General features: G+C 52.5%; 6 protein-coding genes across 12 annotated transcripts in view; 4 read left to right on the top strand and 2 right to left on the bottom strand.

The window, feature by feature from the left end:
* The window catches only part of LARP4 (La ribonucleoprotein 4), a 21,077-nt gene extending 5,967 nt beyond the window's left edge, over positions 1-15,110 (top strand). For all 3 annotated transcript variants that reach the window (XM_062634177.1, XM_062634176.1, XM_062634175.1), the window contains exons 3-16: positions 785-943; positions 1,249-1,324; positions 1,826-1,962; positions 2,669-2,772; positions 3,766-3,876; positions 4,255-4,308; positions 4,933-5,142; positions 5,728-5,831; positions 7,969-8,202; positions 8,941-8,989; positions 9,167-9,325; positions 9,652-9,773; positions 10,005-10,173; positions 10,705-15,110. In XM_062634177.1, coding sequence (XP_062490161.1) covers positions 829-943; positions 1,249-1,324; positions 1,826-1,962; positions 2,669-2,772; positions 3,766-3,876; positions 4,255-4,308; positions 4,933-5,142; positions 5,728-5,831; positions 7,969-8,202; positions 8,941-8,989; positions 9,167-9,325; positions 9,652-9,773; positions 10,005-10,173; positions 10,705-11,040 — 1,980 coding nt within the window. In that variant the 5' untranslated portion in view covers positions 785-828 and the 3' untranslated portion in view covers positions 11,041-15,110. The remainder of the gene's footprint in view (positions 1-784; positions 944-1,248; positions 1,325-1,825; positions 1,963-2,668; positions 2,773-3,765; positions 3,877-4,254; positions 4,309-4,932; positions 5,143-5,727; positions 5,832-7,968; positions 8,203-8,940; positions 8,990-9,166; positions 9,326-9,651; positions 9,774-10,004; positions 10,174-10,704) is intronic.
* Positions 15,111-16,535: 1,425 nt separating this feature from the next.
* Positions 16,536-80,870, top strand: DIP2B (disco interacting protein 2 homolog B). Of its 3 annotated transcripts, none has more exons than XM_062634169.1 (38): positions 16,536-16,640; positions 43,331-43,402; positions 49,181-49,324; positions 51,714-51,839; positions 53,395-53,607; positions 55,797-55,940; positions 57,553-57,672; positions 58,176-58,373; positions 58,599-58,690; positions 59,070-59,162; positions 61,888-62,011; positions 62,513-62,622; positions 63,029-63,131; positions 64,031-64,095; positions 64,355-64,448; positions 64,978-65,097; positions 65,540-65,654; positions 66,164-66,303; positions 66,438-66,574; positions 67,306-67,386; positions 67,648-67,775; positions 68,536-68,650; positions 69,515-69,716; positions 70,102-70,211; positions 70,308-70,388; positions 70,885-71,008; positions 71,879-72,000; positions 72,550-72,661; positions 73,106-73,215; positions 73,821-73,951; positions 74,049-74,217; positions 76,377-76,547; positions 77,016-77,077; positions 77,194-77,251; positions 77,881-77,955; positions 78,456-78,633; positions 79,605-79,728; positions 80,202-80,870. In XM_062634169.1, exons 1-38 carry the CDS (start codon positions 16,553-16,555, stop codon positions 80,452-80,454), a joined length of 4,704 nt encoding a protein of 1,567 aa, XP_062490153.1. In that variant the 5' UTR covers positions 16,536-16,552; the 3' UTR covers positions 80,455-80,870. The 3 variants fall into 3 exon arrangements, with proteins under 3 accessions (XP_062490153.1, XP_062490152.1, XP_062490154.1); XM_062634168.1 differs by having other exon boundaries at positions 59,070-59,180; XM_062634170.1 differs by lacking the exon at positions 53,395-53,607 and having other exon boundaries at positions 59,070-59,180.
* A 4,779-nt stretch (positions 80,871-85,649) lies between these two features.
* On the top strand, positions 85,650-99,924 carry ATF1 (activating transcription factor 1). 3 transcript variants are annotated; one of them, XM_062634171.1, is made up of 8 exons: positions 85,650-85,655; positions 91,061-91,177; positions 92,911-93,039; positions 94,831-94,931; positions 96,110-96,240; positions 97,062-97,241; positions 97,333-97,492; positions 98,487-99,924. In XM_062634171.1, exons 1-8 carry the CDS (start codon positions 85,653-85,655, stop codon positions 98,629-98,631), a joined length of 966 nt encoding a protein of 321 aa, XP_062490155.1. In that variant the 5' UTR covers positions 85,650-85,652; the 3' UTR covers positions 98,632-99,924. The 3 variants fall into 3 exon arrangements, with proteins under 3 accessions (XP_062490155.1, XP_062490156.1, XP_062490157.1); XM_062634172.1 differs by lacking the exon at positions 85,650-85,655 and adding an exon at positions 85,790-85,800; XM_062634173.1 differs by lacking the exon at positions 85,650-85,655 and having other exon boundaries at positions 90,997-91,133.
* Positions 99,925-102,006: 2,082 nt separating this feature from the next.
* TMPRSS12 (transmembrane serine protease 12) lies at positions 102,007-106,978 on the bottom strand. The gene is made up of 5 exons (XM_062634164.1): positions 106,954-106,978; positions 106,712-106,910; positions 104,127-104,398; positions 102,779-102,921; positions 102,007-102,275 (listed from the first exon to the last, which is right to left on the bottom strand). The coding sequence occupies exons 1-5, from the start codon at positions 106,976-106,978 to the stop codon at positions 102,030-102,032; spliced, it is 885 nt and encodes a 294-aa protein (XP_062490148.1). The 3' UTR covers positions 102,007-102,029.
* A 3,168-nt stretch (positions 106,979-110,146) lies between these two features.
* Positions 110,147-112,963, bottom strand: TMT1A (thiol methyltransferase 1A). The gene is made up of 2 exons (XM_062634167.1): positions 112,460-112,963; positions 110,147-110,449 (listed from the first exon to the last, which is right to left on the bottom strand). Exons 1-2 carry the CDS (start codon positions 112,961-112,963, stop codon positions 110,213-110,215), a joined length of 741 nt encoding a protein of 246 aa, XP_062490151.1. The 3' UTR covers positions 110,147-110,212.
* Positions 112,964-130,079: 17,116 nt separating this feature from the next.
* Positions 130,080-134,969, top strand: SPRYD3 (SPRY domain containing 3). The gene is made up of 5 exons (XM_062634166.1): positions 130,080-130,103; positions 133,338-133,478; positions 134,399-134,474; positions 134,559-134,683; positions 134,790-134,969. Exons 2-5 carry the CDS (start codon positions 133,351-133,353, stop codon positions 134,938-134,940), a joined length of 480 nt encoding a protein of 159 aa, XP_062490150.1. The 5' UTR covers positions 130,080-130,103; positions 133,338-133,350; the 3' UTR covers positions 134,941-134,969.
* Positions 134,970-137,218: the final 2,249 nt, after the last annotated feature.

Genomic DNA, 137,218 nt, shown 5'->3' with positions numbered 1-137,218 from the left:
ACCTGTGATCCTGGTAAATCACTGAGGTGGTGCCAGGAACTGTTAGACAGGAGCGTTGTGCTGGAGTAGGGACTGCAAAGCATCTGTGTTAACACCTCTCCGTTTAGGCTGATCCTGTTTCAGTCCCTGTTTTCCATACTTCCCATGTGGTTGGCCAGAACTAAATATTCAAATGGTTTAACTCCTCTGATTTGGCCTAGACTTGATCTGAAGCCAGTTGTGTAGCCAATGTACTCAAAGCACAGCAGAGGCCTGTTAAGCAGGAAGCAGAAGACCCCCTGGAAAAAGGCATAGGAAAAGTTAGGGATAAAGACGCAAGGATTCAGTTTGTGTGGTGGCCCTGTCAAAAGTTTCCGGTAAGTCAGCAGAAGCAGAGAGAGAATTCTGAGTTTGTGACACAGACTCCTTCCAGATACAGTGTTCTTGCTTTTAAGCAGTTCCTAATGCAAGTAGTTGAATAGTGTCTCTTCTCCGAAGCGTGTTTTAGTGAATTCATTGTTAGCGTGGAAAAGATCCAGCAGAGGAGTTGATTTTCTTGGAGCAGCCTCCTTTGCCTGATCACACTGAAGTTGTGCTTGGTTTTATCTCGAGCAGCTGTGGTGAGGGCTAAGCTGAGGTGTCCTGAAGAGATTGGCTGGTTTCAGCGTGTGTTATAACAGCCACTAGATGCTTCTGGGTCCTTTATGTAAATGGGAATCACGTAATGCATTGATGTAAGCTACTTCAGTGCTTTGGGTTTAGGAGCTCACAGTAGGTTTTCTGTCGCTGGCTGTTCCTCTGCCAGGTAACATAGAGATTGCAGAGGATAGCTGCAAGCAATATGAAGTGATGTATTCCCCGTCTTGTGAGGCCACAAGAAATGGGACAGGAGTCGATGAAGCATCTGCAAATGGAATTGTCCTGGCGACGGAGGATCTTGGATACCAAATCTATGAAGTGTCTGGTGAGTAGCTGAGTTCAGTGCCTCTGTCAGTACGTGTCATCCTCTGAAGTGTGCTGCAATATGATATGACTGAGTGGGAGCTATGTGTGTTCGAGAAGATCCATAGCACTTGGCCAAGTAGGTGAAAACTGGGATCCAAGTCATTTGAGAAGATGTAGAGTGGTGCTCTGTAAGCGTGTCTCAGATGACCTTTTCCTCTTGGCCTTACTTAAAAGGATTCTGCCTTTTGTTGTACATTGAAACGTGTTCTTGGATTGTGTTCTTAGCATGAAACTGGAACTGATGGTCAGTGTGGTCTCTTCTAGGTGAAGGCAGCTCCACTGTGTCCACAGAAGACATTAGAGAATGCTTGAAAAAGCAACTTGAATTCTGCTTCTCACGGTACAGTGCAGTTAACGTAGCTTTGTATAAACCCTGTATTAAAATCATTAACTGTTTTTTTTCTGGCTTGGTATCTATCTTCATAGAACGCTAACAGTGAGTGAGAGGTGGTTGTGATGTAACACAAGATCTGCTGTAGAAACCCTGTGGTTCCTTCTAGCTGTTCAGTCCCATCCATCCATCCTTGTCCTGTAATGGGGATTGAGTAGGATTTCTGTGCTTACGGCTCACGGTTGTCAGGTGCTGAGATGATTGAGCTGTGTGTTACCAAAAGAGGTCTCTGGCAGGATCCGTCTTGAAGACCAACATGCAGAGCACTGTAACTTCCATTCAGTTTTTGAATTACCTTGCTCTGCTTTGTGTTGATCTGCCAGGATTCTGGCTAGAGTTACGTGTGGATGGTGCAGGTGAATGTTTAGGCCTGCACTTAATCTGTTGGTTTGAGTCTTCTGTAAGGGAAGTTCAGCATTTTCATCAAATAGTGAACTTGTGTCTTTTTAGGGAGAATCTTTCAAAGGATCTCTACCTGATGTCTCAAATGGATAGTGACCAGTTCGTTCCGATATGGACAATTGCCAACATGGAAGGAATAAAGAAGCTGACAACTGATATGGACCTCATCCTTGAAGTTTTGAGATGTAAGTGTGGCTGTTTGGTGTCAGTGGAACAAAGAATCCTTGCTTGCTTTAGAGAAATGTATTGGTCTCTGAGCATGTACTTGGGTAAGTGGCTGTTCCACGCTCCTGAAGTCTCCTTTTGCTTTATAATAAACTGTTTACATCTGGCCCAGTAAGAGGTTGGACAAAGGTACTGTGAGCAGGGAAAGTCTTACTCTGGGAGTAAAGCTGGTCTTCTGATTGAGTGCAGAAGTTAGCTAGAGGTGATAAAACTAGAAGAGGCCCATTAGGAAAAGCTGGTTAGAATTCCTGGGCCGTGCACCCTGTCGCAGGATGTTCCTCGTGGCACGTGGCTTCAGGAGACTGTTGTCAGTGAACTGTTAAAGTCTTGGTTCTGACTCAGTTTCCCTGCTTGACCTTTCCCTGTCGGGGCTTTGCCTAGGAGTGGTTTTATACCCTCTGACTTGAGTATGAGCTGGGAATGAATTGAACTTAGGACTGAGCTTTCTAGATAGTTAAGCTGTAGGTGGAAGCAACATCAAACAGCTAAACTATGCTGAAGATCTAACAGGACATAGCAGATCAAACAGTCCTTTACCCCGAATTCCAGAAAGCTGGATTCTTAAGCAGCTCTTTGTTACGAGTTTGGTAATGGAGTCTGTTACTGCTGAGGTGTTTTGCTGTGCACAGTGTCCAGTATTAAGCCAAGTTTCTGGTTTAATTTCAGCTTCTCCTATGGTACAAGTGGATGAGAGAGGGGAGAAAGTAAGACCAAACCACAAGCGATGTATTATCATTCTTCGGGAGATCCCTGAAACAACACCTATAGAGGTAAGTAAATAGAAATGAAAGAAAGAAGAGCCTGTTGATGGGTTTGGAAGGTGCCTTCAGACAGCAGCAGGAAGTGTTGCTTCAAAGGTCAGCTGGCATTTCATTTGATTAAACACTGATATTTTTCTTGTCAATCACGTAAGTTATCTTTCCTGCCTGGCTGTACTATCAAAAGAGCCAAAGTAAAAACTTGCTGGCGTTGTTGTCCCTTCCCCTTATTTACTTACACATTAAAATGCTCTCCAGTGAACTTCCCTCTGCCCCAAACCTGAGCTGGCTGGGCTTTTTGGGAAGGACGTTTAGACTGGTTTCTTTTCAGATCCCGAAGCAAAACCAGTCCAGGGCATAGCTTGGAATTCAGGCTGAATTTTTGTCACAGCAGTAACTTCCCTTGAAGTCAGACGGTTGTTTTGGCAGCGAGAAATGTTACTAAACATTTCTCATTCATTGTGACCCAGTGTGAGCTGAGCTCATTATGTTCAGGGAAGGGAGGATAATAAAATTCCTACTGATATTTGGTGAACGGAATGATTTAGTTCTTTGTTCTCTCAAGTTGTAACACAGGGTGTTTGTCTACCAGCATTTTTAATCAGTTCTTTCAGTTCAAATGCTGAACAACTGCTTTGCCCTCTCTTTGAAATCTGATTATTGCAAAGCTGTCAGGTTGCCTTGGCTTAAAAATATTTGCTAGAATCGTTCTTGTCTAGGTGTCTCCCCTGAGCTAAAGCCACATTTGGGCCACCTCTTTCATACAGAAGTGTCACCACTTCTACACTGAGCTCGGGTTTCTTTCCACATGGGTCTGCTACTTTATAGTTGAAGCGCTCAATGAGCTGGACTGGTGTTGTTGGGTTCAGAAACACACCTCAAGGGAATGAAAGAACATCCCTGGTTAAGGGAGAACTGCAGCTGGAGTGTAAGCTTCTGTTGGTTTAGTGCTCTCTTTACACCTTAGAGCTGGCTCCCCTTGACTGCCTGACTTCTCCCCCTTAGGAGGTTAAAGCTCTGTTTAAAAATGAGAACTGCCCCAAAGTGATCAGCTGTGAGTTTGCTCACAACAACAACTGGTACGTTACATTCCAGTCGGATACGGATGCCCAACAGGTAAGGCTGCCTTCAGCTCTCAGTGACATCTCGGTTTTGTTACTACTACTCCTCCTGCTCAGGAGGATTGCATGTGTGCTTCCTGTGCCTGGCATAAATGGGTGTTTGCTGATACCCCTTTTGTTATTTTAAGAGGTTATTGGCAAGTTCTAGTTAATAGAGAAGAAAGGTGAGAGCCTGTGGGGTTATAACTCCCTTGTCTGCCTCTTGCCTCAGTGCTCTGTGGCCGTAACTGTCATCCAGTATGCTGAATTTGAAGTGCTAATGAATTTAGCTGGGTTAATGGGGTAGTACATTGCCACACGTTTGTGTTAATCGTGCAGTATCCTTGGAGAAGTACAGTTTTATCAAGGTGTCTCATCTCTTTCATATCTGCAGGCATTTAAATACCTAAGGGAAGAAGTGAAAACCTTTCAGGGCAAGCCAGTAATGGTAAGGCTGCATTATGTGAGGATTCTGTTAGAACTGCATTGTGTATTCTTTGTGTTTGGATGATAATGTGCATGGGGGGTGTTATGACACTGAGGAATTAGTGGGATGGTTCATACTACTTGCTCTGTTGGCTGTGAACTTGAATGAGGTCATGGATAGCTCTGAGAAATGACAGTCGTGTGGCTGCTGGTTATTCCCAGTGCTGCTTCCCAGGAGGTGTGAAATACATTCCTGTTTCATCTTCCCTTCTCCACGCTGCCCAGAATCTGGGTCTGCAGAGCTCAGGTCCCTTGCCATCAGGAGTCTCTAGCCTGAGTTAGCTGCTCTGCAGCTAAGGCTCCAGTGATCTGTTTGTACTGTGAGAGGAGCTGTCAGAATTGGAGCCCGGACAATTAACTGCTATAGAAAGCAGTGCCTGTCTTAAACTTGATGGATTCTCTACCTAAAGTGTGTCCTTCCCTTTAGCACGCTGTGAGACTGTAATCTCTCTTGATTTTATCAGTGTTTATTCATAAGCAGTAATCAATCTTCTTCCTCTTAGCATCCCCTGTTACAATTTCAGTAGGCCAGAAGGATTTCTCCTCCTTTTCTCCCAACCCTGCGATGTGATTTGCTGTCTTGCAGGCAAGGATAAAAGCCATCAACACGTTTTTTGCTAAGAATGGTTACCGGGTAGTGGATTCCAGTGTCTACACTCAGCCAGTTCAAACACAAGCACAGTTTGCCTCACCGCTGTTTATGCAGCCTGTATATAGTCCTCAGCAGTACTCAATTTACAGCATCGTGCCTCAGACTTGGTCTCCAAATCCTGCACCTTACTTTGAAACACCACTGGTGAGTAACGGCGGGTGGAAACGTGAGGAGCTAACTCAGAACATCAGGGATCATTTGGTGAGCAGATCAGAAGGGTTAGCGGGCTTCTCAGCTGTAGAATGCACAGGTTTTCTAGTCAGATCCCTCTGTTTTAGGGTACTTCATGTTACATCATGGAATCACATACTGGTTTGGGTTGGAAAGGACCTTAATATCGTCCAGTTCCAACCCCTTCCCATGGGCAGGGACACCTGCCACTAGCCCGGGTTGCCTGAAGCCCTGTCCAGCCTGGCCTTGAGCACTGCCAGGGATGGACCTGCTAAAGCAGCGCTGCCAGAGAGGCTGCAGGGCTCCTCATGGACTGCCACTCACTTCAGTGAGTTCTGGTGTGAAATTCCATTATCCAGTAGCTGGTGTTACTGGAAAAGCTGCAAAGCAGGAGGACTCTGATGTGCAGACTGTTAGCCTGGCAGGGTTTTCACTTCGCAGCGTGCTAGATGGAAAGTACAGGCTAGATGAGTAACTGCTGAAGCTGATCTCATGAAACTGCAAACGTTTCCCTTTTAGTTGAGCCGCTGAGTTGTTGTGTGTGTGTGTGTGTTGCAGGCCCCCTTTCCTAACGGTGGATTTGTGAATGGCTTTAATACACCAGGATCATATAAAACAAATGCTGCTTCGTTGAGTATAGGTCGCCCATTCCATAGAAATCGGTAAGACAGCTCTGTTTGCTCTCTGAGAACTTCCAGTATGGAGATGCTGAAGTGTTCCTTGCCCTTGTAAAATGCAATGCCTTCTGATGGGATTGGGTCGCTTTATCAAATATGTATGACATCTGCCAATTGGATTTATAAGAGAAAATCAAGGTGGCAGCTTAAGATCCTAAAATAGTGGATGCATTTGCTGGAGAGAGCAAAGGTAACTCCTTTAAAAGCCTCAGAGGAACTCCTGCAGACAAATAACTAACTTCCTCCTAAGGTAACACTTCTAATTATGTTTGTTATACACAGATGATAAACTCCTGCAGCACAAGAGTAAGCTTTTCCTGTCGTGTGATGAGTCTTGCAGGGAGCCATTCAGTTTATGCAGCTGAGAGTTGCATGCCCTGACTGCTGTGTGCTAAAACTTCTTGATGCTGAGTCTGGGCCTGTAATTTATTTGCTTTATCCCCATCTTTCCTGTTAACTGTAAGGACTCAGCTCAGATATAAACACTGAGGGGGGAGGAAACAGCTTTGTATGTGCTGAAAGTGTACTCTGTAAATACAATGGAGTCGTAATCTGTTTGTGTGGGTGGGAATTGTTTTATTTGCAAGCTCTTTCACTGTATCCTGTGGGAATGGGAACTGCTTTTTATATCCTTTGAGAAGTCGGTTGACAACTGCCAGTACATAAGAGGGCTTGTGATGCAGTTAAAGGTCTGTGGCTGTTGGCAGAAGGTGAACTTCAGAATCTGCTCTGCAGTGACTCAGCAGAGTCTTAATGCAGGCTGTGAAACTGGGAGCATGACTCCACTTGGGAGCCAGGGCAGCTGATTCAGTTCCAGCTGCTCTGCTCCCAGTTAAGGTCTTTTTATAAAGGTGTTTGAGTTCTGTAGGGTTTTCTTTTTTTTTGCCTTAAATTGTGCTCAGACTTAAAACTCTCATGTATAGGGATCCTGTCAGAAGTTCTGGCTGCTGAAACAACACAGGAGTTGTACACACCCAAGCATTGACATCTTGAAATGCCCATACATTCACTGCTGCCTTGTAGATCACATCTGTGTGATCCTTAAGCTTTTAGAAGTCTTCTGGTTACGTCCAGGCTGAGTTGTGAAGTCAGGGCTTTAGGGTCAAGCGTGGACAGGTTCTGCTGGTCTGTCTTGGTTGTCTTATCGTTCCTGCCAGTCCTGCTCAGCCTTTGCTTGTACAAGGCTCTGGTTTTGAGCTGATAAACCTTCCTGTTGTGACAGCAGCTCCACTTCAGCAGGATTTCTCTGCAGACCGGAGACAGGGAAGGCAGCAGCCTCCAAGGTTTGGCCCAGTGATGATCAAGTATCGCGCTAAGAGAGAACAGGTCCGACAGTTGGCTGTCTGGGCAGCCTGCACCTCATGCTTTTCCTTCCTTTTGCTCTCTCATGTCATCTCTCCTTCTCTCTGCTTTTTTTCCTTTCCTTATCTTTCCTCGTCTTTTCTGCTTTGCTCTTCTGCCCAGACAACACTGCGGCCTTCTCAGTGACGGGTAAGATTATGAGATCTGAGGGCTGCAAAATGACTTGAGGATCTTCCAGTTTGAGAACAAGTTGAACCAAACGAAAGAATTCAGTTCCCTTACCTCCTCCCCGTGGTGTCTGCTGATGGAAGACTTTACCTTACTGGGGCCTTAAACCTGGTACTTAATGCTGCTTGAATTAACCTTTGCTCGGCACTGCAGACCAGCAGTTCTTGCTCCAGTTCAGTTTTGTTGCTTGTGGCTGGATCAATTTGGTCCTCAGCATGGACTTATTTCTCCACGTTGCTGCCAATGCCCCCGTGCTGCAGGCCCAGGCAAAGGAAGAATCCCTTGTTGGGTTCTTCCAGTTCTTCCACCGCTCCTAGCCTTTGGGTGGGTTTTTTTGTTGTTGTTGGTTGAGGGGTTTTTTTGGGGTGTCCCCCTCTTTGAAATCTATTGGGCAGCGACTTCAGTGTTTTCTTCAAACGGCACCGCTTGAAAGGAGAGGAGGTTGCAACAAAGCCCTTACCAAAAGGAATAGATGGAGGTAAGGAAGAGCGGTGTTTCCTGAGCTCCTTTGCCAGCTGTGACTGCACTGTAGTTGGTGGTGGTTCCGTGCCTCGTGGTTTGGGTGACTGAGATGCTGCTCTGTGTCCCGCAGCGTGAAGCCCCACTTCCGATCATCCAGCAGCTCGGAACACGCTGCGGAGGGTCCAGCTGCCCTCGGTACCATGCCCATGGGGGACGGACCACTGAACAGAGCCAGCTCAAGGAGTTTTGTTATGGAGCGACATAACAGCACGGTAACTGGCCACCAAGACCAAGGTTATTCCCAGAAGGATTCTCCTGCTGCACAGATGGAGCAGAATGGCGATTATGGCATTGGCAGGGGCAGGTAAAGAACCAGCTGTGCTGCTTTTTGCTGTAAAACACCATGAGGCAGCTGGGACATGGTGCTGTGGGTTTGACTGACTTGTGTTAGCCAAGGGTCACCAGCCATTGGCACAGTATGTATTTCTGATGGGGAAAGCTGGTGTCTAAACAAACCAGGTGCAGTAAACACTTAACTGGGCACACGGCTGCTTCCTGCTTGACTGTACAGCTGTCAGTTGTTCTGACAAACCCCTTGCAGTGAGGCAGTGAGGTGTCTTTGTTTCAGTATAACTGCCTGGTTTGTGGCCTGAATTAAAGCAGTTGGTACTTGTGTTGCTGTAAATAAGAAGCAAATCCTCGTTTGGGGAATTTAATGCTCCTAAATGTTTTAAAGTTAACTGGTTCTATGTTCTGTCTGTTAAATCATTTAAAAATACGTGACCAAGACAGAGATGTGAGAAATCAGATGACTTCTATAAAATTATAGGATACTTTTCTATGATGGTACAGTCTCGTTGTGCCTCGTTCAGATACAGTGCTGTAGGGTACCTCCTCCATGGGGAGAGAAAAGGGAACTTGTTTACTGTATTGGCTATGAGCCAGCAGTGACTCCTCCTGAAGATGGAGAACATCCCAGAACTGTATCTTGAGGAACATCAGTAGGCTGCTGTAAATTCCCTGCCACAGGCTCCCCTTTGTGCGGATGAGTGTGCACTTCAGCTGCGTGAATGCACTTACTGACTCTGCTCTCCCTTTAAAGGAGGAACGTTTTCAGAGGTCGGAGGAGACGAGAAGACGACCGGGTTTCAGTAAGTTCTGCTTCCCTTACCGCAAGGAGTTGCACTCAGTGCAGTGTGCTGGCTTTGCGTTGGCTGGGGGAATGGTGTAGTCCTTAAGTTCCCAGGTTACGGTGTGGGGTTTCAGTGAGGAAATGCTCTGACACTCCCCCTGTTACAGCCCCATTAACGGGTATTCTCCTTCTCTAGAGACCTCAGCCTTCAGCAGAAACAAAGACTCAGACACCAAAGTTTGATTTGCTAGCATCAAATTTCCCACCTTTGCCTGGCAGCACGGCAAAAATACCAGGAGAGCCTGTGCTGGAGAGCAGGATGTCCGACATCGTTAAAGGAGTCTGCAAAGAAAAGGTACCTGCTCCTCCCTGGCACGTGCACAGTGAGCTGTATGTGCTGCCTCTCCCTTCTGCCCTGCTTAAAGAATCAGTTTTAGAGCTGCACATTAGAATGCTTCAAGCCCAAGCATTGTACTAGGCTTGTTAATCTAATAGTTAACCTGTTTGCTTTGCCCCTATAAAGAGTGCTTGCTTTAGAGATGATGCTCTAAAAGAAGTAAAATTCCCATAACCAGACTTTGTAAATAGTGTTCTTCTTGGATGTCTTGAACTGGCATATTGAGGAGCAGTTGAAGCACATTCTGATCTTTCCATCCTTTGCAATTTACCCTTTCTGTGCAGGAAAGCAAAGATTTGCTGCCCAGCTCTCCAGCCCCTGCTCAGGAAGAAGAGACGCACAGCCCTGTCCAACAGCCTGTGGCAAGTGTGAGTTCACCAAGTCAGACTGAAGCTGTGGTCTTAAGGTATGGAGATTACTTAAGAATATTATAGTTTGCATGCTCTTAGCAAAGAATGGTGGTGTTTCTTCTCCCTCTGAGGTAGGCAGCTTCTCTAGAGGCCACTAGATGGAAGTAACAAATGGTGGTAATGGCCCTAAAAACCCTCAGTTGTGACTTCAAAGGAAGAAAACGCTTTCTCACACGGTGATTTCTGTGTGAATAGGCTTTAATGATAAATTGTTCTTGATGTAACAGCACAGTTCAGCCAGAGAGCAAGCCAGAAGAAGCGTCTGCTCAGAAAGAAGTCACAAGCCACGTTTCCCCACCCGTGTCTGTGTCTCCTACCAGTGCTGCAAAGCCACCAAGGACAAATACCACTTCACCTTCTGCTAATGCAAGTGCAGCTCCTGCTTTGTTGATGCAGGTGAGGCCCAGAGCAAGGAGTGGGTGGGGAACGTGGGGACCTTTCTCTTGGATGTGCTGTAGTGCCTGGGACCTTCTCATGTGGAGTTTGCCACAGCTTGTAGTGTAATCATAGAATCATAGGATCGTTAGGGTTGGAAAGGACCTTAAGATCATCCAGTTCCTGCCATGGGCAGGGACACCTCACACTAAACCAGGTCACCCAAGGCTCTGTCCAACCTGGTCTTGAACACTGCCAGGGATGGAGCATTCCCAACCTCCCTGGGCAACCCATTCCAGTGCCTCAGCACCCTCACAGGAAAGAATTTCCTCCTTAGATCCAACCTAAACTTCCCCTGTTTCAGTTTGAACCCGTTACCCCTTGTCCTGTCACTGCAGTCCCTAATGAAGAGTCCCTCCCCAGCATCCCTATAGCCCCCTTCAGATAACGGTTCCTCGTACACGTTCTCGCTGTCGTGCCTGTGACGGGGTGGAAGAGCACAGCGTGGTTGTTCTGGTACATGAACCTTGCTCTTCTCCCTTGGTCCCAAAGGAGCCCCGCAAGCTAAGTTACGCTGAAGTTTGCCAGAAGCCCCCAAAGGAGCCTCCTCCGGTCCCTGTTCAGCCTCTCCGGGAGCATCGCACCAACATCGTTCCCCCTGCCAAACCCGAAGACAACGGTACGCCCGAGAAGGCTTCGGAGCGGGCTCCCGACAAGGCTGAAGGCCGGCTGAAGGATTATTCTGGCTTCCGAGGCAACGGGCCTGCCAGGGGAGCTGCTGGGAAAATCAGGGAACAGAGGCGCCAGTTTGGACGCAGATCATCGCCTCAGGGAGCACCTCGGCGTGTCGGCAAGGAGCAGTACGTGCCACCCCGCTCACCAAAGTAACACCTGGCCAGCCAGTTGTTCCTCTGCTTCGTTTGAGCTGTGGACAGATAAGCAGCAAAAGGAGACTGTGAGAAAGGAGTATTCACGAAGGGGAATACTGAACTGGAGCGCGGCTTGTGCGGAGAAGTTGGGGAGGGTCCCGAAATTCATCTCTCAAAGTGATTTCACAGATGCTGGAGGATTCCAATCGATATAAATATAGAGATTATAATTTTTGTATTTTTTTTTTTGTTTTGTTTTTAATTTGCAGAGGGTTTCCTGCTTGAAATCAGGTTTGGGCTTGTGAACGTAGCGTTTTGACAAAGCGAAAGGATATGAATTGAGAAGTTCCCCTGTCCCTCAGTGGAGGAGGAAAAGGATAAGAGAATATTATTTTTGAGAAATCTCTAGCATTTCTGTACAATTAGAACTTTTTTTTTTTTTAACCTATTTAACATTTGGCTTTGGGGCTGATGCATCTGCCCTTGATGGCCTTGCATTGCAGAGCACGTCTGCCGCCGAGGTGCTTGGTCGGTGTGAGTGGAGTGACTGCAGCCAGGTACCGTTGTCATGGCTTAGTCACCGATGATACAAACTGAATGTACTACTGTAGTAAACCTGGTGTTTCCAGCTTGAAGTAGAGTCTCTTGACCTTACTAATGATTCATTCAGCAAGCTTTTTTTAAACTATCATTTTCAGGATGCTGGACTGTAGATGGGAGCACGTGGACAACAAAACTTGTCTTCAGAAGGAGCCTAAAGGGAGCCCGATGGAATTTTTCATTGGCCCTTTTTCTTCGCCTCCTTTTGAAGGCAGTTTCTTAGGTTTGGGGTTGGTTTTACTTTTTTCCCTTGCTTGTTACTTTCTCTAATCTCTTTATTACAGACTTTTTGTGCATTTCTCTTGCTATGTTTTCCTGAGGCAGGCCCAGTGTAGGATTGATGGGCGGCTACACAGTACTTCATGAGCGAAGAGCCTGGGATTCCAGTGGTGGATGTGGAATTCTGCCTTGCAGGTGGGAACTGTGGGCACAGAGCTCTGCCTGTCCCACAAGGGTTAGACTGCTGTCTCTTTGGCTAGCAAATCAGAGACGTGGCTGGGTTTTCTATACACTGACAGGCATGCATGTTGGTGTATGTACTGACAGCCTCCCCATGAAAGGAGGTTTGAACTAGAAGATCTTTAAGGTCCCTTCCAAACCGTTCTATGAGTTGTGTTCTGGAGTAGGGTATTGGATGCTGTATGCTAGAAATCAGGGTTTATATGTACTGGGAACTCACTGTTTACAGCTGATGTAGTAGCAACTGACTTTTTAACTGTTTAAAGTGGAACTAAAGGTGAAGAGTTAAACCCCTCATGCTCGGAGAAGCTGCTTGGAAGGTAGTGTCTTGCCTAGCTGTGTGCTGACTAAATTTGCAACACTATTGTGTAGTAAGTGGTTAAGTTTCAAGGTGATTACCATAAAGACTGAAATAGGAAAATTCAGTGCATTAATCGGCCAAAATCAGCATGCCAGGGTTCAAAGTTCTGTATAAAGCGTTAGGGAAAAGTAGCTTCCAGCAGTAAGAATCACACCTTTTTGGGTTTTCTCTATTTTTCCTTTTTTTTTTTTTTCTTTTAGTGAATAGCAAGTGTACAAATTTAAAGTCGTAAGTTGTGAACACTGGAAAACTCAATTGTGATATATACCGTAAACATCTTAGTAATATATTAGTGTTGCCATTAGAATGAATGTAAGTGGCAGTTCAGATAACTGTGAAGACTTTTCATCTTCTGGTTTCTTAGCCAGATAATCCTTGGCGACTTCTTACTCAGTAGGCATTCTCTATCAACTGCTTTGAGAACACTCATATCTATTTTTATAAATATATATATAAAGCCAGAGTTGTCATTTCTCTAACTTATTATTCAGCTTGGCAATTGCTTTGATTTGATTCATAACACGATATAATGTATTTATGCAATTAACTGTTCATTTCTACGCATGTTATATATATACACACACATATATATATATATATATATGAACCCCAAAATCATTATTCACTTTGAAACTACCTGTACTGGGCTTGGGACGGGTTTTTTTGATTTAGTAAAAGAAATCCTTGATCACGTCTCCAGTTTAGGGATGCTTACGAGCCCTTTGCCATTTATCTCGATAATGCTACATCTGTTGGAACGACAGAGGAGTCGGAATGCTTACAAGCGTTCCGAGTTCTGAAGTGTAAGGAATTCAGCGTTAATTTTGCATCATTTTAAAGGCCATAAGGAATTACTGCAGTCCAGCTGGAGAAACAAAGCTGTATGATAGTCGCAGATATTTAGGATAGATGTGCACTGTCGTGGCAAAGTGGAGGAAGCGTTGGGATGCGAGCGGCTGCTGTGAGCTGTTTGCTGCTCCGAGGAGCTCCTCTTTGGGAAGAGACTTGTGGAGATCTTCCTCTCCAGGCTCTGGGGTGAGGGCATGGAGCTAATCCTGATCCATGCAGGCATCCGCTTCCAGGGCAGTGCAGAGAGTAACTGCGTAGTGCTGAAGGTATCCAAGTTGTTAAGGATTGTGAAATGTAACTTCTTCATTTATTAGATATGGGGAAGGGGGGGGGGGAACCCCAAACTGCAGTTCAGTCTTGGTTTTGTGAGGCGATTGGGAAAGCTTGACCATGGAAAGGATGCTTTGTATGTCCTGGGTGTGCGTTTTCCAGCAGCAGATTATGGCTCTTATACAGTGTAGGCAAGTAAGTCTGTAAACCCGTTGGCTGTTTCCAGCATAGCCAAACTTGGATGAGGACAGTCACCATTATTTATTTAATACCTGCGTGCAAGGATTTAACTTCAGCGTTTCCCTTCCTCCCCCAGTGCCATTGGTAACTGTGGTTTTGTTTTCTTTCCTTTCTATTCTTTTACGTGTGTGTGCGTGTGGGGAATAAGTAAATATAAAGGCTGTGAAAACCATAGTTTTGTGTGCAAGTTCTCCTGCAGTACTTGTATTGCATGGCAAACGTATAACCTAGATGGCTAGCTGCTACATTCTCCTCCCCACTGGGGACACGGGCAAGGCCTTGTGTCTCTCTGCCTGTGTCTGCGTGTTGTGACAGACTGGGGGATGCGGGGACGGAGCCAGACTGACTGCCAGCACAGCTCCTCGTGCCCTTGGAGCTGGATCAGTTCCTCAGCAGAGGTGAAACTGTCCCTTGGTCAACAGCCACGTTCGTTGACGTGACAAGTGACGGTTCTCCGTGGTGCCTTCTTGGGTGTAAAAGTACCAGAAGGTGCAAATCCCACCTCACTTTTGAGGTTTAGGAGCTGTGGCTTGCTTTCAGCGTTGTTGGCTTTTGTTAGCTGCAGAAGTACACTTCCCCAAGTTACCTTCTTTTCCAGATCGTTGTGCACGGAAGGGATTGGGCCGCTCTCTTGTCCTTCTGCTGAGGAGTGAAAAAGAGAAGTTTTAACTGTTTGCATGTGATAGGAAAATTACAAGTGCAAAAAAACAAAAGTTTGGGGTTTATTTCCTTTTGGTTTCTAAAATTAAGTTAGGTTTCTAGCATCTTACATTCCTGCTATCTTTGTTTTGTCTTTTAAAAACCATAAAGAAAGAGTTAGCCTGGCACAGTAGGATGGTGCAGTTTTAGCAGTAGGTTAAAAAAAAAAAGAATTAAAAAAAGGCAAAAAAAATTAAAAAAAAAAAAGTAACCCACTCTATTAACCAGAAGAGAAAGATGATACTGTGGCAAATCAGTAGCAAATAAGTGACTTAATCGATGCTTTACTGTAGTTAAATAGCTATGGCCTTACTACTTTGTCGATATCAGCTTAATTGTCTTGAAACTGTCTGCTCTTTTTACTGTTAACCCGAGTGAACGTTCACCTGGGGTAGAATACCTGCTATGTACAGATGAGGATATTTTAAACCTGTAAAATGCGCCATTGTATTACAGACGATGCAACAGAAATGCACTTCGGGGGGAAACCTTGCTTTTTTTTTTGTAAATCCTTGATGACTACAGATATGCAATAGAAGTTTGTTTCTTTGTTTGTTTCTAATTTTGATATTTCCTTCTTGAAACATTAAGATCGTTGCCATTAATCCGAATGATTTCTCATGCTCTTCTTTTGTGTGTGTATATACTACAGCTAGTGCGAGCTTCCTTTAGGGTGGTACCTAACCTGGGTTTGTTGGAGTGTTTTAGGTGGCTCTTTAAGTGCCTTTAGCAGGGGCACTTCAAGAAGTGAATCGAGTCTGTTTTCATGTACAGTTGGGAGGACTTGAAATGGAGTGAAAGCAGCTTAGTGCTGAAAGAGAGATAAATCCATCTGCAACCTAACCTGTAACAACTTTAAAGTTTTATATTTAAGAACCAGAGGTTTATTTTTATGGAGCTTCAGTTATGGATACAGTTTCCAAAAAAAAAAAAGAAAAAAAAAGAAAAAAGAAAGAAAAAAAAAAAGCGATTTCCAATGTAAAGACTGTGCAGAAATGGTTGTTTTTGTTCTAATTTTTATAGAATACAAGATATTCAGATAATATATTGAGCTCATGTTACCGCAGCCTTCTCCTTCCTCCCGGATGAATCCAGCTGCCCCTTGGCATTTGTGATCCCTCTCTTCACAGCGGTAGGGCTGCAGTGGAAGGAGAAAAGCAAAGCAAAGGCTCCGGCTTCTCTCCTGTGTCCGTTCCGGCATCGCCCCGTTGTCAGCCCTCTGTGAAGCAGGTTCATGCTTTAACTGTTCCAATGATGACGACGTGCTGTTTGTATTTGTTTCTGACATTGCCAAGGTGCTATGGGAAATTGAAATAACAGGTAGAAAAATAAAGCTGATTTAAAAGGAAAAAAAAAAAAAACACAAAAAACCACACCAAAAAACAAACCAAACTCCCACCCAACTCGTGGAATTCCATGTGTTTTGCTGGGCTCAGCTTGAAATGGGGTTTCCTTTGGTTACCTTTATTTATTGCTTAACACAGGGGGGACCAAACTTTGGGGGTTTAGCCCCATTTTGCCCATTCTGAAGGCCACGGGGGGGGGGGGGAGGGCGAGGCCTGTTGTCCATGTGGGGATGCCATAAAAGGGGGTGATGCTACCACAACCCTGCCCTCACTTCCCCCTCCGACAGCACCGACACGAGGCGCTGTCGCGATAGTTGCTCCGCTGTCGGTGCCGGGTCGCGACGGCGCTTCCCGGCCGAAGGAGCGGGGCGGTCTGAGGGGGTGCGGGTGTTGCGGGGGGGGGACCCACGGCCCCGGTGCCCTGGGTCCGGCCGGGAGCGCTCGCTGAGACCGGGGCGGGCGAACCGAGGCCTCCGGGAGCGGCTCCGGTGGGGCCGGGAGCTGCAGGGAAGGGGCCGGGCCGCTAGGGGGCGCCCTAGGGTGAGGCTTGTCGGGCGCGCCGCCCCCGTCACGTGACGCTGGGGCTCAGCATGGCGGAGGTGGCGGCCGCTCCCGCTGTGCCCGCGGACCGGAGCCCCCGGCGCTGAAGCCGGAGCCGAGCCCCGTGCTTGGGCCCTGCCTTCGGCCCCCGTCCCCTTCCGCACGCCATGGCCGAGCCGGCGGCAGCGGGGGTCTCGTCGCTGCCCCGCGAGGTCCGTGAGCAGCTGGCGGAGCTGGAGCTGGAGCTCTCCGAAGGTGAGGAGCGGAGCGCCGGGAGCGAGCCCGGCCCGTCCTGCCCTGGCCTCGGGGCCCGGGGGAGCCTCCGTGTGTGGAGGCCGAGAGGCGGTGAGGGTGGAGGGGGGCTGAAGGGAGAGGAGGCCCGGGGTGTGCGGCCGGGGGGGGGGGGGCTGGGTGTGAGGAGGCCGGGAATGGGGCTCGGGGGCCGGCGGTGCGGGGGCTGCCGTCGGGGCTGGGCTGGGGTTGGGGGGGGGGACACCCCCTCAATGGGGCTTTGCTTCTTGTGGCCCTTTCCCGGTAGTTTCTAAGCTGAAGGATGCGGAGCGGGAGGGAGGGAGCCTGGGGGGCAGGCGGTGGGGCTGGGGGGGACGGGCGGACGGAGGAACCTGGGGTACGCAGTGAAGCCGGAGCCGTTTCCACTTCGTGGCCGAGTTCTGTTGCGGGGCCATCACCGGGACAGAGCCTGCGTGTTCCGGAGGGGGTTTTGTGCTGGTGCCTCCTCTGCATGGGTCCGGCTTTGTTTCTGAGGGCTCAAACTGCGGCTCTCGGTATCGCGTTGTTATAAACCCCCATAACCCCCCTCCCCACGGAGCCCGAGGGATGAATCCGAGGGTGAAGGCTGCAGAGCAGGTAGCGCTGTTTTGCATTGCTTTGATTTACCCTCCATCAGGGCACGGAGCTTGGTGCCATCAGCATGGGAGGGCTCGCGCTGTGCTCCCACTGAGTACGAAACCCGAGGCAGAATCAAGCCGTGGTCGCATCCGTCTTCATCCTCTCTTTGCCCCAGCACCTGCAGTGTGTACGGAGGCCATTGACTGAAGCCAAGAGCGGGGCTTCATTCCCTGAGCTGGGGGCTGGCAGCCCCCCATTGCTCGCAGTGCTGCTTGGATGTGGTTTATGGGGAGGCCTTGGTGGTGCTTTCTTAACTCGTTTGTAGGCAAACTTTAACATTAGCTTTTATTTCCCCTTTTCTTTCCCTTTGTCAGCTGTTTTCAGATGTGTTTTCTGTACGCGTTTAACCGAAGGGATAACATTGTCTGCTGTTTGGTTCTGGGTACTCCAGGCTAACAAAGAACTGCAGAGCGTTCCCGTTGCTCCGAATGCAATACGACGTGATTTTGGGGGGTGTTCTTTACTATTTGCTGTTGGTTTTAAGCATTTGCTTGGAGTTTATGGAAGTGGTGATACCGAAAGCCCGTTAGAGTTTGACCCCGTACCAAAAATAGATCTTTTTGCTAAAATAACTGTGATATGGTGCTGATTTTTAACAAGCTGCTCAAATAGCTTCAGCTTCAGTGCTAAAGAGGGAAGTTTTCTGTGTTCTGTAAGGAATTCTCTGCATATTTAATCCACCGCCCCCTTTGTGGATTTAATCCTCGGGCATCTTATGGATTTGTTTGTGCAAATCATGGAATGGTTTGGGTTGGAAAGGGCCTGAAGCTCATCCAGTTCCATCCCCCTGCCATGGGCAGGGACACCTCACACTAAACCAGGTCACCCAAGGCTCTGTCCGACCTGGCCTTGAACACTGCCAGGGATGGAGCATTCCCAACCTCCCTGGGCAACCCATTCCAGTGCCTCAGCACCCTCACAGCAAAGAACTTCCTCTTTAGTTCCACTCTAAACTTCCCCTGTTTCAGTTTGAACCTGTTACCCCTTGTCCTGTCACTGCAGTCCCTAATGAAGAGTCCCTCCCCAGCATCCCCATAGCCCCCCTTCAGATACTGGCAGGCTGCTGAACTTCACATCACTTTTTCTATCACCCCCGCTCCATGATCCCATAGAACTTTGTGTGGCTGTGCCCCCGGCCTCTTGGAAACATTTTCCATGGTATCTTGGTGCTGAGATAACTGAGGTCTGCCCTGTAAAGGAGCTGAGTGAGTCAGCCCGGGAACGTCATCGTATGGGTCTTGAAACATACGCCCTAGTTTGAGCCTTAAGCTCCCAGATTCGAAGGCGTGTGTGTGCATTGTGCCACTGACTGGAGCCAGGGCCTGTGCGTAGTAAACAACGCTGAATAGGAGCATTTCATTAGGACCAGCAGCAGTGCCTCACGTTGAGCTGCTTCGTTGTTGCCCCCATAACAACACTTGAGCCTTTATTCCCCCGCCTTCTCATTGCAGCCTTATTTGTCTCTGGGCTTAACTGTTTGCTGTGTAAATGCTTCTGGGTGCAGACACCTTGCTTTTGGAACAGGAGGGGAGCTGCAGCTGCAGGGAGCTCGTGCAGGAAGCAAGGTGCTCAGTCCTTGAGGTGCGATCCCATGGGCAGGATAGGGTTTGGAAGATGCCTTCGGATGCTGGAGGCTGCAGGCTGAGGGCGTGGAGAACTTGGGTGCTGGTCCCAGCAGTGAGTTCTGCTGTGCAGGGCTCTGTTAACGCTCCCCAGCACGGTGCAGAGAACTCCTAACAATATAGGGGAAATCCAGTATTCAAATGTTATCTGGCGTTCTGCTTGGGAAAGTTGCTGTGTCAGCAAGTCGGATGCAGAATGGAGCGGGATTAGTTTAATGTCTGCTTAAAATAGGAGCTGTAGTTTGCAGTGGTGAGGCTTCCTTCAGGAGCAGTCTGTGCAGACAGAACAGCAGGGCAAATTATACCTCTGCCATTCCTGGGGTATTCCATACGGAGCCCTGTGGTCAGCATGGAAGTAAGAGTAGCCCTGCTCCTGAGTACGTGTAAGGTGTCTGAGCAGAGCAGTGGGGTGTGCTTCAAGAAATGGTGGCTATTAGTGAACACAGACTGCATTATTTCAGTCTTTATTGTGTGTCTTTATTTGGCCTCAGTGACTGGTTTGAGCCTAACTCAGTTATTTGGAAGTGTAGATAAGAATTCCCATTGTCTTCCATCAATGGGAAGTGTGTCATACCCAAATCTTACCCACTGCACGTTATGGAGGCATCCCATTCCCTTACGGAAGGGCCCAGTGTTGTTGTAAGCCTCTAAGTGTTGAAAGCACAAGGACTGAAGCTGAGCAGTGAATTGGGTCATGGAGCTGTGAACCTGGAACCTGCTCATCATTACTCAGGTTTTCCCTCTTTTCCCACTTGTGTTTTCTTTCTTTCTGCTGCTTTTCTTCATCAGTCAGTACCACCCACATCCTGCATCCCTAACGATGGGAAGGGCTGGGGTTGTATTTGCATCTGCTTCTTGTTCATGAGCACAACTGCCAGGGATATTAACTTTAAAGAAGACTCCCCCCCCAAGTTTTACATCTCTTTGTGCATGGGAGCTCAGCCCCATGCCTTTGGGCTTGAGCTGCAGCCGTGTGTCCGGGTGGCTCTGCATCCACAATGTGATGCTGTTCCTTCCAGGGCTCGCCCTGTGTGCTGAGGAGCTCCCAGAACGAGGTAAATGGCTCTCTTTGTCCCATATTCACCTGTAAACCCTGGTGTTAAAGCACCCCAGCACCCAGCCTGGGGGACCTCTGCGTGCTCGTAGGGTTTTCTCAGGCAGCTCCTCTCACGTTAAGCTCATCACAGCGATGTTAATGGAGCTGTCATTAAGCACGTTCACTGCATCGGGTTTAGCGCACGTTACGAGACTGCTCTGCTGCTGGTGGGGCAGAGTTTGTTCTCTTGGTGCAGCATCCATGGCGGGGTGCTGAGGGCTTTGCTTTGGAAGCAGGGCACGAATCCCAAGCCATCCTGTGTCTGAGAGGGTGAAACACGCTCAGGAAGAGCTTATTTAGCTGCTGGGTTTGGGTTGACGACAGTTTGCCTTGCCCGATGCTTTAAACAAGGGAAGGGATGTTTGTGGAGCGACCTTCGGGCTGGGATACCTATGGAAGTGCGAGGTAAGGGGTGGGGAACGCTCTGCCTAGTCACAAAGAGGAATTTGCCTGGTGGTTGAGGCCTTGGGCATCGTGTCAGTGGTGATGGGGCAGGGTTATGCCATCAGTGCGTGCAGGAGGAGCTGGTTTCTGTTCCCTCCTCCAGTTAAACACATTTGCGATTTCAGGGGGGGGTTGCAGTGGCTTTGTGCCCCTCTGTGTGTTCCTTTTAAAGCTCATTGTCCCCTCCCGAGGCTCTGCCTGCAGGGGAAAGCTTCGTATTTGGGTTTTGAGAGGCTGAAGGAAGAGCAAGGATGGTGGCGCGCGTGGAAAACGCAGGATCAGCAAAACAGCTGAAACCCAGGCCTGAAGGGCAGCCAAGAAGGATAGAACCTGCCTGGAAGAGAACACATCGGCTCCAGCAAGTGGGTAGAGCCTTTATTTTGTTTGGCTTGAGAGTCTCCTATGGAATCGTGGTATTCCTCTGTTCTCTCAGCAGCTGCGGGGTTCGGGTCTCGTTCCGTCCTCGCCAGGCGCCTGTCGAAGTAGGTGAGGATCTTCCTTCCCTATGGATGAAGGAGCTGCAGCACAGCACGCCAATAGATTAGGGAAGAGCCAAAGGAAGCGATTGCCCGCCCAAGACCCCGCTCTGGCTTTTGCTGAGTGAGCAGAAAGGTTCCACTTCAGGTTCTTCCCCGCCGGTCAGGGGGGAGCTGAGGCTCCAGGCTGAAGGAGGGCTCATAAACAGGAGCCGGTTGGATCCGATCCTTTTGGGGCCAGCAGGACTTAGGGGTGGCTTCTGTGCGTTTAGGCAGCGTCTCAACCACGAGTCTGGCGTTGGGCAAGAGGAATCATGGGGAAGCTTTCGTGCTGCTGCCTCCATTCACCGGCTGCAGGTGGGTACCGCATCTGCCGAGCCCTCTGCGTGTGGCTCCGAGTGCTTTGAGATGCAGAAACCTCCCTCTGGAGCCTGTCACGGGGAGCTGTGTGTGTTCAGAGGTGATCCTGCCTTGTCTGGCTTTACAAAGGCTCTGGTAAGAGCTTTCATTCTCTTCAGAGGGTATCGCTGCGTGCGCTGCAGGCACGTGGGTGCTGCGCAACAGGAAAAGGAAGCACGGCTCAAGGGGTGACCAGGAGGAACAGATCTGCCATCAGGCAAGGCCCCTAAGGTGCTCACGGGTTTCTACTATGCAGGTGGTCGAAGCAGGGTGATTTAAGGCATTAATGGTTCAGAGAGAAGGAGGAGGGATTGGAGACGGGAGTAGATTTTGCTGTTGGGACAAGGCTGGAGCCTGTACACGTGAAGAAAAGGAGAGGTTTTGGAGCATCCAGCTGGTAGAATAAGGAACAACGAGGAGGGGTAAAGGATGTGCATGTTTCTGTGTTGCTCCCCATTTCCTAAGTATAAAAGGGACAAGTCTGGGGCCATTATGAAAAGCTGCAGCTCTGCCCCTTTGCCTTGGGGAGAGGAGAGAATGAGAGGCTTTAAAGAGAGTCCTCCACCTCCTCCCTGGTTGCTTCTCTGAAGCCTTGCTGGGGTTGGAACCAGTTCTCCTCAGTGGGGTGGGGGGGGCCATGTGGTAGCAGTGATGCCAGGTTTGTCCTTTATGGTTTCTGGTGCTTCTTTGGGTGGTATTTGGCTACTCAGGCTGGAAAGGTTAATCAGCCCAGTTAGGCTGACACCTCCATGCTAAAGCTGCTCTTTGTGGTGTCCTACATAACTGATCTTCAGGTTGCTATTTTAAATTCTCTAGCATGAAATATTCAGTAGTAAAAGTGATGGATGGAGCAGTCGCCGTGCGGAGCCAGATTCAATCCCGCGTCCAAGCAGAGCTCCATAGGACAGCGTGTGTCCTCGTGTCTCTGGTTCATGGGGACCATGGTGGAAAGGGTGATGGTTTCCTTCCTGCTTCCCTCTATCTGAGTAGTTTGGGTCATGAAGTTTTCTATTCGTGGCATTTATCATGTTTATTCAGGGGCAGGTTTCAGAGGCAGGGAGGGAGCTCCTGGTGACGGGTCCCAGCGGTGCAGGCGGATCCTGTTTGCAGTTGGTTCAAATGCAGTGTTCAGATAACTGCTTCCGATGGCTTTCATCAAACTGTGTCTCTTTTATAAAGGCATTTCCTGCATCTCTCTCCGAGTTGCTCGGTTGCTTTTATGGCTGTGGCTTAAGAGAAGAAGTGAAGCATTTCTCTGTTTGAGGGCGATCCGGTCCAAAATCTTCCTTGGAGCTTACGGAAGCAGAGCAGAGTCTCCAGGCCAGGATGTCTCGTCCTGTTAATTAGAATGGAAGACTCTTCCATTTGCACCATGTGTGAGGAAGCAGTGATTTATAGCTAACGGATGCTCTGCAGGCAGCAGCATTCCATCTGCTCCACCAATATTCCCGTTGCGTTTTGATGCGAAGTCTTGGGAAAAGCCTCGCACCTGGAATTCTCATTCCGGAGCACGTTTGCCAGGGCTGGGTTCTTCCTCCGGCCTTGGATGCTTTTTGCAGTAAAACACTTATTTCTATCAACTTGCATTGTGTTTCCAGCTTCAAAGCGGAGAGTTTCTGCAGCGCTGCTTAGCATAAGCACAGGCAGCAGAGGTTATCTTTATACCAGAGACAGGCAGTGGAACAGGGACTTAACTTTCCTTGCTGCTCGTGTGAGCGAGCACCTTGGTTTATTTAGTGTAACTTGAGCTTAAAACTGAAGGTTTTGGCAACATTAAATACCTTAAAGATTAAAAGAAGGATAAAACCAAAGAGCTTGCTTAAGGTTTTAGCACTTCTCTGCCAACAGAAACCTTTTTGAGTGCGTGTTGACTTGAGAACTGCTGATCCAAACCAGGTCTTCTGGACTTTGAATTCCATGGGGATGGAGCCCACAGGGCGTCCATGAGTGCATCTTGTGGGCCCAGGATGCGAGTTCCTGCCTCAGTGATCAGCAACTGAGCCGCTCGGAGTTGTACCCCAGCCGTCAGGCAACCTGCATTGCCCAGCCCCGTGGCCCTAGGGAGCCAAAACAACCAGGAGAATTGTATCCCTGCCTGATAAAATTAGGTCTTCTGTAATCTCTCTCATGGCTTGCTGCCTCGAAAAACATATGTTTTAATGCAGGAATAATGCATTCCATTGAGGATGGCTGTAGCCGTGGGAGCTGCTTGACTTAGTGAATAAAGCACTCCCATTTTGCCTCTGGGATCAGGACTAATGTCAAACATCAGGTCTAAAGTGCAGCAGTGGAAACGAGTTGTTTGGGATGTTTTTCCTGTCTTTCCTTCTTAAGAGGGGCATTGTTCTGGTGCCTTCATCCTAAAGGAGCTGGGAAACTAAGCCATCTTTTTATTGGCAAAGAAGAGGTGTTGGTCGATTTTAGCTTACTCTGCACGAAGAAAACTTACTTGGGAATAGCAACATCGGTGTTCCTCCAAAGCAAGTTTATAATGGGTTTCTCTGGGAGCACAGGGAATTTGCTGTCGGATGTCCGGCTTTATCCCTGCCTCTCCTGGCACTGCAGCCCCATGCATCTCCCTAGTGCAGACAAAGCCCTCTCTTCTGTTGGGAATTGAGCATCATGTGGTACTACATCTCCTCCTTCCCAGCTGCTGAATTCCATTACAGGGAGCTAAGAATAAGCCTTTTCCCACTCATGATTTTCCATAGGAGCCGTTGCTGCAGGGATGGGCTGTGGGCTGTAGAGCTGTGCTGCTGGGAGTGGGAAGGGGAGACCGTGAGGGCCACCACGACTTGAGGAGCGCTGCGCGGAGCATCCGAGCCAGCTGATGACGGGGCATTTCCTTGGCCCTAACTTGGAAGGATGTGGCCTGAAGTGGGAATGGTGCAGCAGATAAAGCACCAGATTGAGAGCTGGAAGGTGTGGGTGGCTTCGGGTCCTGTCCCAAAGTGTGATCTCATTCCCACCCTTCCAGAAAGGGTAGTCAGATGAGGATGTGTTAGAGGAGGGTTTGTGTTGCCTCCTGTCCCACCTGTACCTTTAATGCACCAAGTCTTCATTTAGAGTGCTTGATTAATCCCCGACATGGAGAAGCATCCCAATCTGAAGCACCTTGGCTGGAAAGGCTGTAATTTGCTCACCAACACAGCAGCAAAGCGTGTATGGCAGTAGGGATGGCCTGATGAAGGCTGCTTGGTGGTTGGCTCTCCATCATCACCATCACTGTAATTACCTGCTTTGGGTGCCTCTCTGGAAGCAGTGATTGCGGATAAGCTGACCAGCCAAAAGAAACCCTAAAGAGGGGAAGGAGGCCTTGGAATTCCTGGCTATAAAGGTGTATGGGCAAAGTGAACAGTTGGAAAGGTTCCCCCTCTGCCTTGCTGTCAGCAGGACAAGCTGGGAGCCTGGTGTGGGTTTGTGCTGCTGCTCCTGCTCCCAACGTGCATTGGCACCGTGGTGAACAGGAGAGGTGCTCCCAGGAGCTGGGAGGTGACAGAGCACATTCCAGGCTGGGGTTATGATGGAGAGGAGAAGCAGAGTCAGGTGATCCGAGCTGGAGATAAAAGGTCCTTGATCCTCTGTGGCTTTGGGAGAGGAATAAGCAGAGCTGCAGCTTATTAAAGCAGGCTTTTTTCTTGGCTTCTTTTCCCCCTTAACTGACTCTAAGGAGAAATCCCCTGCTAAAAGAGCTCCGTTTGTGGCAGTCAGTAGCAGATGGTTCCGTGTCCCATAGGGGTGGTTCTAGCAGAGCACTGATGGTATTTGGCTGGCCAAAGGCAGGGCTTCTTGCAGTGCTCTTTGTGTCTGGCAAAGGAGAAGGGTGCTGCTGGCTCCTTCCCGTGGCTCTGAGGTGCAGGGAAGCGTTTATGTGCCTGTGGTGTGTCTGGAGAGCTGCAGCCCTGGCTCCATAGCAAAGCCTTTGGTGCTCTCACCTCTTAGCATCTTCTTCTTCCCATCTTGGAGAGCGCAGGCACCTCTGCTCTGTGTAAAGGGGTGGGCTTTGGCAAGGTGGAGGGGGCTTGATTGAACCATCAGGAGATGGATGAGGAAACGTTAGGATGTTGATTGCACCGTTAGGAATAGAAGCTTTGTTTCCTCAGGTTCTGACCCCTTTCCTTCAGTTCATGAGCAGTGAAGGCGTTTGCAGGTCATCAGATTAGAAGTGATTTTGGTACAGCTCTAAACGTGATGGCAGGCCTGAAAAAAGCCCTGAGCACCACGGGGCTGAAGCTTGTCCCAGCCAAAAGGAGGGCTCGCAATAGTCAATCCTCATGTAAATGCTCTTTGGAGACCAAGACCTGGGTTATTCTTAGGGCAGAAGCTGGAAGTGATCCCTTAGGGATTAAAAGGAAGAACAATTCTCATTGTAACTCCGTACTGATGGAAGCTGCTGCAGTGAAAAGGGGGAAGTGGTGTGATTGCCAGCTCCCAGGCAGGAAGCCACAGGGCTGAGCTGAGCTGGTGCACATCAGATCTGCTTCGTTATCCCTTCAAAGGAAGGGCTTTGGTGGAGCCTGTGCAGTGTGCTGGGGGTTTGCATGGTCTTCCCCATGGGAAGGTCGTCTCACGTGTAGCTGCGATGGGGATGGGAAGCTTTGGTTGAACACGGCCGGAACCACGTGGATCTGTGGAATTCCTCCTCTCTGCTTGGATTCCCCAAGTGTTTCATGAAACAGCCTGAGTTGGGCAGAGAAGAGATTCAGAGCAGCCCAAGGAGAAGGACTTGGGGGTGTTGGTTGATGAGAAAATGAACATGAGCTGCCTGCAGTGTGAGCTCACAGCCCAGAAAGCAACCGTATCCTGGGGTGCATCACAAGGAGCGTGACCAGCAGGTCCCAGGAGGTGATCCTGACCCTCTGCTCTGCTCTTGTGAGACCTCACCTGGAGCATTGGGTGCAGTTCTGGTGTCCTCAACACAAAAAGGACATGGAACTGTTGGAACAAGTCCAGAGGAGGCCACGAGGATGAGCAGGGACTGGAGCACCTCCTGTATGGAGACAGGCTGAGGAAGTTGGGGCTGTTCAGCCTGGAGAAGAGAAGCTGCGTGGAGACCTCAGAGCAGCTTCCAGTGTCTGAAGGGGGCTATAGGGATGCTGGGGAGGGACTCTTCATTAGGGACTGCAGTGACAGGACAAGGGGTAACGGGTTCAAACTGAAACAGGGGAAGTTTAGATTGGATCTAAGGAGGAAATTCTTTGCTGTGAGGGTGCTGAGGCACTGGAATGGGTTGCCCAGGGAGGTTGGGAATGCTCCATCCCTGGCAGTGTTCAAGACCGGGTTGGACAGAGCCTTGGGTGACCTGGTTTAGTGTGAGGTGTCCCTGCCCATGGCAGGGGGTTGGAAGTGGATGAGCTTCAGGCCCTTTCCAACCCAACCCATTCCATGATTCTATGAATTCAAAAAGTCAACGATTGAGCCCCAAAGATGGAGAATCCTGGATGAAGACAGAGCGAATGACTCAGGTCTAAATAATCCCATTATGGCTGCAGCCACACCTAGAAACCTTGAGCAAACATTGCTCTCCTGGGTAGTTCTCCCTCTCCTTGATACTTGTTAAGTCCTGCTTTCAACCTGCAGCCTGTAGCAGCCACGTAGGGGCCCCTCATCACTGGCATGGAAGACTTGGCGCTGTTGCCGTGGCTCGTCCAGGGGCACGGATGCCGGTGCCGGAGCGTGCTTGATTTGCTCTCGTCTTTCCCCCACATCACACAGAAACCCAAAGCCCTGGAGTTAATGTTTCCTTGGAAGGTTTTCAAGGCAATTCCTTTCGCAACGGGCCTTTCAGAAGCGCCTGGCTGGAGCAGCAGGCAGGAAGATGCCGTGACCCTTTGGCTTTTTGTGTGTCAGAGCCTGGTTCATGAGGCAGAGCTTTGGGAAAACGCTCTTAGCAGTGGCTGCTTCTAGCGTGGAAGGCAGAGAGAAAAGCATTTGGAGCTATTAAAGCCACGCTTGATGCACTGTGATCACTGGCATGTGTCTCGCTGGGTGAGACCCAGCGTGTGCCTGTTTCTTCCCTCTTTCAGGGTGATGTTTAACCTGAATGAAGCTCTTTTTCAGATGAGACTTAAGAAAATCTGGACCTTTCTCCTTCCTCCCTCTGATTCTGACTCTTGGAGCTCCTGTAAAGGGGGACTGAAGCCTGCTCTGCTGAGTGTGGCTCTCACTGAGTCCAAAGGCTTTTTAAGAGGTTAGGGCTGGTTTCTTGGTTCTCATCCAAGCACGTCCCATTTGCTTTGCGTTGTTCTTCTGGACTGACTGCTCTCCTTTGGGCTGGCTGGAAAGAGCTGTAGAGGTTTGTCTCATGCAGCTCACCTGCACTCATCCTTCTTGGCCTGAAAGGGTTGCAGTGTGCGGTGTGAAGGCAATTGCTTGTGTTGAACCTGATGGAGAAGGGCAGAGCCCTGCAGGCGCTGGTTTATGGAGGTTCCCTCTCCTCCATCCACATGGAGTCTGCAGCGAAGGTGATGCTTCTCCTTGTTCACCTTGTGGAGATGTAGGTGGGTTCAGCGAAGCAACAGGAGCGGGAGGATGTGAGGTGAGGTAAGTGATGCTGACTGGGTTCTCCATGTCACGCAGGGTGCTGTAACATCACCGTTGATGTTCTCGTGTTTGAGGTGACAGAGCACCCTCCTGTGAGCCATGAAGCAACGGGAAGGGCACGGAGGTGTTGTGCAGCACTGCAGGCACGCTCCTCTTCCAGCACAGACACAGCTGAGCTGGACAAGGAGGCTAAAAGGGAAGACTTGGTGTGGAGAACTGCGGAAGGAGTAACTAAGTCTTCTGTTAGCATTGAATCTGGCTTCAGTTTAGGGAGGATCTGGCAGCGATACAGCCCGGAGCGTGTGTGCTGTTTTCTGGTGCTCTGCCGTGCGAAGAGACCACCTCTGGCTTGTGCTGGTTCAGGGATGTGGATTGAGGAGCTGACAGGCTTAATAAACAGAACAGATTGCGGGGGAATACTTGCCATGAGGAGAGGATGCCCTGCGGACGGTCCAAGAAAGGGAGGATGGAAGTGGAGAGATGCAGGACACGGAAGAGCTGGCTCTGCTCTGTCATTCTGCTATCAAGACCACGTTGGCTTTGCTGTGGGTGCAGTGTGACAGAAGGCCTCCCCACTGGAGCGAGCTGGCCTTTGCTGGATGGTTTCCACCTCTCAAAGGGATCGTTTGAAGCTGTCTCATAGATTCCTGGTTGAAAGGCAGATTTCTGCTCCTCCAGCACATCCTGCCCCAAGCAGCTGCAGGCAGCATCTCTCCTCGTAACTCACTAAACCAGTTCATGTGTGAGCCTTGAGTGGTACCTGCTGTCAGATACGTAAATGGCAAAGGCTCTGCTGGTTGTTCCAGGGAGTTACCCCACAGAGGGGAAAAGCTGACCTGGGTTTCCTTCAGCTCTTGCCTTGTGCAGGGCGCGCGTCCCGAGCTGCTCTGCGCTACCTGGGGATGGAGGCACATGCGAAGAGGCTGGGGCAGCTCGCCAAGTGCTTGAAGCCTTTGTTAGAGACTAAAGGAAACCTGCGCCCATTTAGGCACTGGTACAGCCCCGGGGGCTTCCTTGGCCTCCTATGTAAAGAAGATGAAGGCAGCCGCCTGGAAATGATTGCACACTTCTGCGTGTCAGCCCGCATTAGCTCCTCGGGTCCTGGTGCTTGCGTTTGGAGGCTGAGATCTTGCACTGGGTTCCTCGGGTCTGTCACTGCAGCTCTTAACCCCCCTGCTGCAACCAAACCACCAGCAAAGGAGCTCTCAGAACCGGTCTCTGACTGAAGCGGCTTCGTGCTGATCACAGGGAAGGGGATGGCTCTGCTGCCTTGCCCCCGGGATGGCTGGTTCCTCCGTGGGATGACTTCCTCCTCCTCAGCTTGCCGGGGGCTGGAATAAAGGGGAGACACAAGCTCCGGGAGCAAAATAGAAGCAGGTTAGAAACGGGCACTGTCAGATCCGAGCCGCTCTGCCAGGTCCCTTCTGCCTGCAGGGAACGATCTTGGAGTGATTTACAGCTCATAAGCTGCAGACACAGTGCTGTCTGTGTAGTGCTTGACTCTGGCAGGCTGCATTTCTGCACTAGGTTGGGGTTTTCCCCTCTTTTAGTAGTCAATCCTGTGTGTGCACAGGGAATTTGCTGCAGGTATCATGCCGCAGAGGACTGAAATGAGCCCGTTGTACAAGGGGTAATGAGAAGCGGTTGCTTTCTTTCCCACACAGCATCATTTCTCTCAGGAGACTTGCACTGCATGGCACAGGTTCTCCTTACATGAACCATATGGAGTCAGCAGGCAAGCCTTCCCGAACAAATCCCAGGGCCTCAGTCCAAACCAGTGCCTCTTGCCTGCACTCCTCCTTTTCCAGAGCTTTTGCTGCTTGCAGGCTCTCTGTAACCCTTCAGTTCCCCTTCCTTGGCCCAATAGATTGGCTGGAATCAGTGCTGTCACCAGGTCCTGCTCCGCTCCATCCCCTTACGTTGTGTAGCCCTGTCTGGGGCCCTTCACATTGCTCTAGAAGGGCTGCTATTGCTGGAGTTGAAAGCAAAGCGTGCTGTGAACATGGGATTTTATCAAACAGACCCAAGCATCTCCCTGTTAATAACGACACTGACGCTGGGATGATGAATCCTGGAGTGTTCTTTGACACGGTTGGTACCTGGTGATTATGGCTCCATCAGGCCCAGTAACAGATGGTTCACGTCCAACTGCTTTTTATCTTGTCATCTGCAGCAGAAACGAAAGGGAATGTGAAGTTCTGCCCTCTTCAGTGGTGAGCTGGGCACGTTGGCACGTGCTGGGGTGGAGAATCCCTATTAACCTAACAGTGTGACCAAGGAGGATAGAAACTAGTACTTAGAATGATGCAGAATGGACTGGAGAGGGATACTGAATCGTGCTGGAGCCAAACAGGAGAGAGCACAGGTACTGGGTTGGGTTGTAAGGCAGAGGAGCAAGACTGCAGTTAGGATGCTCTTTGGAGGGGCAGACCACAGTATGCTGTAGGGTTTCCAGGCTTTAGAAGAGATGGGGCTCCTGCGGTTACTGAGCTAAAGGGAGAGGGTTGGAAAGTGCCTGCCTTCTCCTTACCAGCTGAAACAGAGGTGAAATTAGGCCACGGTCCTGGAATCACTTTGCCAAGGTCACGGTGTGGGGCTGAGGCAGCAGCCTCGCAAGCATCTGCAGTTGTCCCCTGCACCTGCAGTCGTTTGTGGCTTCCTCGTGGTTTATTACAGCAGGTGTGATGTGGAATCAGATATAATCACTGTGTCCCCACCAAGGAGTCCAAGGGAAGACCCTCTGCCATTCCCAGCTTGCTTTTCCAGGTGATGCTGGGCTGTTTCAGTGTTGTATGATCCCCTGTGGTGCTCGCTGCAGAGGAATGAGCGCTTCAGGCTTCTTTGCAGTAAGCTGGAGGGTTTACCTGGGCTTTTACATGGCCATAAACACAGGCTAATAATGTTAGAATTAAGTGCTAATGAGAAATAAAGCAATAAAGATTAGTTTGTTACTTAAAGTGATTCTGCTTGCACCTTGGAGGGAGATTGGCTCTTGCTGAGAGCAGCTGCAGTCACCTTTGCTTTCCTTGTGTTGCAGAACCAAGCATGCAAATATGATCTCACTCTCATTAAAATGAATGGATGTCATCGGTCAATTAAAAGGGTTTTGGGAGCTTCTGGCAAGTCATTCCAGGTTGCTATTAAGGCCTGACCAGCCAAACATCCTCACATTGGAGGCGATGGGGAGAGTTCTCTGTTAAGTGACTGAAAGATGAGGGAGCATCGCAAGAAGGCACCAACCCAACCATCCCTAAACTACTGGAAGGCAGCCCTATGGGAGCATCCCTCCTTGAGGGAGGGACCTCACTTGAAGCTGGGCCTCCTGAACACATCAAAAAGGGGGACTTTGGAGGGAGTGATTCCAACTTTATCTTCAGCACGGGTTTTCGTGCCCAGTGCGGTGCAGTGGTGATAACCTCGTGCCTCTGCTTTGCTTTGCTGACATTATAACCCTTAACTCCTGTTACTGCTTTACTGGGAGCACATTTTGCTGGTTGTTGCTCTTCCAGCCTTGGGGTTTTTCTGCTTTATCCAGAGTTCCATCTGGGCATCAGTGTTTGCAAGGAATCTTTCATCTCTTGCTCTGGGCTGTGCAGAGCTGGAGTGGCAAAGGAGACTTGTGCTGGCCTCATCATTTTCAGAGCATTAATATTTCATTGAGGCTTCTTGAGGCTTTTAGCAGATTTGTCAGGCTTTCTTCCCTCCGGTGGTGCCTGTGAGGACAACTTGAGAGAGCATTCTGATTCACTTCCCATGCGGGAAGTGGCTTTCTGGGTTCTGATTTATGGCTGGAATGCCTCTAAGGAGCTCACGCTGTTCAGTGAGTAACTTTGCCATCAACCATGAAGTGCACCCAGCCGTTCCTCCTTGTCTTCCAGCTAGAGTCCAGCCAAGCAAATACTGTACCCCATCCAAGGAATGCTTCTTCTTGCCTATAAAGGCTGGTGTGTGTTATCACTCCAGAGCGAAGGGACATGGATGCGCTCAGCTGTGCTGTGAGCAGGTTTCAAAGAGCCTCCACCACTGCTTGTTCTCCCTCTGCTTCATCCACAGCCAGGCTCTGATGCTGGCCTCGTGAAGCCCCAGTGTTTGTGCCGTGACAGAAATCACTGCTCTCGTTGCTTTCACAGGGCCAACGTGGGTGTTGTGGGGACAAGGAAGTGTTCAGCGTCCACTTGGTTAGGGCTGAAATGGGTTTAATACGCTGCTGTTGGGTGTTCAGACGTTTATATAAATGATACTTTATCGTTTTGGACCCATTTTGGGGGGAGATTTGATCTTGGAGAGACTGCAGCTTGGCAGTGCGAATACAGCAGGAAGTTTTACCTGTAGACATCAGGCTTCTTCCCTTGCTCAAGTGCAGAGCGCAGGACACCAGGGCAGATGTGGTGCAGGTTCGGTGCCTTCCAGGGCATGAGGTCATTTGGTCTGAAGAACGTTTGGAGCCAGCTTCGAGGTCGGTTGGTGTTTTCTCACTCACTGCAGCTGCCTTTGGTACCCAAGCTCATGGCTGTGCTTTGTGCCCTAGCATCAGGCTGGGGTTGATGCTGTTCAGCTGCAGCTTTAGTGCTGAATTCACCTGCTGCAAGAGGAACGTGTGTATTTTCTGCCCTTTTTATTGTAAATAAACCCCAGTGACTTTATTTCCACTGCATCAAAAGTCCCAGCCCTGCCTGGGAACAGAGTGCAGCAGTGTCAGAATCCCGTGGAGCCATGCGCGCAGTGATGCTAGTGAGGTGTTTGCTTAGCCAGCGGAGCAGTATTTGCTTGCTGTGCCCTTATTCCAGGTGCCAGCTGAAAAACCCATTTCCTCTTTCATTCCTATTCAGCCCCTGTGTGTAGTTAGAGGCCTGGCTCATTAATGTTACAAGTGTCAGATGCGTTGTGGCAGGACCAGTCCCTGTTCCGCAGTCCTCTACAGCGGAGACAGTGCTGCTGGAAGCTGTCCCATCTGCTCTTCCCGAGGCTGCTGTCACTGACATTATTGGGCTTTAATCTGTCTCCTTTGCTTTTCCAAGAGGAATTACTTCTGTGTGTCCATCAGCCCACGCCAGAAGTGGCCATTGCCCTGCTGAGAGGAGTCTGCTGCCTTTGGGAGGGAGAGGAGCAGGATGCTGAGTCCTACGGCAGCTTTACAGGCCCAGGTGGAGCAGGACTAGGGAGGAATTGAGATGATGTTGATGTTTGCTGAGCCCCTCTAAACCACTGCAGAGACTGCAGTTACTGCACAGACAGAGCAGTGATTGTCCAGAGCTTTGTGGCATCCTGTTTGTGTGTTGCTGGGAGCCTCAGTTCCCCACTCACCGAGACTCCAGCGAGGTGGTTGGGAGTCATTGGCTGTGATTGCTCCGCGGGTCCCTTCTCCTTTATTTTGCACCAGTGGAAAACTAACAAGAGAGGCATTTCCTCTTGTGGAGCTTGCTTATGGGGAGGCTGGAAGAGAAAACATGCTCTCAGGAGCAGCTTTTTACCAAGGATGTGGGGACAAGGTCTGCAATGGGCACACAGTACTATGGAAGTGTATTGTAAAGCATCCCGGTCTCAATTTGCTGTCAGAGACTGAAGTTCCCAACCTAAACCACATCTGTACCTGCAATATCTTTTCTGCAAGCTCTTTTGTTCCTTCTGTTTGCGGTCCTTTTGGTCAAGTTGCTGACTGGGTGCTCTTAAATAATCCTGATTTCTCCCCACCTCCTTCCCTCCACAAGTAAGACATTTGAGAACTGCGTTTATTTGAGTTGGAAAGGGGGGAGACTGCACCCTTGGAGAGGCCACGGTAGGAAAACACAGTGCAAGTTGTAATTGTGGGTTTGGAGGCAGCTTGTTCAATAAGACCTTTCTTTCTCTTGAGCCTGTTTGTTTCCGAGGTCCACTGGTGCCAGTGTTGAAAGGGTTTTTTTTTGTCCTGGGGATGGACACAAGGCAAGAAGAATCCATGTGTTTTGGAAGGATCAGAAGGGCTGTCTGGTACTGTAATATCCTGCATAACGAGGCCAGCAAACACACTGACCATTCCTTCTCTTACTGAGCGTAGCACGGGGGTTCTGCTTGAAGGCAGAGAGCGCAAGGCCCGCTTGGTACCACAAGCTGGATGTCATGCTCTTCAAAGGGCTAGTAGTGGGCAGAATGGGGAGGCACTGATTTGCAGGCAGAGGTGCCTGCCTTCCCTGGAGTGGCTGTGTTCAGTAAGTGGGGTGGATTCCCAGCACGCAGCTGAGCAGTGCTGTGAGGGTCTCATGTTTGCTGCTAACGGTGCCTTTAGCCCGTTACTTTGATGTGCCACCCAGCTTGAAGGCTTTCACATCAGGATCTTGGCCGCATCCTGCTCTCCAGCCTCGGAACAAAGCGCTTCTGAAGCAGATGCTGCCTCTCCTTTCGCCTGCTGAAAGAGCCCTGCGCAGAAGTCACTCCTCGCCTGATCTTGCTTGTGAAGAGCCTTGCAGCTGACACAATAGTGGGGTTTCTTAGGCTTGCTGGGGATGTGCCAGCGTGGTTTCCTTAGCACTGGAATGCCTCAAGAAGCCATGGTTGCTGATGTAAATGGAACCAAGAGCTTAACACAGCCTGTACTGAAACCTGCTGCTTGTGCCGTGCTGCACAGTGCATTCTTCTTCTGCCCATTCTATTTAAACCTGGTTTGCCAAGCTTTAACCAGCTTGAATGGGTTGGACTCTTCAGTGCAGAAAAGATAGCCTGGGCTCTGCATAGAGGAGCCTGTGCTCCTCTGCGCAGCAAGGGTTGCTCTATGGGGCATCATCCCTTTGAGCTGGGCACAGGCTGGGGTTCTAGAACTGTGTTTGGGATGCACACGTGCAGATTTAGAATCATAGAATCATAGAATAGTTAGGGCTGGAAAGGACCTGAAGATCATCCAGTTCCAACCCCTTGCCATGGGCAGGGACACCTCACACTAAACCATCTCACCCAAGGCTCTGTCCAACCTGGCCTTGAACACTGCCAGGGATGGAGCATTCCCAACCTCCCTGGGCAACCCATTCCAGTGCCTCAGCACCCTCACAGCAAAGAATTTCCTCCTTAGATCCAATCTAAACTTCCCCTGTTTCAGTTTGAACCCGTTACCCCTTGTCCTGTCACTACAGTCCCTAATGAAGAGTCCCTCCCCAGCATCCCTATAGCCCCCTTCAGATACTGGAAGCTGCTCTGAGGTCTCCATGCAGCTCCAGGCTGAACAGCCCCAACTTCCTCAGCCTGTCTCCATACAGGAGGTGCTCCAGTCCCTGCTCATCCTCGTGGCCTCCTCTGGACTCGTTCCAACAGTTCCATGTCCTTTTCATGCTGAGGACCCCAGAACTGCACCCAGTGCTCCAGGTGAGGTCTCCCGAGAGCAGAGCAGAGGGGCAGGATCACTTTAACGAGGTGCTCTGGTTCCCACTGGCCAGGCTGTACGAAGCAAGCAGCAGAGCTCCTGGGGCTGCTGCTGGAGGCTGCCTGCGGGCAGCCCCTTTGTCAGGAGCCCTGCAGTTTGGTGGGAGCTCAGCCGGTGAGGTGCCAAGTGGCGCGCACTGATTTGAGGCTGGGTAGAAGGTTAACAGTGGTATTGCTTTAATTGGAGTAATGGGACCCTGTTATGGGGCCGTTTAACGGGAGCTGCCCTAGAGGAGGTGCTCGGTGCTGCTCTCAGATGGCTGTGATTTGTGTTTCAGGTTTCAGGGCTGAGGGAAAAGCAGCGTGTTTTGAGCAGGCATCGCCCTGGGCTCTTGTTTCTGGCTCTGGAATTGGGGGTGACATCCTTATGAAGACACACTTGGGGCTGCCCCTTTGGCACGTGGGGAAACCCGGCCCGCTCGATGCCTCCCCTCTGCTGTTTGGATTCCAATTGGTTTTACTTCTCTTTTACTTTTGTTTGGGGAGCAAGCTTTGAGGTGCCAGCGCTTTCAGCAAGATGCCTTCCTTTGTTTCATCATGGATAATCTTTGTGCTCATCCCACTCTGATTTGGAATAGCATTTTCCCATCTGGAAATACATAATTACTGTGCTACTGTGCGGTGTGAGGTGCCAACTAGGTTAGTGCTGTTAACACTGTGTTTAAGGGAAGGTCAGAGTTGCATTCCCATGCCTGAATCCCTTGTGTGAGCAGTGTGCTTGATCAATAGATAAGGGAATAATTGCTCTTAACTCTTTCTTCTCCCGTTCTTCCATCTAATTCAAGAGCCTGGGATTTAATTACACAAAGTAACTTCAGGTACAGCTGGACTGGAACGGGCTGCGCATCCAAATTGCTCTTGTGGATGGGTTTGCCAAAGGTATTGCCGTGGTGTCGGGTTTGGAGGAGTTACCAGCAAGGAGCAGTTGGCTTAGGTTAGGAAAATCAAAGTTTCAAGAGAATGACCAAGTTTTGGCATCCGAGAGCCAGGAAGGGATGAGTGACAGGAATCTTGGTAAACCCAAGGGAAAACACCGTTAGCCTTTGGAGCTGTGGGTGGCTGTGTACGTGTGCCGAAGCACCCCGCAGCAGGATAGGGGGCTCTCGTTGGGTGCCTGCGTGGCTCTGGTTCTGTTTTGATCCCTGCACTAAAACCAGCCTGGATGTGGAAAACCATCTGCCCGTGCCAGCCTGTCTCCTGGAGGAGGTGCTCGCTGTGCGCAGGGGCTCGGAGCAGGGCCGGATGGAAGCTTCTCAGCGCTCACCACCCTGATAAATCAGTGTCTGCCTTAAGGGAGGCAGTGATTTACCTGCCTACGGAGCAAGTGCTGAGTCACGGGGCTGTTTCCCTTGCACGGAGTTTAGTCATATCCTGGGAAACCTTAGTGTTCGGTCCCATGGGAGAGGGGTAGGTTTGTGTCTTTGGTCTGAGCAGTGAAGAGCTGTGATTTTCTGCTGTTATTCAGGGCAGAATCACTTCATCTGGAGGCTGTAAATGCCCTGTGAGGTGCCTGGCTTTACTCAGCGCAGGCTGTGGGTATTATGGACAGGTGTTATTCCAGTGCGTTGTTCTGATGCAGGACTAGGATAAACGCTGATCGGTGCTCCTATGTCTACGTTCACATTCTTCTCATTGACTCCTTATTAAAAATAGATGCAAATATCTCTCTTGCATAGATTTTGTAAAACCCTATTGGTGACAAAGCCTTGGGTTGGTGCCCTTTGGAGCATTCAGAATGGAAAATGCCTTTTTTTTCCCTATGCCAAGCTGTTGCTATTTAAAAGATTCCCCCCCCCACAATGGGGTTTCATGCAAGATTTGTTATTTTTATAAGGGATTAAGCTATTGATGTGCATGTGTTGCTTTTCTGGACAACATGTCAGATTTACACACCCGTACTTAGCAATATCTCACATAAAGTTGGTGTTCAGTGATAGTATTTTGCAGGTATTAGGAGCAGCCAGCAGGGCCTGTGTTTAGCAGGGTTATCAACAGAATTTAGTGATGTATTTCAAGGTTTGAAGGGGGTTTGGGCATTTTACCTGTGGTAAAGGTGGGTGTTGCTCACCGATAGCATGAGTTGAGTTGCTGAGGCCCAACGCATCCTGTTATCCCAGGTGAGCATCTGAAAGGCAAAGTGCTTCTGGCCTCTCGGCTCCTCCATGCAGATGAGCTCCAGGTATGGCTTGAAGCGTGGCTCCGTGCTCATTTGAGCTGCTTTGAAGAAGCTGAGAACACCGGGGTCACATCGATGGGGCGTGAACCACGCACAGTCACGAGTGAGGACGTCCTGTCTGCTATGAACAGAAGACCCAACACCAGTGTCGTACATGGACAAGAGGCTCTTTTCTTTACAGTGTCTTTTCTTATGGGGAAGGGGGGGTCCTTCAGGTACAATTGATCTGGTGACATCTCCTTGTCATGGGTCACCCCTTGCCCATGCACACAAAGAAGGCTGAATCTGTCCTTAGCTCACCCGGTTGGCACCTGTAATGCATGGGCCCACACGGGTGACTGGAGGGCAGTGGATCATCCGCAGCTCTCAAGTACTGGTCTAAAGGGATTTTCAGTATAGTTCCGATAGTTGGGTTGATTGTTTAAAGGTGGAACAACAAAACACGTCCCAAGGTTTAAGGCACGCAGTGATTTGTGATGCCGTGACCTTAAATGACACGGAGCAAAACCCAACCTTGACTCGTGTTCTCCTGAAACAGTCCCTGTTGAGATTACAATAGTTCTAGGTTGGTCAAGCAACATCTATAAGCCTTTTGAAAAGGAGTTTGGGAAGTGTGGAACAGAGCCCCCGCAGTGCTGGAGCCAAGAAGGCTTGTTGTGTGTATAGGAATTAATGTGGAGCTGATCTGTCTGTGAAGCTTTTGGTACTGAAGCTGCAGCAGGATAATGCTGGTGCTTAACAAACACAGCTTTGTAAGACTCGCCGGGTGCTTTTCGTGTTCTTAACGGGAACAGGATGGTGCTGTTAAAGGGAAAGTGCAAAGCACAAACCTCTTCTGTTTCTCTTGGGGTGTTCTGGTGATGCACGGAGCGAGGAAGGCTTCCTTTCGAGGAGTCAGTGCCTTGGTTCCGGAGGGCACCGCGGTGCAGGCTTTGGTGTTGTCTTCAAGGAGGAAACCTGCCAGACGGCTTCAGCCAAAGGAAGGAGGAGGGGATCTTTGAGGCTGCGTCATCGTTTGGCCTCAGACAGAAAGAGGCAATTGTCTGAACTTGTTCCAAACACGGCTTCTGTGCTGGAGTCCCAGGCAAAGAGCGTGAGGAGCGCGAGAGCATTGAGCAGGTAGGGTCTGCCTGAGCACCCAGCCCTTGCTGAAGGGTTCCAGGGTTGGCTTTGGGGTTGCTGATGCCACGCGGGGGGAGCGCAGGATGCCTGGAAGTTGTCAACCATGCAGGAGACAGAAGAAAGGTGGCAGTGACCTGCAGGTACATGAATGCGTGGCAACAACAAGTTCTTAGCTATGTGCTGTGCTGCGCTGATGGGTTTGATGCCTGTTTCCTGCCTAGGCCATAGCAGAGCCAGTCCTAAGGGTTGAAGTGCCTTCCTTCCCCATTTTGGACCTCCCAACCGTGCCCCCTAACGCTTCAGGCCCACTCACGGACCCTGTGTGGAAGCGGCATGCAACAAAAGAACGTTGGGGACTTCCAGTTGCATTTCATTGCCAGCAGTTTGGTGCCTGCTTCTGGCCAAGGGCAGGAAAGCCCAAACCAAGCCCTTTTGGGCTGTGCTCCTTCAGCAGGAGTTTGGGGTGATAAACGTAGGGGGAGATGATGCCTGCCGTGTGCCTTGAGGTGAAGCAGGGGAGTGGGCAAGAAAGGCCAGGTCATTACAGGGGTGAGACCTAAAACACAGATGCAGTGGGGCTAACAGAGTCGATATTCTCTTTGTTGCAATCCTATTGCTCTTAGACAAGCTGCCTGTGTTTGGGGGCTGACGGAGCCGTTTCCACCATTCTCCATCCCTATAAACTCCTGGCAACATCACCGTTGCGTGATGGTTTTAAGCCCAGAAACCTTTGTTTTCCCAGCCGCAATCCTAAGCTTCCCGATTTGCCTCCTTTGGAGGCTTTGCTGGGGAGATGCTGTGCGCTACGTGATCGTTCGCCTGGATTCCTCCTCTGGAGTTAATGATGGTTTTGTTGGACAGTAAATGAATCAGCGTGCTCCTTCCAGGGGGAGGGAAGGGGAGCGAGGATGTTGAAAGAGGAGCGTTGTCTGCGCGTAGCAGGATTAGCTGGTGTTACCACCTTGCGCTGATGGAGCACCGCGGGCTGGAAGGAGGTGAGCATCTCTAATTGCTGAAAAGCAGCCTGGCGTCACAGGGCGGCGAGCCTGGGGCTCTCAGCTTCTCCCTCCCCTCATTTGGGTGTAGGTGGAACCTCCAGGCTAAGGGCAGCAGCTCCCCAGGCTTCCTCCTGCTCAGGGTACGCCCAGACCCCTCTGTTTGTGGCCGTCTCTTGCACTCGCCGTGGTCGGAGCATCCGGATGGGGTTTGCGTGGGGAGGATCAGTTCTCATTTCCTCCCAAGGAACTGGGGGAATCCCAGGGAAAAGGAAGCTCAGGATCCACTCTGGCCTGTGTTCCCTAGGGAATTCTGGTTACGCAGAGCTCCTGGATTTCATCACCACGGTGTCTGCAGTCAGGGCATTCCAAGGCAGGGAAAAGCTGCTCCCCAGTTGAACTTGTCTCTGCAGACCATCAATCCGGAGTTGTTCCCTATGCTGAATCCACTCTTGCCTGTTTGCAAGGCCAGCTGTGTCTTGAGGGTGTCTTGAAATCCTTCTTTTCAGGCTGTGGAGAGAACAGATGAAATAGGGGGAAGAGGGTTGAAAGTGGGGGGGGAATGGTGTGGGTGATGCACAGCAAGGTGAGGGATTCCTGGAGCAAAGCAGTGCTGGTGCCAGGAAGCTTGCTCTGGGAAGCTGCTCCATCCAATGAGCAGGAAAACTGAGCTGGTGGCTCTGCAGGAGCACGTTTCTCATGCGTTGGGGCGAGTTACCCTCTGTCAGCAGCGGAGCTTTGCCTTTGGGATGCAAGAACACTGAGTGGGTCACAGGGAGCAAATGGCACGGAGGTGCTGAGCAGGGTGGTGGTGCTGGGGATGGGCTGTGTGAGCGCGCAGCCTGCACCGGGGCCCTGTGGGAGCTGAAGATGCTGCTGCACCTGAGCTGCCGGTTGCTGTCATTGCCATGGAGCTGGCAGGAAGGAAGGGGAGCCTGGTCCTCGGCAGCTTGGCTTTAGAAACACAAACCCAACCCTGTGACGATGCCTGAGAACACATTGGGAGACAGGAGTTAAAATCACGGCACGCAAGGGTCCTGGTGGCAAAAGGGTCTTGACTGAAGTGATGCTGAGGCTGTGCTTTCTTCTGAGGTGCATCCCACTTCCTTAGCAGGGCCCAGCCATCACTAGGGTACGGTTAAATACAGACTGCGAGGGAGCAGAAGCAGTTGGAGCTGGGAGAGGGCCAGAAGAGCTGCGCAGTGCTCGCGTTCGTCATTTCTTTCCTAGGAAAGAACGAGCGAAGGCACCGTTTTCAAGCTGTGTTTGCAGCTCTCGTGTGCTTTCGTTGCGACGCTGCATCTCGTGTCTGCGCAGAGAGGGGTTGTGGTTCTGGGCTTGGTTTTTCGGGTACCTGGAGGAACTCGGCCCACCAAGCATCCCAAGGCATCAGTTTATGGCAGCGGGGTTGAGGAGTTACCGGGTTTATGTAGTAGGAGTGAATGGCTCTCGGGGTTGCCAGTCCCATTGTCTTGGTGCTCTTCCTGTTGCTGTGATTTATGGGCCTTGGTGAGGAAGTCGGCATTTCTGTTCGGATCCAGGCTTTTCCATTTCCTGGAGATAAGCAGGGAAGGGATGGGGGCGAGAAAACCTCTCCCATGGTGATTCTGTGCTTTGATTTGGACTACGGATGACTAGAGAGAAGAGGCTTTACCCACTAAATTCACCCCACTCGTGCAGTGCATTAAAGGGACGCTCACTTCCAGGACTGGAGGTGTCATTTTTGGGTGTAACTCTTGTGGTTGTAGTAATCAGATCCTAATTTGAGGCCTGTCACCCATAGCTACACACACACTTCCTTAGGGAGAGCCTTCTGTTACCTTTTTGGCTCTCAGTCCTATCTCCCCTCAGCTTTAAGCTCCCAATTGCAAGCCTGTGAGCCAGGATGCCTGCACTCCCATGAGGATGGGTTTGCTTTAGTAGGATATTAGTGTGGAATGAGTGGTCAGAGAGAATTCCAGTGCATGGAGCCATAGGATGCCATAGCACTTCAACTGAAAGCGCCGGTGTTTGTTCAGAGCATCCTGGGGTTCCTTAGTAATTCCAAGAGCTTTGTGGCAAGTGTTTCCTTGCGTGTGGTGGGTAACCACCGGTGTCATGAGCCCCCCATTGAGCTTGGTGGAGAAATGAAGCACCCAATAACAAGCTGCAGACAAACCTCAACAAGGCACAAGCCCTGCGCGGGTCGGGGTTTCCTGCCCTCCTGCCACCCAAAGGAGCCAGTGGGGGGCATTGGAGAAGATGGAGAGGCAAAGCTCGGGGCAGCCGATGGGTTTGGTGGCTCAGGATGTTACCCTGCCGGCGCTGAGTCCGTGCGGCGCTCTCTTTGTGAAGGTGTGCGTACCTGCCTCCCGAGCGGTGTATTGCAGCCAGTACATGCATGCAACATGAACGCTTGGCTTGGCGTTTCCAGCGCTCCGTGGACGGGCTCATTTTGAGCTGCTGGCTTTGTTCGGGCTTGCTGGCGCCTGCCTCAAGCTCAGTGGGGCAGGAGGGAGGTAAAACGTTGTGTGCCGGTGCCCTCCCTCCGCCGAGCCCCGCGGGTACCCGGCCCCGGCAGCTCAGCCCGGGCCGTTCAGGTGATGCTCGCGTCTGCCTGTCCTCCCGTCCTGCGTTCCCTCTGCACCCATGTCAGTGCTGCAGAGTCACCTTCATAACCAAAGGGGGGCCGTTAGGTGCAGCGTTTTAGCAGAGACACTGGGTTTGTTCAGAGCCTTAGAGCCTAAGCCCTTTAATCACCTTTCCTGCTGTGGCCTCCAGACCGGGCTGGATGTGTCTGGCAGCAGGATGCTGTATGGCAGCAGCAGGTCCAGTGGCCTGTGCTGCTCAGTGTCATGCAGTGATCAGGCTCATAGCAAAGCATGCGTGCTGTTGGTGATCCCTGCTTTCTTGTACCACAGACGTGGGCTTATTTGGTGAGCAATACCAAATGGTTCAGGTGTGGTACGTGCGTTCGGTCGCTTCCAGTCGAAGGGTTGCAAGTGCAGCTCAGGCTGCAGAAAGGCTTAAATCACTGCAGGGCTTTTTAAGGTAATCCCGTCAGGTTTCAGTCTTTGTTGTGGGTGTGATGTGAGAAAAGGCAGGAGGCAGATGGTCCATCTCCAGGATCACATCAGGTTTGCAAGGAAGGGGAGAGTTTCCTGCTGCTTGCCTCACGCTTCTTGTCTTCTTCTTCTTGTTTTTGCTTCTATGGAGCATCTGCTGCAGGCTTCTCCCAGCAGGCACAAGAGTGGGATTACAGCTCCTACCAGGTTAATAAACCCACAACCCCTTCAGTATTCACCGAGTGTCAAACAGACGTGATGCTCTGGATCATAGGTCGTGCTGCTGGGCGGCAGTCTAGAAGCTGCCTCTGTTCATCCTTGCTTGGTATTCAGAGGTGCCTTAAACAGTTCAGGACCAGGCTCTGGATCTGCACTTCCCCTTTGCTTTCTTGTTTGGGAATTACTCCCTTTTGTTAGCATAAACTGGCTTTGTGGTTCTAGAATATTTTCATGCACTCCCTTTTTAGGATTCCATCGCTTTGATATTGCATTTAGATAGCTGTTCTGATTCAAATTACTGCATTTAAATAGTGCCTATCCCTGATCCCAAGGGAAAGTTTGGTGTTCCATAGCATGGCGGCTTTGAAAGCGTGATGTGCTCGCATTTCTTTGGCTTCAGGTTTTCTTCCCCAGCTGCACTGCTGTAGTTAGGTGGGACTGAAAGGAAAAGCAGACAAACCTCAACCTGAAAACCACCACATGGCTAAATGGAGTTTTCTTGCCTTGCTTTTAGGGGACATCACGCAAAAGGGGTATGAGAAGAAGAGAGCGAAGCTTCTGGCTCCGTACGTGCCGCAAACCCAAGGTAAGTGCTTGTTCCAGTTGGCACAAGAAGCCTGTGTAGCCCTGGCATCAAGGGGATCTGTGAACTCTTCGGTTTCCCTTGCTGTCTGATCATCACACTGTGGAGGTTGCATGGGTGCTGTGAAGCCGTGGGCAGCATTTTGCCTCTAGTTCCCATGTGCAGGTTGAACGTCAGGGATTCGTGGCAGTTGCAGAGCTGTTTGGTGGCTCTCTGCAGAGCTCTGTGTGTTTCAACCCCTCGTGTGCCCTCCCTTCATCTCCCACGTAGATAAATCCCATCCTCCTCCCTTGTCAGCTGAGAGCTCGGGGGCTTTGAATCATTCCCAAAGTGTGAGGTCCTGGAGGATCATTCTTGAGAGCTTCTTTAAACCGCAGAGCTGGGCTGGAGCGCATCCTGCTTCCAGCCTCTGAATTCCTTGATGGAGGAACAGGAGGATTTTCCTCATTTGGGGGTTTATTGGACCGGAGTGACTGAATTCATCCACTTTGAACCAAACACAGCTGATGGAAACCAAGATGTTGTTTGTAGGATAATTGTAAACGGAAGGACGTGCTGAAAGTAGACCCAATAGTGGGGATGCTTGCCCAAAACAACTGCACTACCGATACACTGAGATGCTTACCCATTAAAAACTAAGGTGCCTGGCTCTTAGTCTGGGGGGTGAATGGGGACGAGATGCAGTTGTGACTGGATTTACTGTCCTTTACTGACACTGAGCTGCTGCCAAAGAGGTTTGAGAGGGTGAAGGCTAGAAGTGCCTCTCTTGACCGCCAGCACCGCATCCCTGGGGAAGGTCCTGCTGCAAGGACAGCACCTCTTCTTCCCGTTGCTTGAGGAGCATGAAAGGACTCTGCCACTCCAAAGCACTCGATGGCTGCATTCCTGCTCTCCTCCATCCCAGTTGGATCTCAGCTTCGTTTTGCTTGTGTAGTCAACCGAAGCCGGTGCCTGTTCTCTTGTCCAAGGCTTATCCCTATAGTGGGTGCCTAACGCACCCGAGAGTGGTGTGTTCTGTTTGAGTTCACACACTGAAGGTAGCAAGGCAGCAGAAATGGGGTTTCAGCCTTCAAATGTGAGGTTTTGGTAAGAGCAGCTCTCCGAGGACTTCCCCCTAAGCAGGATGTGGTGGGAGCCTGAAGGCTCGGTCGCTGCCTTCGTATTGAAGCAGTTTCTGTTATTTAAAGGCACCAAAAAGCAATGCACGTGAATAACCTCTCCTTATGGCCTTTAGGAGGAGGGATTTGTTAAGCAGGTTTTGCTGTCAGTCCAGCGTGTGAGTGTGCCCCGGTGTTGATCCTGAGCCTTAGGAGGGAATGTGGGCTCCCTCCAGCCAGCCAAGTGCTGCCTGGGGCTCCAGACTTGCTGTTGTGCTGGAGTCTGATGGGGGCAGGAGCTCTATGAGTTGCTTTCGGTGTGACAACAGGATCTTGTGCCCCTCGTGCCTGTCACTGCGCACACGTTTGCTCTGCTGGTGTTTAGTGGGGAGGAAAGCAAGCGTTTGGACTGCCTGCGGCCCTGCTGCTTGAGCTGGGGTGCTTCTGAAAGCTGGGGATCAGGAAGAGCCACAGCCAGCTCCGGGGGCACCAGTTAAGATGGGATTTGGAGCACTGCGCTGGCTCAGCCCTCCAGCTTTAGTTGTGCATCTTGCATCCCGTTGCCCCCCCCCGATCTGGGAATCTCCCGTTGTAAACCCTGTGTCCGTCATGCGCGAGGAATTCGGCATCAGGTCACTTGGTTAACGAGAAGACAATTAATTCAGGCCACAACGGGGGGGGGGGGATAAATCTACTGCTGGCATTTGGGGCGTTCCAGTTCTGCCAGCACCTCCCTGATGTCAGCTAATGGCCTGTCTCCATTTCAGATGGGAAATGAGGCGAAGGCAGCTGCGGGGACGTGTCAGGGCATGTCAGCGTTGTCATTTGGGAGATGCTGATTGCTAAGTGCAGGCTCCATTCACATTGCCTCTGGGAGCTTGCCTCATTACTGGGGAGTGAAGGCAGCGATGTTAATTACCTAAAGACACAAGTTTTCCTGGTGCAGCATCCATTCCTGTCCACGGAGCTCAGGTGATGAGCTGTGATACCAGGCTTGCTGCCTCGGAAGGGAGCGTTTCAAGCAGCTTCCCAGGCTGGGATGTGAAGGAATGCTGCTGGTTTCCCTGCTGCTGAACCAAACCAGGCAGGCTCAACCCACGTTACACCACTAAGAGCAAACTGCTGGCATCCCATCCCCAGTGCCTTCCTGGTACGTGTAACTGCAAGAGGTTTAACCCTAAAGCCTTCTGGAGCAGACTGGGGCTGGCTGCCTTGGGGCGTTGCTTCTATGGGAGCATCACTGACGTTTGTGAGCACCAAAACGTTTTCTTTCCCTATGGAAAACCACAGCACGGTGGGAGTTTGTTCCTGGGTTGAAAAGTGCTCTTTGAAAGCGCCTCTTGGAGCTGGTTTGGGCTGCAGGTTGCAGGCAAGCCTCTGCCGAGGGGAGCAGCTCCTGCCCGGATTGATTGCTCCGTATCTGGAAAAGCATTTGCAGCAGTGCAGCTGCAGCAGTGCAGATGCAGATGCCTTTGCCAAAGGAGCAGCCCTTGCCCAGAGACCGGGGCAGAGAACGTTTTGGTGCTGTTGAAGATCCTGCATTCGCTTCCTGTGCTGACTGCAAAGGGAATAACGTCCACAGAGCACCTTCAGCGTGGCTGCTGGGGCGCGCTCGCGCCTCCTCCCTGTTGTTGTGGTGCGGGTAAAGCAGATCCATCTTTGGGGTAATACCCAGGGCTAGATCAATGGAACACCTGAATTCCCACCTCTTGCCCTGTACAAGGCAGAGCTGAATCCCTGGAACTGCTGCAGAGGTCCCTGAATGTCCTGAATCGGGTGAGTTTCCAGCTTTCCCAGTAGGAGAAGGCAGCTTGCTGCTGAGCAAGGGCTGTGTCCTGTGTTCTGGAGGTGCTGTTGAGGCTGACCTGTGAACCCGAGATCCTCCACTTTCTTATTTCCATGCTATTTAGCTGTGGCTTGAAGAAACCCATCTTGTTACGAGGAGCAGCCGGTCCAACAGCAGCCCTTCTGTTCCAGCCTGTGTGCAGGCCAGCAGCATAACAGGTTTGCCTGCTGCTTTGCTTGTCTCAGGTGAATCCAGCACCTCCTGTGCCTGTTATTAATGGCAGCAGCTATCCCTGTGGCTCATCCTACCTGATGCTTGCAGTGATTCTTTTAATCTAAACCTCTTTGTATTAAGGAATAAACCTGAATCCCTGAACCTCTTCAACAAAGCACAGGATCCCAGAGCCATCAGTTCCGCTTAGCATAAACTCTTGCAAGATCCGTAGCATCCTTCCAAAGGGAATCTGAGGTTTTTTGTGTCTCCCTAAATCAGGATCCTGCCAGCAGAGAAACTGCAGCTACAGCAGGGTTATTGTAAAGGGAATGCCACAGAAGTCACCTATCACCTGCCAGGTTGAGCTGACTTGCTCTGCTTTGTTGTCTAACCACTGGTGATGTACTGTAGCTGTGCGCTTCTTCCCTCATCTGTGCGTGCTTTGTTAGGCTTCTGGAGCATGTTATTGTGTCAGAGCAAACTGTTTCAACAAAGAGCTCGCTCTTGGTGTGTCATGTCACTTACAGGCACGTTTGATCCCTTTGTAAACGGGATGTCGTGTTTGCCTTGCAATGCGAGATGCTGTTGCAAGACTTGCAGGAGAACTGAATGGGAATGGAATAATTCATTTGCAATAGTGGTAAATCTGCTGCTGACATCTAGTGGGTACTTGAATTTGTAAATAGTGCTGATCAGAAGGCATCGAGCTCAGTCGGGGAGGTTGTCTTTGCATCAAAATGAAGCTTCCTTGGTTTCGATGAAGGCAGATACGTGCTACGGAGATGTTCAACTGGTCATCAGTGACAGGAAGGGGACACAGACACTGGCTCTTTTGCATGTGGGTAAAGAGCTTCTGAATTGAACTCCTTGCTCTCAGGTCCAGGATTACCTTCTGATTACCACATCCTGCACCTACACCACAGGATGTGGCTGCCCCATCCCTGGCAGTGCTCAAGGCCAGGTTGGATGGGGCTTGGAGCAAGCTGCCCTAGTGGAAGGTGTTCTTGCCTGTGGCAGGGGTTGGAACTGGAGGAACTTTAAGGTCCTTTCCAACCCAAACCAGTCTGGGATTCTATGAAGTCTCTTATCCTTTACTGTTCTACCTTTTATGTTGCTGGCATCTCTGTACAGGTGATGGTTGCGTTTCGATGCGTGACTGCAGAGCTCTGTGGCGTGATATCCAAAAAAAACCAGTGAAAATGGGGAATGACATCCTTTGCATCCCTGGCTAGCAGGATATCTTCTTTTCAACCAGAAATAAAGGTTCTCATTTTTTGGCACGATACCTTAAAGAAGAGCTCATCCATCAGCTTGGTCCCTTGCCTCCATTGAGTGCTGGTATCACCAGTGGAGCCACTGAAGATTTGAGGAAGAGGTGCTCCCAGGCCAGACAGCGAAGCCAGGGGTTAGGAGAGCTTCTTCCATGAGCACGACCCCCTGTATTCCTGGTTTTTCCCAAAGCATTTATTGCTGGCTTGCTTTGCCGTGCCATTCCATTGATGCTCTGCTCTTCTGGATGTTGGGAGCTGGAGACCATGGTTGAAGACCTGCAAATTCATTGGGTGGGATTGGCTGGCATCGTGAGCTCCCTGAGCTCGAGGCACTTGCCTTGAGCTGTTTCCCTAAACCCACACACTAGGAAAGTGGCGTAACTGGAATTGGAGCCCGGGATTTGTGGCTTCCTCTTCCCTTCTCCAATCCCACGGGAGTTTGTGCGCATGCGGAAGCGGCGCGTATTCCGATGACCCAAGCGCGCTTCTTTTTGCATGGCTGGAGGTGGCAGCCTGCAGGCCATCACAGCTCAATGAGCTCTTGGCTTGAGCTTGGAAGGAGGTCCCACTGCTGCACAGATTCCTTTTAGGGTTGGTAGTGCAGAGGCAACGATTCCCGGTGTCCCTGATCGATGGGAAGTGGGAATTTCTCATCGGATCATCTCTTTAGCTCCATGTATTCGTGGTTTTCTCATCAGTGGTCACTGGAACGTTGAGGAATGAGCCCAGCTTCTCACCATCTTTTCCTATGGGTTCTTCTCAACTCAAACTTCATTGGGGGTAATGGGATATTAAGACCTCTTTGCTCACTGTGCCCCCAGCAGCGGTGCCTACAAGGGGACTGATGTGAGTGTCATCTCTAAAAGCAGTTCACATACCTTGCTCCTTCTCTTCCATCTTCGTGCAGTGATGATGGTGTGGTGCAGACCTGTTCCCATTGGAAACACGGCAAAACAGAGAGGAAACCAGACCAATCCCAAATCCCAAACCACTGCAAGTGGCTCTGTTAGCTGTGTGGAAGTGCAGGACTCGCCTGCCTTTAATTTCTCGGGATTTCTCTGGATCCCATCACCTTTGCTTTTGTGTTTTGTGCTGGATCCTTTAGGGGTGGCTTCACCTCCTTTCTCCCTGCTAGCTGGGTTATGTCCCCTGCTTCAGGTGTGCCGTAGGATGTCTCTTGCTTCAAGTGCCTTATCACCCCTTGGGAAACCGCTTAAGACTAAGGTCAAAGAAGAAGGGGCAGGTTTATCAACTGATAAGGGTGTAATTAGGCAGATGTAGTCATGTGCTAATTAGAGCCACTTTGCTACCAAAAAAGAGGGGGGAAATCCTGCGATTCTATGGTCAGAGGGAAGTCTGCTCAATGAAAGCTGTTCCTATTGCCTGCTCTCAGGGAGCCGTGTCTGTTTTGCAGGGGCTGAGCCAGCGGTACAGAAGGAACCCAAACCTCAGATGCCCGCTCCGTCTGCCACGCCAGCCTCAGCACCAGCCTCATCCTCAGCATCCAAGTTCCACCGCGCTCGCTCAGGGGGAGCCAGAGATGAACGTTATCGATCGGGTAAGGGCAAAGGCAGGAGTTCCCTTGGGATCCCTGTGCACAGGGACGAAGGTGCTGTGTCCTCCCAAGGAATCCAGCCTGTTGTTTGTTCTGGGTAAAGAAACATCAGACTTGTACAACTGAATCAAGCAGAACGTGAAGAGAAGCAGCAGGTAACGCTTTGCCGCCGTGATTTTGTGCCCTGAATGCAGCTCTTCAGTGCAGGTCATTGGCCAGGTTATTTGAGCCATGGCTATAGGTAACCAGCTGCAGGGAAGTGAGAGGTGCAGATCTGTGCCTGTCTGCTCTGGGAGCTGGCTTTCTGCATGGGTGAGAGCATCTCAGCTTCCAAAGAGCAGCAGCAGTGCCTGTCTAGCACCCTGCAGGTCCCTTCTCCACTTAAGGAAAGGAGAAGGTGGCAGCACCTGTTTGTTGGTTCCATCTGGCTTTGGTTTTCACTTTGCTTTGGCAGGATGGAAGTTTTCTGCTCAATGGGGGCAAGTTAAGTAGCTCAGCTCTACCTTCTCCACTGCTATCACTGCAGAAAGTCTTAGAAGAGCCCAATTTCCTGAGTTTTGGCAAAGCACAATTAAAATACATCAATCTGGGAAATTAATGTAAATGGGCCCTCCTTTGTTGTAGTATTCTTTTAGTAAGTAGCCTTCCCATCACCTGTGAGGTATCTTCCTTCTGGAGGTGCACAGAGGGATTGAAGCCTCGTGCCCTAGCCTGCTGCAGTTTGCAGTCAGTTCATATTTAGAGCTGCAGTTGGTACCTTGTAAGATTTACATGAAATCAGCATGTCCTCAGCGTGAAAAGGACATGGAAATGTTGGGACAAGCCCAGAGGAGACAATGAGGATGAGCAGGGGCTGGAGCACCTCCCCTATGAAGACAGGCTGAGGAAGTTGGGGCTGTTCAGCCTGGAGAAGAGAAGCTGCGTGGAGACCTCAGAGCAGCTTCCAGTGTCTGAAGGGGGCTATAGGGATGCTGGGGAGGGACTCTTCATTAGGGACTGCAGTGACAGGACAAGGGGTAACGGGTTCAAACTGAAACAGGGGAAGTTTAGAGTGGATCTAAGGAGGAAATTCTTTGCTGTGAGGGTGCTGAGGCACTGGAATGGGTTGCCCAGGGAGGTTGGGAATGCTCCATCCCTGGCAGTGCTCAAGGCCAGGTTGGATGAAGCCTTGGGTGAGATGGTTTAGTGTGAGGTGTCCCTGCCCATGGCAGGGGGTTGGAACTGGATGAGCTTCAGGCCCTTTCCAACCCAACCCATTCCATGACTCTATGAAATCTGCATCCATCCAGGGTTTTGAACATAAGGGTTTCCTGAATGGCACAACTGGCTCAGAACCTGTCCGTTTCTAGGGCAGGGTTGCACCTGGGGCTGTGTACACTGGTAGCTTATCCGTGTATTTATAGCGTGTTTTAGGGCACCCCTTGGTTGGGTTGGGGTTTCTACCAAAGATGCTAGAGACGCAAGAATGTGTTGCCTAATCCAGAGGATTCCAGGCTAAAAACCCCGGCCTTGCTAACAGCTTGCTGCCCTCGGCAACCTCCGTTCCCCTCTTTTGGAAGGGGAAGCGTAGGGGAGAGGGACCTGGGGGTCCTAGTGGACGACAGGATGACCATGAGCCAACACTGTGCCCTTGTGGCTAAGAAGGCCAATGGCATCCTGGGGTGTATTAGAAGGGGGGTGGTTAGTAGGTCGAGAGAGGTTCTCCTTCCCCTCTACTCTGCCCTGGTGAGACCCCATCTGGAATATTGTGTCCAGTTCTGGGCCCCTCAGTTCAAGAAGGACAGGGAGCTGCTGGAGAGAGTCCAGCGCAGGGCAACCAAGATGATTAAGGGAGTGGAGCATCTCCCTTATGAGGAAAGACTGAGGGAGCTGGGTCTCTATAGTTTGGAGAAGAGGAGACTGAGGGGTGACCTTATTAGTGTCTATAAATATATAAAGGGGGAGTGTCACGAGGAGGGAGCCAGGCTCTACTCAGTGGCAAACAATGACAGGACAAGGGGTAATGGGTGCAAACTGGAACACAAGAGGTTCCACTTAAACTTGAGAAGAAACTTCTTCTCAGTGAGGGTGACGGAACACTGGAACAGGCTGCCCAGGGAGGTTGTGGAGTCTCCTTCCCTGGAGACATTCAAAGCCCGCCTGGACACATTCCTGTGTAACATTGTCTAGGTGTTCCTGCTCCGGCAGGGGGATTGGACTAGATGATCTTTCGAGGTCTCTTCCAATCTCTAGCATACTGTGATACTGTGTGATACTGTCCCGAGACGGCAAAACGCACTTGTGTGCTCGGGTGCGGTGAGAGGGGGGCACTGCGCAAGCGGGTGCGAGCCCGCTGTGCTGTTCTGCCTCCTCTGCTCCTGCAGAGCTGAGCGTGCGCCCTCCTCCTTCGCAGATATCCACACGGAAGCGGTCCAGGCAGCGCTGGCCAAGCACAAAGAGCAGAAGATGGCCCTGCCCATGCCGACAAAGAGGCGCTCCACCTTCGTGCAGTCTCCAGCCGATGCCTGCACCCCTCCAGGTTAGGCTCTTGCGGTGTTGGAGGGTGAGATGTGCACCAGGAACAGGTTCCAAAGCAAAGCCCCCCGAGCCCTTCAGCCCATCCGTGGCAGCGTGTTCCTCCTGTTCTCTTCCTACCTCTGGGCAGCTGCTTGCTGTTGGGGCTGCGAAAATGCCTCCTCTTGCAGAGAATCCATTGGCAGGAGCTGAAGCAGGATTCCTGGACTGAGGCTGCTTCTTTGGCTTCCCTCCCACCTATTGCCCTTGCTTCAGTCACGTTTTGGTGCTGTTGAGGTTGGGTGTTTAACCTACAGGTGAAGGATGGGCAGCGATGTGCGTTCCGGGGCAAGGACCTCGGAGGGGGTCCTGTGGGATTCCACACCTTGCAGGACTTTTCCTTCCTAACCCGTCCCATGTAACGGCTGCAGCAGAATTCCTCGGATAACGTGGTGTCTGAATAGTGCATGTGATATTAATAACTCCCTGTTTTCAAGCAGCTGTATGCACTGGCTTAAACATGAGTGTGTGTAATCCTTTATGTTGTGTCTCATTGTGCAGAAGCATCACAGTCATTTGGATTGACAAAGACATCTAACGCTATGAATTCATATCCCATTGTGAATTCATACCTCGCTGAGACTGCTCTGCCAGGCCCCTGCACTCATCCCTGTACCTCCTCCTCCTCCTCCTCCTTTGGTTTTCCCTTCTCCTGGGGGCTGATGCATGTTCCTGGTGTGCTTTGTACTTGTTTGTCCAGGACAACAGCACATTGAGCTCTGGTCCCCGCACCTGTAAAGGTTAGCATTTAGAGTGTGTCTGGAATCAGCCTTTCCTTCAGCTCCTGTCTGCATTCTACTTCTGCAAGTAGGTGGAACGTGGTTTAATAATGTAAGAGTACAGACAGGCAGTGCCTTTGAAGCACACACAAGAGTCAGGCCAAAGCCCAGCTGAATGCATGTAACAGCTTCAGAGCCCAAGCAGTGAGTGCTTTCCTCATGATAAATGAATAAGGAGCTCACAGCCTTAGGACAGAGGAGGCATCCGTTCTCTGGGAGGCACAGGATGCAATTCCTCAGTGTAGTTTCCTTTGGGATTGGGTTTTTTGGGCCTTGTTTTCTGCTATTGAAAGGGACCCCTTCCGAACATCAGACAGTGCAGGCGTTTGCTGCACGTGGCCCTGGCGCGCTGGGTTCCCAGTGCCCGCGTTCTGCTTTGCTCCTGTGAGCTTCCACTTTGGACCCCGATTCCATTTCGGAGTCACCAAAGTCAGGCAAGGCAGCGTCTGATGTCGTAGCATAATGGCAAGACAAAGGGAACCCAGGGGAAGGCTGCTGTGAGGAGGTGAATCTGTTGCGTGCTTTAAACAGGGGGCAACCACCAGGGGTAAATGTGTTCACATGGGAGATGTCTGCTGCTTTAACCTCTCCTTTGGCCACTGTAACCTTGTTTGACACAGCCTGTGGGAAGAGGATCTTCGTGTTCCAAGAAGCCGTTGCTCTGTGGACTGCAACGAGAGCATGTTCCATGTGATGTGCTTTTCCCTAAGCAGCTAGATTTTCTTTTCTGCTTCCACACAGACACGTCTTCCGCATCCGAGGATGAGGGCTCGCTAAGGCGCCAAGCTGCTCTTTCTGCTGCATTGCATCAGAGCTTACAGAATGCTGAGTCTTGGATCAACCGATCTATTCAGGGGTCATCCACATCTTCATCAGCATCCTCTACACTTTCCCATGGAGAAGGCAAAGGGACCAGTGGGTCACTAGCTGATGTATTTGCCAATACTCGAATAGGTAGGAGATGGGTACGAACAGAAAAACTGCTTCGAGTTCAGATTGTGTTCGTAAAGCTGGAGCTGTCCTTTGCATAAGGGAGAGTCGGATCCAGAGCTCAGTCAGATTTGCTGGCACTTGTTAGGATTGTTGCAGTTGTACCTTCTGATCCAGTGGTTTTTGTCCTGAGGAATTTCAGGGTGCAGAGTTGGTCGCAAACGGGGAAGTTGGGAGCAGGAGCTTGTGGAAGTAGGAAAGACTCCGGGCTGTGCTGACAGGCCTGGGAGCATCAGGAGGCACAACTTGATCTCTGTATACCGTGTTGCTTATGTCTACAGCTGTTGGAAGCTACTGCGTGTACAGAGCTGCTGTATGCAAGTAGCACTCGGCAGCTGGGTCCTGATGAATTCCACACCGAGTGGGGGGAATGCTGTGTTCTAACGCTCTCATTCTGCTGTCAGGTTTATTGCTTGTGCTAGGAAAGACAAAAGAACCAAAGCCAGGCACGCCGTGAGCGTGTCGTGAAGAAATGCTTTTAGCAGAGTCAGGCTGTGGCTCAGATCTCTCCTGAGCGGTCCAAAGACAGGATCAGAGCATCCAGGTATTGAGAGGACGGAGCAAAAGCGACAGATCTGGATACCCCAGGCTCAGTCTTTTGAGGCTCTGAGGTGCTCCTTGCTGCTGATGCTTCTGTATGAAATGGCAAAGTTTGGTTTTGTTCTGTGTCCGTTTGTCTCCTCTCATTTTTTACCTGCTGACGAGGGTACTACTGCATCTTAGGACGTGTCTCTATGTCGTGTGCTCTCTGCTTTCGCTTGACTGGGTTGGGGCAAGCAGTGCATAGAAGTGCTGGTGGTTTATAACTCACTTCAGTTACGTTCTATTGCTGTTGTTTCTTTGTTTGCTGGGGTGCAGTTTGTCTTCTGAAAGGGGGGAGATTGCCCATAAAACGCAGTCAATGCCATGAACGGGTCTTTGAAGCAGAGGGGCTGCTTTTAATTGGAGCATCCAGAAAGCCACGTTCCCGTTTGTAATGAGTTGAGGTAATGCAGCTTTTCCCTCCACAATAACTACTCCAATCAATACTTGGTGCAAAAGAGGAGTTTTAAACCTATATTGGAGTTACATTTGCCAAGTGGATGCCACATTCATCCTGTGTTAACACCTAATGTCAATGAACAGGAGCTCTCCTATGGAGTTTTATGCATCTCTAAGAAGTCCTGCAGATGTTTGAGCTTGTGCAAAATCCAGGTTGCTGGCAGCGATCTGAGCAGCTCAGCGCATGAGGCACATCCCTGAGCATCTCCAAAGGCGTGCAGAAACAGGGCTTTTTGTTCTCCTTAGAAAGACCCACAGAGAATCGACACCCCAAGCCTTTAAGTGGCAATGACGTGGGATCTGACTTCTTCAGACTCCCTGGCTCTGAGCGTAGCCGTTGGGTTTTATCCTTCATAAGCAACAGTTGCTGGTTCTCCTAAGCTAGAGCAGACCCTTCTTGCCCCATGGGGTGATTGAACCTCCTGTGTTGTAGAAAGCAATCCCATGTAAGCAAAAAAACCTCACTTATTTAAGAGCAAATCCATGCTCCAAAGCTCCAAACTCATCTGGAAAGCAGAGCAGCGTCGTGCAGCTGAAAGCAGCAGCAAGGCCCAGCTCACTGCGCTGCCCAGCTTCCATGTGGCTGCTGGCTCGTGCTCTTTAGGCACCGAACTGGAAGAGGTTTGAACCCCACAGGATGTTTTGCTGACGTGCTTTGGGCAGTAGCCCGCCGCGTGCTCTGCTTTACAAAGCCCTTCCTGACCAGTGGAGTTCAATAGCCTCATTCGAGCCAGAGGGATGCCTGCGTAAGGCGATGGCAGGGTTGGGTTTTGTTCTGGGGCTTTGGGTGTTTCAGAGCCCCAGCTTGGTTCCGTGGGGCTGAATGACGAGAGATGGAGCTTGGTTCGAGGGGTAGGCAGCAAGAATGGGAATTGTCCGTTGCTGAACCATGTTCCTGACACAAAGCCCCTCACCTTGTGCCTTTGCTGGCCAGAACAGATAACGTGCACCTCCGAGAGCTGTTTGGTGGAGGGAGCAGGGTGCTCAGTTTTAATCGGAGCTCCCATCCAACCCGTTCAGGTTGTTGGGAAGAGGTAACTAACGCTTTGCCTGTTCCGCCTGGGAGCGATGGTGTTTGTTAACTGGCACCTCAATTTCCTCCCTTCCTATAGAAAACCTCTCCGTCCCCCCCGACGTCACAGCAACTACCTCCTCTTCCTCAGCACGCCCAGCAGCCATCGACCTTCCTCCTGCAGGAATCGTGAAAGGCATGCACAAGGGGTCTAACCGCTCGAGTCTCATGGATACTGCTGATGGTACGGAGGCTTGCAGAGCACCCAGGGGTGGGGAATGCTCTTAAGGAAGGGCTCAAGTCAGAGCAGCTTCCAGTGGCTGAAAGGAGGCGACGAGGATGCTGCAGAGGGACCTGCGTCAGGGACTGGAGCGATGGGACAAGGGGTGATGGGTTCAGACTGGAACAGGGGGAGTTCAGGTTGGATGTAAGGAAGTTCTTCCCTATGGGGGTGCTGGGACACTGGGATGGGGTGAACAGAGAAGGTTTGGGTGGCCCATCCCTGGCAGTGTTCAGGGCCAGGTTGGACAGAGCTTTGGCTGACCTGGTTTAGTGTGAGGCACCCCTGCCCGTGCCAGGGGGTTGGAACTGGATGAGCTCAAGGTCCTTTCCAGCCCAGCCCCTTCTGTTATCCTAAGTGACAGGATTTGTCCTCCCCACTCAAGTTTCTCTCATTGAAGCCCTTCACAAATTCGAGGTGGTTGTGGCCTTGCACGAGTGCATTCCTGTGCTGCAGTTATGACACTGGCATTAACCCATTCCCGTGATGCAGCACACACCCATCACCTGCTGTACTGAACTAGGGAGCACCATGGGAGAGGGAGCAGTCTGCCACGTTTAAAGGTAAAAATGACAAATCCATAGGTAGGCTCCGTGGGTTCGCAAGCTTTTATCCCTGCAGCCCCCAAAATCGAGGTAAGAGGAATGAGATAATGCAATTCTTAGCTCCCACGAAGCTGGTTGTACTCGCTGTGAGCTGGTTGCCATAAACCTTTGTGCAGTGAGGGGTGGCATTAATGCTTCTGCTCTTGCTGTGTCCCCCCTCTGCTGGCAGCCTCGCACTGCAGCTGGTCCCCACCACAGGCAGGGCTCACAGCAAGGGTGCTGGGTCAGGCAGAGGTGGAAATGAGGCTTTGCAAGGGAGAAAATGCTTTAAAATGCATTTCTGTTACTGGCATGTATGAGCACTGAGTTCATACAGAACCGATGCAGCGCTTCCCAGTGTCATCCTGTGCTGGTACAACCTTTACTAGTGGAGGGCAGTGGTTGAATGAGTGGGTGCACCAAGAGGAGCATCCTGTGGTGGAAGGAAGGAGGATAAGCATAAAAAGGACATGGAACTGTTGGAACAAGCCCAGAGGAGGCCACGAGGATGAGCAGGGACTGGAGCAGCTCCTGTATGGAGCCAGGCTGAGGAAGTTGGGGCTGTTCAGCCTGGAGAAGAGGAGGCTGCGTGGAGACCTCAGAGCAGCTTCCAGTATCTGAAGGGGGCTATAGGGATGCTGGGAGGGACTCTTCATTAGGGACTGCAGTGACAGGACAAGGGGTAACGGGTTCAAACTGAAACAGGGGAAGTTTAGATTGGATCTAAGGAGGAAATTCTTTCCTGTGAGGGTGCTGAGGCACTGGAATGGGTTGCCCAGGGAGGTTGTGAATGCTCCATCCCTGGCAGTGTTCAAGACCAGGTTGGACAGAGCCTTGGGTGACCTGGTTTAGTGTGAGGTGTCCCTGCCCATGGCAGGGGGGTTGGAACTGGATGAGCTTCAGGTCCTTTCCAACCCAACCCATTCCATGAGTCTCTGTGGACGTTACCAGAGGCGATGAGCACCTGCAGCAGTCGGGCTCTTTCCCTCCAGGTGTTCCTGTGAGCAGCAGGGTCTCCACGAAAATCCAGCAGTTGCTCAACACCTTGAAGAGACCCAAAAGGCCCCCCCTGAAGGAATTCTTCGTGGATGATTTTGAAGAAATTGTGGAAGGTAACAGCCCCCAGTAAGGGCTTCAGTCAGCCTTTGTGATCCCCGGGCTGGAGTTAGTTATGCCACTGGTTCTGTGTGTGCAGCCTTCATGAGGTCTGAGAGCAGAGCAATGCCTGCAGCCGTGTAATGCACTGCAGAGCATTACATCTGGGGGGGCTCCTCAATGCTTAACTTCAGACAAGAAAACTCCATAGAAAACCACTTAAATCTGCTCTTAAAACTGGTTTAGTTTGCTTCAGCAATGAATTCCCCGTGGTCTTCACTGCAGCCTGAAGGTTGTAGCGTCCTTTTGGGTCACATTCCTCACTGCTGTATTGAATCCCTGCAGCAGCACATCAGGGATGTGTGTGCGTGGCGTTTTGTGCAGGGAAATGAGACGAGGTGGGGTGCTTAAACCTGAAGATCAGGAAGGAAAGCGCCCGTTTTCAGTGCATCTTTCCAGCTTCCCTGCCTGCTAACGAAGGGACGGGGCTAAACTGGGACCCTTCTTGCATCTCCTGCAGTGCCACAGCCTGACCCAAACCAGCCCAAGCCGGAGGGCCGGCAGATGACACCGGTGAAGGGAGAGCCCCTGGGAGTTGTTTGTAACTGGCCTCCTGCCTTGGAAGCAGCCCTGCAGCGCTGGGGGACCACCCAAGCTAAATGTCCCTGCCTGACAGCCCTGGATGTTACAGGGAAGCCCGTTTATACCCTCACGTACGGTGAGTCGAGCCCTGCCTTCCGTGGCTCACCCGCTCCAAAGGAGGGGATGGAAGCCAGGGCTGATGGGCTAAGGGGTGCTTGCAGATCCTTTGCTGGTTGTTGAGAGCGTTGGAGATGAAGCAGGTTGACTTTGGGGACGTGGCTGGAGGTGGTGATGGCACTCAAGCGCTCGTGCGTGCTGGGTTGGTTTAGAGTCGTGCGAGTCTCTCGTCTTGGTGTTGCAGGCAAACTGTGGAGCAGGAGCCTCAAGCTGGCCTACACCCTGCTTAATAAACTGGGGACCAAGAATGAGCCCGTCTTAAAACCTGGAGACAGGGTAAGGAGCGTGGGACTGCCTGGTTCTCCCCCTGGAGCAAAAAGAGGGGTTGGGAGGGGGCTGTAGCTTACCCCAGGCACCGTAATCGTGTTGTGGTCATAGCAAGGCTCACCCCAGGGCCAGGCTATTTGGGAAGGAAACGTTTGTGAGGTTGCAGCCCTGCTGGCTCCTCTGTAAGCAGCTTCTTGGCTCTGGACCTTGCCATGGAGCTAAGGAAGAGCATTGCCTCTCTGAGAGCAAGCCCAGGGTTTAGCGCCCTGTGGCTTTGCTGTGTGTGCCCACGGGGAGCGCTGACATCCCTGGGGGAGGAGGGCATGCACGGGTGGCTGAAGAGTTTCCCCTGGTGTTTCAGCTGACGCCGTGGTTTTGTGCATTGCAGGTAGCTCTTGTTTATCCCAACAACGACCCCGTCATGTTCATGGTGGCGTTCTACGGCTGTCTCCTAGCAGAGGTCATTCCCGTGCCTATAGAGGTACCTCTTACCAGAAAGGTAACGTTGATGGACCTCAGAGCAGTGACGGGCTGACGTGGGGTGAAAGCCAAGGCAGACCATCAGCCTCTGGCAGCGTTTCACAGCCCCAAGCTGCTGCCTTAGCAGCTCAGTACCAGCACAAGGAGCCAAGACCATTGGGAACCTGGAATAGCTGTTTAGCAATGGAAAACCATATTGACCAGAGGGCTGTGCTGAGCAGCAGGAAAGGGTCGATCCAGCTCAATGCTGTCGTCTCCGCTCTGTTATTGCACATCATTTATGTGGTACAGATAATATTGTGATAATATACAGTTGTATATTGTCATGATGTATAGAATGCATCATTTATATGGTACAGATAATATTGTGATAATATACAGTTGTATATTGTCATGATGTATAGAATGCATCATTTATATGGTACAGATAATATTGTGATAATATACAGTTGTATATTGTCATGATGTATACAATGCATCATTTATATGGTACAGATAATATTGTGATAATATACAGTTGTATATTGTCATGATGTATACAATGCGCAGATGTATGTTATCGTGATGTACATGATGCACAGATGTACATTATCATGATGCCCCTGATGCACAGATGCATATTATGATGTACATAATGCATAGGTGTATATTATCATAATATACATGATGCACAGGTGTATATTATCATGATGTACGTGATGCACAGATGCATATTATCATGATGCACAGATGTACATTATCGTGATGTACATGATGCACAGATGTATATTATCATGATGCCCCTGATGCACAGATGCATATTATGATGTACATAATGCATAGGTGTATATTATCATAATATACATGATGCACAGATGTATATTATCATGATGCACAGATGTACATTATCATGATGTACATGATGCACAGATGTATATTATCATGATGCACAGATATATATTATGATGTACATTATCATGATGTACATGATACACAGATGTATATTATGATGTACATGATGCACAGATGTATATTATGATGTACATGATGCACAGATGTATATTATGATGCACAGATGTACATTATCATGATGTACATGATGCACAGATGTATATTATCATGATGCACAGATGTACATTATCATGATGTACATGATGCACAGATGTACGTTATCATGATGTACATGATGCACAGATGTACATTATCATGATGTACATTATGATGTACATGATGCACAGATGTATATTATCATGATGCATAGATGTATATTATGATGTACATGATGCACAGGTGTATGTTATCATGATATACATGATGCAGAGGTATATATTACCATGATGTACGTGATGCACAGATGTACATTATCATGATGTACATTATGATGTACATGATGCACAGATGTATATTATCATGATGCACAGATGTATATTATGATGTACATGATGCACAGGTGTATGTTATCATGATATACATGATGCAGAGGTATATATGATGTACGTGATGCACAGATGTACATTATCGTGATGTAGATGATGCACAGATGTATATTATCATGATGTACATGATGCACAGATGTATATTATCAGATGTATATGGTGTACAGATAATACTGTGAACATACCCTCTGATCAGTGCAAAGGGGGTCTCTTTTCCACCCATACCTGGCATCTGCCAGTCTTTTGACTCTGCTGGAGACTGCAGGTGCTGTTTCTGAAGACATAGGGCAAATTCTTTACTGAACAAAGTGTTTTCTTTACCCTTAACCAGAATTCTTTCAATATTGCCATATTACTGCCTTACATTATAGAACTTCCTAAGAGAACCCAGGATGCAGGATAATGGCAAACGCATGGCAAAAGAGGTGGTAATGAAATGGTCCCTAGTCTGGTGATACCAGGGCAGTCACAGAGCTTGGCTTTCATTTGTCTGCACTGTGACAACTGCTATAGCAACCAACACAAAGTTAAAGCTTCTCCCAGTATTAGCATCTTCGTGAGCAGCCTCATCAGTGGTGTTATCCCTGTGCATTGGAAATGAGTTCCTGGGTGAAGAGAGGTCTCTTTATTTCAGTGTAATGATAGGGCTTGCTATTTTTTGTCTCATGATTCCTCTTTGGAGCATCTGGGCTTCCATTAGTGAAAAGAAACGGGGTGTGCTCGATGCCTGGCTGCTGGGTTTGGTGGTTTTCACATCCAGTGCAGTTTAGTGTTGCCAATGCAGCATTTGCTGTGGAAAGAGCTCCGTGTGAGAAGCACCAAATCCCTCTGCAGTCTGTCCCCAGTTACATAATCATTTCAGTGCTGAAGAGAACGAGTTCAGAAGAGCACATTTGATGTGCAGAAGATGCAGGAGCTCTTCTGCATCTTAGTGGTGGGTTAGCATTTCCCTATGGGCTTTTCTTGCCTGGTGGGTATGTCTCTCTTTTCACCCCACAGGCCTTTGTGCTGGGTGTTTAGCGTGTTCCAATGGGTTCTTATCTAAGCTCAGAAGCAGTTGTATTCATCCCTGCCACGCAGTGGTCATCATTTCAGTTTCAGACCATTGCCAGACATTGGATATAGGCAGAGAAGGGCAAGCCAAAGGCAAGAGGTTTTGTGGCCGTGGGTTGGTTCTTCTTTCAGCTCCTCATGGGATCCATAATGTTCCATCCAGGGAGCAGGGCTTTACCAAACCTTGGCCTTTGGTGAGGGGAAAGCTGACTTTGGTCACCTGGAAACAGGAATGACTTCTTCCCTCTCTTCCCTCAGGATGCTGGTGGTCAGCAGATCGGTTTCCTGCTGGGAAGCTGTGGTATTGCCTTGGCCCTCACCACCGAAGTTTGTCTGAAAGGGCTTCCAAAAACCCAGAATGGGGAAATTGTGCAGTTTAAAGGTGAGATCCGTTGTGTCCTTGCTTCGGATTGGACTTCCGAGCTGTCTGAAGGCGGCGGTCGGAAGTCTCGAATGCATTCTGGGGGGCAAAGGGAGCAGCTTTCCTGCTAGCATCACTTAACTGTTGTGGGGTTATGCGTATGGATCGATCCGGATCGATCCGTGTGTCTGACAGAGCTGCTTTGTTGCTCGCAGTGAACCCACCTTCACGAGGCAGGGTTGTCCTCACATCCCTTCAGTGGCATTTGGCAGGCTCAGAAGCAGTTTTATTAGCAATACAACAAGCTGTATTTAGCAATACAGCAGGGATCTTCCCTCGGCTGAGGAAGTACCTTGCTGCTCACTGGGACTCCCTGAGGAGAGACGAAATGAACCTTCTGGCTTGCTATTCTGCTGGTGTAACCGAACCTGCTCAAATGATGGGGGCTCCATGTGTTTTGCAGCATAGAAAGCCCTCAAGAAATACACTGACATTGAGGTACCCCTTGATTTTGGCTCCTAGGTTGGCCCAGACTCAAATGGGTTGTGACAGATTCCAAGTACCTCTCCAAATCCCCTAAGGATTGGCAGCCCAACATCTCGGCTGCAGGAAGTGAGCCAGCATATATCGAGGTGAGTGTTGAATGGGGAAGGGGAAGTAGCTCCTGTGAGCTGGATTTAATGCTCTGATCACCAGGGAGAGACTCCTTTCACCACACTGCCTTAAACTACTCAGTTTCAAGCCACTGAATCAAGTCTTTCACTGGGCACTGTGCAGCTTATGTGAGGTGCAAACCCCTCCGGGGCCTTGAGCACTGCTCACAATGAGCTGGGGAGCGCTGGTCCTGCTCCACAAAGCTCTCATTGAGACAACTGAGCCCTTCCTGACAGCATCCTCAGTGTCCTGTCCTCCCTACCAAAGCTCGTGTCCCTTTCCACACCTCAGTAAGGCACCCTGGAGGAACCGCAGGGATTCGAGGAGGGACAGAAAGCTGGCAGCTCTGCCATGGCAAACGTGGCTCTTGTGTCTCTTCTGCAGTACAAGACCAGCAAAGAGGGCAGCGTTATGGGTGTCACGGTGTCCCGCATCGCCATGCTCTCGCACTGTCAAGCCCTGTCTCAGGCCTGCAACTACTCTGAAGGTGGGTGATGCTGCAGGAACGTCAAAGGAATGAAGGCTCAGCAGCATCAAGTGTTTGCCTCTGTATTTTAAAGCCTGACTATGAGTAACCAAGGCACAACAACAGGGAGGTTGTGAAAGACACAAGTGCAGGTTATTTCTCCCTCGAAAGAAAAGCCATTTATAAGCTGTTTCCCTTTTTATCCGAGGGAAAAGGGATAAAACAGTGGGGTTCGCACCCCCTCTCGGAAGCGAACAAGTCCCTTCTGATGCATCAAAAGGGGAGCAAATGACTCAAAAATGGAGCACTCTCCCTTGAGGTCCCCTCTCCCTGCACTGTGCACCCATTAGAGGCTCTTTCCAGCCTCTTGTTCTTGATAGTGTGTGTAAATACCAAGCAGCTCTTGTGCGTTCCGTACCGGTTGCGCGAGGCTTTTTTGGCTAAACCAGCAATGGGGATTGGAAGGGGCTGGTGGCATTACAGAGAGTTCTGCTGCAGGATGTGGGTTTAGTCGGGTCTGCCTTGTAAATCAAGGTAATTTATAGATCCGTGAGTGAAACTGCATTGCTAGAGCTGTGTCGTTGTATTAGAAGCAGAGTTTGCCTTTCGGAAGCCATCACTTCAGGTTCCATTGTGTCTGGGAACCAGTGCTTGAGTGATGCTCTCCACTCCCTTCCCTGCTGTTGCCCATGCATAACGAGGTTAAGATCCTCTCTGTTCTCCTGACGTACAGTACACGCTGGGGTTTGATTTTCTTGCAACGTTATGGGATGCAGCCTCTTGAATTGATGCTCGCTTGTGCTCCTTTGCATAAGAAGGAGATCTGCCTTGGAAAATTCATAATCAGGCAAACAAGGCTCTGGAGAGGTTCAAATGCCAGGTTCAGATTTCATTTCAAAGCCCCAACTTTGCTTTTTCAGGTGAAACCATAGTGAATGTTCTGGATTTTAAGAAGGATGCAGGCTTGTGGCACGGCATTCTCACGGTGAGTTGAGCCTGGAAGCACTTTCTGAAGCATTTCATAGCTCTTTATGATGGCAGCATCTGAGGAGATGGTGGAGGACCCTTTAGCTAGTGAGTCAACCCTTTAGACCTGCAGTTCTCTGGAGGAAGAGTAGGAGCATCCTCAGTTATGTCAGCTCATGGCGGGGTAGGGGTTGATGTGGGCTGAAGGTGACCCCTGTTTCTGCTTGAGAGCAGGGTTTACGAACCCCTTCCTAAAAGTCTTTCTTTCTACTTTGCAGAATGTAATGAACAAGCTGCACACCATCAGTGTGCCCTATTCTGTGATGAAAACCTGCCCGCTCTCGTGGGTGCAGAGAGTTCACGCTCACAAAGGTAACTGTGCGTGTTAACACAGCTCCAGCTTGCAGCTCTGGGGATAAACGGGCAAGGGACAGTTTAACACCTCACCTGCTTTAGATGCTGTTGCCTTGTTCTTCCATGGCAAATCCCAAGGAGCAAACCTCTTCATTCCTTTCTAAACATGCACAAAGTCCTCGTGCCATGTGAACGTCAGCAGACCTGATGGGGACCTCGTAACCTGTGTCCCTGAAGCCAGTGCCTGTGTTAACACCAAGAAAACAGTTGAGCACAGTGAGACCTGTTGGTGCCCAGGCCTCGCTGAGGACGTTCAGATGGTGACAGTGGTTTATGCACTCTGGAGGAGGGGCCCTGGTAGTGACAGAGCCTGGCTCAGGTGGTGGGCAAACGGCCTGCGTGCCACAGCAGATGCTGTTGTAGGTTGGGGCTTGCTGTTACTGCAGGCTCGTTTGGGAGTGTTGGAGTGCCTGTTCATATGACAGTGACTCATGGAAAGCTTTTCTTTGTCCTTACATGGGTTGTTCTTTTTTGCCTTGATTCGCAGCAAAAGTTGCTTTAGTCAAGTGTCGAGACTTGCACTGGGCCATGATGGCCCATCGAGACCAAAGAGACGTCACTTTGAGTTCTCTGCGCATGCTGATTGTAACCGATGGTGCAAATCCTTGTGAGTATCCACGTCCTGCTCCTTCCAGGAGGGAGCTCCCAGCTCGCAGGCTCAAGCTTAACTCCTGTAAGCAAAGAGTGTCCCCATCCAAGCCAGTTTTCGCAGCAGAAGGCTGCGTGGATGATGGTGTTAAAGGCTTTACTGAAGCCTGGGTAGCCAACGTGCGCACCCTTCCCCTCATCCAGTGAGTGGGTCACCTTGGCCTAGAAGGAGATCAGATCAGTCAAGCAGGACTTGCATTCATAACCCCCTTCTGACTGGGCCTGATCCTGTGGTTGTCCTGTATGTGCCCAGTGGTGGCACCCAACGTGATCAGCTCCATAACCTTCCCCAGCACCGAGCTGGGGCTGACTGGCCCGTAGTTCCCCACATCCTCCTCCCTGTAGATGGGCATCGACTCAAACCATGCGAAGTCACAGCAGCGTGTTTCCTCTCTTCCCAGGGTCTGTTTCCTCATGTGATGCCTTCCTGAGCTTGTTTCAGAGCCATGGGCTTAAACCAGAGGCAATTTGCCCGTGTGCCACCTCTCCGGAAGCGATGACCATTGCCATACGGAGGTAATGGGCGTGCGGTGTTGCGGGCTGGAGTTCAGGCACAGTTGACTTAAGCATGTCCTAAGGTCCACTGAGGTGTTCCAGTAGCTGTGATGTTAGACATTATCTTCTAAGAGACAAGTGCTGAGACGTGTGACAGCTCAGCAGTGCCTGCAAGGAGCCTGCCTTTTCCTACTCTCCAGTTACAAAGCTGGGGTGATATTCTTGGACCTGAGATGCAGTTTGATGCCACTTTGGACACTCATTTTCATAGCCTGTTTCTGGCCATTGCTTGCCTTCTGTGATAAAGAGCCCCGCAGTCATCTGGCCTGTTTAACATGGGGTCAGCTGAAGAGCCCGAGGAAGAATTGCGCTTGCCCAAAATGGGGTTGGCGAAGGTGGCTCTTCCCCTGCTGCCATCTCAGAGGTTTAAATTCATCATGCAGAGAAGAGGACACTGAAATCTGGGGTTGGGTTGCTGTGATAGCATCCTCCGTGCCTCACTGAGCGCATTGATTTTGTGTCCTTCAAAGGCCTGGCGTCCCCGGGGCACCGCTGCCTGGCAGGGCCATCCTGTCCATGAACGGGCTGAGCTTCGGGGTGATTCGGGTCAACACGGAAGACAAGAACTCTGCTCTCACCGTCCAGGACGTTGGCCACGTGATGCCAGGAGGTAAAAACGTGCAGGGATCTCCTCTGGGACCTTTCAGTGCGTGGGGGCTGCAGTGGTTTTGACTGCAGACGTTGGGCTGCGGTCAAACGTGTCCGAGCTTGGGGCCTAACGTAACCTCGTGTGATTCCTCCTAGGAATGATGTGCATAGTGAAACCTGATGGAGTGCCTCAGCTCTGCAAAACAGATGAGATTGGTGAAATCTGTGTTAGCTCCCGAGCAGGAGGAATGATGTATTACGGGCTGGCAGGGGTGACAAAGAATACGTTTGAGGTGTGTATAGCAGAATGCGTCTTTCTTTCCCTGTTTCCTGTGTAGAATTCGTAGAATCATAGAATAGGGTTGGAAAGGACCTTAAGATCATCCAGTTCCAACCCCCCTGCCGTGGGCAGGGACACCTCACACTAAACCAGGTCACCCAAGGCTCTGTTCAACCTGGCCTTGAACACTCCAGGGATGGAGCATTCCCAACCTCCCTGGGCAACCCATTCCAGTGCCTCAGCACCCTCACAGGAAAGAATTTCCTCCTTAGATCCAATCCAAACTTCCCCTGTTTCAGTTTGAACCCGTTACCCCTTGTCCTGTCACTACAGTCCCTAATGAAGAGTCCCTCCCCAGCATCCCTATAGCCCCCTTCAGACCCTGGAAGCTGCTCTGAGGTCTCCACGCAGCTTCTCTTCTTCAGTTGAACAGCCCCAACTTTCTCAGCCTGTCTCCATACAGGAGGTGCTCCAGTCCCTGCTCATCCTCGTGGCCTCCTCTGGGCTTGTTCCAAAGCCTTCTATAATCTCTTGGGTTTGTACCTTAGGTGTTAATGTTGCTCTTTAGCGAATCTCCTCTCAGTCCAGCACATTCAGTGTTCCCCTTTCAGAAAGGTCTCCAGCAGTGCTAAAACAATGCCTGTACCAGGGACTCCCTCATCGCCTCGCGCTCACACAGTGCAGTTCTTGATGTGCAGAGTGCTCTCCTATCCTTTGTCTCCAGCGTCCTCCCTTCCGTTGCAGGTTATCCCGGTGAACTCGGCTGGCTCTCCAGTGGGTGACGTGCCGTTTGTCCGCTCCGGCTTGCTGGGATTTGTTGGACCTGTATGTAACACACTTTGTGAGCTCGCATTGCTGTATTCTTGTTCACGTCGGTAGCCGTCAGTGTTAGAAGGAAAAGCATTTGTGTACGGGGGTCCATGGCTGGAATGCTTCTGGTGTGGTCCTAAACGGTGTCATTTAAAGAGAAAGAAAACGTGTTTCATCCAGGTGGCATCCAGGCGTAGTTGTGAAGTGCGGAAGCCAGCAAAGGCATCAGAACGTGCTCTCGTTGAAGTTGCTCACGGGTACCCTTTGGTCTTGCAGGGCAGTTTGGTCTTTGTGGTTGGGAAGATGGATGGGTTGCTGACAGTCAGCGGCCGCAGGCACAACGCCGACGACATCGTCGCCACGGGCTTGGCAGTGGAGTCGATAAAGACAGTTTACAGAGGAAGGTGAGCCCAGTAAAGCTTGCCCCTTGCTGCCCCTCCCCGTAAGCTTCTGCATGGAACGGGGTCTTTAGGGCGATCTTTGATGTCTCTTCAGGTAAGTGGTGGCTTTGGGTAGCTCAGTTACTGTCTAAACCAAAGCAGATTTGCTTTACTTGGCCTGGTCCTGCCCAAAACGGGTCTGGTTTCCCCACTCTTGCCTGGCTTTTCATCAAGTCTTTGGTCTTAAGGGGAAGGAAGCAGGTAACAGGATCGAGTCAGAGGATTCAGTGCTCTATAGAACTTACTCCTTAGCCTCTGTAGGAGTCAGCTGCTGGCTGATGCTCTGCAGGAAGGAAGGGTTTCATCGGCACCCAAAGACACTTCATTCCGTGGAGCAGTTTAGGGTGTCATTCCTCAGCTCCTCAGGCAGGGCTGGAGCTTGTGTCTTGGGAAGTTTTAAGCCCCCTGCATCGTGTAGATGCTTTTAAGGCTTTTATGGCATGGGGGATTTGTCCCGTGTTGGAACAGCGATGTGGGGGCAGGCTGGGAGGACAGGGGACTGTGCCATGTAGAAATACCAGCAGAAGGTGGAATGAATCCCTCAGTTCACAAAGTCTTCCCTTTTTTTACTCAGTTTTAGTTGTTTCATGTTAGCTTGGGTTTGGTTTTTTTTCCTCTGTATTTGCCCCATCAGGGCTTTTCTGAATGAGTTTTGTATTTGGCTTCATAGTCCTGAGGAGCACAACTGGAACTTGTGCCAGTGCAGCTCTCCCTGTTCCCTTAGGATTGCTGTCTTCTCCGTGTCTGTCTTCTACGACGAGAGGATCGTGGTGGTTGCAGAGCAGAGGCCGGATGCATCCGAAGAGGACAGTTTCCAGTGGATGAGTCGAGTGCTGCAGGTGGGTCAATGCACACGGGTGGATGGGGAGGGTTTGGGCAGCCTTGCAGCGTGTGAGCAGATGGAAGGAGCCCAGGCTCATTGCTCCCTCTTGGCAGGAGCTTGGGTACATCTGCTCCACACAAGCTGTTCTGGTCGGTCCTGAAGGTCTGACCACAAAGTGGTCAGCATTAGGCTGGCGCAGTGACTGTAGAGCAGCACAGTTGCCTCTCAGCACTGCAAAGCAGAGCCAGTGCTTGGGCTTAGGAGCTCTGCTTTAGCTTTGGTCGTGGTGATGCTCAAAGTTAGGCTTTAAAGCCACCCTTATCTTTGGAGGGGCATTTTCAGCAGGGAGACAGGAAGCAGAGGAACGTTCAAGCAGCTGGACAAGGGGAATCATAAGGAGAATGAGTAGCAAATGCACGCAGTGAGAGCTGCCTGCATTGTGTGTGTGTCAGCATTGAGAATGGTGGTTCAGGTTGTGAAGTATGCAGGCTGGGAGAGAAACCAGGGGAGTACTTGGTGGGCTGAGTAATGCATTAGGTGCCTGAATGCTGAAGCAGCCAGAAAGCAGCAGTGTGATGGCTCAGAGGAGGCAGATGGGTGAAGCCCTGAGCTCCAAGTCATGGGATTCATCCAGCAGCTGTGTGTATTTGGGGCATCAGAAGGTTAAAACTGGATTTCTTGTCTATGAAATGACAAAAGGCAGGGATGCTGCGAGCACTTAACCCTAACCACAGGGCTCGCTGATGTTACAGAGGGGAAATGAAGTGCTAGTGACCAACTCACTCCTCCAGCACCTTATAAATGCAGGGGTTCGTCTTGCAGATGTCAGTGCAGCCAGTGTAGTACCAGCAATCCCAGTGACCACCTTTCCTTCCTCTAGGCAATCGACAGCATTCACCAAGTGGGTGTGTATTGCCTTGCTCTTGTGCCAGCCAACACGTTGCCAAAAACTCCCTTGGGAGGGATCCACATCTCACAAACTAAACAGCACTTTCTGGAGGGCTCCCTGCACCCCTGCAACATCCTCATGTGCCCGCACACGTGCGTGACCAACCTGCCCAAACCCAGGCAGAAACAACCAGGTAACGGTGGTGGTTGAGGCTGGAAACTGAAGTTCAGGCCCGAAGCAGAGCTGGGTGATGCCTCTGAGCATCCTGCGTGCTGGGGACCAGAGCTTGGGGCCGGTGGCTGGGGTCTGTTTGAGGCCTCTCTGCGTGTGTCAGCCCAGGGATTCTGGTGCCTACCTTTGAACTCCTTGGGATTCTCTCTGCTGGTGAACAGGAGCCTTCTGAACTCTTACCAGTGAGGTTGCACTACCTCATGGATGCTGCTGGCATCCGTGGCCAGGAGCACTGGGATCCTAGAGGGAACCTGGGTCCCTTTGTCCCTGCAGATTGCAGTTCTAGGCCAGCTCGTCCCCATTTGCATGCAAAGTCCCCATTCCAGGTGGCTCTCCTTTACCAACAGGCGTTGGCCCTGCCTCTGTGATGGTGGGGAACCTGGTTGCTGGGAAGCGCATTGCTCAAGCCTCTGGCAGAGACCTTGGTCAACTAGAAGACAACGACTTAGTTAAAAAGGTAAATCCGGCTTTCTTACAGCTGGAGAATGGGGAGGAGTTCACCCTGCAGCTCAATGGGAAGCCCTGATGGTAAACTGCTGCCCCTCTGTTTCAGCACCAGTTCCTGACGGAGGTGTTGCAGTGGAGAGCTCAAGCAACTCCTGACCACCCGCTCTTCCTTTTGTTGAACGCCAAGGTACAGCCGGTGCTGAGCTGTTGGGGTTCAGCACAAGCTCAAGACTCCTTCAGATCCTTTTGCCCATCCAGTGTCTTGTGCTTAGTCTCTGGATCGGATTTTGCCCATGGATTTATGACCTTTGAACCTCTCAGTCACGGCAGCTCAGTGACTGTGTCCTGGTTCAGTGCTTGCTTTTAAAACTGAGCCTGTCTGTAGGTCCCACTGGTTCCTGTATCCTTTAATGGGGTATCCCTCTTGAGTACGTTCCGACAAGGTTCTGGTGCAGGAAGACCTCAGCTGACTCCCTGGGAGGTAGAATTCCCTAGAGCAGCTCTAACTCCATCTCCTTTTGCTATGGTAGTGAATAAACGGCTCCTTGGATGCCAGCAGCCTGTAGGTGTGGATAACTTGGAGCTGTAGACTGATGCTTAGCAAGCAGGTTTGGAGGGGTTTTCCTACAGTGACACTTGCGTCGTGCCAGGCCCTGTTTAGAGCACTTTTGTCTCCTTGCAAGGGAACCACTGTGTGCACGGCCACCTGCCTCCAGCTGCACAAAAAGGCGGAGAGAATCGCCTCGGTTCTGTGCGACAAAGGACACCTCAACGCAGGAGACAACGTGGTGCTTCTCTATCCTCCTGGTAAGAGAGGTTTTACTGGGGCCTGCAGCGTGGGCTCTACCTGAAATCCCCCTGGGAGCTGGAATTACAGGAGAGGTCATTGGGACAGCAGTACCTTAGGGACGGCATCAACTCCCTGGTCTAGTTTGGGCTGCCTTTGGAAGAGCCCGTTTGTGCCTGGTTAGGACTTGCTGTGTCATCAAAGACTTCTGGGGTTAGCAAAGAGCCTCTGGTTCACCACAGGGTTCATAGGCACCTGTGACCGTGCTGGCCCACCAGAGACTCCCCAGCTCCTGCTCTGCTCAGATCTTGGTTTAATGAAGGCACATTGCCCCTTTTAGCAGCTTTTCATCCAGAGAGCACGTGCTTTGCTCTGAGGAACGGCCCGGTGGCATCTGGTAGAGAGCGGTGCCATCGCCTCCAGCTGGGCAGGAGCTGGGTGCTTCCTCTGGGACTTTCTCCAGCAGCAGCTTGGGAGGGCTGGGCAGTGCAGTCTGGCCAGCAGCACGCAGCTTTAGCACTTGGGCTGTGCAAGATGCTCGCTGCTGGGGAGAGCTGCTCTCCGGTGTACGTACTCCTTGCCCTGCCACACGGTTCCTTCTGTCCTGACTTGACTCTGGAGTCGTTTGACGCTTGGGATGTTGCTCTCCTGTAAGGCAGATGTGGTTTTCTGTGTGGTCTCTCCTTTCCCAGTCCCCTCTCCCAAGCTTTCTTAGCTCCCCTGTCGCGCTGCCCTCAGCGGACCGCTTACGTTGCACATCCGTGCTGTGGAAGTGACCGGTGCTTGTGCCACCTTCTCAGGCGAGGTAGCAGCGGATGCTTGGAGGACGAGTACTCGGCTGGGCGTGCACCCCTCCGTGTCCCCCACTACAGCCCCTTATGTCCTTGCAGGCATTGAGCTCATCACCGCCTTCTATGGCTGCCTGTACGCTGGCTGCATCCCCGTCACCGTGAGACCACCCCATGCTCAGAGCCTCACTGCTACTCTGCCCACTGTGCGAATGATCGTGGAAGTGAGTAACGGGGTTGAGGTGAGGGGGGGAGAGCTGAGCTGAGAGTGGGGCCGCAGCACCGCAGCCCCCCCCGTGCTCTGGACACGGCAGCAGTGAGTGAAGCGCATCCCGCAGCTGGAGGCCGGTGTTTGCCTTGGTAAAACACAAGGGACCCGCCTCTCCCCTTGTGGCAAGGTGAATGGCTGTAAAGCGAGCGCCTTCTGAGGGATCCAAACGTGAGGCTGCCACTGAAAATGTCCCATTGATGCTCTTACTGCTGGGCAAAAGTGCAAACCCTGCTGTCAGCTACTTCCCGAGCCCAGGAACCAGGGAGAGGAAGGCGGATGTAGCCGGTGGGATGTTCTCCCCTGCTCTAAAGCTCCTGACGTGGCTGTGTGCGTTTTAGGCTGCCTTTGGGGTTTTAGGGCAGGGAATCGAGGCAGGGTTGCAGAGGGAAGCTGGCTGCAGGTGGCAGAAGGGTCTCTGAAGAGAAAAGCTCCCAGGGGCAGCGCCGCTGCGATGCGCGGTTTTCTCCTCCCTTTCTTTCCTAACGGGTGGCTCTGGGCTTAGGTCAGCAAAGCCGCCTGTATCCTCACAACCCAGACCTTAATGAGGCTCCTGAGATCCAGGGAGGCAGCTGCTGCTGTGGACGTGAAAACCTGGCCAACCATCATTGACACAGGTGGGCTCACGGGCCGAAGGGCTCCTTTAGCGTTGCGTCGGGGGGTTGGCCGCCATGGGGACTCTCCCCTGTTTCAGGTACAAACCGGGTGGCTCTTAAGGATTTGAACGCTTAGGAAACCTGCCCAAGCTCTAAGCTAGGTCTGCCCTTGTTTCCTGATGTCTCTGCTGCATTTGTTGAGCTCTGCATGGAAAATAACAGTCCTGAAAAGTCACCTTGCAGGCAGCTGTTAATGTCCTGGAGACGAGAGCAAGTCTTTTCCTCCCTTTTCCTGACAACCATTTCCTACACGGGAGCCTTGGCACGAGTCTCGTCATGCGTTCAGTCGAAAGGGAATTAATAGAAAGCTTTCTCATCCATCCCCGGCTGTCGGCAAGCTGAGTTCTCCTTTCAAATAGCAGCTCAGTAACCAAAAGGAGCCACGTTTGTGCCTTGCCTTTACAGATGACTTGCCCAGGAAGCGGCTGTCTCAGCTCTATAAGCCACCCACGCCTGAAATGTTAGCATACCTCGATTTTAGTGTCTCCACAACAGGGATGCTCACAGGAGTAAAGGTACAGTAAAAGGGGTTTAGGAGATGGGGGGTTTGGTGCCTCGTCTTCAGCTGGTATTCTGAACCACCTCCCTCCTTGACCTCCACCAGAGCTGGCTCTTGTAGCTTGAAGCCCAGTGAAGGTTTCCTTGCAGTAAAGCTATGGATTCCCTGCAGGCAGCGCAGTGGGACTTTGTGCTCGTAGCGTAGGAAGGGAGGTCTCTGCAGTGGGCATCAGGAGTTCTGCTGCTGCTTCCCACTAGGAGAGCAGTGAGCAAGGTGAGGAGCAGGGCTGTGAGCTTCTGCTTTCCCCTGCCAGGAGCAGAACAGGAACTAGGTTATAGAAAGGAGGATGAGAACCTAAACCATTAAAGCCTTGGACTGTCCTCAGTGAGCGGCTCTGATTGGAGCCTGAGATGCCCAAAGCTTTTTAAGCAATAGCTGCTGTTATCACTGCTCCTGGTTTACTGGGGCTCAGAGGTTTCTGCACCTGCTGTGGAAGATGAGGGAACGAAACCCAGCGTTCCTGGAGCAGGGTTAGGAAGTCAGACCCATCTCTGTTCTTGCCTGCCTTCCTGGGGTGATGCCCTTCAGTCTGAGCACGGTTCCTCTGTCTCTGTGTTGCAGATGTCCCACGCAGCGGTGAGTGGCCTTTGCAGGGCCATCAAGCTGCAGTGTGAGCTCTACTCCTCCCGGCAGATAGCAATTTGTCTCGACCCCTACTGTGGACTGGGGTTTGTGCTCTGGTGCCTTTGCAGGTACGACTTTGGAGGGGAAGAGGGAAGGGTTGGCTCCTGGCTGGGTGTAAATGGGGAATGGCATCGAAAGTGTTTTCTTCCTTAATGTTCCTCGCAGCGTGTACTCTGGACACCAGTCAGTCTTAATTCCTCCTATGGAGCTGGAATCCAATCTTTTCCTCTGGTTATCTACTGTCAGCCAGTATAAAATAAGGGACACTTTCTGTTCCTATTCAGTCATGGAACTGTGCACAAAGGGACTTGGAAACCAAGTTGAAATGTTAAAGGTAAGAACTGTTCCCTGAATGCTGTCCCAGACGTTCAGCTGTGGTAGGAAAGCAAAGCGACGTGGTTGTTGTGCAGGAGGAAAACTGTTGTATTTGAGGCTCCGGTCCACAGCTTGCTCAGAAAAAGCAAAAGCATCTTGCTTTTGCAGCCCCAGGAAAGGAAAAGGATTGGGATGGATGGGGGGGACGTATTGCAGCGCAGGTAGCACGTCGCCAGTGAGTGTCAGAGGCTGCTGGGCAAACCTTAGGAGAGGATGCCAGCAGCAGGATGCTGTGCGGGAGAGCTGCTTATGTAAGAGTCTGCAGTGAAGGCTCAGAGCAGCACATGATGCGAAGCACACATGTCAGGGGATTTGCTAAATAGAGGTGTTTGCTCCTTGGAGATGAGAGGAAGGGAAACCAAACCAGCTCCATAAAACACTCCGGGTGCCTCTTTTGCATGAGGCTTAGTGAACTAGCACGCTGCATCTACGAGCCTGAGGATGAGCCTTGTTCTGCTGGGGGCAGGCGGGTGCCTGCTCTGGGGTGTATCACCACTTGAAGAGCACGAGGCACGTGTTTGATCCACTGCTGAACGCCGCTCAGGGCATCTGTGATCCTCTCCAGAAATAAGAATGGATTCTGGCCCCGGGTTTGTTGAAGGTTCAGTGTGTTTAGAGGAGGGCACGAGGATGAGCAGGGGCTGGAGCAGCTCCTGTATGGAGCCAGGCTGAGGAAGTTGGGGCTGTTCAGCCTGGAGAAGAGGAGGCTGCGTGGAGACCTCAGAGCAGCTTCCAGTGTCTGAAGGGGGCTATAGGGATGCTGGGGAGGGACTCTTCATTAGGGACTGCAGTGACAGGACAAGGGGTAACGGGTTAAAACTGAAACAGGGGAAGTTTAGACTGGATCTAAGGAAGAAATCCTTTCCTGTGAGGGTGCTGAGGCACTGGAATGGGTTGCCCAGGGAGGTTGGGAATGCTCCATCCCTGGCAGTGTTCAAGGCCAGGTTGGACAGAGCCTTGGGTGACCTGGTTTAGTGTGAGGTGTCCCTGCCCATGGCAGGGGGTTGGAACTGGATGAGCTTCAGGTCCTTTCCAACCCAACCCATTCCATGAGTCTGTAATCCCATTAAATAACTTTATTCTCACTTGGTTTGGTTTCCATGTATATAAATAGTGAAGAGCAGATGTAATGTTAGCTGACAAGCACTGCAGCAGCATGTGATGCTACATTCTATAGCAGAGGAAGAAGCACTGTTAATGCATCTTTTGTTGTAGCAGTATTTCTAGGCTCTGTTCAGACACATCTCATGGTTACAAGTAGAAGCTGAAAAGAGGAAAGAACTCGAACACAAGGACAGGGTTTTCCTGCATTTCCTCAAGTCATCTCCAGGGACAGAAAGCAAGTGTGAATCATTTAGAGAAGAGATTCAGAGCAGCCCAAGGAGAAGGACTTGGGGGTGTTGGTTGATGAGAAAATGAACATGAGCTGCCTGCAGTGTGAGCTCACAGCCCAGAAAGCAACCATATCCTGGGCTGCATCAAAAGGAACGTGACCAGCAGGTCCCAGGAGGTGATCCTGCCCCTCTGCTCTGCTCTCGTGAGACCTCACCTGCAGCATTGGGTGCAGTTCTGGTGTCCTCAACATAAAAAGGACATGGAACTGTTGGAACAAGTCCAGAGGAGGCCACGAGGATGAGCAGGGACTGGAGCACCTCCTGTATGGAGACAGGCTGAGGAAGTTGGGGCTGTTCAGCCTGGAGAAGAGAAGCTGCGTGGAGACCTCAGAGCAGCTTCCAGTATCTGAAGGGGGCTATAGGGATGCTGGGGAGGGACTCTTCATTAGGGACTGCAGTGACAGGACAAGGGGTAACGGGTTCAAACTGAAACAGGGGAAGTTTAGATTGGATCTGAGGAGGAAATTCTTTGCTGTGAGGGTGGTGAGGCTCTGGAATGGGTTGCCCAGGGAGGTTGGGAATGCTCCATCCCTGGCAGTGTTCAAGGCCAGGTTGGATGAAGCCTTGGGTGACCTGGTTTAGTGTGAGGTGTCCCTGCCCATGGCAGGGGGTTGGAACTGGATGAGCTTCAGGCCCTTTCCAACCCAACCCATTCTATGTGAGGGGACAGGCCTGGTGCAGTGGGGCACGCACAGACCTGGGCACTCCCTCGTGTCTGTCCCAGGCACGTGGCATTAACCTGTCCTGCGTCCGGACCTGCGTGGTGGTGGCCGAGGAGCGGCCGCGCGTTTCCCTCACCCAATCCTTCTCCAAGCTCTTCAAAGACATCGGCCTGTCCTCGCGTGCCGTAAGCACCACCTTCGGCTCTAGAGTCAACGTTGCCATCTGCTTACAGGTAACACGGGGCCACGTGTTGTGTCTGCTGCCGTCTTCCCGGATCCGCTCGTGTCCCGCATCTTCCCGAGCTGCACGGGCCGTAGGGAGCCCAGCATCTGCTCGGTAGCGAGCAGCTGGCACAAGGTTTAAACGGGTTCCTTTCAGCCGCCAGGTTTTATGTCACAGATGCTCAAAGGGGCTGAAAGGTGACACTGGAGAGCTGTTGATCTCCACTGAAACAATGCCTCAGCCCCAGGGCTGAGAGCTGAGAGCGCTTGGGCTGTATCCGGAGCAGCTTCCCCCTCCCAAAGGGGGGAACACGCTGGTGTCCCAGAGCAAAGAGCCTGTTTGGTGGAGGGTTTCCTTTAGTGCAGCTGCAGAGGTGGGGAATGGGAACATGGAGCTTGCTGCCTGTGAGGCCCCCCTGGAAACGTTCACGTTCCCCTGGCTCCGTAGGTGCATTAAGTCTTCACTGTTCACTCCTCAGGGAACGTCCGGGCCGGATCCCACCACGGTTTACGTGGATCTGAAATCCTTGAGACATGACAGGTACAGTGGATTACTTACCAATGCTATGGAAGGTGACGTGGTGGTCCCGAGCCATCGCCTCGCAGGACATTGCAGCCCTTTTCTTCCCCCCCTGACAATGTCTTCTTTACCTTCAGGGTGCGTCTGGTGGAAAGGGGAGCTCCTCAAAGCCTGCTGCTTTCAGAATCTGGGAAGGTAATGTCCTCATCACAGACTACAGGATATACTGCCTAGGTGTGATGGCACCGAGAGGCCCGGCACGCAGCACCTGCTGAGCCCACGTTTCTTGTACCCCCACTCTGCTGTGGATGTGGAGCTAGGAAAGGTGGCCTGGCAGGAGAAGAGGCAATAATGCGTTACAGCGTTCCTTGGGGAAGTTACTTTGATTTATGACAAAGCATCCCTTGGTTCAGGAGCATGCTTTGGGGAAAGAAATCAAAGAGTGGGTAAAATGAGCCCCACCGAAGTGATGACTGCCGTCCTGTCCTTGAAAGGAGCATTTCAGAGACTTCCTGTATTAGTTGATGTAGCTCTTACTCCCTTCCTTAAACGGATCGATAAAAAGATATTGCCAGTAGTTTTGAACATTGAATTCCACAAACCCAAGGTCTAGCAAGCCCACAATGCCTTGCCTGTGTGCCTTTTGAGTCATGAAAGCCATTCGTGCCGTTAGCTTCCACCCCATCCTCAGCGCGCGTGCGTGTCCTCGCACGTTTCACGCCTGCTTGGCAGCGCTGTGGCTGTGAAGGGAACAGCCTTTGCGTTTCAGTTGTGCACGAAGGTGATTCCCACACGGATCACGTCTTCCTTCCTGTGCTCTTTAGATCTTACCTGGAGTCAAAGTGGTCATCGTCAACCCCGAGACCAAAGGGCCCCTTGGAGACTCTCACCTCGGGGAGGTAAGTGCTGGTTTCACCATCCGGGCAGCTCCTGCTGTCTCGGAGCTGCGTTCTCCCTTTGCAGTTAACACAGGACTTTGGGGGTCTCATTTAACTGTCAGTGTCAAGGCAAGAAAGCCTCCTAGAAAGGAAGGCTGATTCCACCCTAAACCTTGAATAACCAGCTTCCAACTAATCTCATTCACATTCTGCTTTCTTTACCTTGACTACACACCGGTATATTTGATCTTAGTAGGTTATAATCCATTTTTGGCCTTGATGTATTACAATCCCCCCCCAGTTTCTTTGCTCAATCCTCAGCTTATTAAGAGACTCAAATCTACAAGATGCATTTTTAAGATTCTCTGGGGTCTTTGGAGGCTTGAGCTAAATGCAAACCCTTTTTGGCTCTGGAAAACCATAGATAAAAAGGGAATCTTCTTGTTTTTTACTACCGTGCCTCAGTGATGCTCTGGCTTTGTAGTGGGTAAGGTGTGACTGGTTTTCCACTTCCTGCACAGATTTGGGTCAACAGTCCACACACAGCCAGTGGCTACTACACTATCTACGACAACGAAACCCTTCAAGCTGATCATTTCAACACGCGCCTGAGTTTCGGTGATGCTGCTCAGACGCTTTGGGCTCGCACCGGTTACCTTGGCTTTGTGCGTCGCACAGAGCTCACAGCTGCCAGTGGAGGTATGGCAAAGATTCAGCTGCACCTTTGAAAGGAAGGGGATGGGTTTCTGTTCACACTGTGTGGATGGAATGGTTTGGCTTGGAAGGGACCTTAGAGGTTTAGTTCCACCTTTCACTAGACCGGGCTGCTCCAAGCCCCATCCAGCCGGGCCTTGATCTGCATGATCTGGATCCAAGAGACACTTGATTTATCTTAGAATCATAGAATCATAGAATCGTTAGGGTTGGAAAGGACCTGAAGCTCATCCAGTTCCAACCCCCTGCCATGGGCAGGGACACCTCACACTAAACCATCTCACCCAAGGCTCTGTCCAACCTGGCCTTGAACACTGCCAGGGATGGAGCATTCCCAACCTCCCTGGGCAACCCATTCCAGTGCCTCAGCACCCTCACAGCAAAGAATTTCCTCCTTAGATCCAATCTAAACTTCCCCTGTTTCAGTTTGAACCCGTTACCCCTTGTCCTGTCACTGCAGTCCCCAATGAAGAGTCCCTCCCCAGCATCCCTATAGCCCCCTTCAGACACTGGAAGCTGCTCTGAGGTCTCCACGCAGCTTCTCTTCTCCAGGCTGAACAGCCCCAACTTTCTCAGCCTGTCTCCATACAGGAGCTGCTCCAGTCCCTGCTCATCCTCGTGACCTCCTCTGGACTTGTTCCAACAGTTCCATGTCCTTTTTATGTTGAGGACACCAGAACTGCACACAATGCTCCAGGTGAGGTCTCACGAGAGCAGAGCAGAGGGGCAGGATCACCTCCTGGGACCTGCTGGTCACGCTCCTTTGGATGCAGCCCAGGACACGGTTGGTTTCTGGGCTGCAGGTGCACACTGAAGCCGGCTCATGTTCATTTTCTCATCGACCAACACCCCAAGTCCTTCTCCTTGGGCTGCTCTGAACCTCTTCTCTCTTTGATGATGCCATGTATTATGTTTCCATAGTACAGTACACTTCATGTCCCACCTCTCCTCTCTAGAGCGCCACGATGCACTGTATGTTGTTGGAGCACTGGATGAGACTTTGGAGCTGAGGGGGCTGCGCTACCATCCGATCGACATTGAGACGTCGGTATCTCGGACACACAGAAGCATTGCTGAATGGTAAAAGAGCCCTGAAAACTGGGTTCATCCCGAGCTAGCTGAAATGCAGCAATGGTCAAGCAAAGACACAGGGTTTAAGGGAACAACAATGGGCAAATTGAGGTATTTTCTGTCATCAGCAAGTCATGAACCTCCCTTCCTCTCTGTAGGCCAAGGTACCACTGGGGCTGACTGACTCAGTGTTTTCTCACAGGCCTTAATTCAAAATGGAAATGATCATTTCCTGCTCTGTGCTATAAAAACCCATTTCTGTTTGAGTTGGGGAAGCAGCATTTAGTTCTTACCTCACACTAGGCAGTCCTGAGATGGATTTAACTGAGCTTTGACACGGCAGGGCTAGATCATCTTGGAGTTAGGTGGCTTGGAAATGCAGCCCAAAGCAGGTGATAAACTCCATGTGAGGGTAAAGAATGTTGGCTCTTTGTGAACATAACTGGGTTTTCTGCCTGTTTGTTCTTCTTTCTGGCTTTCAGTGCTGTCTTCACGTGGACCAACTTGCTCGTGGTTGTCGTGGAGCTGTGTGGCTGTGAACAGGAAGCCCTGGATTTAGTCCCTCTGGTTACAAACGTGGTCCTGGAAGAGCATTACCTGATTGTGGGAGTGGTGGTGGTGGTGGATCCTGGCGTTATCCCTATCAATTCCAGAGGGGAGAAACAACGAATGCATCTCCGTGACAGCTTCCTAGCTGACCAGTTAGACCCCATATATGTAGCATATAACATGTGATGTGTATGGGGGGGGGGGGGTTAGGGGAAGTGATGTTCAGCGACTTTGTGGGACCACTAAACGACAGGAGGTGGCTTGAGAACTGAAGCTGGTGAAAATTACTAATACTTGATACCAAGTTTGAGATTGCTGCCACATTCCCTTCATCTCATCCCTCTGCTGTTGAGACCCCATTTAAGTACCAAGGGGCAGAAGGAGATGTGGTAGACAATGGAGAACTTCTGTAACAGTTTACTGCAATATTAGCTTTATAGCAAATGCAAAGTGTGTGAGCTACAAAATCCCTTAAGGCCTTTACAGTAGTGTTACTTTTTTCATCTGTTGTACATATTTGTATTTTTATCTAATACTGGTTTAGGATTCTATAAGGGGAGGGTTTATTTAGTTAAGATAATAAACTATTAAGAAAAGGGTCATCAGAGTTCTGCAGTTCCCTGCTCTATAATGTCCTTTGCATCTGGACTGGAGCTGTTCATCCCATGGGATCACACAACCCGCTTAAAATTGTGCCATGACCAAACCGATAACGTCCAGAATCGAAGAGTTACTTATTCCTATAGATATTTCTTGAATTTAAAGAAGAATTTTGCCTATATTTTAAATATGTAAATATTATTATACATAATTCACTTAGAAAATTAACTTGGATAATGGTGACGGCTGAAGGTAGACGTTTTTAAGGACGAGTAACTTTTGTGGTCCTTAGAATTCCATTTGGTTCGACAACTAATGTGAGCTAAACACCCCTTTCACAGGCTTCCTTATTTCAGTGTGTAGTCTTTTATTGCTGGCCAGACGCGTGTCATAGCATGCAGAAACCTTTGATTCCAAGGCCCATCCTCCTAAAAGAGGCTGAATTGAAACAGGAACGTGGAACTGGGTTGAAATCGCAGTGCAAGTCTTAAACGCTTAACAGAAAGGATGCACCCGAGGACCGCCTCTGCCTCATCCTGCATCACCTTGTGTCTGAAGGGAAGAAAGTCCATTAGACTGACACAGTTAAACTCGGTGTTTGTGCAGTTCAGCCATGACTCCATGGAGTTCCCTCTGGGAAGAGCAAGGAATACTGTAAATAGGCTTTAATGTGGGAGGCAACAACCTGGGTTTCCTCAAAGCAGTCACTAGAAAGAATGAGACGATGCTGGGGTTTAAGTTGAATTCATTTTTATCTCTTACAGGAGGAGGCCCCAAAATGAGGCAGAGCAATTCTGGTAAAGACCTTGTTAAATAACTGTAGTGCAAGGTAATATCCCAGCCTTCAAACACTTCCCACATTCCTAAATGTCAAGAAACAGAAGCCTTAGAGTAGCGCGTGGAAGCTCTTACAGTGAGGAAGCAATTGCACAGCGGGCTAAGGCGTTTAAGCTTTGACTCAAAAATCACCTTTCTTGCATTTAATACCTCCTCATCTTCTAAGAACAATTAAATTCCCGTGTGTGTTTAGGAAATCAGATTCCTGAAGCCATGGGAGCTGATACTGGATAATGCAACAGGGGTTTTTTTGAGTCAGAAGTGGTCTCCAGTGTAAGATGATCCAAAGGACCTCAGTCGGTCTGGAAGCAGTTTGTCATCGGTTTCTAGGCTGAACTCTGAAGACCCTGTGGCAGCTGGAGCACAACTCAGTGTATCTGTAAGCAGAACACACCTCCTGCTGCGCTGTTAGTGCTTTGCTGAAGGCAGGAGGGTTCCACATGCTATTCCTGAAACCTCTTTGGTGGCAGAATAGATTCAGGCACTGGAAGTTATTGTGGCAAGCGTAGAGTGGAGCTGCTCGCAGCCACTTCACTTTACCTCTCTGAACCATGTCTGTATCCACCACAGCTGTGAGGCAGCGTGGGAGATGCTGTGTGCATGGGGAGGGAGGTGGCCCTGCAACCCGTTGCTGCTGGTGGTGCTGCAGCTTAGGGTGTGAAGTGCACAGAAGCGGTTCTCCCTCTTTAGCCAGCGGTGTCTTGTCGTTCCATGACCATCACTCTTTGTGTTTTGCAGTGCACCTTCACTTCCTCGTTGCCTGTTTCTGGTGGTCTTCACCTTTTTCTTCCTCAAACTGAAGCATTTGGGGTTTCCACGAGTCCGTGGTCCGTTGAAGTGCATTTTAAGTGCAGTTTTAGGATTGTCTTTTTAGTTTTCCTCGTGATATTTCAGCTGTAAGAAAACTGCGTGTATTAATTCAGTCAAAGAGCCCCGCTATGGGGCAGACTGACTTTCCAAAATGGCTTTTTAAAGACATACTGGATTATTTTGTTTTTTTTTCCTTGTTTTTATTGGCATAGGTATTAATGGCTTCTCTTGGTTTGGGGATTTTTCTTGCAAGTTTACTGGGTGCTCTTAACCTTTTCTTCTGGCATGTTCCATTCCTCTGCCTTGGAGAACTGCAAGTTTACAGTCCTGCCCCTTGAAGGAGAGCACATTCCATCCCTGATCTCCAGTAAGTGACACACAGCAGCTGGCCAGCTTGGACTTTGCTTCTGTCCATGTTTGGCACAGTGAAGAGCAATGTCCTGGAGAGGAGGAAGTACGGAGCTGTGACTCTGGAAACCACGCATTCCAGCTCCAGCTCTGCTAGTGACTTACCACAAGGCCTTCCACGGGTCATTCCACTCACTCCTTCCGTTTCTTCCTCTGTAAAGGAGGATCTTATCTAATCCTTACAACATCCCTGTGAGGTAACTAACTGTACAGCACTAAGTGCTAACTATTTCTCATCGCAAGCCTCTTTGAGGCTGGGCTCGGTTTGTTCTTCCAAACTGGTTAAGTGATCATTGGGTCGTCAGGGCAAAGCTGTCACAAGAGGCAGCCGTGGTGCTTTAGAGAACAAACTCAGTCACTTGGCAGGGCCGCTGGGTTCAGAGCTGGATGCTTTCCCCTAAGTGCTGACTCAAGCCTGGAATCCCAAGCAGCAGGCTCTCCGCACCAGTTTGACTTTGCAGCCTGTGCAGAAGGCAGAAGTGTTCCCTGCCATGGCCCATCCGATTCCATGCTAACAGCTGCAGTGAAACCTATAAACCTAGGAATTCCTAACGCTTGGAACTAAAGGATTTTGTGTGTCTTGCTGTTCACGAATACTCCCTAAGCAAAAGATGTGGGCACAGGTAACTTCGAGCCCTGTCTTGTTAGAATTTGCACTGCATTTCTGCTCTAAATCAATGTAGTTCCGACGTGTCACGCTAACTGTCCTGCAGACGAGGTTGTAAAAACGAGATGCATTTTAGCCCTAGATGGAGTTTTGCTTTCATTTCTGTCAAGCTCTCTGCCATTGTCACATTCAGGCTGCAGCGTTATGTAATTATGTATAAAGGTTTTATTTATTTCCGATTAGATTAGCCCTATGTTTTTAACACCTGGCTGGACAGTGTTCCATTAACGCATTGATTGTGTTTCCTTTGTCTTGTGTTAATAAATATTGATGCCTGAGTTGCTTGCTGAGTGCTTCACCTGCTCTTTCTCTCGTGGATTGTTATTGTAAGGAAGCAACCGTGGGTTAAGGAAGGGGACAAGCTCTGAGTATTGTGGGAGATGCTTTGTGGCACTTGTATGAAGAGATATGGTGAGATGTATCTGAAAGGGGCTGTAGGGATGCTGGGGAGGGACTCTTCATTAGGGACTGCAGTGACAGGACAAGGGGTAACGGGTTCAAACTGAAACAGGGGAAGTTTAGATTGGATCTAAGGAGGAAATTCTTTCCTGTGAGGGTGCTGAGGCACTGGAATGGGTTGCCCAGGGAGGTTGGGAATGCTCCATCCCTGGCAGTGTTCAAGACCGGGTTGGACAGAGCCTTGGGTGACCTGGTTTAGTGTGAGGTGTCCCTGCCCATGGCAGGGGGGCTGGAACTGGATGAGCCAAACCATTCCATGATTCTATGATCAACCAAGTCACTTAAACCAGCCAATAAATCCTTACATAAATGCATTTAGGAGCGATCAGATACCCCGAATGGCAGCACATTCTTGCTCCAGTTGTCACGGCTCTGGCCCAGGCACCTTCTCTGGTATCACAGTGTTAGATAGAGCGAGTTTAACACATTTAGAATCATAGAATGATTTGGGTTGGAAAGGACCTTAAGATCACCCAGTTCCAACCCCTGCCATGGGCAGGGACACCTCACACTAAACCAGGTCACCCAAGGCTTTGTCCAGCCTGGCCTTGAACACTGCCAGGGATGGAGCATTCCCAACCTCCCTGGGCAACCCATTCCAGTGCCTCAGCACCCTCACAGCAAAGAATTTCCTCCTTAGATCCAATCTAAACTTCCCCTGTTTCAGTTTGAACCCCTTACCCCTTGTCCTGTCACTGCAGTCCCTAATGAAGAGTCCCTCCCCAGCATCCCTATAGCCCCCTTCAGACACTGGAAGCTGCTCTGAGGTCTCCACGCAGCTTCTCTTCTCCAGGCTGAACAACCCCAACTTCCTCAGCCTGTCTTCACACAGGAGCTGCTCCAGTCCCTGTTCATCCTCATTGTCTCCTCTGGGATTGTTCCAACAGTTCCATGTCCTTTTTGTGTTGAGGACACCAGACCTGCACCCAGTGCTGCAGGTGAGGTCTCGCCCGAGCAGAGCAGAGGGGCAGGATCACCTCCTGGGCCCTGCAGGTCGCGCTCACTGTGTGCAGGGGAAGCTGTGCACAAGAACCCATCACCGAGCTCCGCTCCGCTCCGCCGTCCCTCTGCTCCCGTGCAGGCGCTGGCTGCAGCCTGGCCCCGGTAGGACAAGGAAAACAACGGCGAGGAGCGCGGTGAAGGAGCCGGTGAGGAGCGCGGTGAAGCTTTAACCGACCCCTCCCTAACGCAGTCCCGGCTGAGGCCGCTCCGCAGCCCGGCCCTGGCCCTCAATGCCCCGGACCTCCTTCCCGACCCGACCCGACCCGGCGCCCGTGGCTCTACCCTCAGCGCTCCCAGGCCGCGTTACCGGTTCCTTGCGGAGGAAATGCCGGAAATCCCTTCCTAAGGAACGCGGCTCCCGGCGGGCACCGAGGGAGGGAGGGAGGGAAGGGGAAGGCCCCGGTGGGCGCTCCCGGCCGCGGAGGAACCCCGGAACGCTCCGGTGCGGTGCGGGAGGCCCGGCGGAGGCGTCGTGGTGCCGGTGGCTCCGCTCTATCGCCGCCTCTCTATGATCCCCGTGTCCGGGAAGCGCGGCGCGGAGGCGGTGCCGGCAGTAGACGCTCTAGCCTCCGGCGGCGGGGCTGTGCGCGGAGGGAACTCTATGGTGGGCGCTGCGAGGCGAGGCCTCCGCGGGGACTCTATGGTGGTCGCGGCCCGGCCGTGTCCACGGTGCCGCCGGCGCCGCTCTCCTGAGGCGGGCACGGCCGCGGCTCCGGTTCCGGTTCCTCCTCTCCCGGCGGGGCTCTGAGGTAAGAGCGGGCTCCGCCGCTGCGGGGGAGGCCGCCCCCTTCCCCTCCGCCCGCCCGACCCTTTCCACCCCGGCCCCGCTCCGGGGCCTCGGCCAGGCCCGGCCCGGCCAGGCCGCTCCCCCGCTGCAGGCCCGGGCCCGAGGCTCCTCCGCCGCCTCCGTTTCCCTTCTCCCGTCCGCCCTCACTGGGCCTCGGGGCTCGGTCGGCGCCGCGGAGGAGGCTCCGGGCCGGTGTGGGGGTCAGCGGGCAGGGCCCGGCGCGGAGCTGTCAGTGAGGGGCAGCTCGGGGAGGGGGTGTAAGGGATAAACGGGGGTCCCTGAGCGGGGAGAGCGGGCCTGGCCCCTGGGAGCCGTGGGTACCGGGCGATGGAGGCTGCGCCCCTACCTCCCTTTGACAGGCAGCGGGATCCGTGGTGTCCGTGCGCTGCACCCCGCGCGCTTTCATGGCCGAGGCTGCCGGGGAAGGGGGCACTCGCCGGAGGGGCTGGGGCGGGGAAGGGAACCCATGGGAAGGAGCCAGCGGGACCGGGGAGGACGCGGTGCCTCCTGCCTCGGTCTTGCACCAAGCCCCGGGGAGGGGGGGAGAGAACGGGAATTCCGACGGGTTCCCAGGCCGGAGGGGAACCTTCCCCCGGTGCCTGCACGGCAAACCGGAGCGGGCGAGCGGGCTGGGCAGCGCGCAGGTGGCCCCGGGCGCTCGGGGGTCGGAGTGCGGCTGTTGGCGTTTAAGGGTAGAATTGTGTGGCCTTGAGGATGGTTTAGGGCTTTGTCGGTGTCTGTGGTTTGTAATGGTTGATGATACGTGGGAGGTAATAAAACACATACGTTATAAAGCATTTATAATACTTTAAGGCTTTATCAATATCTATGTTTTATAATGGTTAATAATACGTGATAGATAAGAAAACATACGTTATAAAGCATAGACATATCAAATATAGTATAGTATTTATAATACTTTAAGGCTTTATCAATATCTATGTTTTATAATGGTTGATAATATGTGGTAATAAAACATATACATTATAAAGCATAGACATATCAAATATAGTATTTATAATACTTTAAGGTTTTATCAATATCTATATTTTATCATAGTTAATAATAGGTGATAGATAATAAAACATATACGTTATAAAGCATAGACATATCAAATATAGTATAGTATTTATAATACTTTAAGGCTTTATCAATATCTATATTTTATCATAGTTAATACGTGACATAATAAAACATATACATTATAAAGCATAGACATGATATCAAATATAATATAGTATTTATAATACTTTAAGACTTTATAAATATATATTTTATATTTAATAATTTTAATAATATAAATTATAAAACAAAAATACATCAATATAATAAATATAAGAAGACTTTACAAATATATATTTGATAAAATTCAATAATTTATAATGTATAAATAACAAATTATACAGAAATTATATGAAAAATAGTAAATATAATATTTACAATCCTTTAGGTCTTTATATTCTATAATATTTAATAATACATAATATATAAATAACATAAATTACAAGATATAGAAATGATATAAAAGTTAATAAATACGATACTTATAATACTTTAAGACTTTACAAAGTCCTAAAAAGAACCCCCAAACCTCGGTTGCCTCTTGCTGTGTTTCAGCACCCAGACACCACTGAGACCTTTCCTCTGCTAGGTTGAAAGGGCAGAAGAGGACTCGGTGCCTTCCTTTGGTGCTCGCTTCCCTTTGCCTGCCTTTTAGATCCCACCTGCTTGCTCTTTGCCTCCTGTGGCAGGAGCTCCCCGGGCAGGGCAGGAGAGCAGGGGCCTCGGGTTTCTTCTCTTTGAATGGAGCTTCCTCAGCCCTTTAGGTTTGGCTTTGTGGTCCTTGAGGGGTGGTTCAACCGGAGGAGCATCGCATTAGGAGGGGGCCTGTGGGCTTCAGCTTGCCCACAGTGAAAGGCAAGGTTCCTGTTCCTGCCTAAAGGGAAGAAGTGTTTGAAGCTCCAGTGTTGCTTTGGCTGGAGAGAGGTGATGCAGAGTCCTTCAGACCCCGCTTCCCGATGATGCTCTTGCAGAATCCTTTCATAGCAGCATGGAATGGTTTGGGTTGGAAAGGACCTTAAGATCATCCAGTTCCAACCCCCTGCCATGGGCAGGGACACCTCCCACTAAACCAGGCCTTGAACACTGCCAGGGATGGAGCATTCCCAACCTCCCTGGGCAACCCATTCCAGTGCCTCACCACCCTCACAGCAAAGAATTTCCTCCTTATACCCAATCTAAACTTCCCCTGTTTCAGTTTGAACCCGTTACCCCTTGTCCTGTCACTGCAGTCCCTAATGAAGAGTCCCTCCCCAGCATCCCTATAGGCCCTTTCATTTCAGCTGAGTTACTTGTGAGCACTGATTTCCTTCTGAAAAGCACCATCCATACCTATCTGCTCACTAAATGGTTTTCCTGCAGGCTGGAACCACAGTTATTCCCTGGCTAATAAATCATCGGGTGCTGCTTTTATGAATTCCCCCCTTGCCTGCGCTCTGTGACATGGAAAACTCTTCTTTCACCCCAAAACTATGCAGCTGGTTTCAGCTAGACATGTGCTGGTGTTGAAAGTGCTTGTAACTGTGTAAAATGATGAAGCCCCGCTGCAGTTTCCATCTTTGGTGCTGAGGACTTGCAGGTTGGAGGCCTCCATTGGCCCTGGCTGGTGCAGGGTGTTCACAGGCAGCCATTCCAATGGGAAAGCCATGGTTTTCCAGGTAAAGGGGTTGTTTTAACAGGGTAGAGGCGTGTTGAGTCTTCTTGTGGGACAGGGGCCAGAGCGTGCTTGCACCTCCTTTACTCGCTGGAGGATGAGATGCAGTCGTCATTGACACCTTGTTACAATCACTTGCTAACCCTTAATACCTTATTAATACCCTTTCACTGAATCAATAGGTGTTGGGTTAATGCTTAGCCCAATATTACAGAGGAAGCAAAGATGAAGGAAACTTGAGCATCAAGTTTACCATGGGAGATGCTTTACCTTTGATTCCTGTAAGCAGGACTTCACGCCTCGGAGAGAAAGAGCAGCAAAACCCTTTGTGCTTTGCCCCTGCTTTGTTTCATATCTTTGGGTGGTTTCATATCTGTTGGTTTCATTGTTTCTTGCAGTCGATCTTGCTGCTGTTTCCAGTCGTTCCTGGGACGAGAAAGCAGAGCAAACCAGTAAGAGAGGGGAAGGCAGTGTGTGGTTTAGCACTACAGAAATGAATGGGGTGTTTCTGTCGCACTGGAAACGTGTGTTCGTTTTTGCTGTTGACTGGATTTCGGTTTGACAGTGCCCTGTTTACTTGTGACACTTGCCAGGTCTCCCTTTGCAGGGGTACAAAAGGTAGATTGTCCTTCATAAGAAGCTAAAGCAGCTTAGAGGGGATGCGGAATCATGTCCCTTCTTTGTGCTTGTTGTTGGTTCTGCTCTTTATCCTTTATAGTTTCAGTATGTTTAAATGACAGGCAGAGAGAGCTGGGCTGGGGCAGCCTGGAGAAGAGAAGGCTCCTCAAGGGGAGACCTGAGAGCAGCTCCAGTGCCTCAAGGGGCTGCAGGAAACCCAGAGAGGGGCCTGGGACAAGGGCCTGTAGGGACAGGCCAAGGGGAATGGCTTTAACCTGCCCGAGGGGAGACTGAGCTGAGCTCTTAGGCAGAAGCTCTTCCCTGTGAGGGTGCTGAGGCGCTGGCACAGGGTGCCCAGAGAAGCTGTGGCTGCCCCATCCCTGGCAGTGTTCAAGGGCAGGTTGGACACAGGGGCTTGGAGCAAGCTGCTCCAGTGGAAGGGGTTGGGGTTGGAGCTGGAGGAGCTTTAAGCTCCCTTCAACCCAAACCAGCCTGGGATTGTGGGGAATTACTTTAGATCCCAACTCCCATTCCTTAACAAAGGAATGAGCAAATAAAAAGCCCCAGTCCGATTTCCTGATGTTCAGGTGTGCTCTGCAGCAGCTGGAAAAAGCAACTGTTGGAATCCCATCGCTCCACTCCCCCTGGAGCTGGGTGTCAGGCTCTGGTTCACGCTCCTGACCCTTGCATTAGCACCAGCAGCAATGTGATAAGCTGAGATCGTTTTGATTAAGCTGAGGGATTCCAGAAGCTGGGAACAGCTGAAGCACTGCCTGGCTCCTCTGAGCTCTTATTGCAGGGCGAAGCCCTCATTTTTACTGTGGGCAAACTGGTTTATGTGCATGGACATAAGTGCGTTGGGAAGCTGGATCATGTGCTGGAGGCCGTTTGTTCCATGCTATGGCTTCGTGTGTCACCCAGCCATCAAGTTTGCCTCCACAGAGTTCTGGATTAGTAACTTCCTAGAGTGGGAGGGGAGTGAGGATTGCAAGAGCAAGGTTCTGGTCTTGGTGTCCGTTGACTTTCCCCCCCTCCCCGAGCCGACGTCAGGCGGCGAGAGCTGTGGTTGATCTCGGTAGGGAAAAAGCAATGACTCACGTTTCCACAGAAGGAGCTGTAATTTCCAGTCTCATAGCAACTGTCCCTTCAACAGCTTCAAACCTCCTGTGACAAAACGTTGAACGCTCACCCAGCATCTCGTAATGCTCCAGGCTGGTCCCCCCCCCCAACTCCAGCCCAAAGCATGTGTTTAACATCCCTGTATCCCCCACTGTCAGAGGGGGCGTGATGCCAAGATGTTGAACAGGTAAATAGGAAGTCATTGGAATGACAGCAATGTGACTGGATTGCATGGAGACCCAGTGACTGCTGCAGGGTTTAAAACTCAAACCTGTGTGCTCTCTGATTGGAATCCCTGGTCTGGCTTTGCAGCCCTTCAGATGGTTTCAGATAGGTTTGGCTGGTAGCTTGGATAACATATTTTGGGGAACTCTTTTCCTTACAGCAAGGCAGTCTTTAGTAGCAATGCTTTATCTCGGTTGTCTTCCTAAACCTCATGACTTGACTTTATTTTTAGGAAGAAAACAGGAAATTCAGTCAATACATGTGATAGCAGATGGCTGCCCCGGTGCTGCCAGAGGCTTGGATGCAGGTGGTGGTCAGGGGAACACAGTTCCCTGTTCCAAGCAGGGATTTGTGCTGTTCTGAGGCCTCAGGGCGAGTCCATGGAAAGGACCCACCGTGGCCTTCCCCTCGTGCTCCTGGGAGAGCATGAAATGTCTGACTCAAAGCTTTATGCACAGAGAGCCTGTAAAGTAACCCTGGAAGCTGGGCACCCATCTGGTGGTCACGTTTCTCATGAACTGAATGGAACCCCTTGCTTTTCTTGCAGTTGATTATGGAAGAGGTGCACAAGAGCAGCAGTACCAGTTCAGTGTCGCCTTCACAAACGTCAGCTGTACAAGGTACAACACTACAGGCAGCTCAGCTCTCTCATATTGCTCAACAGGTAAAGCCTGGGCCAAATCTCAGCACACATTTGAGGTAGCTAAGAGCTGGTTTTTTAGGTACTACAAACTGTAGGGATTCTTGACTCCTAGAAACGCACAGAGAAGAAAGAACAAAAGAAAGTTGAGAGGAATGGATCTGGTTGGTGATGGATGACCCCAAATGGCTTGTACCCAAAAGGCCAGAATGAAGCGTGCTTGTACAAAGTGAGCTGTGCCTCCTTTGAAAGCCTTGTTGACCCAACATAAGGGAGCTGCTCAGTGATGAATCGAGGAGCTGATTTTCATTTCTTTCTGAAGAAGTATTTATAGCTCCTTTTGTAGTAATGGCAATCCTGGGTGCTCAGCACCATGGAAACACTTGGATTTTAGCCCAACATGAATACATTTCATGCAATAAATCTTACGAAGTCGGAAATGTGACATAAAAGTAACTTCCCTTTCAAAGCTTTAGCCTGAATTCCTCCTGATTCCACTTTCTGCATTGGAAAGAGCATCTCTGTCCAGGCGCTCTGCTCCCAGCCCTGAAGAACACTTTTCAGCTCATCCCCTGGTCACCCTGCGGAGGCAGCTTGGATTTTGGTGCAGGATTTAGGTACTTCCTGAGGCAAAGACAGGGTAGAAGACCAGCAAACGTCCTGTTGTTTGCTCCAAGGCTGGTTTTCTGCTCTGCTTTTGTATAAAGTTGCCAATGTGTACCTTAATGTATGGTACAGAAAGTAATATTAAATGGACAGTTAGCAGTGTGAGTTGTAATGGTCCCTTCATCTTGTCCTCTATTTCAGATTAATAAAAGTAGTGAAGACAGTTGGTGAGGGAAAGGGTTGTTCATTCATGCTTCTGCGTGTATGAGCTTGAATCAGTTTTTAAGTGCAAAGTTCAACATCAGAAATGCAAATCTGGAATGGAAGAAGCATTTTCTATAGGGGTAGCAGTAACGTTCAGCTTTTCTTGCCAGTTAAACCTAGATCTCAGCCACAGCATGCATTGAAATGGATAGTTTTAAACCATGAAAGAGCAGATGCTGTTGGTGTGATTTGCAAAACCCTGCTCTTTGTTCTTCCTTGTCCAGAGCCTGCACACCTTATCTCCTCCAGTTGCCTTTTATCTCCCTCTAGTTACAGCCCTTGTGCCTTGAACTTTCTAAGTAGCTGGGTCAGCTTTTGCTATGCTTCACTCTTGTGATTTCTTCGGTGTGAAATCTTTGAACCATGGCCTCGTACTGCTTGCTTTAAAAACAGTAACTCCAAGACCACCAAATCTGTGCATTATTCAGGCTGCCTTCTGCATCACTGGAGTGCTGTAAGTCTGACCTGTCCTAAGCCCTCAGTCTTGTGGGTCCTTTCACTTCCATTTAGGTTTTAGTGCCCTGAATTCCCATTAACTTTCGTGAGAATGGAGGCTACTTATTAGGCACTTCTGTTCCTGCTTGTCTAAGTTGTGGTTCATTTACAACTGCACATATTAAAAGCTGCAGCATTTGAATCATCTGCACATAATGCTGTGTATTTGATTTTCCCCCCTAAGGCAAACGTGTAACTGATGAAACAGGCTTTTTTGGATGCAGATACCTATCTCAGAAATGTGCATCTTTAAAGGATATCTTTATGACTTAATTAGACTTGAAAGAAGCTTCTGCTAATGCATGTTCTCCCCTCGTTTTCCTACATGTAGATGCACTTTGTGGATCCTGTGGCACAAACGCTTGTGGTAATGATTCTTTGCTTTGTTGTAGATGTCTCTAAGAGGTCCTGCACCCCTGACAGTCGTTCAGCTTCCTGGAGAGCAAGTCCAGGTCCAGGGAGTCATTCAGACAGCTCAGTCCTCTTCTGTCATCCACTCACCTCAGGTGCAAACCGTGCAGGTAGGTACAGAATGTCTGTTAAATAACCAAGGATCCTGTTTTCTGTAGGTGAGAGGACTTGTAAAGGCTTGCCTGCCTTGGCTAGCTCTGCCACGGCGCAGCCTGGCTGGCTCTGCTGTAAGAGACAGTGAGTAGGCAAGTGACAGAATTTAGGGGATATGTTGTTCTTAATGGTTTCTTGAGGCCTGAAATGACTTGTGATGCTAAAATTGCCTTTGGAGTGGAAATGAAACTATTTGACATTGCCTCCCTTCGTAACCCCCCCCCCAAACAAACCCACAGTGCTCTACGTGATGCTCTTAACAGACATTGCAACCAGTGTGTTGTAATACCCAAATGAGGAGAGTGTGGAATGACCAAGTGAATTAAGCCATGTGTTAGGAAAAGGGGGACCTGAATGGGGGTGCATGAGCTGGTCCTTGCTCCCCTCCTGTACACTTGAACTCCCTTTCTGTGGTACTGAGGATTCTGCTTGTTTCTCGTGCTCGTGTGCCTCAGGGAGTTCACAGGCGAGCCTGTTACTGCTTCATTCGGTTCTTGGCTGCAGAGAGCCCTCAGGACAGCCCAGCATTGGAGTTAAACTGTGCAGTAACTGCACTGCTCAGCCAAATGCCTGCAAGAACTGGGCTAAAAGGCATTGATTCGTCCCTGATCCTTTTGTACTGTGCTTATCTCTTCGTACAACGTTAAAGTGATAAACCTTGGAAAGGAAACCTGTAATGCATTTTCAGCCCTCATTGTTCCCATAACATCAGAGCATGGAAAACACCTTCCACTTTGCTGAGAGCAGCCAACTGGCTGCTGCAGTAGGTTGTGGTTCCTTGAGTCTCCAGTCACCCCTCTCCTATCATGGTGTTCTAGCGGCAGGGTCCCCACTGACTGAGCTCTTTCCTTTCTTTCCCTGTCATTTATGAACACTTTGACCTTGTTGCCCAAAGGTGGGGAGGAAAAATAGCACAGGAGGAGCTTTCTGATGGGAGCTCGCTCCTGCCTCTGTAACAGCAGCTGAGGGTTGCTTTTCCCAGAGCTGTTTGCATTCTTCCTGCCTTGTTGTTGCTGACACACACATAAGTACAAGTAAATGTTCTGTTGGCTTGTATTTAATAAGGAGCATCAGAGACAAGAGAGCTCTTGCCAGCTGGCTGGGGACACAGTGGAATAAGGAGAAAACCATAGATAACACTTTGCACTCTTACTCCCCGCTGCCTTAAATAGTCTTTTCAGTTGACTCTTCCATTCCCAGCAGCAAAATGCACTGCTCTTCTGTCTGCACAAAGGTTTCAGGTGCCTTATATGTTTGTCTCCATACAGAAATGCTGTTCTTTCCTTTCCCACCAGCGCCTCAGACCAATTGATGTGTGGGAGCGGCTCACCTATTCATCAGCTGATAAGATAGTTTGGCTTGTGTGATGTGTATGGAAAGAAACCATTCCTGTTTCTTCACCCTGGCTTGATTAATCCCACAGTTTGATCCAGCTAAAACAGCTGCCTTCAAATAGTGGGCGTTTACCTGCTTTTAATGGGATAAAAGAGTTTGGGAGCTTTCTTTTTGGGGGGGGGAGGAGAGGGGATTTGTGTCATTAGGACCTCGCTGACAATCTCTGATAATTGCTACAAATAGCTGAAAACACTGAAACTAGAAATCCCCTTTTTTTTGGGTTCTCTCTTTGTAATCAGCTGCACTTGTGTAGTGTTCAAGCAGCTTTAGCTGGTACACGAGTACAGTGTGTAACCTCATGCGGGGGTTTCGGTTGCAGTGTGCCAGATAACCCCATTTTTTGTCTCTTTTAGGTCTCTTCTTTGTCTGAGAGTGAAGATTCTCAGGATTCATCAGATAGCATAGGCTCCTCACAGAAAGCTCGAGGCATCTTAGCTCGCCGTCCTTCCTACCGGTAAGTACAGCAGGGAGTAGCTTTTGTACCTTTTATTTGAGACCAAAAGAGCAACTTCTTTCAATAGCTTCCTATATTCTGTTTTCTTTCTCTTGAAACATGCACTGGGCCTGTTGCATGCAGTAGGCATTTGGGGGATGCTCCCCAGTCCTGCTTCTGCCACTGCTTTTCAGTTATAGAATCATGGAATCGTTTGGGTTGGAAAGGACCTTAAGATCACCCAGTTCCAACCCCCCTGCCATGGGCAGGGACACCTCACATAAACCACATCACCCAAGGCCTCATCCAACCTGGTCTTGAGCACTGCCAGGGATGGAGCATTCCCAACCTCCCTGAGCAACCTATTCCAGTGCCTCAGCACCCTCACAGGAAAGAATTTCCTCCTTAGATCCAATCTACTTCTTGACTGTTTGCTCTTCTTAGTGCTTTCTGATGGTTTGGTCTCCTTTTGAGCTATACATCGAGACAAACGATTTCAGAGGGATTTGATTGTTTTGCCTGCAGTCAAAAACAGTGGGGGAAAAGAGCAATTCTGACTCCTCAGGATAGGAAACCAGGAGCTGTAAGCAGAGCTTCTGAAGGAGAGCTGGTTACCCTGCAGGTTTGGGATCAGGAGTTCTCAGTTCTGCTTTTCTCTTCATGGAACTGCCACTAAATCATGATTTGGCCTGGGGTAAAACATATAAAATTCACACTTCCCTTGGTGGCTCTTATAAAGAGATATGTCTGTTTTCATAGGGTCTTGTTACACAGGACACAGGCTGTGTGAGGAGCTGTGCAAGAGCTGCATTAAATGCAGGGAAAAGTAAAGTTCCTGTGTACTGCCAGAGCAGGTGGTTAAACTTTTCTATAGTAATCTACCCTTTTTAGCTTATTCTGACACCAGGCAGAGCAAACTGGGTGTAACTGGATAACGAAAGCCTATTCTTGAGAGACATAAAGACCAAGTTGTAAATCAGAAGATAGCTCTCAACAGCCCACTGACATATCCCTGGAAGAGGTTTATGGTGGAAACTCTGATGCAGCTTTCCCTCCAGTGCCATGATGCAGCTGCAGTGCTGGTGTTCAGCACCCAGCTTGCTGGGGGTGACTGAAATGTGCTGTAAACGGGGCAGGTTTGTCACCGTGCAGCGATTTTTTTTCCCTAGGTTTAGAACTGAGAAACTTCTCTTTCATAGGAAAATCCTGAAGGATCTTTCTTCTGAAGATACACGTGACAGAAAAGGAGATGAGGAGAGTCCTGGGGTCTCTACTGTTACATCTATGTCCGTTCCCACACCCATCTACCAGACAAGCACTGGACAGTACAGTAAGTTACCACGAAACATGTGCCTAACTGGACACATTTTATTCAGCTTGCTTCAAAATACAGATTCTCTTTGTGGTATATATTTGAGCAAGATGAAACTCAAAAGGTTTGGTTGTATGTTTAACAGTTAGTAACAGTCCTGTGGATGGAAACAGACTGGTATCTCAAGGCTCCAGATAAACTCAGGGCTTTTATCTTTTCTTTTTTGCTCATTAAAACATTCAGAGGATGTTGTTATGAAATGCATGGCAGTGTTCTAGTGTTAGAGCTAGTCCAAAACCTAAGATAAGTGAAGATACCATTATAGCACAAGGCCACACCAAAGGCTGTTCCTCTGCTATCAGTAAGGTAGCAGTTTGTTCCTTTGATTTTACCCCAAAGCACAACTGGAGCACATCCTCTCCATCCCTGTTCTCTGAGCTGGATGCTCCTCCAGCTCCAACCCCTGCCACGGGCAGGGACCCCTTCCACTGGAGCAGGGTGCTCCAAGCCCTTGTGTGCAACCTGGCCTTGAACACTGCCAGGGATGGGGCAGCCGCAGCTTCTCTGGGCAGCCTGTGCCAGCGCCTCAGCACTGTCACAGGGAAGAGCTTCTGCCTCAGAGCTCATCTCAGTCTCCCCTCGGGCAGGTTCAAGCCATTCCCCTTGGCCTGTCCCTACAGGCCCTTGTCCCAGGCCCCTCTCTGGGTTTCCTGCAGCCCCTTTAGGCTCTGGAGCTGCTCTCAGGTCTCCCCTTGAGGAGCCTTCTCTTCTCCAGGCTGCCCTGCCTTTGTATTTCACACTGTACAAAGGTTGTTGAGCGAGTTCCTTTTCCTTTCAAGTTGCCATTGCTGCCAATGGCTTGCAGCTGGCCAGCCCGGGCGCTGACGGCGTGCAGGGTCTGCAGACACTGACGATGGCCAACGCTGGTGGTGCTCAGCCTGGCACGACGATCCTGCAGTATGCCCAGACCTCGGATGGGCAACAGATCCTTGTCCCCAGCAACCAGGTGGTGGTGCAGAGTGAGTACAGCCTCTGGAAGCGGTGTGACGTTAGCCTTAACGCGAGTCCGACCCGGCCACGTCCTGATGTCCTGTGCTCTTCTCCCAACAGCTGCCTCAGGGGACATGCAGACCTACCAGATCCGCACCACCCCGACCACCACCTCCCTGCCCCAGACTGTGGTGATGACATCTCCTGTCACCCTGACGTCGCAGACGAGTAAGACGGATGACCCACAGTTGAAACGAGAGATACGGCTGATGAAGAACAGGTAGGGGACTGCACGTGGGCTGCTGGGGGTTTGGTATTTCATGTGCTGAAAGGCATCCTCAAAGGGCAAACTGCATCCTGCAGACTAATATTACTGATTGTGCCGTCACTGAAGGGTGAATTGTCCACTGAAAAGTAGGGAATTCAGGCCAAAACGTGCCCCGTGTTCTGTCCTGCACAGCTTGGAGAAAACGAACTGGGTTTTCCCTGCAGATTGGCTGCCACACGTGGTACCAATTTCATGCTGTCTGCCTATAGAATAGAACCATAGAATAGTTAGGGTTGGAAAGGACCTTAAGATCATCCGGTTCCAACCCCCTGCCATGGGCAGGGACACCTCACACTAAACCATCTCACCCAAGGCTCTGTCCAACCTGGCCTTTAACACCGCCAGGGATGGAGCGTTCCCAGCCTCCCTGGGCAACCCATTCCAGTGCCTCAGCACCCTCACAGGAAAGAATTTCCTCCTTAGATCCACTCTAAACTTCCCCTGTTTCAGTTTTAACCCGTTACCCCTTGTCCTGTCACTGCAGTCCCTAATGAAGAGTCCCTCCCCAGCATCCCTACAGCCCCCCTTCAGATACTGGAAGCTGCTCTGAGGTCTCCACGCAGCTTCTCTTCTCCAGGCTGAACAGCCCCAACTTCCTCAGCCTGTCTTCATACAGGAGGTGCTCCAGCCCCTGCTCATCCTCGTGGCCTTCTCTGGACTTGTTCCAACAGTTCCATGTCCTTTTTATGTTGAGGACACCAGAACTGCACCCAAAGCTCCAGGTGAGGTCTCACGAGAGCAGAGCAGAGGGGCAGGATCACCTCCTTGGGCCTGCTGCTCACGCTCCTTTTGGTGCAGCCCGGGACACATCATGCGCTTTCCAGCCCGTGCTGTTCACGATGGCACTGCCAGCTCCCTCCTCTCATAGTGGTCAGCATCACCACATGCAGGAAGCAGAAACATCCCAGCTCTAAACTCAGCAATCCCTTCTGCTTGTGTGTTCCAGAGAAGCTGCTCGAGAATGCCGTAGAAAGAAGAAGGAGTACGTGAAATGCCTGGAAAATCGAGTTGCGGTCCTGGAAAACCAGAACAAAACTCTCATTGAAGAGTTAAAAACTTTGAAAGATCTTTACTGTCATAAAAGCGTGTAAGAAAAGGAGGTGAAACTTTGGACTCTTTACATTTCAGAGGAGAAATTCTTTTTTTTTTTTATACGGGATTTTTTAACCTCTAAACGAAAGGTCAAAAATTGAAACTTTTCTACCTAGATTTCACAGCTTCAAGACTCTCGAGATTTTATTTGGTGACAAAGTACAAGAAAGGAAACAGGAAAACCTCACCCAAAATCCCTGCTGGCACAACTGGAAACGTTCTGAAGTCACGATTGCACCGACAGTAAAGGACGGTCCCGTTTTACAGGGCAGGCGGGTAGAGTTCCTTCCCGTACCTCTTGTAACGGAGGCAGTAGTTGGTTACAGTGGATGACGTGGAATCCTTGCCATAGTGGACATTAGTAGGAACATTTATAACCAGTTTATGTTTTGATTTCTTACTCTTTTATTCTTTCCCAGTTCTTTTGCTTTCAGTTCTTTGTATGTAAATAGGTTTGGTTGAAGCTGGCGGTTGTTCGTTACAGGCGCAGACGCTAACCAGGAGCTCCTGCTTCGCTCGAGGTATCAATCACGTTTCCTCTTTCTCAGCTGAGTTACAAAAGTTGGGGGTTTTCTTTTCAACCTTTGCTGTGTTGATCGCATTTGGGAAGGAGCTGCAGCAAGCAGCCAGAGGCCGAGTCCTGACCATGTCCGAGGCATGTGAAAGGTGTTGGCTTGCCCTAAGAGGACTCAACGCATCCAGTTATTCCCTAGTGCAGCGTGGAAGAGCAAGTACTGGTGAAGAAGAGCTGAAGAATGATTTCACAATAGGTTGCTCTTAGTTGCTGGGCATGGGAAACACCTAGAATTGAGAAACAACCATGTGCTGCCTATAAACACAATGAAACACTCGTTGCTGCTTCTGTCTGGAGGCTCTTCTGTGCTTTGGAACGTTGAAACCAAATGCTAAAACACACAAGTGGAAGATGTATACCAAAGGGTTACTGAGGTTCTAATATAGGGTTTCTATGCTGAAAGCAGTGCAACATTGCCGGGCTGATTTTGTAAGGTAGGTGATATTTTGCAAAGCAATGGTATCTTTGTAAGCAAATACTTTATTGCAAACAGGTAGATGGGTGGTATATTTTGTAGCTAAATTGTGATCTTTCCAGATGCTGAAATTGAGTTTATATACGTATTTTGACAGTTTCTATATTTCATTTTAGTAAGCAAATGAAATATTTTGTGAAGAAGCAGATTTTCGAGCATATATTTTTATGGATAGTACAAAGTCAAAGGAGATCCTCTTTGGTGTAGGAGATATTTGAATTAATTTTGTACGTCTGTAGGCAACTTGCAAAAAAAGAAAAACTAAAAAAAGGGATCCTAGGGAATATTGGGAAAACAAAAAGAGGAGAAAAAAAAACAAACAACAACCCACGAGATCAGGGCTTTTGATTCCCCACACTTGCTGATATCTGCACGTTCGATCTGGTCACTGTCAAGAGATTCCAGTTGGATTTTCGTCGGTTCCAGGTGGCAGTGAAGTGCTTGACATGATCAGGACTCTTTTGGGGGGTGGAATCTCCATTCGTGGGGATACCCAAAAGCTGCCTGGCCGAGGCCCTGGGCCGCCGGCTCGAGCAGGGGGTGGGAGGCAGCGAGCTCCCGAGGTGCCGTCCCACCTCCCCTCTCCTGTGATCCTGCGAGATGTGTATGCAGTGCTTATTGCATGAATAATAACTACACTGTTTTCCATAGTTAGGATCGAATCCTGCTTCCAGTTATGTCAGCGGGAATTGCACTATGGACTATGCTATTCAAAAGGTGTTAGAGCTCCGTGTGCGTGTGTTGTGCTAGCTCCGAGCTGAAGGCAGTCCAGAGGTCTGCTCGCTCCCCGGCTGTGTACTGCTTCTCATACGGTCAGTCAGTGTGTTTTATTTGCCTCATCTTGGAATTCATGGACTTCTGGGCAAGCAGAGCTCTTTGCAAGCAGGATGAGGAAGACAGCATTCCACAATCATGGTGTTAGTGAGCTGTAAAGCCACCTTTCTCTCTGCAGTTTGGGGGATTGTTATGGACGTTTCCTTTAGGCCAAACTGGAGAACCCGTTTCTGCTCGTGGTCATGTCAGAAAAGGGGGGTGCTTTCATTGCACATCAGAAAAGAGTGAACAGGGCGAAGGTGTTTGTAGGGAACTGCTCCAGAAGAAGGTGTTCCGTGCCTCCTGGTTCTGTTAGTGGGATTTCAGGAAGAAGGAAGCCGTGGGACGTGGTTGGCGCCTCTGGGAACCGGACCCTCTTGCTCCGTCCCCCATCAGGTCTGTGTGTATGGTGAAGAGGGTTTGACCTACAGTACTGCAGCCAATTTGGGAACTCCTGTGTATGGTTTGTGATCCTCACCGTGTGCTGTTGTTCCTTGACCTTCTTTTGTAATACAGGATAACAAGAATAATTAAAGCTATCAAGTGTTAAGACTGTAACAGAATGGTGGCCCATTCTTTCTGTGTTCAGCGAGTCGTGCTGCCAGACATCACGTTAGTACCTTTTTATCCTCTTAAAATAAGTGGTTTTTGGAAAGAGCAGCTTATTTTTCATCATGGAAGTATTAAACAGTAACATGAGTTTGCTCTTTGAGGCACTTACTTTGGATTTACTTTACAGTCTAGATTGTTAAGAGAGTAAAATCTGTATCCTGAGAGGAAGAGCTATAGTACCTAGTACCGTGCTGGTTATTTCCAAGCAGAAGTCCATTACATGCTTTCTCTGAATTGTACATATTTGTTGAAGCACTTAGATGGTTGCAGATTTTGACCTTGGTAAATAAAGTCGCCAAAACCTGATCCCTGATGGTCCCGATTGATTCTTCATGAGCGTAGCCCTGAGCAAGCACGCGTGCGTTGGGTGCCGTCGGGTCCCTCAGCGGCCAAGCGGCACCAGCACCCAAGAGCTGCGGCCCTCAGCGCTCGGAGAACGAAGCCACTTGTGCCTAACCGGTAGTGAGCACTAAAAATCAGGAGGGGGGAAACCTTTTCTCTTCCTGCAGGTTCTTTTTCCCTTCTCCGCTTTTCAGCTGAGCCCTGGGGCGCACGGTTCTGCTCTGCCAGCGTTCACCCAGCAGAGGGGGCAGCTGCCTTCTGCAAAGCGCGTGGTAGTCGTTGCTAACGCTTAAGTTTTGATGGCTGGGAAAGCATAGAAAAGAGGTAAGAAAGAAGTATTCTCGGTGGGTTAACATTTCTATGTTCAGTTTCATTACCAGGGTTAAGGCTGTTACCGATCCCTCTACTGGTGATGATGGACATCAAAAGCAGAAAGGAAAGCACGGATGCAAGCGGAAACACGGCTTGGAAAGCTCAGTGTGTGTCCCTTGGCTCTCGGGTTTATTCTGAAGCAGGCTCTCCTCCCCAAGGTTTACCAGGCAGACCGAACCTCTGCAGCCATGCCCCGGTGGTTTGTCCCTTTAGAGGCTCCACGCAAGTACTGTGGGCATCAGGCTCAGAAGGACGGGGAGCAGAGCGCTCCTGGGGCTCGCAGCCTTGTTATTCAGCTCCAGTTCTGCTTGTATCCATCTTCTGTATTGGGACACACGGACGTAGATCCCAGGGAACCGTGGTCGGCCACAGCCAACCCCAAAGCTGGCGATCCCCACGAGGTAGTATCTGTTGGTGGGGGGGTGATAGCACGCCAAGGGTCCTCCGCTGTCTCCCTATAGAGAAGCAGAAACCCCACTGGTGAAGATACTCCCTTCCAGGGAAGGATGCAGACTAAGGCCAGTAATACATCAGCTAAGTTAACTGGAGAGTAATAACGATGCTAATACGTGGGTAGCACAATGCAGACCAGATCTGGTGATGCTGGGTGAGACCACCGTGACCAGAACACCACACCTGCATTAGTTTTGGTGTCCTTAACTAAAAGGTGGTTGGTTTTCTTGCTGCACCTTTTCCTTCTAAGGCTTTTCTCCCCGAACACGTTGTATAAATCTGCTTGTGTTCTTTATCTTTTTACTGTGTTATCAGGGGTTTGAGATGTGCGTCACCGTCTCATGCTTTTATTCCTGCTGCTCCTTTTGCACTTCTGACATGTTTTCTGCTTCGTATTTGTGCCATTTTAGTGAATGATGCTACAAATGCTGGTCATCACCATGCCCCTGACGCTCTGGCTTGGGGGTTTCCACAGGGGCAGCTCGGGTGTAATGTTCCTTCTTACCTGGCAGGTATCAGGGCCTCCCCATAGAGAGCCAGCGCAGATCATGTTGTCGTTAAGCAGCCCTCCGTAGGCATCAGAACTGTTACAGACATTGGAAGGAATGACTTCCACTTCTGCTTCTTGTAACACCGCTGAAATTTTACCTTCAGTGCAAGACAGCATATAAAAAGGTGAAATACTCGTGCTATAGCAATTCCTGCTGTGCTTCCCCTGCCCCATTCAGGCTTTAGCTCGTTCCTGCGTGTACTTAGATGGGTGACACAGAGGTTGTGCCTGCTTCTAACAAACTTCAGTGGGTTAAAGATGTGCGGGCTTCAGAGGTGATGCAGTGTTTGTGCTCACTTGTCTTGCTCAGAGGCTTCAGGGTTGTTGGTTTGCAGTAACACTAAACCATGGGCGAAGCCTTGGGTGGCCTGGTTTAGCGTGAGGTGTCCCTGCCCATGGCAGGGGTTGGAACTGGGTGAGCTTCAGGTCCTTTCCAACCCAACCCATTCCCTGAGTCTATGATTCTAATAAGAAAACTTTCTGCAGACAGCACTGAGAACCTGGGAATGTGAATCTAAAGTCAGGCGAGTTCCCTTTCCTGTGGTCAGGTGTTTCAGCGGTTCAAGGAGGTGATCCTGCCCCTCTGCTCTGCTCTCGTGAGACCTCACCTGCAGCATTGGGTGCAGTTCTGGTGTCCTCAACATAAAAAGGACATGGAACTGTTGGAACAAGCCCAGAGGAGGCCACGAGGATGATCAGGGACTGGAGCACCTCCTGTATGGAGACAGGCTGAGGAAGTTGGGGCTGTTCAGCCTGGAGAAGAGAAGCTGCGTGGAGACCTCAGAGCAGCTTCCAGTATCTGAAGGGGGCCTATAGGGATGCTGGGGAGGGACTCTTCATTAGGGACTGCAGTGACAGGACAAGGGGTAACGGGTTCAAACTGAAACAGGGGAAGTTTAGATTGGATCTAAGGAAGAAATTCTTTCCTGTGAGGGTGCTGAGGCACTGGAATGGGTTGCCCAGGGAGGTTGGGAATGCTCCATCCCTGGCAGTGTTCAAGGCCAGGTTGGACAGAGCCTTGGGTGACCTGGTTTAGTGTGAGGTGTCCCTGCCCATGGCAGGGGGTTGGAACTGGATGATCTTAAGGTCCTTTCCAAGCCAACCCATTCCATGACTCTATGTTCCACCTGGAAGAAGAGTGAAGGAGCGTGTGCCTTTGGTGGATCTGCTCTGCTCCAAACGGAAACCAGCGCTTGGTGATGTGCGATAAGCCCAGAACCTCAGCAAGCTTGAGGTCAAGCTTGAGTGCCCGGCCCCTGCTGTGAGCTCAGCACCCGCTCAGCACCACAAAGCCCATCCTTACCTTGCTCTTTCTTGCGTCCCCAGCCGCTGATGAAGCATTGGGTTCCGCTGTGGGCCAGCGGGTCCAGGTGCGCCGGCGGCAGGCAGATGGGCTGGACGGCGCTGCCGTAGCGCACCGCGGAGCCGAGCTCCAGCACGGCCACGTCGTTCTCAAACGTGGCTCTCCTGAAGCCCGGGTGCACCACGATGCTCCTGAGGTATCTCCGGGTGGTGTGGGCGCCGGGCTGCCCGAGGTTGTGCACCCCCAAAACAGCCCGCCAGGTGTATGGGTCCCTAATGGGGAGTCAATGTGGGGTGGGCAATTAAGGTCCAGTAAACCCTTTCTTTGGTGTCATTTAAGTGATTAACTTACTGTTGGCTCATGCACCTGGAGGAATATACACTGGAAACCCTGCAGGGACCGTGACCTGGAAGGAATTCGGCTGAGCCCCCTTCGGTGTGGCTTGAGCACTCAGTTTCCTATTGCTGGTTATGGCTCTAAAGGCAAATTCAGCTCAGGGGGTTAAGCAGATGCTCAGATATTGCTTCCCACCCCATCTCAGCAGAGATTTTCCTTTGGAAAAGGTAAAAGCACGGGTTTATGTGGCAGAAAGGAAGTCGGTTTAAAGCCACGATGCTTACAAAGAGCGTGCTTGTACCTAGCTCGGGGGACCCCGTTCACTAGGAGTTACAAATAATGAATATTTGTATTAAATATAGGTATATGAACATAAATGTATATATGAACATATGAGCATAAATATATATAAACATAAATATATATGAACATATGAATAGTCAATATAGATTAAACATATGAATATTCATATGAATAGAACGAATGACCAGAAATTGAATAGTTTCATTCTAGTGAATGAAACTCATTCACTAGAAATTACAAATAATTAATATCTGTATTAAATATATATGTGAACATAAATAGATATGAACATATGAATATTTAGTATAAATATATTAATATATTAAATATACTAATATGTTATTCATATGAATAGAATGGGAATGAATAGAAATAGAACGAATAGTTTCATTCTAGTGAATGAAAGTCGTTCACTAGAAGTTAGAAATAATATTTGCATTAAATATGTATATGAACACAAATATATATGGACATATGAACATAAATATATATCTAAACATAAATAGATGTGAACATACGAATATTTAATATAGAATAAATAGATTAATGTATTAAATATATGATTATATTCAGATATTATTCGTATGAATGTATGAATATTCATATTACTCTTAGGCATAGGGCCAGAGTCATTCACACCTGGTTCCTATTCAGGTACGTTGGCCAGAATCCCTGCTGCTATCCAGTGGGAACTGAACCTGGGACGAGCAGAGTGCGGGCTCCAAAGCTCAGCTTCACCTCCAGCACGCTCCCGGGTGCCAGAGAGCGAACGGGGCTGGGACCCCCCTCTGGATGAACGCCTGTGGAAGGGCCTTAATGGGAGAGCCAAGGAGCTGATCCAGCCCAGCCCTGCGGAACGCCGCCGCTTCCAAAGTCCAGCGTTAGCGTTCGGCTTCCTTCGGTCGTGGGTAAGCCAACGGGATGGACCTGCCTGAGCGCGGGTGGGTTGTGCAACTGTGCTAAGGGCCACAGCAACGACACCGGGGTGAGGGCTGACGTGCAGCAGAGCTGCTCCGGGTACAGCTGCAAGGCCTCTTCTGAGGGTGCCCAAAGGATGGTGAGGCAGGAAGTGGGGAAATAGTGTGAAACCCAAGGAATTGTGGAGTTTCCCATCTAAATACTGCGTCCTTTCCTTTAAATTTCCACGGACATTTTAATCATCGTAATGAAGTTATTGACTGTTTCGGTAAATAATTAACTATTTAATTAAATGATTAACTAATCGATTAACTCATTTAATAATTAACTAGTTAAATTGTTGACTAATTAAAGAATTAACTGATTAAATGGCTACTTAATCATTTTCTGTTTGTTTTGCTAGCTTATCAGAATCTACCAAGCAGAAAAATGAGAGCCCCGTGACAAAACCAGCCCCCAGGCTACCAAACCCATCACAGCTAAAGCAAAGAGCCCTTCATTGGAAACACCAGAGGCTGGCCCGGACCCAGCCAGGTGTGAGTATCCAAGGCTTCTTGGTCTTGACTCATAGAGTCATGGAATGGGTTGGCTTGGAAAGGACCTTAAGATCATCCAGTTCCAACCCCCCTGCCGTGGGCAGGGACACCTCACACTAAACCAGGTCACCCAAGGCTTTGTCCAACCTGGCCTTGAACACCACCAGGGATGGAGCATTCCCAACCTCCCTGGGCAACCCATTCCAGTGCCTCAGCACCCTCACAGGAAAGAATTTCCTCCTTAGATCCAACCTAAACTTCCCCTGTTTCAGTTTGAACCCGTTACCCCTTGTCCTGTCACTGCAGTCCCTAATGGAGAGTCCCTCCCCAGCATCCCCACAGCCCCCCTTCAGCCTGGCCTTCGCGCACTGGCTCTGCGCTATGGGAACTCAGAACCCCTTTGCTTTGCCTTCTGCCCAGCTGATGCTTTGCTGCTCTCCCATGGTGCCCTCCCTCCCAGTCACCCAGAAGCGGTGCCCGCAGCCCTCCTACCTCCTCCCTGTAAGGCAGTGCCCGGCGGTCAGCACCGAATTCCCCTGGACCAAGACTCCTCCACAAACATGCGCGTATCGGCCGCCAGCGCGGCGAAGCTGGAGGCTCACGAGCCACGGCCACGCTCCCACCGCTGCGTCGTGCCCAGCTACGATCCGGGCTCCCGAGCTGCCTTCCAGGAGCGGCCGTTGGCCGCACGCTGCGGAGCGCAACGGGGGCAGTTGCACGGTGCAGCCTGAAACCCGGCCTTGCGCGCGCTGCCGGCATGCTGGGGGCTTGGGTTCGGTGGTGCTTTGGGGTGGGTGTGTTTGGGTGGTTGGGGTGGGGGTTTAATCTACACTTGCTGCTGCAGGGCTGCAGGTGTTTGCAGCTGGAGCCGAGGTGCTGGGGCTGTTTCCTTGGGTTGTATTTAATGCTTGTATTTCGGTGGTTATTCGGGTATGGGCAGCCTGGTCTAGATGAAGATGCTCCTGCTCATGGCAGCCTGGTCTAGACGAAGATGTTCCTGCTCATGGCAACCTGGTCTAGATGAAGATGTCCCTGCTCATGGCAGCCTGGTCTAGATGAAGATGTTCCTGCTCAAGGTAACCTGGTCTAGATGAAGATGTCCCTGCTCAAGGTAACCTGGTCTAGATGAAGATGTCCCTGCTCATGGTAACCTGGTCTAGATGAAGATGTTCCTGCTCATGGCAACCTGGTCTAGATGAAGATGTCCCTGCTCATGGCAACCTGGTCTAGATGAAGATGTTCCTGCTCATGGCAACCTGGTCTAGATGAAGATGTTCCTGCTCATGGCAGCCTGGTCTAGATGAAGATCTTCCTGCTCATGGCATCCTGGTCTAGATGAAGATGTCCCTGCTCATGGTAACCTGGTCTAGATGAAGATGCCCCTGCTCATGGCAACCTGGTCTAGATGAAGATGTCCCTGCTCATGGCAGCCTGGTCCAGATGAAGATGTTCCTGCTCATGGCAGCCTGGTCTAGATGAAGATGTCCCTGCTCATGGCAACCTGGTCTAGATGAAGATGTTCCTGCTCATGGCAACCTGGTCTAGATGAAGATGTTCCTGCTCATGGCAGCCTGGTCTAGATGAAGATCTTCCTGCTCATGGCATCCTGGTCTAGATGAAGATGTCCCTGCTCATGGTAACCTGGTCTAGATGAAGATGCCCCTGCTCATGGTAACCTGGTCTAGATGAAGATGTCCCTGCTCATGGTAACCTGGTCTAGATGAAGATGTCCCTGCTCATGGCATCCTGGTCTAGATGAAGATGTCCCTGCTCATGGCATCCTGGTCTAGATGAAGTTGTCCCTACTCATGGTAACCTGGTCTAGATGAAGATGTTCCTGCTCAAGGTAACCTGGTCTAGATGAAGATGTTCCTGCTCAAGGTAACCTGGTCTAGGTGAAGATGTCCCTGCTCATGGTAACCTGGTCTAGATGAAGATGTCCCTGCTCATGGTAACCTGGTCTAGATGAAGATGCTCCTGCTCAAGGTAACCTGGTCTAGATGAAGATGCTCCTGCTCATGGTAGCCTGGTCTAGATGAAGATGTCCCTGCTCATGGCAACCTGGTCTAGATGAAGATGTTCCTGCTCATGGTAACCTGGTCTAGATGAAGATGTTCCTGCTCATGGCAACCTGGTCTAGATGAAGATGTTCCTGCTCAAGGTAACCTGGTCTAGATGAAGATGTCCCTGCTCATGGTAACCTGGTCTAGATGAAGATGTCCCTGCTCATGGCAGCCTGGTCTATATGAAGATGCTCCTGCTCATGGTAGCCTGGTCTAGATGAAGATGTCCCTGCTCATGGCAACCTGGTCTAGATGAAGATGCCACTGCTCATGGTAACCTGGTCTAGATGAAGATGCTCCTGCTCATGGCAGCCTGGTCTAGATGAAGATGTTCCTGCTCAAGGTAACCTGGTCTAGATGAAGATGTCCCTGCTCATGGCAACCTAGTCTAGATGAAGATGTTCCTGCTCATGGTAGCCTGGTCTAGATGAAGATGCTCCTGCTCAAGGTAACCTGGTCTAGATGAAGATGTTCCTGCTCATGGCAACCTGGTCTAGATGAAGATGTTCCTGCTCAAGGTAACCTGGTCTAGATGAAGATGTTCCTGCTCAAGGTAACCTGGTCTAGATGAAGATGTCCCTGCTCATGGTAGCCTGGTCTAGATGAAGATGTTCCTGCTCATGGCATCCTGGTCTAGATGAAGATGTCCCTGCTCATGGCATCCTGGTCTAGATGAAGATGTTGCTGCTCATGGCAGCCTGGTCTAGATGAAGATGTTCCTGCTCAAGGTAACCTGGTCTAGATGAAGATGCTCCTGCTCATGGCAGCCTGGTCTAGATGAAGATGTCCCTGCTCATGGCAACCTGGTCTAGATGAAGATCTTCCTGCTCATGGTAACCTGGTCTAGATGAAGATGCTCCTGCTCATGGTAACCTGGTCTAGATGAAGATGTCTCTGCTCATGGCAGCCTGGTCTAGATGAAGATGCTCCTGCTCATGGTAACCTGGTCTAGATGAAGATCTTCCTGCTCATGGTAACCTGGTCTAGATGAAGATGTCCCTGCTCATGGTAACCTGGTCTAGATGAAGATGCTCCTGCTCAAGGTAACCTGGTCTAGATGAAGATGCCCCTGCTCATGGCAACCTGGTCTAGATGAAGATGCCCCTGCCCATCCCAGGGCTGGAACTGGATGAGCTCTGAAGGTCCCTTCCCACCCCAGCCCTCCTAAGTCTGTGATTTCCTGTGTGTGCACATACTGAGGGTGAGCAGCTTCCAGCCCCCCCCCCGGTGTGTCCATGGGGAGCCACCACACCCCCTCCCTCTCCCCCACCCTCCCAGCCCCTTCCCCCCCGCTCCCTACGCCCGCCGTTGTGCCTCAAACACGGTACCATCCGGTGCATCCCGGGGCGCCGTCACCACGGCCACGGCACCGACCGTCACCGCTGGCACCAGCAGCAGCACCAGCGCGGCCGCACGCAGCTCCCACCGCATCCTCTGCCGGGGGGCACCTGTGGAGGTGCGGGTACCAACGGCGGTCGCTATGGCGACGGTGCCGCTCAGGCCCCACCGCGCATCATGGAACGCGGTTGATGCTGGGAGCCGGCCCCGGTACCTTCTGTGGGGGGGGAGGCAACAGCGCCTCAATCAGTGCTTGGGAGCAGCTGATCCCAATGGCACTTGGATGCTTCCCAATGGCAGGAATCAGTTACCCGGAGCAGTGCCGTTAACACCGGTTTAACTCCTGCTGGGATCCTCGGGGTATCCAAGCCAAAGGAGGAAGGATTTGGGATGGGGAAGGTATGAAATAGGTGGATACTTGAGGCAGGTGGATACTCTGACCACGGCGAGGCTCTCCCTTTATTGCAGTAAAGCTTTAAACCCCCCGAGCTCCTCAGCTGTCGGAAGCAGAGCTTTCACGACGTGGGCCGCTGGGATTAGGTGGTGCTGCGTTGGTTGTAGGGATGCAGAGGAGGCCTGGCAGGGCGCCGAGCTACTTCACAGCATAGCCCATGATGTGAGGGTGCGTGGGAGTCCAGGGCAGCGCCACGGTGGTGTGCTGGAGGTGCAGCTCTGAGAAGTCGGCCTCCTCGAGAGCCTTCCACGTCTCCTTCGTGAGGCAGCATCCGTCGAAGAGGAGTTTCCAGGTGGGATGCCAGACCTGCTGCCAGAAGTGCTTCCAGCTGCAAGGGTCGGCGGCCACGTGCTCGAGGAAGTAGAAGGCGCCTCCCTAGGGAACACAAAGTCACCCCAAGGGGAAAGCGTCACCTCCTTCTGCGTGTCCCGTTCCCCTCTCCTGCCCCCCAACTTCCCTGCCTGCTTTGGGCCTGGGAGGTGTTCGATGGGATTCGTGTGAGCAGGGAACCCGCAGGGATCCAAAACGCGCCCGTTGGAGCAGTGGTTTCTGCTCCCTCTGGTTCACTTCCAGGTGAGGTTTGCATAAGGAAACATGGAATGGGTTGGGGTGGAAAGGACCTGGAGCTCCCCCAGTTCCAACCCGCTGCCATGGGCAGGGACACCTCCCACTAAACCAGGTCAGCCAAGGCTTCATCCAGCCTGGCCTTGAACACCGCCAGGGATGGAGCATTCCCAACAGGGAAATGAAGGGAAACGTGGCAATCCCACTCAGACCCTCGAGGGGTTGATAACGCAGAGCCTGCTTAGAGGCTGAAAGGAACCCCAAACCCCAGCCTGTTCAAAGCCTTGGGTTGGGCTGCCAGGGGGCAGGCGGGAGGCTCAGCCCGCTTCTAAAGCGGCTTATTCACTAAATAAATGAATAATAAAGACATAATAGAGGGAATAAATACATCATGAAATGAAGAAAATCAGGGAAATAAATGAAAGAAAAAGAAATAAAATTAATTATACACTAATACGCTTCTTCACTAAATAAATTAATAATAAATAAATAATACACTAAATAAATACTACACTTATTCACTAAATAGCACACGTTTTTGCTAAATAAATGAATAATAAAGACATAATACACGAAATAAATATATCATAACATAATGAAATAAATAAAAATAAATTAAATTATACACTAAATAATACTCTTCTTCACTAAATAAATTAATAATAAATAAATAATACACTAAATAAATAATACACTTATTCTGTAAATGAATTATTAATAAATAATACACTAAATAAATTAATGATAAAATAAATGAATAAAATAAATAATAAATAAACTAAATAACTACTAGAGGAGATGAAGACTCCACGTATTCCCTAAATAAGCCTCAATGCTGGCTAAAGCAGCTTATTCCCAGTGCAGGCTTTCAGGCCTGTTGGGGGAGCTCCCCGACCCCAAAGCACGCTGTGGGTGGGGAGCAGCGTTAAATCACAGCCTGCCCTCACTGTCCTTGCGGGCCGAGTCAGCAGCGGTTCTCATGGCCAGACCTCGCTTTGGAGGGTTTTAGTCCTAAGCACAGGCCGACCACCCCAAAACCTCCTTTTGCCCTGATTCCCCCCCCTTTTTTTCCCCTGATTCCCCCCCTTTTTCCCTGATTTTCCCCCTTTTTTTCCCTGATTTCCCCTCTTTTCCCCTGATTTCTCCCCTTTTTCCCTGATTTCCCCCCTTTTCCCTGATTTCCCCCCTTTTCCCTGATTTCTCCCCTTTTTCCCTGATTTCCCCCCTTTTCCCTTGATTATTTCCCCCCTTTTTCCCTGATTTCCCCTTTTCCCTGATTTCCCCCCTTTTCCCTGATTTCTCCCCTTTTTCCCTGATTTCCCCCCTTTTCCCTTGATTATTCCCTGATTTCCCCCCTTTTCCCCTGATTTCCCCCCTTTCCCCCGATTTCCCCCCTTTTTCCCTGATTTCTCCCCTTTTTCCCTGATTTCCCCCCTTTTCCCTGATTTCTCCCCTTTTTCCTTGATTTCCCCCCTTTTCCTTGATTAGTTCCCCCCTTTTCCCTTTCTCCCCTTATTTCCCCCCTTTTTCCCCTGATTTCCCCTTTTCCCTGATTTCCCCCCTTTTTCCTGATTTCTCCCCCTTCCCTGATTTCCCCCTTTTTCCTTGATTATTTCCCCCCTTTTCCCTGATTTCCCCCCTTTTCCCTTGATTTTCCCCCCTTTTCCCTGATTTCCCCCCTTTTCCCTTGATTTTCCCCCTTTTTCCCTGATTTTCCCCCCTTTTTTCCCCTGATTCCCCCCTTTCCCCCCTCTTATTCCCCCATTCCCCCCATTCCCCCCATCGCACTGCCCCCGGGATGCCCCCCATCCCGGTACCCACCTCCCGCAGCACCCGCAGCGCTTCCCTCAGGACGCGGCTCCCGTCGGGCACGGAGCAGAGCACCAGGGTGCAGACCACGGCGTCCTGCGAGGCGCTGGCCACCGGCCCCAGGTCCTCCCCTGCGGCCAGGAGGAGCCGCTCGTAGCGGACGTGCGGGTTCCGGGCCATGCTCCGCAGGAGGCTCTGCTGGAAGCCGGGGTTGTTGTCGCTGCAGGTGACGCTGCATCCCGGCGGGTAGAACTGGAAGTTGACTCCGGGGCCGGTGCCGAGCTCCAGCAGCTTCAGGTCTCCGGAAGGGCTCCTGAAGGCGGGGAGGCTGCGGAAGAGCTCCTGCTTCAGCGCCTTGGCTTCCCTCTCGTAAGCTGCGCTGAACCGGGCGAAGAAGAAGGGGAAGAAAACCCTCCTGCAGAACGGCTGCCAGAGGCCCACCGCGGCCAGGATGCGGATGGGCATGACCAGCACCGCGAGGCAGGCGCGGAGGAAGAGGATGGAGGCTTCCTTCATCGCGGAGAGCACGGGGCAGAGCATCCCCACCGAGCGGCCCTCGCTCCTCCGGGGTTTGGGACCACCGACTCCGTGCTCCTGGCCTCTTGCAGCGCATCCAGCCCCGCGCATCCCTGCGGTACCCGCTCCGGGCCCGGACGGAAGGGGAAGGCGAGGGCTGCGTCCCAAAGCATTCCCGAGGCACGCTCGGCTGTTGCGTAAGGAAGGGAATGTTTGTCCACAACCGGTGCCAAGGAGCCCTGCCTGGCTGCGGAGCTGGTCGGGTTACACAGTCTTAAAGCAACCGCCTGGAAACCGGGTTTGGGGCAGGAGATGCGGGGGGGGAAACCCAAACCTGCTCCTTTGGGTGTCCCAGGGTGAAGGATGGGGCGCTTTAAGGGGTTAAATCTGTTAAACCCGGGGGAAGAGTTCATTCACAGCCCCCTCGTCAGCAGCCGGATGAGCGCCGTGAGCTCCTTGCTGCCCCAAAGGCAGGTTTCAGGCCGGCTTTGCTACGGGCTCCTTTGCGGGGAAGGGAGCTGCTTCCCTCAGCTCTCTTCCAGAGGAGGAATCCCGGAACAGGGAGAGAACAGTTGGTTAAATCGGGAATAATGGGACGCAGGGAGCAGCCCCATGGGATGGAGCCAAAAACTGTGCTGAAAGCATCCCATGGAGCTCGGGCAGCTTTGCCAGGGGGCTCGGTTGCGCTGGAGAGCAGTGCTAGCGTTTAATAGCGTTTAATTGCATTTAATAGCGGCTAATTGCGCTGTTAATTGCTACTGCAGGGAAAGGAGGGCTCTAAGTCCCTCCTAAAGGCCGCTGCGCTGTGCCCGGTCTCCGGGCAGGGAGGGGATGCGCTGCTGCCCCATGCGCTGCCTCCCCGCTCTGGTGACAAGGAACCCGGTCCGGACGCAGCCGAATCCTTTTCCCCTTGGGAAGCCGGGAATTCCGCTATGGAAACGGCTCCTGCTCAACGAGGGGAAGCGTTCGGAACGGGGGGGCCCTTTGTGACACAACAGAGCCGGGGCGGAGCAGGAGCAGGGACCCGCGGCGCCTTCGCCACTCTCCCCCCTTTGCCCTCGCCCGGAGGATGGCAGGGACCCCCCCCAGCAGCCCCAGGCTGGGCTGGCAGGAGGATGGAGGTGCCCAGAGCAGAGCCCATGGGGTGCCCACGGTGCTGCCGGAGAGAGAAGGTGAGTGAGGGGCCCCATGGGGCTGGGGGCAGTGGTGCTGCAGGCAGGGAAGGATGTGCCAGGGCAGCCGGGGAGGGAGCAGCGCTCCCCTATGGAGTCATGGAATGGGTTGGGTTGGAAAGGACCTGAAGCTCATCCAGTTCCATCCCCCTGCCATGGGCAGGGACACCTCACACTAAACCAGGTCACCCAAGGCCTTGTCCAACCTGGCCTTGAACACTGCCAGGGATGGAGCATTCCCAACCTCCCTGGGCAACCCATTCCAGTGCCTCAGCACCCTCACAGGAAAGAATTTCCTCCTTAGATCCAATCTAAACTTCCCCTGTTTCAGTTTGAACCCGTTACCCCTTGTCCTGTCACTGCAGTCCCTAATGAAGAGTCCCTCCCCAGCATCCCTATAGCCCCCTTCAGACACTGGAAGCTGCTATGAGGTCTCCACGCAGCTCCAGGCTGAACAGCCCCAACTTCCTCAGCCTGTCTTCATAGGGGAGGGCCTCCAGTCCCTGCTCATCCTCATTGTCTCCTCTGGCCTTGTTCCAACAGCTCCATGTCCCTCTTATGTTGAGGACACCAGAACTGCACCCAATGCTCCAGGTGAGGTCTCACGAGAGCAGAGCAGAGGGGCAGGATCACCTCCTTGGTCACGCTCCTGTGGATGCAGCCCAGGATACGGTTGCTTTCTGGGCTCAAGCACTCACCGATGGCTCGTGTTCATTTTCTCATCCACCAAAAGGACCGGAGCCCCTCGGCATCCTGCCCTGCTCTCCTCCTTCTCCTCCTCCTCCTCCTCCTCCTCCTCTTCCTCCTCCTCCTCCTCCCTCCCCTTCCTGCTCCTTACCCTTGTACCACCTCGAGTGGAAGAGCATCAAACACATCGAAGCCTTCAACAACAGCCCCGTAAAGGTAACAGCATCCCCTGACGGGGCCCCGCTGCCGGCTGCCGCATCCATGGGTCCCCTCTCACGCTTCCCATCCGTGGGTCCCCTCTCACGCTTCCCATCCGTGGGTCCCCTCTCACGCTTCCCATCCGTGGGTCCCCTCTCACGCTTCCCATCCGTGGGTCCCCTCTCATCCTTCCCATCCATGGGTCCCCTCTCACGCTTCCCATCCGTGGGTCCCCTCTCACGCTTCCCATCCGTGGGTCCCCTCTCACGCTTCCCATCCCTGGGTCCCCTCTCACGCTTCCCATCCGTGGGTCCCCTCTCACGCTTCCCATCCATGGGTCCCCTCTCACGCTTCCCATCCGTGGGTCCCCTCTCACGCTTCCCATCCGTGGGTCCCCTCCCCCTCACGCTTCCCATCCATGGGTCGTTCCCATCCCCCTCTCATCCATGCGTCCCCTCCACGCTTCCCATCCCCCTCTCACGCTGGGTCCCCTCTAACGTTTCCCATCCATGCGTCCCCTCTCACGCTTCCCATCCGTGGGTCCCCTCTAACGCTTCCCATCCGTGGGTCCCCTCTCACGCTTCCCATCCGTGGGTCCCCTCTCACGCTTCCCATCCCTGGGTCCCCTCTCAGGCTGCCGCATCTGTGGGTCCCCTCTCACGCTTCCCATCCGTGGGTCCCCTCTCACGCTTCCCATCCGTGGGTCCCCTCTCACGCTTCCCATCCGTGGGTCCCCTCTCACGCTTCCCATCCGTGGGTCCCCTTAACGCTTCCCATCCGTGTCTCCGTGCCCCCCCCTCGTTGCCAGGGCTTGCGCCTCAAGATCGATTTCCTCACCAGCATCTGCAGCGTGCTCCGAGCCGCCCGGCTCCACGGCCTGCAGGAGGGCCTGGACGCCTTCTGCCGCAGCCACCGCCTCATCGAGAACATCAGGGTGAGAGGAGCAGCACCCATGGGCTGGGTGCTGGTGGCATCGGCTCCCCCCCTCACCCCTGTGCCCTGCAGATGCTGCTGGAGCAGGAGCTCGCGGAGCAGGCGCTCACGGCCGTGCGGCACCTGGCCATGGAGGTCATCGCGGAGCTCAGGTACCCGCGCATCCCTCCCGGGCGCCGCTTTGACCCCCAGCGCCAGCACCCATCCGGAGCCCTCTGTCCCGGCAGCTCGCTGGAGGCGGTGCTGGTGGGCCAAGAGAAAAGCCTCCTGGAAGCCTGCTTCAGGAGCGTGTTCCTCCTGCCCCCGGATCACGACCTCATGCACTCCTGCCCTCTGCTCTACGCCGCGGTAAGGGCCAGGGGAGACACAGCTCTGCTGGGCTGCTCCGTGCTGTGATCCTCATAGGGGCATGGAATGGGATGGGTTGGAAAGGACCTGAAGCTCATCCAGTTCCAAACCCCTGCCATGGGCAGGGACACCTCACACTAAACCAGGTCACCCAAGGCTCTGTCCAACCTGGCCTTGAACACTGCCAGGGATGGAGCATTCCCAACCTCCCTGGGCAACCCATTCCAGTGCCTCAGCACCCTCGCAGCAAAGAATTTCCTCCTCAGATCCAATCTAAACTTCCCCTGTTTCAGTTTGAACCCGTTACCCCTTGTCCTGTCACTGCAGTCCCTAATGAAGAGTCCCTCCCCAGCATCCCTACAGCCCCCTTCAGACACTGGAAGCTGCTCTGAGGTCTCCACACAGCTTCTCTTCTCCAGGCTGAACAGCCCCAACTTCCTCAGCCTGTCTCCATACAGGAGCTGCTCCAGCCCCTGCTCATCCTTGTGGCCTCCTCTGGGCTTGTTCCAACAGTTCCATGTCCTTTTTATGCTTATCCTCCCTCCTCCCACCACAGGATGCTTCTCTTGGTGCACCCGCTCATTCAAGCACTGCCCTCCATCAGTGAAGGCTGTACCCGGGCAGGATGACACTGGGAAGCGCTGCATCACACGGGAAAGGGCTGGGCTTTGTTTTCCAGCCCTCACCCCTTTGTCCTCTCCCTGTGGGCCTGGCCCCATGCAGAGCCCTGCCTGCAGCAGCTTGCCCGCCCCTGGCTCTCTCCATGAGGCAGGGGAGGAGGCAGCCAAATCACTGCCATTCCTCTCAGAGCAGCTTCCAGTGTCTGAAGGGGGCTATGGGGATGCTGGGGAGGGACTCTTCATTAGGGACTGCAGTGACAGGACAAGGGGTAACGGGTTCAAACTGAAACAGGGGAAGTTTGGATTGGATCTAAGGAGGAAATTCTTTGCTGTTAGGGTGCTGAGGCACTGGAATGGGTTGCCCAGGGAGGTTGGGAATGCTCCATCCCTGGCAGTGGTCAAGGCCAGGTTGGACGAGGCCCTGGGTGACCTGGTTTAGTGTGAGGTGTCCCTGCCCATGGCAGGGGGGTGGAGCTGGATGAGCTTCAGGTCCTTTCCCAGCCACCCCGCTCCATGATTCCAGGACTCCGTGTCCTTGCAGACCCTGCGCTCCATGGACAAGATGCTGCTGAGCGTTGTGCTCTGCGTCCAGACCTCGAGGCTCAGCGAGGAGCTGCAGATGGTGCTGCAGGTCCGGAGGCTGCTCCGGGGGTGCAGCAGGGGCCGTTCCCCACGGACCAGGAGCCCGTGGTCCCTGCAGGGAGGGTGCCCATCGCTTGGCTCCCTGCCTGCAGATGCTGCTGGACTTCACCTACTGGGACAACGAGGACGTGCGGGAGAGGGCCATGGGCAGGATCTTGACCCTCACCTACCGCCTGTCCGAAAACACCACCCTGGAGGCAGGGAGCATTCAGAGCATCCCCATCCCCATCCCTGCACCCCGGGCTCTGCTCCGCATCCCCCAAACCCCATCCTTAGCTCCAGGGCTTGGACCCCGCTCAGCCCCTGCTCTGCCTTTCCCCAGGACTGGCACCGCAGTGGAAGCAGCACCTATGGCCCTATCTGCTATGGGGACTTCCCCATCCCCATCCTGGGGCAGCTCCTGGGCCGGGCCATGGTGCTGCGCGCCTCGGATTTGACCGTCGGCGGCCAGGCCCTGGATACGCTCATCTGCTTGTACGAGTTTGTGCAGAAGCAGACAAGTAAGAGAAGCTGCCGTGGCCTTCAGCCCCCTGCATGGGGCCCTTTCTCTTCCCGGCCCCCTTTGTCCCTCCAGCTTCTCCCTGCAGCACCCAGCCGTGGGCTCTGATCGCGGCCAGGACCCATCCTCTGCTGTGCATCCTCCTCCTCTCAGCATCTCAGATGCTGCTGCTGTGTGGTACCCAGCGCTGCAGACACCCCCAAGCCCTGCTTCCCTAAGCCCTGCAGCCACCCTGAGCCCTGCAGCCACCCCTCAACCCTGCTCCCCCGAGCCCTGCAGCCACCCCTGAGCCCTGCAGCCACCCCTGAGCCCTGCAGCCACCCTGAACCCTGCAGCCACCCCTAAACCCTGCTTCCCTGAGCCCTGCAGCCACCCTGCAGCCACCCCGAGCCCTGCAACCACCCCGAGCCCTGCTCCCCTGAACCCTGCAGCCACCCTGAACCCTGCAGCCACCCCTAAACCCTGCTCCCCCGAGCCCTGCAGCCACCCTGCAGCCACCCCGAGCCCTGCAGCCACCCCTGAGCCCTGCTCCCCTGAGCCCTGCAGCCACCCCCGAGCCCTGCAGCCACCCCTAAACCCTGCTCCCCCGAGCCCTGCAGCCACCCCCGAGCCCTGCAACCACCCTGAGCCCTGCTCCCCTGAGCCCTGCAGCCACCCCCGAGCCCTGCAGCCACCCCTAAACCCTGCTCCCCCGAGCCCTGCAGCCACCCCCGAGCCCTGCAACCACCCTGAGCCCTGCTCCCCTGAGCCCTGCAGCCACCCTGAGCCCTGCAGCCACCCCTAAACCCTGCTCCCCCGAGCCCTGCAGCCACCCCAAGCCCTGCAGCCACCCCTAAACCCTGCAGCCACCCCTGAACCCTGCAGCCACCCCTGAACCCTGCCCTGCAGCCACCCCAAGCCCTGCAGCCACCCCCGAGCCCTGCAGCCACCCTGAGCCCTGCTCCCCTGAGCCCTGCAGCCACCCCGAGTCCTGCAGCCACTCCTGAGCCCTGCAGCCACCCTGAGCCCTGCAGCCACCCCCGAGCCCCCCTTTCCCTGCTCAGTGGGGAGCAGATCCCTTCGAGCATCACCCCGGCCTGTGCCCCCCCCCCCCCAGTGCCCATAGCCAGGAGCTGCCCCTGCCGCCCCTCTCGCAGGCAGTTTTGGGGTGGGTTTGGAAGCTCCTGCGGTCCCGTGTCCCCCCCCCGTGTTCAGGCAGGCTCCGCGCAGGGGGTGAGGAGGTGAAGCTCAGCTGCGGCCCCCACAGCACCTCCCTGCTGCACGCACCCAGCACCAAGGATTTCCTCCTGGTAGGAACGAGCCCGCAAGCAGCAGGGCTTGGAGGGAGGGGGGGGGCCGGATCCTGCCCTTCCCCTGCTCAAGGGGACGCGAGCGTGACCCCCCCCTGCTCCTTTCCTCCCTGGCACCCGAAGCTGTTCGCAAAGCACCTCCATCCTGCCGAGAGGAGGGACCTCATCCTCATGGCCATCAAGGGGCTGCGGGGCTCCAACCCCTACGAGAACCAAGGGGCAAGAGACATCCTGGACGTGGCCATGAGAGACCCCCACTTCTGGCTGGAGGACGTGAGTGGTCCAGGGATGCTTCGCTCCGCATCCCCATGAGGCTTTGTCCCTGCATCCCGAGGCCGGGAGGGGTCTGGAGCATCCCGGTTTTCCTGCAGGTGCCCGGGATCGTGGGCTCCATCCAGGAAAACCTGGGAGCCGTGGAGATGGAGCCAGCCCGGCAGAGCGTGGTGTCGCTGCTCGCGGTGCTGAGCGCCCAGCACCCCGTGCTCATGGCCGTCAGCCTGCTGAGGCTCGCATCGCCTCAGGACCGGTTCGTGTTCCATGGGGACCAGAGGGACGCGGAGGCTTCCCTGGCCGCCAGGAGCAAGGAATGCCGCAGGATTCCCATGAGGACCAGGGCATCCCCGCCTCCTCCCGACCCCGTCCGGAGCATCCTCATCCTCTCCCTCCTGCCCGGGGCATCCCAAGCGATGGATGCTCAGGACCACGCTGCTGCGGCTCGGCCCTGCTGACTCAGCACCGTGCCCCACAGCGCTGGCGCGGACGTGTGGGACCTGATGCTCTCCTTGCCGCAGAGCCTGGAGCTGATCCTCACGGAGCTGCTCCCGCAGCCTCGGGATGCGGGGGACTTCTTCCCCCATGCAGATGTGAGTCCCCAACCAGCCCCGCGCCCTCCTTCACTGAGCCCTGCAGGCTCTGACCCTGTCTCTGCTGCAGCCCGGGGTTCCCAGCGGCTTCCAGCCCAAGCAGGATGAGTCCCAAGCCGAAGGCCTGGCCACGGCCTCCCTGCTGCTCAGCACCCTCCTCGTGCTGTCCGAGACGCCCGCTATGGTGAGCAGGGCATCGCCGTGGGGAGCCCCGCTTGCGGCTGGACCAGGGGCACCCCTCTAGGGTGCTGGTGACGGAGCAGGGGCTGGTGGTGGTGGTGGGGATCCTCTCCCCCCTCCCTATCCCCATCAATGTGCCCGGAGCCATCGCGTTCCCGTTGGCACAAGGAGCCCGCTCCCTCCCCGCAGGCTCAGCAGATGAAGGCGCTGCTCCCTCGCATCCTCTTCGTGCTGGAGCGAGGCAACGAAGGGCTCAAGCTGGAGGTGCTGCGGCTGCTCCGGAGCGTGCTGAGCCAGCTGCAGCCGGGGGAGGCCGGCCCCATGGCCCTGCAGCTGCCCCCCCACCTCCTGCCCCTCTTGCACGAAGTACGGGGGTCCTGCTCCTTGGGGTGGGCTTGGGGGTCCCGGCCCTTCGCATCCCATCCCGTTTGATCCCGGAGCTCCCCCTGGGCTCCCCGTTCAACGCCGCTTCCCATCAGGGATGGCCCCGGCTGCGGGAGCTCAGCATCCGCCTCTTCCGGAGCCTGCTGGGCTCCGTGGTGGGCACCGACAAGGAGAGGATGAAGAGCAGCGCCCGCCTCTTCCTCCTCCCGCTCTTCCTCCACGTGTGGGACCAGGCTGACGGCGTGGCCGAGGTACCGGGCTCGGGACGGGGCTGAGCTCCAGCCCCGCTCCGGGATGCTCCCATCCCGTACCCCGCCTGCTCCAGCATCCCGGCACCGCTCGCATCCCTTCGGACGGAGCCCGCATCCCGGCCCCCAAAGGGGCAGGAGCGAAGCCGGAGGTGGTGGTGGTGGGGAGGGGGAAGCGGGATGCGAGGCTCCGGTCCCTCTGCCCACCTCTGCCCTCCCGCAGGCCGCCGGGGAAGCTCTGCTCGCTGCCGCCGAGCTCCTGCGCTGGAGCGAGCTCCAGCACCTCCTGCAGCCCTGGCAGCCCTGGAGGGTCAGGGAGTGCTTGGTGAGCGCAGCCCCGGCGCCCAGCACCCGCCTGGATGAGGGCCGGCCCCAGCTCATCCCCTCCCCTTGCCCGCATCCCGCTTGACCCACGGCTCCCTCCAGGCGGTGCAGAGCAGGAGCAGGGCTGAGCAGTGCCTGTACCAGAGCCTGGAGTACCTGGGGGATGCTCAGGCCCCCATCCGGGAGGCGGCCGTCAGGTTCCTGGGTGAGCAGGGTCCCCATCTGCCCCCTGCCCCATGGCTTCACCTCCCTGCCTGCCCCATGGCTTTGCCTCCCTGCCTGCCCCATGGCTTCACCTCCCTGCCTGCCCCATGGCTTTACCTCTGTGTCTGCACCATGGCTTTCCCTCCCTGCCTGCCCCATGGCTTTCCCTCCCTGCCTGCCCCACGGCTTCGCCTCCCTGCCTGCCCCACGGCTTCGCCTCCCTGCCTGCCCCACGGCTTCACCTCCCTGCCTGCCCCACGGCTTCACCTCCCTGCCTGCCCCACGGCTTTGCCTCGCTGCCTGCCCCACGGCTTCGCCTCCCTGCCTGCCCCACGGCTTCGCCTCCCTGCCTTCCCCACGGCTTCGCCTCCCTGCCTGCCCCACGGCTTTCCCTCCCTGCCTGCCCCATGGCTTCACCTCCCTGCCTGCCCCACGGCTTCACCTCCCTGCCTGCCCCACGGCTTTCCCTCCCTGCCTGCCCCATGGCTTCACCTCCCTGCCTGCCCCACGGCTTTCCCTCCCTGCCTGCCCCACGGCTTCGCCTCCCTGCCTGCCCCACGGCTTCACCTCCCTGCCTGCCCCACGGCTTTCCCTCCCTGCCTGCCCCACGGCTTCGCCTCCCTGCCTGCCCCACGGCTTCACCTCCCTGCCTGCCCCACGGCTTCGCCTCCCTGCCTGCCCCACGGCTTTCCCTCCCTGCCTGCCCCACGGCTTCGCCCCCTGCCTCTCCTACCCGTGCCCGTGCTGCTGGTCGCCGTGCTCAGCCCCATGCCCCGACGTGGGCCAGAGGGGCTGAGGATGCTCTGCCCCCAGGGCTGGCTGCGCGGCCCTATAGGGGCAGCAACCCTGTGCTGCTGCTGCAGATCTGTGGAGGTGAGGAGCAGGCACGGTCCTTGGTGGGGGGGGGGGGGTACCAGGGTGCACCCCGGGGTGGGGGGGGGTGTTGGGGGGCTCATCCCAGCTCTGCTCCCTTTGGATGCAGCCCTGGAGTCGATGCTGGACGACAGCGACGCCGCGGTCCAGTCCCTGGTGCATCAGAACCTGCTCATCCTGAGGTCTCCAAGGGGCCAGCGGAGATCAGGATGGGCCCCGCCGTGGCTGTGGTGCTGGTGCTGCTGCTGAGCACGGCGGTGCTGCCCTCCCCATAAAGCTGCTCCAAGCACCCCAAAGCCGCGGTGTCCCTGGGACGTGGCACCACCAAGGATGGGGGCATATAGGAAAAGTGGTCCTGGCTCTGGAGCATCCTGCGGGCATCCCAGGGAGCATCAGCGGTCCAGGATGAGTAAAGGAGGATGCTAAGGGGGGATGGATGCTGCCTGGCCCCGTGCGTGGATCATGTCAGGGCCTGGCATGGAGCGGAGCTGGAATTGCAGGGCTGGAAGCCTGCGGAACAGAGGGGAGGCTCCCAGCTTCCCAGGGCATTCCGGAGGCAGCAGGGGTGGGCCTGGGGGGAGCACAACCCAGGTCAATGGTGATGAGCCCTTGTGTGCTACAGAGGCATGAGGCTGGGGCTCATCCTGCCCCTTTATCCCTATTGGGGCTCATCCTGCCCCTGTATCCCTATTGGGGCTCATCCTGCCCCTTTACCCCTATTGGGGCTCATCCTGCCCCTTTATCCCCTATTGGGGCTCATCCTGCCCCTTTATCCCTATTGGGGCTCATCCTGCCCTTTTATCCCCTATTGGTGCTCATCCTGCCCCTTTATCCCTATTGGTGCTCATTCTGCCCCTTTACCCCTGTTGGTGCTCATCCTGCCCCTTTATCCCTATTGGGGCTCATCCTGCCCCTTTATCCCTATTGGTGCTCATCCTGCCCCTGTATCCCTATTGGTGCTCATCCTGCCCCTGTATCCCTGTAAGTGCTCATCCTGCCCCTTTATCCCTCTTTGTGCTCATCCTGCCCCTTTATCCCTCCTGGTGCTCATCCTGCCCCTTTATCCCTATTGGGGCTCATCCTGCCCCTTTATCCCTATTGGTGCTCATCCTGCCCCTTTATCCCTCCTGGTGCTCATCCTGCCCCTTTATCCCTATTGGGGCTCATCCTGCCCCTTTACCCCTATTGGGGCTCATCCTGCCCCTGTATCCCTATTGGTGCTCATCCTGCCCCTTTATCCCTCTTTGTGCTCATCCTGCCCCTTTACCCCTATTGGTGCTCATCCTGCCCCTTTATCCCTATTGGTGCTCATCCTGCCCCTTTACCCCTATTGGTGCTCATCCTGCCCCTTTATCCCTATTGGTGCTCATCCTGCCCCTTTATACCCTATTGGTGCTCATCCTGCCCCTTTATCCCCTATTGGTGCTCATCCTGCCCCTTTATCCCTATTGGTGCTCATCCTGCCCCTTTACCCCTATTGGTGCTCATCCTGCCCCTGTATCCCTATTGGTGCTCATCCTGCCCCTTTATCCCCTATTGGGGCTCATCCTGCCCCTTTATCCCTATTGGTGCTCATCCTGCCCCTTTATCCCTATTGGTGCTCATCCTGCCCCTTTATCCCTATTGGTGCTCATCCTGCCCCTTTATCCCTATTGGTGCTCATCCTGCCCCTTTACCCCTATTGGTGCTCATCCTGCCCCTTTATCCCTATTGGTGCTCATCCTGCCCCTTTACCCCTATTGGTGCTCATCCTGCCCCTTTATCCCTATTGGTGCTCATCCTGCCCCTTTATACCCTATTGGTGCTCATCCTGCCCCTTTATCCCCTATTGGTGCTCATCCTGCCCCTTTATCCCTATTGGTGCTCATCCTGCCCCTTTATCCCTGTTGGGGCTCATCCTGCCCCTTTATCCCTACTGGGGCTCATCCTGCCCCTTTATCCCTATTGGTGCTCATCCTGCCCCTTTACCCCTATTGGTGCTCATCCTGCCCCTGTATCCCTATTGGTGCTCATCCTGCCCCTTTATCCCCTATTGGGGCTCATCCTGCCCCTTTATCCCTATTGGTGCTCATCCTGCCCCTTTATCCCTATTGGTGCTCATCCTGCCCCTTTACCCCTATTGGTGCTCATCCTGCCCCTTTATCCCTATTGGGGCTCATCCTGCCCCTTTATCCCTATTGGGGCTCGTCCTGCCCCTTTATCCCTATTGGTGCTCATCCTGCCCCTGTATCCCTGTTGGTGCTCATCCTGCCCCTTTATCCCTGTTGGGGCTCATCCTGCCCCTTTATCCCTATTGGTGCTCATCCTGCCCCTTTATCCCTATTGGTGCTCATCCTGCCCCTTTACCCCTATTGGTGCTCATCCTGCCCCTGTATCCCTATTGGGGCTCATCCTGCCCCTGTATCCCTGTTGGTGCTCATCCTGCCCCTTTATCCCTATTGGGGCTCATCCTGCCCCTTTATCCCTATTGGGGCTCATCCTGCCCCTGTATCCCTCTTGGGGCTCATCCTGCCCCTTTATCCCCTGTTGGTGCTCATCCTGCCCCTGTATCCCTATTGGTGCTCATCCTGCCCCTTTATCCCTATTGGGGCTCATCCTGCCCCTTTATCCCTATTGGTGCTCATCCTGCCCCTTTATCCCTCCTGGTGCTCATCCTGCCCCTTTATCCCTCCTGGTGCTCATCCTGCCCCTTTATCCCTATTGGTGCTCATCCTGCCCCTGTATCCCTATTGGGGCTCGTCCTGCCCCTGTATCCCTATTGGTGCTCATCCTGCCCCTGTATCCCTATTGGTGCTCATCCTGCCCCTGTATCCCTATTGGGGCTCGTCCTGCCCCTGTATCCCTATTGGTGCTCATCCTGCCCCTGTATCCCTATTGGTGCTCATCCTGCCCCTTTACCCCTATTGGTGCTCATCCTGCCCCTCTATCCCTATTGGTGCTCATCCTGCCCCTGTATCCCTATTGGTGCTCATCCTGCCCCTTTATCCCTATTGGTGCTCATCCTGCCCCTGTATCCCTATTGGGACTCATCCTGCCCCTCTATCCCTATTGGTGCTCATCCTGCCCCTGTATCCCTATTGGTGCTCATCCTGCCCCTGTATCCCTATTGGTGCTCATCCTGCCCCTGTATCCCTATTGGTGCTCATCCTGCCCCTTTATCCCTATTGGTGCTCATCCTGCCCCTTTATCCCTATTGGTGCTGTGCTGGTTGGATGTGGGGCTCGCCATGGGCAGGGGATGCCCAGGACCAGGTTTCTGTCTGGGCACACTGGGCATTGGAGCAGGGGCTGGATGTGTGCTCCAGGACACGATGGATGCATCCACATGGAATGATGGAGCCGGATGAAGGATTGCCATGGTGCTGGCACCATTGGAGCTGTGCTCCAGGACACGATGGATGCATCCACATGGAATGATGGAGCCGGATGAAGGATTCCCATGGTGCTGGCACCATTGGATGTGTGCTCCAGGACACGATGGATGCATCCAGATGGAATGATGCAGATGGATGGATTGCCATGGTGCTGGCACCACTGGATGTGTGCTCCAGGACATGATGGATGCATCCACATGGAATGATGGTGCTGGATGGATTGCCATGGTGCTGGCACCACTGGAGCTGTGCTCCAGGACACGATGGATGCATCCACATGGAATGATGGAGCCGGATGGATTGCCATGGTGCTGGCACCACTGGATGTGTGCTCCAGGACACGATGGATGCATCCACATGGAATGATGGAGCTGGATGGATTGCCATGGTGCTGGCACCACTGGATGTGTGCTCCAGGACACGATGGATGCATCCAGATGGAATGATGGAGCTGGATGAAGGATTGCCATGGTGCTGGCACCACTGGAGCTGTGCTCCAGGACACGATGGATGCATCCATATGGAATGATGGAGCTGGATGGATTGCCATGGTGCTGGCACCGTTGGATGTGTGCTCCAGGACACGATGGATGCATCCAGATGGAATGATGGAGCCGGATGAAGGATTGCCATGGTGCTGGCACTGTTGGATGTGTGCTCCAGGACACGATGGATGCATCCACATGGAATGATGGAGCCGGATGAAGGATTGCCATGGTGCTGGCACCACTGGAGCTGTGCTCCAGGATACAATGGATGCATCCACATGGAATGATGGAGCCGGATGAAGGATTGCCATGGTGCTGGCACCACTGGAGCTGTGCTCCAGGACACGATGGATGCATCCAGATGGAATGATGGAGCCGGATGAAGGATTGCCATGGTGCTGGCACCACTGGAGCTGTGCTCCAGGACACGATGGATGCATCCACATGGAATGATGGAGCCGGATGAAGGATTGCCATGGTGCTGGCACCACTGGATGTGTGCTCCAGGACACGATGGATGCATCCAGATGGAATGATGGAGCCGGATGAAGGATTGCCACGGTGCTGGCACCACTGGAGCTGTGCTCCAGGACACGATGGATGCATCCACATGGAATGATGGAGCCGGATGAAGGATTGCCATGGTGCTGGCACCGTTGGAGCTGTGCTCCAGGACACGATGGATGCATCCAGATGGAATGATGGTGCTGGATGGATTGCCATGGTGCTGGCACCACTGGATGTGTGCTCCAGGACACGATGGATGCATCCACATGGAATGATGGAGCCGGATGGATTGCCATGGTGCTGGCACCACTGGAGCTGTGCTCCAGGACACAATGGATGCATCCACATGGAATGATGGAGCCGGATGAAGGATTGCCATGGTGCTGGCACCGTTGGAGCTGTGCTCCAGGACACGATGGATGCATCCACATGGAATGATGGAGCCGGATGAAGGATTGCCATGGTGCTGGCACCGTTGGAGCTGTGCTCCAGGACACGATGGATGCATCCACATGGAATGATGAAGCCGGATGAAGGATTGCCATGGTGCTGGCACCACTGGAGCTGTGCTCCAGGACACGATGGATGCATCCACATGGAATGATGGAGCCGGATGAAGGATGCCATCCTCATTTCCCACCTAAATCCCCGTCTGCCTCCTGCCTCCCATCTCTGGTGCCTGCTCCCAATGGCCTCTAATGCCCCCCCCATATAACATCACCTTGCCGTGGCCCTGGCTGGGTTCAATGTGCCCCCTCTCTTTAACACCCCCCTGCCATGGCCAAGGGGGGGGGGGTTTAAACCCACCCCCATTTAACACAACCCATCCATGGCCCCAGGATGGGTTTTATTGTGCCCCCCCCCCCCCAATATCAATGTTGTAGCCCCAGGGGTGGTTTTCAATGCCCCCCCCCTACAGCATCACAGCAGAAGGGACCTGCCCCAAGCATGGGGGTCCCCAAATGGGGCTGGAAATGTGTCGTGCCCCCCCCCCCATGTGATCTCTTCCCTTCTTTTCCTCTCCCCCCCCCCCCATTCTTCAATCTCTGCTCCTGATTCGTGCCCCCCCCCTCCCCAAGGGGTGATCCCCACATCCCTTAGGATCAGGCGCTCCCCTTCCTCCCACCTCCAATCCCTGTTCAGGACCCTGGGATGGGTGGAATAAAACCATTTTACTGCTCCCTTTTGGGGGTGCCCCCCCCCCCCCTCCAAAGGAAGCAATGGGGGGGTGTGGGGGTGATGATTCCTCACTCCTGGAGCAGGTCGAAGATGTCGGGGTCGATGCTGGCGCAGCGCAGGCAGGCGCGGAGCTGCGGCGCCGTGGCGCGGGCCCCGTGGCGGCGGCTCCAGTCCCGGAGCATCTCGAAGCTCTGGAGCACGAGGTTGTGGGGATGATCCTCCCGGATCTGCTCCAGGCGGCTCTTCCCCAGCCCCAGGCAGGCGATTCCGACCTCCTGCCATTCCCGGCCCAGGCGCTGAGCCACCCGCATCAGCTCCCGCTCCGAGAGGCGTCGAGGAGGAGGCGGTGACGGATGCAGGGATGAAGGCAGAGCATCCTCCTCCTCCTCCATGGTAACGGATGCGTCGTCATCCGGAGGGAGCTGGAAGCGCTGGAGCAGGTCGAGGCGGCCCACACGGCGCAGGAGCCCCGCGGTGATGGCCAGGGAGCGGGATGGGAAGCGTTGGAGCAGGAGGGAGCAGAGCTCCGGGCGGGAGGCGGGAGCCAGAATCCCGCTGGGAATGTGGTCCCCAAGCAGGAACTTGAAGCGATGCAGCTCCTCGTCGCTCAGCTCCTCCTGCAGCGCCAGCAGCTGGGACCGCTCGGAGGCTGACATTGGGGTGCGGGCATCAGCATCCGATGGGGAGCTGGGGATGGGGGGGAATCAGAACCCAATGGGGATGGGGGGGGATCAGAACCCAATGGGGAGCTGGGGACGGGGGGGAATCAGAACCCAATGGGGATGGGGGGGATCAGAACCCAATGGGGAGCTGGGGATGGGGGGAATCAGAACCCAATGGGGATGGGGGGGATCAGAACCCAATGGGGATGGGGGGGAATCAGAACCCAATGGGGATGGGGGGGAATCAGAACCCAATGGGGAGATCAGAACCCAATGGGGATGGGGGGGGATCAGCACCCAATGGGGATGGGGAGGATCAGAACCCAATGGGGATGGGGGGGGGATCAGAACCCAATGGGGATAGGGGGGAATCAGAACCCAATGGGGATGGGGGGGATCAGCACCCAATGGGGATGGGGGGGGGATCAGAACCCAATGGGGATAGGGGGGAATCAGAACCCAATGGGGATGGGGGGGATCAGCACCCAATGGGGATGGGGAGGGATCAGAACCCAATGGGGAGATCAGAACCCAATGGGGATGGGGGGGGATCAGCACCCAATGGGGATGGGGGGGGGGATCAGAACCCAATGGGGATGGGGGGGATCAGCACCCAATGGGGATGGGGGGGGATCAGAACCCAATGGGGATGGGGGGGAATCAGAACCCAATGGGGATGGGGGGGATCAGAACCCAATGGGGATGGGGGGGAATCAGAACCCAGTGGGGATGGGGGGGATCAGAACCCAGTGGGGATGGGGGGGAATCAGAACCCAATGGGGAGCTGGGGATGGGGGGGGGGGCATCAGCACCCAATGGGACCTGGGGATGGGGGGGATCAGCACCCAATGGGGAGCTGGGTTTGGGGGGCGGCATCAGCACCCAATGGGGATCTGAGGATGTGGGGGTGGCATCACCCCACACCACAGGGGTCTCATTGGGGTGTGTCCCCCCCCCCCCAATGACGACCCGGTCACCATCGTGCCTGGTGACCCCCCCCCCATTGTTCCTCAGCCCGGTCCCCGCCATCTCCCCCCGCACCCCCCCCACGTTCCGGATCCCCCCATTTCCCCCCCATTTCCCCCCCATTTCCCCCCATTTCCCCCCATTTCCCCCCATTTCCCCCCCATTTTCGCCTCCCCGCCCCCCGGTACCGCTTCCGGTTCCCGCGCTCAGCGCACTCTCCCGCCAAGTTGTGGCTTGGAGGGGCGTGGCTTGGAGGGCGTGGCTTGGGAGGGGCGTGGCTTGGGGTTGCCTTGGGGCTGTGCTACGGGGGCTCCTGCCCGCCCACCCTTTCTCGGCTCTCGATTGGCTCACCGAGCCGTCAGTCAGAGCTCGCCGCTCAGTGATTGGTCGAGCGGCGCAAAGGGGAGGGGCGAGAGGAAGCGGAGGCGGAAGCGGAAGCGGGGGGGATCCGGATGTGAGCGGAGGCCGGAGCGGGGAAGCCCCATGGAGGGAGCGGGGCCGGTGAGGGGCTGGGAGCGGGGGGGGGGGCGCTATGGGGGGACCGGGGGGGTGGTTGTGGGGCTGGGGGTGTTGGGGGGGTGGTTATGGGGTCCCTGCTATGGGGGGCACTGGGTACGGGGGGGTGGTTGTGGGGCTGGGGGGTTATGGGGGTCCCTGCTATGGGGTGCACGGGGGGGGTGGTTGTGGGGCTGGGGGTGTTGGGGGGGTGGTTATGGGGTCCCTGCTATGGGGGGCACGGGTACGGGGGGGTGGTTGTGGGGCTGGGGGGTTATGGGGGTCCCTGCTATGGTGGGCACGGGGGGGGTGGTTGTGGGGCTGGGGGGTTATGGGGTCCCTGCTATGGGGGGCACGGGGGGGGGTGGTTGTGGGGCTGGGGGGTTATGGGGGTCCCTGCTATGGGGGGCACGGGGGGGTGGTTGTGGGGCTGGGGGGTTATGGAGGTCCCTGCTATGGGGGGCACGGGGGGGGTGGTTGTGGGGCTGGGAGGTTATGGGGGTCCCTGCTATGGGGGGCACGGGGGGGTGGTTGTGGGGCTGGGGGTGTTGGGGAAGGGTTATGGGGGTCCCTGCTATGGGGGGCACGGGGGGGGTGGTTGTGGGGCTGGGAGGTTATGGGGGTCCCTGCTATGGGGGCCACGTGGGGAGGTGGTTGTAGAGCGTTGTGGGGGTCCTTGCTATGAGGGCACATGGGAGGGTGGTTGTGGGGCTGGGAGTGTTGGGGGGGGTGGTTATGGGGTCCCTGCTATGGGGGGCACTGGGTATGGAGGGGGTGGTTGTGGGGCTGGGGGTGCTGAGGGGGTTGTTGTGGGGTCCCTGCTATGGGGGGCATGGGGGGGAGTGGTTGTGGGGCTGGGGGTGTTGGGGGGGGTTATGGCGTCCCTGCTATGGGGGCACAGGTGGGGGTGGTTGTGGGGCTGGGGGTGTTGAGGGGGTTGTTATGGTGTCCCTGCTATGGGGGGCATGTGGGGGAGTGGTTGTGGGGCTGGGGGTGTTGGGGGAGTGTGGTTATGGGGTCCCTGCTAGGGGGGGCCGGCCTGGGGGAGCTGGGGTGCAGCACTGATGGAATGGGTGCTGTGGGGTGCTATGGGTGGCGTGGGTGCCCATGGGGGAGGGGTGTCTCTGCCCATTGGGCTCTGTTGGTGCCCATTGGGGTCTGTTGGTGCCATTGGGGTCTGTGTGTGCCCTTTGGGATCTGTTGGTGTCATTGGGATCTATTGGTGCCCATTGGGATCTATTGGTGCCCATTGGGGTCTGTTGGTGCCATTGGGGTCTGTTGGTGCCATTGGGGTCTGTTGGTGCCCATTGGGGTCTGTTGGTGCCATTGGGGTCTATTGGTGCCCATTGGGGTCTGTTGGTGCCCATTGGGGTCTGTTGGTGCCCATTGGGATCTGTTGGTGCCATTGGGGTCTGTTGGTGCCATTGGGTTCTGTTGGTGCCCATTGGGGTCTATTGGTGTCATTAGGGTCCATTGGTGCCATTGAGGTCTGTTGGTGCCCATTGGGGTCTGTTGGTGCCATTGGGGTCTGTTGGTGCCATTGGGGTCTGTTGGTGCCATTGGGGTCTGTTGGGGTCCGTTGGTGCCCATTGGGGTCCGTTGGTGCCCATTGGGGTCTGTTGGTGCCATTGGGTTCTGTTGGTGCCCATTGGGGTCCGTTGGTGCCATTGGGCTCTGTTGGTGCCCATTGGGGTCCGTTGGTGCCCATTGGGGTCCGTTGGTGCCATTGGGGTCCGTTGGTGCTATTGGGGTCTGTTGTTGCCCATTGGGGTCTATTGGTGCCCATGGGGGAGGGGTGTCTCTGCCCATTGGGGTCTGTTGGTGCCCATTGGGGTCCGTTGGTGCCTTTGGGGTCCGTGGGTGCCATTGGGGTCCGTTGGTGCCCATTGGGGTCTGTTGGTGCCATTGGGGTCTATTGGTGCCATTGGGGTCCGTTGGTGCCCATTGGGTTCTGTTGGTGCCCATTGGGGTCCGTTGGTGCCCATTGGGGTCTGTTGGTGCCATTGGGGTCTATTGGTGCCATTGGGGTCCGTTGGTGCCTATTGGGTTCTGTTGGTGCCCATTGGGGTCCGTTGGTGCCATTGGGGTCTGTTGGTGCCCATTGGGATCTATTGGTGCCCATTAGGGTCCGTTGGTGCCATTGGGGTCCATTGGTGCCATTGGGGTTCGTTGGTGCCATTGGGGTCTATTGGTGCCATTGGGGTCCGTTGGTGCCTATTGGGTTCTGTTGGTGCCCATTGGGGTCAGTTGGTGCCATTGGGGTCTGTTGGTGCCCATTGGGATCTATTGGTGCCCATTGGGGTCCGTTGGTGCCATTGGGGTCCGTTGGTGCCATTGGGGTTCGTTGGTGCCATTGGGGTCTGTTGGTGCCATTGGGGTCTGTTGGTGCCCATTGGGGTCTGTTGGTGCCCATTGAGGTCTGTTGGTGTCATTGGGGTCTATTGGTGTCATTGGGGTCTGTTGGTGCCCATTGGGGTCTGTTGGTGCCCATTGGGGTCTGTTGGTGCCCATTGGGGTCTGTTGGTGCCATTGGGGTCTATTGGGGTCCGTTGGTGCCATTGGGGTCCGTTGGTGCCATTGGGCTCTGTTGGTGCCCATTGAGGTCTATTGGTGTCATTGGGGTCTATTGGTGTCATTGGGGTCTGTTGGTGCCCATTGGGGTCTGTTGGTGCCATTGGGGTCTATTGGGGTCCGTTGGTGCCATTGGGGTCTGTTGGTGCTATTGGGGTCTGTTGGTGCTATTGGGGTCTGTTGGTGTCATTGGGGTCTATTGGTGTCATTGGGGTCTGTTGGTGCCCATTGGGGTCCGTTGGTGCCACTGGGGTCCATTGGTGCCATTGGGGTCTGTTGGTGCTATTGGGGTCTGTTGGTGCCCATTGGGGTCTATTGGGGTCCGTTGGTGCCATTGGGGTCCATTGGTGCCATTGGGGTCCGTTGGTGCTATTGGGGTCTGTTGGTGCCCATTGGGGTCTATTGGTGCCCATTGAGGTCTGTTGGTGTCATTGGGGTCTATTGGTGCCATTGGGTTCTGTTGGTGCCCATTGGGTTCTGTTGGTGCCATTGGGTTCCGTTGGTGCCCATTGGGTTCTGTTGGTGCCATTGGGGTCCGTTGGTGCCATTGGGGTCTATTGGTGCCATTGGGTTCTGTTGGTGCCATTGGGGTCTGTTGGTGCCCATTGGGGTCCGTTGGTGCCATTGGGGTCCGTTGGTGCCGGGGGCTCTGACCGGCTCCCCCCGCAGCTCTGCCCGCGCCATGGATGACCTCCACCTGCACTACAGGTTCCTCAACTGGCGCCGGCGCATCCGCGAGATCCGCGAGGTCCGCGCCGGCCGCTTCCAGGAGCGCTCCAAGCACATCCTGGTGGATGGGGACACGCTCAGGTGGGACCCCCCCCCCCTCCAGGGCCCCAACCAGGGCTGTGGGGAGCTCAGAGCTGCTCCAGTCCCAACCTCTGCCATGGGGTGCTCCGAGCCCTGTGTCCGCCCCGGATGGGATGGGATGGGATGGGATGGAGCAGCCATGGAGCCCATCCCGGTGTCCCAATAGGGAAGAGCTTCCCTGGATCCAACCTTGATCCCCCCCCCTGTTCCAACCTGAACCCCTCACCCCCTGTCCCATGGATCCAACCCCGGGGGCAGGGCCCTCCCCAGCATCCTCGTGGCCCCCTCTGCACCCCCAAGGCCCCCGTGACCCCCGGATGCTTGCACAATTCCAGGGATGCGGATCCCGGCTCTTCCCCTGTTCCGATGCCTGAGCCCCCTCTGGGGCAGGGCCTGGTGCTCAGCTCCATCCAGACCTGCCCTGCTCCATCCCCCTTTGAGGACCCACGAGGCCCATTCCAACCTGGATCCCGGGATTCCTTCCCGGGAGCTGTGGTCCCCCCTGAGCCCGTTCCTTGTGGGATTTGTGCTCCAGGGCCCTGAGGGATTATCCCATCCCTCATCCCGCTGGCCACGCTCTTCCCAACCCAGACCAGGATGCCCTTGGATCCCAGCACCCTCACAGGGAAGAACTTCCCTTGATCCAACCTGTTCCAGTCTGAACCCCTCACCCCTTGTCCCATCGCTCCAGCCCCACTGTTCCCAGCCTGGCTCCTATGGGAGCTGCTCCAGCCCCTGAGCATCCTCGTGGCCTCCCCTGGACCAGCTCCATGTCCTTGCACTGGGGGCACCAGCACTGCCCACAATGGGGTCAGGATCCCACTGTGGGGGTGCAGCCCTGCACTGGGAGGGGGGGGGGAGCTCCTCACACCCCAAGTCTGACCCCCCCCCCCACCATGGTCCCCCCATCCCCATTGCAGCTACCACGGGAGCTCCGGCGAGGTCGGCTGCTACGTGGCCCCACGGCCCCTCACCAGGGACAACAACTACTTCGAGGTGACACTATGCTTTGTGTGTGTGTGGGGGGGGATGTGGGTGTCCCGATGAGCTTTGGGGCTCATGGTATTTGTGACCCCAAAGGTGTCCATCGTGGACAGCGGTGTGAGGGGCACCATCGCCGTGGGGCTGGTGCCCCAGTTCTACAGCCTGGACCATCAACCCGGCTGGCTGCCCGGCTCCGTGGCCTACCATGGTGATGATGGCAAGTGAGTGTTGGTTGGGGGGGGCCCAAAGGCATCTGCTAGGACCTGAGGGGGCTGCCAGGACCAGCTGGACCCCCCCCCATGCTGTACAGTGTCTGCCCCCCCCCAGGCTCTACAGTGGCCGGGCCAAGGGCCGTCAGTTCGGCTCCAAGTGCAGCTCCGGCGACCGCGTTGGCTGCGGCATCGAGCGCGTGTCCCTGGAGGTGCGCACGGCGCACGTGTTCTTCACCCGCAACGGCAAGAGGGTGAGAGCCCGTTGACACCCACTGACCCCCATTGACACCCACTGACACCCGTTGGTACCCATTGACCCCCCTTGACATCCATTGATATCCATTGACCCCTTTGACACCCATCGATACCCCCATCGACACCCATCGATACCCCCATTGACACCCACTGACCCCCCTTGACACCCACTGACACCCGTTGGTACCCATTGATCCCCCTTGACATCCATTGATATCCATTGACCCCTTTGACATCCATTGATACCCCCATTGACACCCACTGACACCCATTGGTACCCATTGACCCCCCTTGACATCCATTGACCACCCTTGACATCCATCGATACCCCCATCGATACCCCCATTGATGCCTGTTGATACCCATTGACTCCCCTTGACATCCATTGATATCCATTGACCCCCTTGATATCCATCGATACCCCCATCGACACCCATCGATACACCCTGTCGATACCCATCAACACCCATCGATTGATACCCCCCTTGACACCCATCGATACCCCCCTTGACACCCATCAATACCCCCTTGACCCCATCGATACCCCCATCGACACCCATCGATACCCCCATCGACACCCATCGATACCCCCTTGACACCCATCGATACCCCCCTTGACACCCATCGATACCCCCCTTGACACCCATCGATACCCCCATCGACACCCATCGATACCCCCATCGACACCCATCGATACACCCATCGATACCCCCTTGACACCCATCGATACCCCCGTTGACACCCGTCGATACCCCATCAACACCCATCGATACCCCCGTTGACACCCACTGACACCTGTTGATACCCATTGACTCCCCTTGACATCCATTGGTATCCATTGACCCCCTTGACACCCCTCGATACCCCCATCGACACCCCTTGATACCCATTGGCACCCATCTACACCCATTGATACCCACTGACCCCCCTTGACATCCATTGATATCCATTGACCCCCTTGACATCCTTCAATACCCCCATCGACACCCATCGGTACCCATTGGCACCCATCAACACCCGTTGACACCCACTGATACCCGGTGACACCCAATGACACCCCTTGCTAGCCATTGATACCCATTGACACCCACTCACACCCATTGATACCCACTGGCACCCATTGATACCCATTGCCACCCACTCACACCCATTTACACCCATTGACCCATATTGATACCCATTGACACCCACTGGCACCCATTGATACCCATTGCCACCCACTCACACCCATTTACACCCATTGACCCATATTGATACCCATTGACACCCACTGGCACCCATTGATACCCATTGCCACCCACTCACACCCATTTACACCCATTGACCCATATTGATACCCATTGACACCCACTGGCACCCATTGATACCCATTGACACCCGTTGACACCCCTTGAGACCCACTGACCCCCATTGATTCTCTTGCCACCCGTTGACACCCCTGTCACCCACTGACACCCGTTGACCCCCTTGTCACCCATTGACACCCGTGGACACCCATTGACGCCCTTTGATGCCCACTGATCCCCTTGACACCTTTGTCACCCATTGATACCCATTGACCCCCCCATTGACCCCTGGAACACACTGATCCCGATTGACCCCCCCAAAAACCCCTCATACCCCCCATTGCGCCCCCAAACTCCCCTATTTAACTCCAAAATGCCCCATTGTCCCCTGAAACCCTCACACCCCAAATCCTCCATTGCCCCCTCCCCATTTACCCCCCCCCCAGCACCCCTCAAAAGCCCTCCTGGCCCCACAAACCCCCCTTTGCCACCCAAACCCCTCCTGACCCCACATTGACTCCCCCAAACCCTTCCTAAGCCCCCCATCGACCTCCCAAAACCTGACCCCCATTGAACCCGTAACACCCACCTGTACCCCCCATTGCTGCCCATTAGCTCCCATTACCCCCATACCCCCCCATTACCCCATTGCCCCCGTTACCCCATTGCCCGTTACCCCCATTATCCCCCATTGCTTCCATTACCCCCACTACCCCCATTACCCACATTGCTCCATTACCCCCATTGCCTCCCATACAGCCCCATTACCCCCATTGATCCATTACCCCTATTGTCCCCCATTACCCCTAATCCGCCATTGCCCCATTACCCCATTGCTCCATTACCCCCATTGCCTCCCATATAGCCCCATTACCCCCATTGCTCCATTACCCCCATTGTCCCCCATTACCCCAATCCGCCATTGCCCCATTACCCCCATTACCCCATTGCTCCAATACCTCCATTTCTCCATTACCCCCATTGCCCCCGTTACCCCCATTTC

The sequence above is a fragment of the Pezoporus occidentalis genome, unplaced genomic scaffold (assembly GCF_034315485.1).
Source record: "Pezoporus occidentalis ecotype Australia unplaced genomic scaffold, CSIRO_AGI_Poc_V1 ctg418, whole genome shotgun sequence".
NCBI lineage: Eukaryota > Metazoa > Chordata > Aves > Psittaciformes > Psittacidae > Pezoporus > Pezoporus occidentalis.
This window is presented reverse-complemented; position numbering and strand designations above follow the sequence as displayed.

Excerpts from the sequence above, each read along its gene's own strand:
- DIP2B (XM_062634168.1), top strand. The coding sequence starts at position 16,553 with ATGGCCGAGCCGGCGGCAGCGGGGGTCTCGTCGCTGCCCCGCGAGGTC. Across the intron at positions 77,956-78,455 it reads GAGACTCTCACCTCGGGGAG|ATTTGGGTCAACAGTCCACA; the intron begins GTAAGTGCTGGT and ends CTTCCTGCACAG. Across the intron at positions 78,634-79,604 it reads GCTCACAGCTGCCAGTGGAG|AGCGCCACGATGCACTGTAT; the intron begins GTATGGCAAAGA and ends TCTCCTCTCTAG.
- ATF1 (XM_062634171.1), top strand. Across the intron at positions 94,932-96,109 it reads GCTCGCCGTCCTTCCTACCG|GAAAATCCTGAAGGATCTTT; the intron begins GTAAGTACAGCA and ends TCTCTTTCATAG. Across the intron at positions 97,493-98,486 it reads ATACGGCTGATGAAGAACAG|AGAAGCTGCTCGAGAATGCC; the intron begins GTAGGGGACTGC and ends TGTGTGTTCCAG.
- TMPRSS12 (XM_062634164.1), bottom strand. The coding sequence starts at position 106,978 with ATGCCGGCAGCGCGCGCAAGGCCGG. Across the intron at positions 106,911-106,953 it reads GGCAGCGCGCGCAAGGCCGG|CGTGCGGCCAACGGCCGCTC; the intron begins GTTTCAGGCTGC and ends TGCGCTCCGCAG. Across the intron at positions 104,399-106,711 it reads CACTGCCTTACAGGGAGGAG|GGACCCATACACCTGGCGGG; the intron begins GTAGGAGGGCTG and ends ACTCCCCATTAG.
- TMT1A (XM_062634167.1), bottom strand. The coding sequence starts at position 112,963 with ATGAAGGAAGCCTCCATCCTCTTCCTCCGCGCCTGCCTCGCGGTGCTG. Across the intron at positions 110,450-112,459 it reads CGCTGCGGGTGCTGCGGGAG|GGAGGCGCCTTCTACTTCCT; the intron begins GTGGGTACCGGG and ends TGTGTTCCCTAG.
- SPRYD3 (XM_062634166.1), top strand. The coding sequence starts at position 133,351 with ATGGATGACCTCCACCTGCACTACAGGTTCCTCAACTGGCGCCGGCGC. Across the intron at positions 133,479-134,398 it reads GTGGATGGGGACACGCTCAG|CTACCACGGGAGCTCCGGCG; the intron begins GTGGGACCCCCC and ends TCCCCATTGCAG. Across the intron at positions 134,684-134,789 it reads TACCATGGTGATGATGGCAA|GCTCTACAGTGGCCGGGCCA; the intron begins GTGAGTGTTGGT and ends GCCCCCCCCCAG.